The sequence below is a fragment of the Melanostigma gelatinosum genome, assembly GCF_949748355.1.
Source record: "Melanostigma gelatinosum genome assembly, chromosome: 5".
NCBI lineage: Eukaryota > Metazoa > Chordata > Actinopteri > Perciformes > Zoarcidae > Melanostigma > Melanostigma gelatinosum.
Genome location: NC_136638.1, coordinates 1,999,023 through 2,143,201, shown reverse-complemented (window position 1 = coordinate 2,143,201; position 144,179 = coordinate 1,999,023). Strand labels below are relative to the sequence as shown.

The 144,179-nt window shown below is 42.5% G+C and overlaps 3 protein-coding genes across 9 annotated transcripts; 1 reads left to right on the top strand and 2 right to left on the bottom strand.

Moving 5' to 3' along the window:
• Positions 1 to 22,237: 22,237 nt before the first annotated feature.
• magt1 (magnesium transporter 1) lies at positions 22,238 to 29,831 on the bottom strand. The gene is made up of 10 exons (XM_079269354.1): positions 29,708 to 29,831; positions 27,884 to 28,053; positions 27,692 to 27,809; positions 27,185 to 27,325; positions 26,921 to 27,061; positions 25,273 to 25,362; positions 25,114 to 25,177; positions 24,921 to 24,995; positions 23,323 to 23,413; positions 22,238 to 22,807 (listed from the first exon to the last, which is right to left on the bottom strand). The coding sequence occupies exons 1-10, from the start codon at positions 29,786 to 29,788 to the stop codon at positions 22,792 to 22,794; spliced, it is 987 nt and encodes a 328-aa protein (XP_079125480.1). The 5' UTR covers positions 29,789 to 29,831; the 3' UTR covers positions 22,238 to 22,791.
• Positions 29,832 to 42,605: 12,774 nt separating this feature from the next.
• tmem129 (transmembrane protein 129, E3 ubiquitin protein ligase) lies at positions 42,606 to 60,865 on the top strand. 6 transcript variants are annotated; one of them, XR_013771962.1, is made up of 8 exons: positions 42,606 to 42,872; positions 51,639 to 51,697; positions 52,291 to 52,548; positions 56,292 to 56,452; positions 56,535 to 56,694; positions 56,784 to 56,856; positions 58,161 to 60,206; positions 60,275 to 60,865. XR_013771962.1 is itself a non-coding variant. In XM_079268100.1 (7 exons), the coding sequence occupies exons 1-7, from the start codon at positions 42,668 to 42,670 to the stop codon at positions 58,343 to 58,345; spliced, it is 1,053 nt and encodes a 350-aa protein (XP_079124226.1). In that variant the 5' UTR covers positions 42,606 to 42,667; the 3' UTR covers positions 58,346 to 60,865. The 6 variants fall into 6 exon arrangements, 5 of the variants coding, with proteins under 5 accessions (XP_079124226.1, XP_079124227.1, XP_079124224.1 ...); XM_079268100.1 differs by having other exon boundaries at positions 52,339 to 52,548; positions 58,161 to 60,865; XM_079268101.1 differs by having other exon boundaries at positions 58,227 to 60,865.
• A 3,568-nt stretch (positions 60,866 to 64,433) lies between these two features.
• atoh8 (atonal bHLH transcription factor 8) lies at positions 64,434 to 107,398 on the bottom strand. 2 transcript variants are annotated; one of them, XM_079268831.1, is made up of 5 exons: positions 105,508 to 107,398; positions 104,472 to 104,627; positions 69,186 to 69,377; positions 67,480 to 67,551; positions 64,434 to 64,928 (listed from the first exon to the last, which is right to left on the bottom strand). In XM_079268831.1, the coding sequence occupies exons 1-4, from the start codon at positions 106,150 to 106,152 to the stop codon at positions 67,501 to 67,503; spliced, it is 1,044 nt and encodes a 347-aa protein (XP_079124957.1). In that variant the 5' UTR covers positions 106,153 to 107,398; the 3' UTR covers positions 64,434 to 64,928; positions 67,480 to 67,500. The 2 variants fall into 2 exon arrangements, with proteins under 2 accessions (XP_079124957.1, XP_079124958.1); XM_079268832.1 differs by lacking the exon at positions 67,480 to 67,551.
• Between the last annotated feature and the right edge of the window lie 36,781 nt (positions 107,399 to 144,179).

Genomic DNA, 144,179 nt, shown 5'->3' with positions numbered 1-144,179 from the left:
GGCTCTCTTCAGAGCTATGCTATACGTTAGCAGGTTAGCGCGGGAGGAGCCGGCTCTCTTCAGAGCTATGCTATACGTTAGCAGGTTAGAGAGGGAGGAGCGAGAGCTCTTCAGAGCTATGCTATACGTTAGCAGGTTAGCGCGGGAGGAGCCGGCTCTCTTCAGAGCTATGCTATACGTTAGCAGGTTAGCGCAGGAGGAGCGAGAGCTCTTCAGAGCTATGCTGTATACGTTAGCAGGTTAGAGAGGAAGGAGCGAGAGCTCTTCAGAGCTATGCTGTATACGTTAGCAGGTTAGAGAGGAAGGAGCCGGCTCTCTTCAGAGCTATGCTATACGTTAGCAGGTTAGAACGGGAGGAGCGAGACCTCTTCAGAGCTATGCTATACGTTAGCAGGTTAGAGAGGGAGGAGCGAGAGCTCTTCAGAGCTATGCTATACGTTAGCAGGTTAGCGCGGGAGGAGCGAGAGCTCTTCAGAGCTATGCTATATGTTAGCAGGTTAGCGCGGGAGGAGCCGGCTCTCTTCAGAGCTATGCTATACGTTAGCAGGTTAGCGCGGGAGGAGCCGGCTCTCTTCAGAGCTATGCTATACGTTAGCAGGTTAGCGTGGGAGGAGCCGGCTCTCTTCAGAGCTATGCTATACGTTAGCAGGTTAGAGAGGGAGGAGCGAGAGCTCTTCAGAGCTATGCTATACGTTAGCAGGTTAGCGCGGGAGGAGCGAGAGCTCTTCAGAGCTATGCTATACGTTAGCAGGTTAGCGCGGGAGGAGCCGGCTCTCTTCAGAGCTATGCTATACGTTAGCAGGTTAGAGAGGGAGGAGCGAGAGCTCTTCAGAGCTATGCTATACATTAGCAGGTTAGCGCGGGAGGAGCGAGAGCTCTTCAGAGCTATGCTATACGTTAGCAGGTTAGCGCGGGAGGAGCCGGCTATCTTCAGAGCTATGCTATACGTTAGCAGGTTAGCGCGGGAGGAGCCGGCTCTCTTCAGAGCTATGCTATACGTTAGCAGGTTAGCGCGGGAGGAGCCGGCTCTCTTCAGAGCTATGCTATACGTTAGCAGGTTAGCGCAGGAGGAGCGAGAGCTCTTCAGAGCTATGCTGTATACGTTAGCAGGTTAGAGAGGAAGGAGCGAGAGCTCTTCAGAGCTATGCTGTATACGTTAGCAGGTTAGAGAGGAAGGAGCCGGCTCTCTTCAGAGCTATGCTATATGTTAGCAGGTTAGAACGGGAGGAGCGAGACCTCTTCAGAGCTATGCTATACGTTAGCAGGTTAGAGCGGGAGGAGCGAGAGCTCTTCAGAGCTATGCTATACGTTAGCAGGTTAGAGCGGGAGGAGCGAGAGCTCTTCAGAGCTATGCTATATGTTAGCAGGTTAGAGCGGGAGGAGCGAGAGCTCTTCAGAGCTATGCTATACGTTAGCAGGTTAGAGCGGGAGGAGCGAGAGCTCTTCAGAGCTATGCTATACGTTAGCAGGTTAGAGAGGGAGGAGCGAGAGCTCTTCAGAGCTATGCTATACGTTAGCAGGTTAGAGCGGGAGGAGCGAGAGCTCTTCAGAGCTATGCTATATGTTAGCAGGTTAGCGCGGGAGGAGCGAGAGCTCTTCAGAGCTATGCTATACGTTAGCAGGTTAGCGCGGGAGGAGCCGGCTCTCTTCAGAGCTATGCTATACGTTAGCAGGTTAGCGCGGGAGGAGCCGGCTCTCTTCAGAGCTATGCTATACGTTAGCAGGTTAGAGAGGGAGGAGCGAGAGCTCTTCAGAGCTATGCTATACGTTAGCAGGTTAGCGCGGGAGGAGCGAGAGCTCTTCAGAGCTATGCTATATGTTAGCAGGTTAGCGCGGGAGGAGCCGGCTCTCTTCAGAGCTATGCTATACTTTAGCAGGTTAGCGCGGGAGGAGCCGGCTCTCTTTAGAGCTATGCTATACGTTAGCAGGTTAGAGAGGGAGGAGCGAGAGCTCTTCAGAGCTATGCTATACGTTAGCAGGTTAGCGCGGGAGGAGCCGGCTGTCTTCAGAGCTATGCTATACGTTAGCAGGTTAGAACGGGAGGAGCGAGAGCTCTTCAGAGCTATGCTATACGTTAGCAGGTTAGCGCGGGAGGAGCGAGAGCTCTTCAGAGCTCTTCAGAGCTATGCTATACGTTAGCAGGTTAGCGCGGGAGGAGCCGGCTCTCTTCAGAGCTATGCTATACGTTAGCAGGTTAGCGCGGGAGGAGCCGGCTCTCTTCAGAGCTATGCTATACGTTAGCAGGTTAGAGCGGGAGGAGCGAGAGCTCTTCAGAGCTATGCTATACGTTAGCAGGTTAGCGCGGGAGGAGCGAGAGCTCTTCAGAGCTATGCTATACGTTAGCAGGTTAGCGCGGGAGGAGCCGGCTCTCTTCAGAGCTATGCTATACGTTAGCAGGTTAGCGTGGGAGGAGCCGGCTCTCTTCAGAGCTATGCTATACGTTAGCAGGTTAGAGAGGGAGGAGCGAGAGCTCTTCAGAGCTATGCTATACGTTAGCAGGTTAGCGCGGGAGGAGCGAGAGCTCTTCAGAGCTATGCTATACGTTAGCAGGTTAGCGCGGGAGGAGCCGGCTCTCTTCAGAGCTATGCTATACGTTAGCAGGTTAGAGAGGGAGGAGCGAGAGCTCTTCAGAGCTATGCTATACATTAGCAGGTTAGCGCGGGAGGAGCGAGAGCTCTTCAGAGCTATGCTATACGTTAGCAGGTTAGCGCGGGAGGAGCCGGCTATCTTCAGAGCTATGCTATACGTTAGCAGGTTAGCGCGGGAGGAGCCGGCTCTCTTCAGAGCTATGCTATACGTTAGCAGGTTAGCGCGGGAGGAGCCGGCTCTCTTCAGAGCTATGCTATACGTTAGCAGGTTAGAGAGGGAGGAGCGAGAGCTCTTCAGAGCTATGCTATACGTTAGCAGGTTAGCGCGGGAGGAGCCGGCTCTCTTCAGAGCTATGCTATACGTTAGCAGGTTAGCGCAGGAGGAGCGAGAGCTCTTCAGAGCTATGCTGTATACGTTAGCAGGTTAGAGAGGAAGGAGCGAGAGCTCTTCAGAGCTATGCTGTATACGTTAGCAGGTTAGAGAGGAAGGAGCCGGCTCTCTTCAGAGCTATGCTATACGTTAGCAGGTTAGAACGGGAGGAGCGAGACCTCTTCAGAGCTATGCTATACGTTAGCAGGTTAGAGCGGGAGGAGCGAGAGCTCTTCAGAGCTATGCTATACGTTAGCAGGTTAGAGCGGGAGGAGCGAGAGCTCTTCAGAGCTATGCTATATGTTAGCAGGTTAGCGCGGGAGGAGCGAGAGCTCTTCAGAGCTATGCTATACGTTAGCAGGTTAGAACGGGAGGAGCGAGAGCTCTTCAGAGCTATGCTATACGTTAGCAGGTTAGAGCGGGAGGAGCGAGAGCTCTTCAGAGCTATGCTATATACGTTAGCAGGTTAGAGAGGAAGGAGCCGGCTCTCTTCAGAGCTATGCTATACGTTAGCAGGTTAGAACGGGAGGAGCGAGAACTCTTCAGAGCTATGCTATACGTTAGCAGGTTAGAGCGGGAGGAGCGAGAGCTCTTCAGAGCTATGCTATACGTTAGCAGGTTAGCGCGGGAGGAGCGAGAGCTCTTCAGAGCTATGCTATACGTTAGCAGGTTAGCGCGGGAGGAGCCGGCTCTCTTCAGAGCTATGCTATACGTTAGCAGGTTAGCGCGGGAGGAGCCGGCTCTCTTCAGAGCTATGCTATACGTTAGCAGGTTAGAGAGGGAGGAGCGAGAGCTCTTCAGAGCTATGCTATACGTTAGCAGGTTAGCGCGGGAGGAGCCGGCTCTCTTCAGAGCTATGCTATACGTTAGCAGGTTAGCGCAGGAGGAGCGAGAGCTCTTCAGAGCTATGCTGTATACGTTAGCAGGTTAGAGAGGAAGGAGCGAGAGCTCTTCAGAGCTATGCTGTATACGTTAGCAGGTTAGAGAGGAAGGAGCCGGCTCTCTTCAGAGCTATGCTATATGTTAGCAGGTTAGAACGGGAGGAGCGAGACCTCTTCAGAGCTATGCTATACGTTAGCAGGTTAGAGCGGGAGGAGCGAGAGCTCTTCAGAGCTATGCTATACGTTAGCAGGTTAGAGCGGGAGGAGCGAGAGCTCTTCAGAGCTATGCTATATGTTAGCAGGTTAGCGCGGGAGGAGCGAGAGCTCTTCAGAGCTATGCTATACGTTAGCAGGTTAGAACGGGAGGAGCGAGAGCTCTTCAGAGCTATGCTATACGTTAGCAGGTTAGAGCGGGAGGAGCGAGAGCTCTTCAGAGCTATGCTGTATACGTTAGCAGGTTAGAGAGGAAGGAGCCGGCTCTCTTCAGAGCTATGCTATACGTTAGCAGGTTAGAACGGGAGGAGCGAGAACTCTTCAGAGCTATGCTATACGTTAGCAGGTTAGAGCGGGAGGAGCGAGAGCTCTTCAGAGCTATGCTATACGTTAGCAGGTTAGCGCGGGAGGAGCGAGAGCTCTTCAGAGCTATGCTATACGTTAGCAGGTTAGCGCGGGAGGAGCCGGCTCTCTTCAGAGCTATGCTATACGTTAGCAGGTTAGCGCGGGAGGAGCCGGCTCTCTTCAGAGCTATGCTATACGTTAGCAGGTTAGAGCGGGAGGAGCGAGAGCTCTTCAGAGCTATGCTATACGTTAGCAGGTTAGAGCGGGAGCAGCGAGAGCTCTTCAGAGCTATGCTATATGTTAGCAGGTTAGAGCGGGAGGAGCGAGAGCTCTTCAGAGCTATGCTATACGTTAGCAGGTTAGAGCGGGAGGAGCGAGAGCTCTTCAGAGCTATGCTATACGTTAGCAGGTTAGAGAGGGAGGAGCGAGAGCTCTTCAGAGCTATGCTATACGTTAGCAGGTTAGAGCGGGAGGAGCGAGAGCTCTTCAGAGCTATGCTATATGTTAGCAGGTTAGCGCGGGAGGAGCGAGAGCTCTTCAGAGCTATGCTATACGTTAGCAGGTTAGCGCGGGAGGAGCCGGCTCTCTTCAGAGCTATGCTATACGTTAGCAGGTTAGCGCGGGAGGAGCCGGCTCTCTTCAGAGCTATGCTATACGTTAGCAGGTTAGAGAGGGAGGAGCGAGAGCTCTTCAGAGCTATGCTATACGTTAGCAGGTTAGCGCGGGAGGAGCGAGAGCTCTTCAGAGCTATGCTATATGTTAGCAGGTTAGCGCGGGAGGAGCCGGCTCTCTTCAGAGCTATGCTATACTTTAGCAGGTTAGCGCGGGAGGAGCCGGCTCTCTTTAGAGCTATGCTATACGTTAGCAGGTTAGAGAGGGAGGAGCGAGAGCTCTTCAGAGCTATGCTATACATTAGCAGGTTAGCGCGGGAGGAGCCGGCTGTCTTCAGAGCTATGCTATACGTTAGCAGGTTAGAACGGGAGGAGCGAGAGCTCTTCAGAGCTATGCTATACGTTAGCAGGTTAGAACGGGAGGAGCGAGAGCTCTTCAGAGCTATGCTATACGTTAGCAGGTTAGAGCGGGAGGAGCGAGAGCTCTTCAGAGCTATGCTGTATACGTTAGCAGGTTAGAGAGGAAGGAGCCGGCTCTCTTCAGAGCTATGCTATACGTTAGCAGGTTAGCGCGGGAGGAGCGAGAGCTCTTCAGAGCTATGCTATACGTTAGCAGGTTAGCGCGGGAGGAGCCGGCTCTCTTCAGAGCTATGCTATACGTTAGCAGGTTAGCGCGGGAGGAGCCGGCTCTCTTCAGAGCTATGCTATACGTTAGCAGGTTAGAGCGGGAGGAGCGAGAGCTCTTCAGAGCTATGCTATACGTTAGCAGGTTAGCGCGGGAGGAGCGAGAGCTCTTCAGAGCTATGCTATACGTTAGCAGGTTAGCGCGGGAGGAGCCGGCTCTCTTCAGAGCTATGCTATACGTTAGCAGGTTAGCGCGGGAGGAGCCGGCTCTCTTCAGAGCTATGCTATACGTTAGCAGGTTAGAGAGGGAGGAGCGAGAGCTCTTCAGAGCTATGCTATACGTTAGCAGGTTAGCGCGGGAGGAGCGAGAGCTCTTCAGAGCTATGCTATACGTTAGCAGGTTAGCGCCGGAGGAGCCGGCTCTCTTCAGAGCTATGCTATACGTTAGCAGGTTAGAGAGGGAGGAGCGAGAGCTCTTCAGAGCTATGCTATACATTAGCAGGTTAGCGCGGGAGGAGCGAGAGCTCTTCAGAGCTATGCTATACGTTAGCAGGTTAGCGCAGGAGGAGCCGGCTATCTTCAGAGCTATGCTATACGTTAGCAGGTTAGCGCGGGAGGAGCCGGCTCTCTTCAGAGCTATGCTATACGTTAGCAGGTTAGCGCGGGAGGAGCCGGCTCTCTTCAGAGCTATGCTATACGTTAGCAGGTTAGAGAGGGAGGAGCGAGAGCTCTTCAGAGCTATGCTATACGTTAGCAGGTTAGCGCGGGAGGAGCCGGCTCTCTTCAGAGCTATGCTATACGTTAGCAGGTTAGCGCAGGAGGAGCGAGAGCTCTTCAGAGCTATGCTGTATACGTTAGCAGGTTAGAGAGGAAGGAGCGAGAGCTCTTCAGAGCTATGCTGTATACGTTAGCAGGTTAGAGAGGAAGGAGCCGGCTCTCTTCAGAGCTATGCTATACGTTAGCAGGTTAGAACGGGAGGAGCGAGACCTCTTCAGAGCTATGCTATACGTTAGCAGGTTAGAGCGGGAGGAGCGAGAGCTCTTCAGAGCTATGCTATACGTTAGCAGGTTAGCGCGGGAGGAGCGAGAGCTCTTCAGAGCTATGCTATACGTTAGCAGGTTAGCGCGGGAGGAGCGAGAGCTCTTCAGAGCTATGCTATACGTTAGCAGGTTAGCGCGGGAGGAGCGAGAGCTCTTCAGAGCTATGCTATACGTTAGCAGGTTAGCGCGGGAGGAGCGAGAGCTCTTCAGAGCTATGCTATACGTTAGCAGGTTAGCGCGGGAGGAGCCGGCTCTCTTCAGAGCTATGCTATACGTTAGCAGGTTAGCGCGGGAGGAGCCGGCTCTCTTCAGAGCTATGCTATACGTTAGCAGGTTAGAGAGGGAGGAGCGAGAGCTCTTCAGAGCTATGCTATACGTTAGCAGGTTAGCGCGGGAGGAGCGAGAGCTCTTCAGAGCTATGCTATATGTTAGCAGGTTAGCGCGGGAGGAGCCGGCTCTCTTCAGAGCTATGCTATACGTTAGCAGGTTAGCGCGGGAGGAGCCGGCTCTCTTCAGAGCTATGCTATATGTTAGCAGGTTAGCGCGGGAGGAGCCGGCTCTCTTTAGAGCTATGCTATACGTTAGCAGGTTAGAGAGGGAGGAGCGAGAGCTCTTCAGAGCTATGCTATACGTTAGCAGGTTAGCGCGGGAGGAGCCGGCTGTCTTCAGAGCTATGCTATACGTTAGCAGGTTAGAACGGGAGGAGCGAGAGCTCTTCAGAGCTATGCTATACGTTAGCAGGTTAGAGCGGGAGGAGCGAGAGCTCTTCAGAGCTATGCTGTATACGTTAGCAGGTTAGAACGGGAGGAGCGAGAGCTCTTCAGAGCTATGCTATACGTTAGCAGGTTAGAGCGGGAGGAGCGAGAGCTCTTCAGAGCTATGCTGTATACGTTAGCAGGTTAGAGAGGAAGGAGCCGGCTCTCTTCAGAGCTATGCTATACGTTAGCAGGTTAGAACGGGAGGAGCGAGAACTCTTCAGAGCTATGCTATACGTTAGCAGGTTAGAGCGGGAGGAGCGAGAGCTCTTCAGAGCTATGCTATACGTTAGCAGGTTAGCGCGGGAGGAGCCGGCTCTCTTCAGAGCTATGCTATATGTTAGCAGGTTAGCGCGGGAGGAGCCGGCTCTCTTTAGAGCTATGCTATACGTTAGCAGGTTAGCGTGGGAGGAGCCGGCTGTCTTCAGAGCTATGCTATACGTTAGCAGGTTAGAACGGGAGGAGCGAGAGCTCTTCAGAGCTATGCTATACGTTAGCAGGTTAGAACGGGAGGAGCGAGAGCTCTTCAGAGCTATGCTATACGTTAGCAGGTTAGAGCGGGAGGAGCGAGAGCTCTTCAGAGCTATGCTGTATACGTTAGCAGGTTAGAGAGGAAGGAGCCGGCTCTCTTCAGAGCTATGCTATACGTTAGCAGGTTAGCGCGGGAGGAGCGAGAGCTCTTCAGAGCTATGCTATACGTTAGCAGGTTAGCGCGGGAGGAGCCGGCTCTCTTCAGAGCTATGCTATACGTTAGCAGGTTAGCGCGGGAGGAGCCGGCTCTCTTCAGAGCTATGCTATACGTTAGCAGGTTAGAGCGGGAGGAGCGAGAGCTCTTCAGAGCTATGCTATACGTTAGCAGGTTAGCGCGGGAGGAGCGAGAGCTCTTCAGAGCTATGCTATACGTTAGCAGGTTAGCGCGGGAGGAGCCGGCTCTCTTCAGAGCTATGCTATACGTTAGCAGGTTAGCGCGGGAGGAGCGAGAGCTCTTCAGAGCTATGCTATACGTTAGCAGGTTAGAGCGGGAGGAGCGAGAGCTCTTCAGAGCTATGCTGTATACGTTAGCAGGTTAGAGAGGAAGGAGCCGGCTCTCTTCAGAGCTATGCTATACGTTAGCAGGTTAGCGCGGGAGGAGCGAGAGCTCTTCAGAGCTATGCTATACGTTAGCAGGTTAGCGCGGGAGGAGCCGGCTCTCTTCAGAGCTATGCTATACGTTAGCAGGTTAGCGCGGGAGGAGCCGGCTCTCTTCAGAGCTATGCTATACGTTAGCAGGTTAGAGCGGGAGGAGCGAGAGCTCTTCAGAGCTATGCTATACGTTAGCAGGTTAGCGCGGGAGGAGCGAGAGCTCTTCAGAGCTATGCTATACGTTAGCAGGTTAGCGCGGGAGGAGCCGGCTCTCTTCAGAGCTATGCTATACGTTAGCAGGTTAGCGCGGGAGGAGCCGGCTCTCTTCAGAGCTATGCTATACGTTAGCAGGTTAGAGAGGGAGGAGCGAGAGCTCTTCAGAGCTATGCTATACGTTAGCAGGTTAGCGCGGGAGGAGCGAGAGCTCTTCAGAGCTATGCTATACGTTAGCAGGTTAGAGAGGGAGGAGCGAGAGCTCTTCAGAGCTATGCTATACATTAGCAGGTTAGCGCGGGAGGAGCGAGAGCTCTTCAGAGCTATGCTATACGTTAGCAGGTTAGCGCGGGAGGAGCCGGCTCTCTTCAGAGCTATGCTATACGTTAGCAGGTTAGCGCGGGAGGAGCCGGCTCTCTTCAGAGCTATGCTATACGTTAGCAGGTTAGAGAGGGAGTAGCGAGAGCTCTTCAGAGCTATGCTATACGTTAGCAGGTTAGCGCGGGAGGAGCCGGCTCTCTTCAGAGCTATGCTATACGTTAGCAGGTTAGAGAGGGAGTAGCGAGAGCTCTTCAGAGCTATGCTGTATACGTTAGCAGGTTAGAGAGGAAGGAGCGAGAGCTCTTCAGAGCTATGCTGTATACGTTAGCAGGTTAGAGAGGAAGGAGCCGGCTCTCTTCAGAGCTATGCTATACGTTAGCAGGTTAGAACGGGAGGAGCGAGACCTCTTCAGAGCTATGCTATACGTTAGCAGGTTAGAGCGGGAGGAGCGAGAGCTCTTCAGAGCTATGCTATACGTTAGCAGGTTAGAGCGGGAGGAGCGAGAGCTCTTCAGAGCTATGCTATACGTTAGCAGGTTAGCGCGGGAGGAGCGAGAGCTCTTCAGAGCTATGCTATACGTTAGCAGGTTAGCGCGGGAGGAGCGAGAGCTCTTCAGAGCTATGCTATACGTTAGCAGGTTAGCGCGGGAGGAGCCGGCTCTCTTCAGAGCTATGCTATACGTTAGCAGGTTAGCGCGGGAGGAGCCGGCTCTCTTCAGAGCTATGCTATACGTTAGCAGGTTAGAACGGGAGGAGCGAGAGCTCTTCAGAGCTATGCTATACGTTAGCAGGTTAGAGCGGGAGGAGCGAGAGCTCTTCAGAGCTATGCTGTATACGTTAGCAGGTTAGAACGGGAGGAGCGAGAGCTCTTCAGAGCTATGCTATACGTTAGCAGGTTAGAGCGGGAGGAGCGAGAGCTCTTCAGAGCTATGCTGTATACGTTAGCAGGTTAGAGAGGAAGGAGCCGGCTCTCTTCAGAGCTATGCTATACGTTAGCAGGTTAGAACGGGAGGAGCGAGAACTCTTCAGAGCTATGCTATACGTTAGCAGGTTAGAGCGGGAGGAGCGAGAGCTCTTCAGAGCTATGCTATACGTTAGCAGGTTAGAGCGGGAGGAGCGAGAGCTCTTCAGAGCTATGCTATACGTTAGCAGGTTAGCGCGGGAGGAGCGAGAGCTCTTCAGAGCTATGCTATACGTTAGCAGGTTAGCGCGGGAGGAGCCGGCTCTCTTCAGAGCTATGCTATACGTTAGCAGGTTAGCGCGGGAGGAGCCGGCTCTCTTCAGAGCTATGCTATACGTTAGCAGGTTAGAGCGGGAGGAGCAAGAGCTCTTCAGAGCTATGCTATACGTTAGCAGGTTAGCGCGGGAAGAGCGAGAGCTCTTCAGAGCTATGCTATACGTTAGCAGGTTAGCGCGGGAGGAGCCGGCTCTCTTCAGAGCTATGCTATACGTTAGCAGGTTAGCGCGGGAGGAGCCGGCTCTCTTCAGAGCTATGCTATACGTTAGCAGGTTAGAGAGGGAGGAGCGAGAGCTCTTCAGAGCTATGCTATACATTAGCAGGTTAGCGCGGGAGGAGCGAGAGCTCTTCAGAGCTATGCTATACGTTAGCAGGTTAGCGCGGGAGGAGCCGGCTCTCTTCAGAGCTATGCTATACGTTAGCAGGTTAGAGAGGGAGGAGCGAGAGCTCTTCAGAGCTATGCTATACGTTAGCAGGTTAGCGCGGGAGGAGCCGGCTCTCTTCAGAGCTATGCTATACGTTAGCAGGTTAGCGCGGGAGGAGCCGGCTCTCTTCAGAGCTATGCTATACGTTAGCAGGTTAGCGCGGGAGGAGCCGGCTCTCTTCAGAGCTATGCTATACGTTAGCAGGTTAGAGAGGGAGGAGCGAGAGCTCTTCAGAGCTATGCTATACGTTAGCAGGTTAGCGCGGGAGGAGCCGGCTCTCTTCAGAGCTATGCTATACGTTAGCAGGTTAGCGCAGGAGGAGCGAGAGCTCTTCAGAGCTATGCTGTATACGTTAGCAGGTTAGAGAGGAAGGAGCGAGAGCTCTTCAGAGCTATGCTGTATACGTTAGCAGGTTAGAGAGGAAGGAGCCGGCTCTCTTCAGAGCTATGCTATACGTTAGCAGGTTAGAACGGGAGGAGCGAGACCTCTTCAGAGCTATGCTATACGTTAGCAGGTTAGAGCGGGAGGAGCGAGAGCTCTTCAGAGCTATGCTATACGTTAGCAGGTTAGAGCGGGAGGAGCGAGAGCTCTTCAGAGCTATGCTATACGTTAGCAGGTTAGCACGGGAGGAGCGAGAGCTCTTCAGAGCTATGCTATACGTTAGCAGGTTAGCGCGGGAGGAGCCGGCTCTCTTCAGAGCTATGCTATACGTTAGCAGGTTAGCGCGGGAGGAGCCGGCTCTCTTCAGAGCTATGCTATACGTTAGCAGGTTAGCGCGGGAGGAGCGAGAGCTCTTCAGAGCTATGCTATACGTTAGCAGGTTAGCGCGGGAGGAGCCAGCTCTCTTCAGAGCTATGCTATACGTTAGCAGGTTAGAGAGGAAGGAGCGAGAGCTCTTCAGAGCTATGCTGTATACGTTAGCAGGTTAGAGAGGAAGGAGCCGGCTCTCTTCAGAGCTATGCTATACGTTAGCAGGTTAGAACGGGAGGAGCGAGACATCTTCAGAGCTATGCTATACGTTAGCAGGTTAGAGCGGGAGGAGCGAGAGCTCTTCAGAGCTATGCTATACGTTAGCAGGTTAGAGCGGGAGGAGCGAGAGCTCTTCAGAGCTATGCTATACGTTAGCAGGTTAGCGCGGGAGGAGCGAGAGCTCTTCAGAGCTATGCTATACGTTAGCAGGTTAGCGCGGGAGGAGCCGGCTCTCTTCAGAGCTATGCTATACGTTAGCAGGTTAGCGCGGGAGGAGCCGGCTCTCTTCAGAGCTATGCTATACGTTAGCAGGTTAGCGCGGGAGGAGCGAGAGCTCTTCAGAGCTATGCTATACGTTAGCAGGTTAGCGCGGGAGGAGCCGGCTCTCTTCAGAGCTATGCTATACGTTAGCAGGTTAGCGCGAGAGGAGCCGGCTCTCTTCAGAGCTATGCTATACGTTAGCAGGTTAGAGAGGGAGGAGCGAGAGCTCTTCAGAGCTATGCTATACGTTAGCAGGTTAGCGCGGGAGGAGCGAGAGCTCTTCAGAGCTATGCTATACGTTAGCAGGTTAGCGCGGGAGGGGCGAGAGCTCTTCAGAGCTATGCTATATGTTAGCAGGTTAGAGGGGGAGGAGCGAGAGCTCTTCAGAGCTATGCTATACGTTAGCAGGTTAGAGCGGGAGGAGCGAGAACTCTTCAGAGCTATGCTATACGTTAGCAAGTTGGAGAGGGAGGAGCGAGAGCTCTTCAGAGCTATGCTATACGTTAGCAGGTTAGAGCGGGAGGAGCGAGAGCTCTTCAGAGCTATGCTATACGTTAGCAGGTTAGCGCGGGAGGAGCGAGAGCTCTTCAGAGCTATGCTATACGTTAGCAGGTTAGAGAGGGAGGAGCCGGCTCTCTTCAGAGCTATGCTATACGTTAGCAGGTTAGAGAGGGAGGAGCGAGAGCTCTTCAGAGCTATGCTATACGTTAGCAGGTTAGCGCGGGAGGAGCCGGCTCTCTTCAGAGCTATGCTATACGTTAGCAGGTTAGCGCGGGAGGAGCGAGAGCTCTTCAGAGCTATGCTATACGTTAGCAGGTTAGCGCGGGAGGAGCCGGCTCTCTTCAGAGCTATGCTATACGTTAGCAGGTTAGCGCGTGAGGAGCCGGCTCTCTTCAGAGCTATGCTATACGTTAGCAGGTTAGCGCGGGAGGAGCCGGCTCTCTTCAGAGCTATGCTATACGTTAGCAGGTTAGCATGGGAGGAGCCGGCTCTCTTCAGAGCTATGCTATACGTTAGCAGGTTAGAGAGGGAGGAGCGAGAGCTCTTCAGAGCTATGCAGTATACGTTAGCAGGTTAGAACGGGAGGAGCGAGAGCTCTTCAGAGCTATGCTATACGTTAGCAGGTTAGAGCGGGAGGAGCGAGAGCTCTTCAGAGCTATGCTGTATACGTTAGCAGGTTAGAGAGGAAGGAGCCGGCTCTCTTCAGAGCTATGCTATACGTTAGCAGGTTAGAACGGGAGGAGCGAGAACTCTTCAGAGCTATGCTATACGTTAGCAGGTTAGAGCGGGAGGAGCGAGAGCTCTTCAGAGCTATGCTATACGTTAGCAGGTTAGAGCGGGAGGAGCGAGAGCTCTTCAGAGCTATGCTATACGTTAGCAGGTTAGCGCAGGAGGAGCGAGAGCTCTTCAGAGCTATGCTATACGTTAGCAGGTTAGCGCGGGAGGAGCCGGCTCTCTTCAGAGCTATGCTATACGTTAGCAGGTTAGAGAGGGAGGAGCGAGAGCTCTTCAGAGCTATGCTATACGTTAGCAGGTTAGCGCGGGAGGAGCGAGAGCTCTTCAGAGCTATGCTATATGTTAGCAGGTTAGCGCGGGAGGAGCCGGCTCTCTTCAGAGCTATGCTATACGTTAGCAGGTTAGCGCGGGAGGAGCCGGCTCTCTTCAGAGCTATGCTATATGTTAGCAGGTTAGCGCGGGAGGAGCCGGCTCTCTTTAGAGCTATGCTATACGTTAGCAGGTTAGAGAGGGAGGAGCGAGAGCTCTTCAGAGCTATGCTATACGTTAGCAGGTTAGCGCGGGAGGAGCCGGCTCTCTTCAGAGCTATGCTATACGTTAGCAGGTTAGAACGGGAGGAGCGAGAGCTCTTCAGAGCTATGCTATACGTTAGCAGGTTAGAGCGGGAGGAGCGAGAGCTCTTCAGAGCTATGCTGTATACGTTAGCAGGTTAGAGAGGAAGGAGCCGGCTCTCTTCAGAGCTATGCTATACGTTAGCAGGTTAGAACGGGAGGAGCGAGAACTCTTCAGAGCTATGCTATACGTTAGCAGGTTAGAGCGGGAGGAGCGAGAGCTCTTCAGAGCTATGCTATACGTTAGCAGGTTAGAGCGGGAGGAGCGAGAGCTCTTCAGAGCTATGCTATACGTTAGCAGGTTAGCGCGGGAGGAGCCGGCTCTCTTCAGAGCTATGCTATACGTTAGCAGGTTAGAACGGGAGGAGCGAGAGCTCTTCAGAGCTATGCTATACGTTAGCAGGTTAGAGCGGGAGGAGCGAGAGCTCTTCAGAGCTATGCTGTATACGTTAGCAGGTTAGAGAGGAAGGAGCCGGCTCTCTTCAGAGCTATGCTATACGTTAGCAGGTTAGAACGGGAGGAGCGAGAACTCTTCAGAGCTATGCTATACGTTAGCAGGTTAGAGCGGGAGGAGCGAGAGCTCTTCAGAGCTATGCTATACGTTAGCAGGTTAGAGCGGGAGGAGCGAGAGCTCTTCAGAGCTATGCTATACGTTAGCAGGTTAGCGCGGGAGGAGCGAGAGCTCTTCAGAGCTATGCTATACGTTAGCAGGTTAGAGCGGGAGGAGCGAGAGCTCTTCAGAGCTATGCTGTATACGTTAGCAGGTTAGAGAGGAAGGAGCCGGCTCTCTTCAGAGCTATGCTATACGTTAGCAGGTTAGAACGGGAGGAGCGAGAACTCTTCAGAGCTATGCTATACGTTAGCAGGTTAGAGCGGGAGGAGCGAGAGCTCTTCAGAGCTATGCTATACGTTAGCAGGTTAGAGCGGGAGGAGCGAGAGCTCTTCAGAGCTATGCTATACGTTAGCAGGTTAGCGCGGGAGGAGCGAGAGCTCTTCAGAGCTATGCTATACGTTAGCAGGTTAGCGCGGGAGGAGCCGGCTCTCTTCAGAGCTATGCTATACGTTAGCAGGTTAGCACGGGAGGAGCCGGCTCTCTTCAGAGCTATGCTATACGTTAGCAGGTTAGAGCGGGAGGAGCAAGAGCTCTTCAGAGCTATGCTATACGTTAGCAGGTTAGCGCGGGAGGAGCCGGCTCTCTTCAGAGCTATGCTATACGTTAGCAGGTTAGCGCGGGAGGAGCCGGCTCTCTTCAGAGCTATGCTATACGTTAGCAGGTTAGAGAGGGAGGAGCGAGAGCTCTTCAGAGCTATGCTATACGTTAGCAGGTTAGCGCGGGAGGAGCGAGAGCTCTTCAGAGCTATGCTATACGTTAGCAGGTTAGCGCGGGAGGAGCCGGCTCTCTTCAGAGCTATGCTATACGTTAGCAGGTTAGAGAGGGAGGAGCGAGAGCTCTTCAGAGCTATGCTATACGTTAGCAGGTTAGCGCGGGAGGAGCGAGAGCTCTTCAGAGCTATGCTATACGTTAGCAGGTTAGCGCGGGAGGAGCCGGCTCTCTTCAGAGCTATGCTATACGTTAGCAGGTTAGCGCGGGAGGAGCCGGCTCTCTTCAGAGCTATGCTATACGTTAGCAGGTTAGCGCGGGAGGAGCCGGCTCTCTTCAGAGCTATGCTATACGTTAGCAGGTTAGAGAGGGAGGAGCGAGAGCTCTTCAGAGCTATGCTATACGTTAGCAGGTTAGCGCGGGAGGAGCCGGCTCTCTTCAGAGCTATGCTATACGTTAGCAGGTTAGCGCAGGAGGAGCGAGAGCTCTTCAGAGCTATGCTGTATACGTTAGCAGGTTAGAGAGGAAGGAGCGAGAGCTCTTCAGAGCTATGCTGTATAAGTTAGCAGGTTAGAGAGGAAGGAGCCGGCTCTCTTCAGAGCTATGCTATACGTTAGCAGGTTAGAACGGGAGGAGCGAGACCTCTTCAGAGCTATGCTATACGTTAGCAGGTTAGAGCGGGAGGAGCGAGAGCTCTTCAGAGCTATGCTATACATTAGCAGGTTAGAGCGGGAGGAGCGAGAGCTCTTCAGAGCTATGCTGTATACGTTAGCAGGTTAGAGAGGAAGGAGCCGGCTCTCTTCAGAGCTATGCTATACGTTAGCAGGTTAGAACGGGAGGAGCGAGAACGCTTCAGAGCTATGCTATACGTTAGCAGGTTAGAGCGGGAGGAGCGAGAGCTCTTCAGAGCTATGCTATACGTTAGCAGGTTAGAGCGGGAGGAGCGAGAGCTCTTCAGAGCTATGCTATACGTTAGCAGGTTAGAGCGGGAGGAGCGAGAGCTCTTCAGAGCTATGCTATACGTTAGCAGGTTAGCGCGGGAGGAGCGAGAGCTCTTCAGAGCTATGCTATACGTTAGCAGGTTAGCGCGGGAGGAGCCGGCTCTCTTCAGAGCTATGCTATACGTTAGCAGGTTAGCGCGGGAGGAGCCGGCTCTCTTCAGAGCTATGCTATACGTTAGCAGGTTAGAGCGGGAGGAGCGAGAGCTCTTCAGAGCTATGCTATACGTTAGCAGGTTAGCGCGGGAGGAGCCGGCTCTCTTCAGAGCTATGCTATACGTTAGCAGGTTAGCGCGGGAGGAGCCGGCTGTCTTCAGAGCTATGCTATACGTTAGCAGGTTAGAGAGGGAGGAGCGAGAGCTCTTCAGAGCTATGCTATACGTTAGCAGGTTAGCGCGGGAGGAGCGAGAGCTCTTCAGAGCTATGCTATACGTTAGCAGGTTAGCGCGGGAGGAGCCGGCTCTCTTCAGAGCTATGCTATACGTTAGCAGGTTAGAGAGGGAGGAGCGAGAGCTCTTCAGAGCTATGCTATACGTTAGCAGGTTAGAGCGGGAGGAGCGAGAGCTCTTCAGAGCTATGCTATACGTTAGCAGGTTAGCGCGGGAGGAGCGAGAGATCTTCAGAGCTATGCTATACGTTAGCAGGTTAGCGCGGGAGGAGCCGGCTCTCTTCAGAGCTATGCTATACGTTAGCAGGTTAGCGCGGGAGGAGCCGGCTCTCTTCAGAGCTATGCTATACGTTAGCAGGTTAGCGCGGGAGGTGCGAGAGCTCTTCAGAGCTATGCTATACGTTAGCAGGTTAGCGCGGGAGGAGCCAGCTCTCTTCAGAGCTATGCTATACGTTAGCAGGTTAGAGAGGAAGGAGCGAGAGCTCTTCAGAGCTATGCTGTATACGTTAGCAGGTTAGAGAGGAAGGAGCCGGCTCTCTTCAGAGCTATGCTATACGTTAGCAGGTTAGAACGGGAGGAGCGAGACCTCTTCAGAGCTATGCTATACGTTAGCAGGTTAGAGCGGGAGGAGCGAGAGCTCTTCAGAGCTATGCTATACGTTAGCAGTTTAGAGCGGGAGGAGCGAGAGCTCTTCAGAGCTATGCTATACGTTAGCAGGTTAGCGCGGGAGGAGCGAGAGCTCTTCAGAGCTATGCTATACGTTAGCAGGTTAGCGCGGGAGGAGCCGGCTCTCTTCAGAGATATGCTATACGTTAGCAGGTTAGCGCGGGAGGAGCCGGCTCTCTTCAGAGCTATGCTATACGTTAGCAGGTTAGCGCGGGAGGAGCGAGAGCTCTTCAGAGCTATGCTATACGTTAGCAGGTTAGAGCGGGAGGAGCGAGAGCTCTTCAGAGCTATGCTATACGTTAGCAGGTTAGCGCGGGAGGAGCGAGAGATCTTCAGAGCTATGCTATACGTTAGCAGGTTAGCGCGGGAGGAGCCGGCTCTCTTCAGAGCTATGCTATACGTTAGCAGGTTAGCGCGGGAGGAGCCGGCTCTCTTCAGAGCTATGCTATACGTTAGCAGGTTAGCGCGGGAGGAGCGAGAGCTCTTCAGAGCTATGCTATACGTTAGCAGGTTAGCGCGGGAGGAGCCAGCTCTCTTCAGAGCTATGCTATACGTTAGCAGGTTAGAGAGGAAGGAGCGAGAGCTCTTCAGAGCTATGCTGTATACGTTAGCAGGTTAGCGCGGGAGGAGCGAGAGCTCTTCAGAGCTATGCTATACGTTAGCAGGTTAGCGCGGGAGGAGCCGGCTCTCTTCAGAGCTATGCTATACGTTAGCAGGTTAGAACGGGAGGAGCGAGACCTCTTCAGAGCTATGCTATACGTTAGCAGGTTAGAGCGGGAGGAGCGAGAGCTCTTCAGAGCTATGCTATACATTAGCAGGTTAGAGCGGGAGGAGCGAGAGCTCTTCAGAGCTATGCTGTATACGTTAGCAGGTTAGAGAGGAAGGAGCCGGCTCTCTTCAGAGCTATGCTATACGTTAGCAGGTTAGAACGGGAGGAGCGAGAACGCTTCAGAGCTATGCTATACGTTAGCAGGTTAGAGCGGGAGGAGCGAGAGCTCTTCAGAGCTATGCTATACGTTAGCAGGTTAGAGCGGGAGGAGCGAGAGCTCTTCAGAGCTATGCTATACGTTAGCAGGTTAGAGCGGGAGGAGCGAGAGCTCTTCAGAGCTATGCTATACGTTAGCAGGTTAGCGCGGGAGGAGCGAGAGCTCTTCAGAGCTATGCTATACGTTAGCAGGTTAGCGCGGGAGGAGCCGGCTCTCTTCAGAGCTATGCTATACGTTAGCAGGTTAGCGCGGGAGGAGCCGGCTCTCTTCAGAGCTATGCTATACGTTAGCAGGTTAGAGCGGGAGGAGCGAGAGCTCTTCAGAGCTATGCTATACGTTAGCAGGTTAGCGCGGGAGGAGCCGGCTCTCTTCAGAGCTATGCTATACGTTAGCAGGTTAGCGCGGGAGGAGCCGGCTGTCTTCAGAGCTATGCTATACGTTAGCAGGTTAGAGAGGGAGGAGCGAGAGCTCTTCAGAGCTATGCTATACGTTAGCAGGTTAGCGCGGGAGGAGCGAGAGCTCTTCAGAGCTATGCTATACGTTAGCAGGTTAGCGCGGGAGGAGCCGGCTCTCTTCAGAGCTATGCTATACGTTAGCAGGTTAGAGAGGGAGGAGCGAGAGCTCTTCAGAGCTATGCTATACGTTAGCAGGTTAGAGCGGGAGGAGCGAGAGCTCTTCAGAGCTATGCTATACGTTAGCAGGTTAGCGCGGGAGGAGCGAGAGATCTTCAGAGCTATGCTATACGTTAGCAGGTTAGCGCGGGAGGAGCCGGCTCTCTTCAGAGCTATGCTATACGTTAGCAGGTTAGCGCGGGAGGAGCCGGCTCTCTTCAGAGCTATGCTATACGTTAGCAGGTTAGCGCGGGAGGAGCGAGAGCTCTTCAGAGCTATGCTATACGTTAGCAGGTTAGCGCGGGAGGAGCCAGCTCTCTTCAGAGCTATGCTATACGTTAGCAGGTTAGAGAGGAAGGAGCGAGAGCTCTTCAGAGCTATGCTGTATACGTTAGCAGGTTAGAGAGGAAGGAGCCGGCTCTCTTCAGAGCTATGCTATACGTTAGCAGGTTAGAACGGGAGGAGCGAGACCTCTTCAGAGCTATGCTATACGTTAGCAGGTTAGAGCGGGAGGAGCGAGAGCTCTTCAGAGCTATGCTATACGTTAGCAGGTTAGAGCGGGAGGAGCGAGAGCTCTTCAGAGCTATGCTATACGTTAGCAGGTTAGCGCGGGAGGAGCGAGAGCTCTTCAGAGCTATGCTATACGTTAGCAGGTTAGAGCGGGAGGAGCGAGAGCTCTTCAGAGCTATGCTATACGTTAGCAGGTTAGCGCGGGAGGAGCCGGCTCTCTTCAGAGATATGCTATACGTTAGCAGGTTAGCGCGGGAGGAGCCGGCTCTCTTCAGAGCTATGCTATACGTTAGCAGGTTAGCGCGGGAGGAGCGAGAGCTCTTCAGAGCTATGCTATACGTTAGCAGGTTAGAGCGGGAGGAGCGAGAGCTCTTCAGAGCTATGCTATACGTTAGCAGGTTAGCGCGGGAGGAGCGAGAGATCTTCAGAGCTATGCTATACGTTAGCAGGTTAGCGCGGGAGGAGCCGGCTCTCTTCAGAGCTATGCTATACGTTAGCAGGTTAGCGCGGGAGGAGCCGGCTCTCTTCAGAGCTATGCTATACGTTAGCAGGTTAGCGCGGGAGGAGCGAGAGCTCTTCAGAGCTATGCTATACGTTAGCAGGTTAGCGCGGGAGGAGCCAGCTCTCTTCAGAGCTATGCTATACGTTAGCAGGTTAGAGAGGAAGGAGCGAGAGCTCTTCAGAGCTATGCTGTATACGTTAGCAGGTTAGCGCGGGAGGAGCGAGAGCTCTTCAGAGCTATGCTATACGTTAGCAGGTTAGCGCGGGAGGAGCCGGCTCTCTTCAGAGCTATGCTATACGTTAGCAGGTTAGCGCGAGAGGAGCCGGCTCTCTTCAGAGCTATGCTATACGTTAGCAGGTTAGAGAGGGAGGAGCGAGAGCTCTTCAGAGCTATGCTATACGTTAGCAGGTTAGCGCGGGAGGAGCGAGAGCTCTTCAGAGCTATGCTATACGTTAGCAGGTTAGCGCGGGAGGAGCGAGAGCTCTTCAGAGCTATGCTATACGTTAGCAGGTTAGCGCGGGAGGAGCCGGCTCTCTTCAGAGCTATGCTATACGTTAGCAGGTTAGCGCGGGAGGAGCCGGCTCTCTTCAGAGCTATGCTATACGTTAGCAGGTTAGAGAGGGAGGAGCGAGAGCTCTTCAGAGCTATGCTATACGTTAGCAGGTTAGCGCGGGAGGAGCCGGCTCTCTTCAGAGCTATGCTATACGTTAGCAGGTTAGCGCGGGAGGAGCGAGAGCTCTTCAGAGCTATGCTATACATTAGCAGGTTAGCGGGGGAGGAGCCGGCTCTCTTCAGAGCTATGCTATACGTTAGCAGGTTAGCGCGGGAGGAGCCGGCTCTCTTCAGAGCTATGCTATACGTTAGCAGGTTAGCGCGGGAGGAGCCGGCTCTCTTCAGAGCTATGCTATACGTTAGCAGGTTAGCACGGGAGGAGCCGGCTCTCTTCAGAGCTATGCTATACGTTAGCAGGTTAGAGAGGGAGGAGCGAGAGCTCTTCAGACACCGCTCTCTGTGAGACACACCGTCCCTTTCATTGAGCAGAGGCCATTTGATTTAAATAAAACTAATTCTTCATTCATCAGTTCTTTCATCACCTGCAAGACTTGTTTGCTGCTGCCTTTAATTGAACCTGATTCAAGGATATGAATACTACTGTGTTTTATTTCTTACGCTGCTTTTTAGTGTTTTAATGGCTTTTTAATGTTTCAATCAGTTCTTACATCTCTTTTCTTCTGCCTTATGTTTTGAGGTCCGCTGTGGAGACCTTCAGGTTTCTGGGATCCACAATCTCCCGGGACCTGAAGTGGGCTCCCAACATCAACACCATCAGGAGAAAGGTCCAGCAGAGGTTGAACTTCCTGCTCCAGCTCAGGAACTGCTGATCCTGTTCTACTCCACCATCATCCAGTCTGTTCTCTGCTCCTCCATCACTGTGTGGTTTGGATCGGCCACTAAACAGGACAGGAACAGACTGCAACGGACCATCAGGTCTGCGGAGAGGATCATCGGTTCCAGCCTGCCCTCCATCCTGTACTTGTTCACCTCCAGAGTCAGGAAACGGGCTGAAAGATCTCTGCAGACCATCACACCCTGGACACAAGCTGTTATGTTTATACCTACATCTGTTCTACTTTTTAGAGATATTTAGTTTATTGTAAATGAGTGTTTGTACATTGAGAGCGGAGTGGCAACCGGAGTCAAATTCCATGTATGCGTAAGCACACACGGCCAATACAGCCGATTCTGATTGATGCTTTTATGTGAAGCACTTTGAATTACCGTGTTGCTGAAATGTGCTCTACTAATAAACTTGCCTTGAGATTTATTCAAATAATATGACAGTGACTGAATATTATTCAGACAGCCCAGTGGCTCAGCAGTGTGAGGCACACAGAGGAGCTGCAGCATCTTAGTGGAAACCTTTTCTTTGGAAGATGACCTCAGTGTTGGTCAACGCAGAAGCAGAGCGCTCTACGGGGCAGAGCGGCAGCACTGGAGGACACTGATCTGTGAGCCTGGTGATCGGAGGTTTCTTACTTTCTTGGGAGTTCTCAGGGTTTCATTGATTCCAAGCTGCTTTGACTCGTACTGCTTCAAGTGGAAAATAGAACTCTATCCTATACATGCATTCTTTTGTTTACCTCACAGGTATCACGCTCCAGTGATGCAACGAGCCAATCACTGCTAAGAAAGGACCAGAAACACAACAGGAAGCAGTGATAGAATGTGCTACTGGGTAGTTGGAGAGTGGACAGTGTTGGGTTGACTGTCCATGAGCTTACAATCCAACATCAATGGAGAATAGTTTCCAGTAATAAATACATGTTTAATTGTGTCGATCAACAGTTGCTTCTGAACTCCACCTCCTTTACTTATCGGCCCTCTTTAGATTGGTTGAGGCTTAATAACTTCAATAAATGAGTGGATAGTGATTTGTGTACTGTTTATATATATTTTCCCAACATTTATTGCCAGAACATGTTCTTTCCAGAAAACTTGGTTAGGATATTACAAGACCCGTATAAGATGTTACCAGAATGAAGCCCTGGATGACTGAAGTACAGTTGGCTACAGCATGAACATCATATCCTGCTTGAGCTTCAGCCACTCACAAACAAACAGAGCAGAGCCCATCCCGGCCTCACACAGAGATACAGATGTGTGTCCAGCAGCAGCTGGACCAGAACAACATTCCAAAGTTCTCATGTAGAAAACACCTTTTGGCACAAGACAGTTTACAATGCACACTGGTGATGGCTCTGTTGTTGGCAATTGAATTGCTTTGAGTCTTTGTAGAGGAAGGCACAGTGTGTGTGTGTGTGTGTGTGAGTGTGTGTGTGCGCGCGCTGACACACACGTTTGGCTCAACAGATTAGAAGATGAAGCAGAGAGATGTGGCGTGTCCGTGGGCAGCACCCTGCTGGCTGACAGCACGTTTGGGAGCTTCCTGTTCATACTGGCTGTGAAGCTGGAGGATGCTGGTCAGCATTAACTCATCAGGAAGCTGCACCAGAGACAAGAGGATGTTAAGTCAGCGGACCAGCCATCACATCAGCCAATGGTAGCAGGTAGGGCTGGGCGGTATACCGGTTTCAATTTCCCATACGATATGAATTCTTCATCTACCGTCATACCGGTGCACAGCCGAAACAACGTCTGTCGCTCTTCAACAGGCAGCTAAATATATTGTTCACTGCTAGGAGTGCTACGGACGGAGCTAGTTGTCTTAGACACCTACTAAGAACTAAATCCTACGGTCTAATCCCGTTTCTTTCCATGGAGGGCTTTAGGACCCAGGGGAATGTAGGTGAAGGAAACAGGAAGTGATGGAATGGAAGACACGCCACACAAACAGCTGTTCACCACTCGCTGGCCGGCCGTTTCGGTGTTAATTAATTAATGCTTTAACACGAAAAAATACCGTGATATACCGTGAAACCGCCAGAGTCTTACAAAATACCGTGACATGCATTTTTGGTCATACCGCCCAGCCCTACTAGCAGGTCTCCCTGTGCCTACCTGTATGGGTATCCATGGTACTTTGCTCTGAAGACTGACAGCAGCCAGCTGAAGAACAGCATCACCAGACCAATACCTGCTACACACATGACTGACACACACACACACACACACACACACACAGTCAGTTTGGCTACATATATAGTACATTCCTGCGCTTGTGTTGATGAATGGACATGCATGCTTGTCTATTCAGCAAGGTCCTCAGCTAATGATTATATTTACTTTTCTGTTCAACGTCAGTGATAAACTGTCAGAAGTCACTACAGAGCCAAAGATATACTGGTCTACTTCCATCAAGTCAAACACTCTCATCATTAATGGCTAGGTTTACCAGAACCTCCTACAAGTACCACGAGCTACAGAGGTACTACCTCATGGAGACTGGCGCTGCTTTCATCCTGACAACATATTCATCTGACGGCTTCATTCTGACCAGAATGCAGCTTGGTTTCCTGTCTGTGTGTTTTAAGATGACTTCAGAAGGTCTAATGCCGTGTTCACACCGGTCGCGTTGATTTTTTGACGCGCGTCGACATTACATACAAAGTCTATGCACAGACGCGATGAGACCGGCGCGCCGCGATTTTGCGATGGCGCGGCGCGTTGGACGCGTTATTGCAGTGCGGTGGACGCGTTGGACGCCGCAAAATCGCCAACGCGCGAGTTGAAATTTTTCAACTTCAGCGACATAATCGCGTGACGCTGTGGCGCGATAGCCTATCAGCGTTGAGTTGCTGCCCCTGTCATTACTGGCTTCCTGCCGTTGTTGAATCAGGAAATAAATCCTGTAGCCGTCTGTGTTCATCCAGAGCTCTACGATACCTCATATCAACAGAGACCGGACCAAACTGTGTATACATGTGTGTGTGTAAACCATACGGTACAAACAATGAATAGACGCTGCCGTATTTACGTCTACGTGACGTTATTGAGTGCTGGTGGAGCTGCTACGATGTTAGCATAGCCTAGCACCGATCCATCAGAGCTACATTGAGAAGACCAGTAACCTACAAATCGGCATCATTACGTAGTTATTTCGGAGTCCCTTTTTGTCGGTTTATTGCCGTTAAATCACAGCCAAATCTGTTTATTTTGTGTTCCTACAGCTGTAGTAAACAGCGACCGGTGGCTTGCTAGACAGTGAATACAGCTCGATACAATCCACGGAGCTCCTCTGAACAATATTATGAACCAGACATGACGGCGTTTGGCATTCCGATGTTTGAGGGACTTCCACAACACGTACAAAGCAGCAATTGTCCTTATTCCTTTCACGGTTGACAGCGGAAAGAAATGGCGGCCATGTGAACGGCTTCCAGGACGATAAACCACGCCCCCTCTCCGGCGCTACGCGATTTTGCGGCGTCTGGTCTGAACACGACCGGCGGCGCGTTGGACGCGATTGTGCAGTGCGTTGGACGCTTTTTTGCAGTGCGTCAAAAAATCAACGCGACCGGTGTGAACACGGCATAACTCGTACTTTCTTTCACAACATTTGGAGCTTTTGGTTTATCTGCTGCTGAATAGAATGGTACAAACTGTTGCAGTCAACATGTGGACATTAGACTTTGATGTGTGTGTCTGTGTGCACATACTCTTCCTCTTTCCAATGTCGATGTCGGAGGTAGCGGCCTCACACAGCAGCACCATTCCCATGGTAACAGCAGCATCTGAGCGAGGGGTCAAGGTTGAGACAACTTTCACTCAGCCTCCTCTGGTACAAGCAACAGGTCAGAGCCGACACTCTGGGTCAGTGAGACTGTGAGAGAGTAAGAGCTGAAAGGATACTGAAGAGGAGGACGATGTGCGTCTCAGCCACGAACTGGGCCTGACTGCTGCCGTGGATGTAGCTCTGAAAACACACCCCAGTTAAACACATGCTGATACTTGGTTCACACATGCCCATGGGGATGCAGATAGAATGTGGACAGTGTGCTTCTGTCTCACCACTTGACCGGTGCTGGGGTTCTTGTGTGCATAAGGTGGTCCTCTGATGTGGTTCCACATCTGGCCTGAAGTCATGATCAGAACAAAGCACTGAAACAGACAAAGAACCAGAGCGACACAATCATCAGGGTATCTTCATTCACAGGAGCTGGGCTGAGAGGCTTTCCATCCACAGACGTGACAGTCTGTTGTTTTAACTTCAGGCCTTGTTGTACTCGCCACTATTACCCTTCTTAAACCAGGTACTAAAGGTCAGTACCTGAAGTGGGTTGATACTCACCTGTAGCAGCACCGGCACTTCTACATGTTACTCTTTGGTGTACCGGGACTTCTTTACAAGATGCTGGTACCCTCCTCTGCCTCTGCATATTGTGTTCGCTAAGTGATGAATAACGACTTCAATAGAATCACTGAATACAGCACAGAACCACAGACCGGGCCAGCGAACTCAGGCAGGTTCCCCAGAAGATCGTATAAGTACCTGGGTGTTCACTTGTACAATAAACTGGACTGGACTGACCACATACACACACTCTACAAAGAGGGTCAGAGCAGACTCTCTGCTGAGGAGACTCAGGTCTTTGGAGTGCAGGGAGCTCTCCTGAGGACCTTCTTCTTCTGTGGTGGCATCAGCCACCTTCTATGGAGCGGTCTGCTGGGGCAGCAGCATCTCGGCAGCTGATGGGAACAGACTGAACAAACTCATCAAGAAGGCAGCAGTGTGCTGTGTTTGTGTCTGGATACGGTGGGAGACAGGAGAATGATGGCTAAGCTATCATCCCTGATGGACAACAGCTCCACCCCATGCAGGATGCCCTGGCAGCTCTGTGCAGCTCCTTCAGCCACCGGCTGATTCACTCCGTGTGTGAAGGAGAGGTACTGCAGGTCCTTCCTTCACACACCGTATATACATAGACATGTACATGTATATACGGTGTGTGAAGGAGAGGTACTGCAGGTCCTTCCTTCCTGCTGCTGCTGCTGTGCTCCAGTAGACACGCAACACTGAAGAAATCACTGCAATAATTACACTGTGCAATAAAAATACCCTGTCTGTATATAGAATATTTTAGTTCTACTTAGTTACTGTGGATTTTGTACTTTTTACGTACTTACTTGTTGCTCTTGTATTTTGGATCTTGTTGCACTGTCCACTCTGCTGCTGTGATCCTGTGAATCTCCCCACTGTGGGACTAATAAAGGATCATCTCATCTCTTAAACTCTTCAGCTCACACTCACACAGCCTGCCAAGGACAGACCCAGATCAGGCTTCACTGTAGCCTTCAACCTGCAGGAGGAGGAGAGCTCTGCATCTGGCAGCAGCATCACCTCCTCCAGGAGCAGAGTTACTGCTGGTACCGCTGGGAGCCAACACCGACACCATGGTGCCAGAGACCCAGGCTGTGTTTCTGGCCCTGCTGGAGGGAAGGGAGGCACGAGGCACGACTTATTGTCCATGTTAGTCCTACCGACCAAGATGCTGAAAACCGCTGCTTTGTTTGTTGCCCACAGGAGGGTCTGAGCTCTCTGGCTGAGACACTTCAAGGTCGGAGCAGTCTACTTCCTACTCTTAAAAGCTTGGAGGACAGTAACCTCCATGTATGCGTTGTGTGGTGGTGTGTGTGTGTGTGTGCGGGCTGTTATTACCAGTGCAGAGAAGGCCCAGACATTCTTGTTAAAGAGAAACTCCAAATTGTGTCTTCTCAAATACGCCAGCCCTCCGATGACAGCCAGGAGGAAGCCCAGCAGCAGAGGCCCTGCGTAGTTGGGAGGACGAATGACACGGATCTGAAAAACAGACAAACATGACTGCAGTCTTCAGAGAGTGTGATGGTTCAGAGACGAGGTTATTGGATTATATAGTCACAGCAAACACAACGATAGATCACATAACAGCATGTCTGCAATTACCTGCACATCAGTCCTGTCTGCCACCCACCTGGCCAGCTGCTCCGCCGCGAAGCCTCTGACCTGCAGCTCATAGGTGTCCGTCTTACGAGGTTTCCCTTTGGCTGGGAAGTGGAGGAAGGTGGGAGCAGAATTCATACTGAGCTGCAACACAAACACAGAAAACACCGTCAAACAGGACATGAGGTGTGAGATGTTAGAGTGATGGAGCCCATGGCCAGTTGGGGGTTCGGTGCCTTGCTCTAGGGCACCCCTGCAGTGCCCAGGAGGAGAACTGCCACTTCCTGTCCACACTTTCCAAAGCCAAGTCCCCACACACTGAAGGCCTGCAGTCCAAGCAGACAGTAAAGCAGCTCACTCTGCTGACCAGCTCTCCTGATGTGGAGAGAAGCAGCCGGTCCGATGTCTGCTACGACACGCTGCTTTGCTTTCGGTGTCAATGAATGGACGGCAAACCGTTCGAAAACTAAAGGCAGAACTTCCGTCTTGGTGAACCAGAGAATGTCTCACCATCTGAAAGACGTCCGATCCTTCATCGAAGTCGACAGCCGCAAAGAAGACTTTGTTAGTGAAGGCAGAGGAATAACGCCAGGAGTTAGCCAGCACCTGGAACTCCTCATCAGCTTGTCTGAAATGAAAAGACGCATTTCAATTCACAGATAACAATTCAAATAACAGCAGAGCCGATTGCTTGCTACTTACTTGCAGACCCCACACTGTCTCTGTGGCTGCAGCGCCGTGAACATGATGACCACCGAGTAGTTCCTGGGAGGAGCCTTCACAAAGCGCCGGAACTTCTCTCCATTCATCCGGATCACTGACCGCTTGGAGGCCCACTCCATCATCTGAGTCACCTTCTCTGACATCAGAGTCTACAGACACACAGACAGCTACTGGTGATGGATGACAGCAGTAGAATAGAGAAGGCCAGCAGCCATGGTGACACTACTTTAGATCAGGCTGCACATCACATCCAGGACGGAACAATACTAACTGATGTCGCGAAAAATACATTCAGACTCCTAATAAATACAATTTAAATCCAGATAGTTGATTCACCCCTCGGGTAACATTTGGGAGCAAGCTGGTCTGCACATTCAAAATCACATAAACATAAGAGGAACGCAGCAATCCAAACTCCACTCATGTAAAGAGCTAAAACGTGTGAAAGGAGGCAATCCACAAGTGACCAGCAGTGTTCAACATTAAAGCACAAATGCATTCCTCAATCAATACGTGCACAGCTCCTTTGTGGTTCCATGTTGTTCTCCACATCATGTGAACAGACTCTTAACAATATGATGGAGAACACCTTCTGTACATCTTCACAGGTAGTTAGTGCGCGATGTTTCTTCCATCGCTGTCCCGGCCTCAGAGCCGGGCTGTGACAGTGCATATGAAGGACTCACCACACCGTTACCTTGCATGTTCACACATGCAGCCTCTGGAGTAAAAACCTATATTTGTTTGAAAACATATGCTTGATGGCATTAGATTAAAATACGTTATGAAGGACGTGTGCATGGGGAGTAATAAATAATCATGTCAGGCAACGCGTGTGTGAAATACTGTCAGGCCTGATCATCTGTTCAACAAGACTTCTTGTGAAGTCACAGTGATACGTGTGCACGCTGTTGTGTGTTATACTGTTGGCCGTTTACTCTGAGATGAAGAATGTTTGATCGGTCTGTATAATGTAAATGGACTTGTAGTTTTATAGCGCTTTCCTAGTCCTATGACCACTCAAAGTGCTTTAGCACTACATGTGCCACCATCAGGACTATATAACCAGTCACACACCCGGGCTGTTGGGGTTTGATGCCCTCTGATTGAAGGACGACCCGTTCTACCACTGATCCACAGTCACATGTCCACATCATGTGATGCTCCTCATGATTTAGACAATATGAATGGTTGCTGGTGAGAGTAATGAAGTTTAAGTCTTATTCCTGATGCAGACTGGCCTGGTTTTCTATTGGAGGCTTTTCTCTGACTCAGTTTCACTTCCTGAATATTCAAATGATGCGGTATGGTACCACTGGACAATTTCCATTGTTATAATCTATGCAGTAGAGGACTAACTTCTATCAATCAGACTTATATATAATAAAAACAGACTTGGATGAAGCCAGAATCAGCAGATGTTAGTGTACATGTGGCAGCGAGTACCACTGTAGGTAGTAGACAGGAAGTACTCGTCGGAGCAGTCTGCACTTCCTGCTTGCTGCCGTTAGTTAGCTAACGTCGAGTGAGTCTTTAAAAGTGTCTCCACTCTCTGGATGTCAGAGGTGTGGTGTAACAACACGTATTCAACCACTGCTCGCAATGAGGTGTCAGTGTCGAGACAACTGAATGAGTTGTAAACTAATTATTTACTCAACGGTAGTGCCACACACAACCGCACGTCAACGTTAGCTCATTGCTGTTAGCTTAGCTTTAGACTGACACGGACGATAGACAACTTTGGAAATATTTCACCCAAAGGCTGTCCACTTCCTGTGCGTTATGCTAGTGAAGGCACGTTACCTCCTTCTTCTTCTGCGCGCCAGCAGGGCCATTGTAGAAAACAGCGAGGAGAACCAGCGAGATGAAAAGTTTTCCAAACATTCTGCAACACTGTCCACACCGCTGCCGACCCCCACACACACACCTTCTGTCAACCTCCTATTGGTCACCTCTCAGCCAATCACAGTCGATTGTGATTCCGTTTTGCTTCTGGGTTTTTTTTCAACTTTATTGAGAAAACGTAATACACCGATTACATTGACTAAACCGCGTGTTCCAGTTCTTCATTATACAAGTTGCAGTGAATATATTTCAGAGGATAAGAATGACAACAAAATATAGGGTTAGGGTCATCTTTTTGACTCAGCGAAATTAATAAGTCAGTCAATTTGAAATGTAACAATGTAATAGTTTTGTCCAATTTCAAATGTTTGAAAATTAAAATTGGTATCTTATAAAAGAAGGGTAGTCTGTTCAATCATATTATTTAACCCTAACCCAGTGGTTCTCAAACTTTTTCTGTCGCGCCCCACTTTGGAGGAAGAAAAGTGTTCATGCCCCACCGCCACAACAAAATTGTAACAAAATGGTCCATGTTGAATTTTTATTGAAACAACATTTTGTGACTCCTCCGTCTGTGCTTTTTCAAATAATAGAATAAAGAAAATTGCAATCACTTTTAAGTAAACCAGATTGCTCCATCAGACAAAAACAAATAAAATGTGCAATCACTTTGTTAGAACAATGCAAATAAAGTTATATCTGTGCAAAAAAGAACTACAATTTGGCAAAAAATAGCTTAATTGGCAGGTTAATTTTACTGCAATTTACCTGTTTTGCACTAAACATCTTTTCAAGATAACAATAAAGTGCAACCTGTTTAGAACTAAACAAAACAAGTTTCATACTCTCCGCAGCTAGTTTTCAGACATAAAACACAGACTGGTCTCCTCATCTCCTACCGCGTTCACTGTGAACCCCAGAGCAAGAGAGGCGTCATCATATTCTCTTCTTGGCTGCTTGCTGTTCGTCTCGGATGCTTTGCTTGCGGTTGCTTTTCTGTTCCCGCCAAATGTCTCTTCATTTGGAACACATGTGAGTCGCCAAGGATCATGGCCGTCGCGCATGCGCAAGCGTAACCTGTTAACGGCGTAACGTAAACATTTACACGAAAGTACAGGCATTTCATCATGTATTTATTAATTACTTTGAAAAAAAAAACTTTGGTTGAAGCTTCGCGAGCGACTTTTGCTCGCGCGAGAGTGAATTTTGCTCGCGGAGTGACATAAAAGCGCTCGTTAAAGTAAAATACGCGCGCGCGTGGATCTCATTTGCGCTCTCGGATTTTGACAGTGATTTGCCTTCATAAAAGAACAACAATGTATGACGAAGTTGTTGTGGCAAAGGCTATTTGTCAAAGGTGGTTTTCTTATTTCTTCTTAAAAATAAAATTTACATCAAAAGGCCACTGATGAACCATTTCAGTGGCGTTGTACTCAGGCAATTAAGAAGTCCATTGTTTAGGCAAGATTTGTGTTAAAGTCTTTTCGTGGTGCATCACCTGACACCTTTATCATCAATCCTGGCTTGCACGTAGAACAAGTGGGTGGTATAGGGTCCCTGGTGTCAACAGATAAAATACAGAAATAACAATAAAATAACAAAAGAAATGAAATAGCTCTTACAAACGTTTTAAATCTCATTGGGAATGTAAGCCGGTATTACTGGGGAGCTGATAAGCAATAACCATTAGATATCCCCATATACCGGGCCTGCAAAGGTCCACGATTGATTATGGATGTATAGCGTAAAACAATGTTAAACCACTGAACACAGATTAGACATGGTTCCAAACAGAGCTTTAAGGCTGTGTAACAGATACGATTTTTTCATATACTGAATGATAATATAGAAAAAGAAAGTTGTAGGTTCATGACAATGTATACAAATGGCTCTTATAATCCTAATAATGGAGAGGCCTAAATGTGAATTTCATGTTTTTTCATTGTCCATATATTCAGCAGATATTATTGCAATCATTTCAGTCGGTAGAACAAGTACAGCCACATCAGTTGTCATTTGCTCTGCTGCAGCTGTCAGGGGATGACGGCATCAACACCAACGGTTAGAGAAGGTCCCATGGTAGAAATACACATAATGTTTTGAAGACTACATAACATGGAGATCAGTGGCGGGCCGTGCATTTCGTACCTGGGCCTTCACTGCTGTCCTGCAGCTGAAATACCACTTTAAAACCACATTGTGGCACCACAGCTATTATTCATTTTTAAGGCTGTAACTATGTACATCTTCGTATTAAAACGTTCGGTACGAGTCGTTTGAATAATGCTCAAGCATTTAGAGAATGCAAAAGCCTAAATTCAGGAAAATATAATGTTCTCAGCTGGTCTGGCTGTGGGATCCCCCGTCACTCCTTCATGACTAGCCGCGACCCAAAGAGAGTATCATAGGATTTTACTTTCACAACATGAATGCTGAACGTACTGCTCTGCAGTGGCTTTCCTCCTCTCAGCACCCTCTGTCATGGTGCATCTCACTCGGTCAGAATGCTCATATTTGATTGGCTGAGCTGCATCACGTGATGTGATTCACTACCCATCAGCCTCTGCTGGCTGTTAAGTGTCGTTTCACGATAGTCACATGCTCGCCCACTGACCAATCACAGCACACTCTGCACCTGGCGGGAAAGCTACAGATGAACACTGAGCGGCATGTAATACTGACATCATTATAGGCGGCTAGCGGCCGCTGACATGTCAAAGAATACGCCCAACATGTCAAACTAAAGATCTGATTGGTTGAACACTATGACAATCAACAATATCGTCCCCATTCACTTAAAGTGCACATGGATTCACTTGAGAGTCTGCAGGCATCTGGCTCTGTTCTACCTAGAGACACAGAGGTGAGATCTGATTGGATAAAAGCTCTACTTAAAACAAGCTGCACTGGAAGCAGAGCAACTGAGGAAGACAGGAGCTGTGCAATGAGAAAACAAGATAATGGGGAAAATATTTTTATAAATTACAATACATGTAGTGTATTTAAGAAACATGATTAAATTATAAAATAGATATAGCTTTGTGATTCTCTGTCAGACCTCTGATGGAGATAGGAACGGTCTGGCTGGGTCCCTGCTCATATGGGTGTTAACAGCAATAAATTAGCAAAAAAGACTAGAAAATGACATGTAAATGAAGATTTAAAAGTGAATTAAATTAAATTAATTTTTGTATCGACCAAAATCACAAATTACAAATTTGCCTCAGAGGGCTTTACAATCTGTTCACATCCGACATCCTCTGTCCCAGGACCCTCACATGAGAACAGGAAGAACTCCCCAAAAACCCTTTAACGGGAGAAAAGAGGGAGAGACCTGTGGGAGAGACACAGAGGAGGATCCTCTATCAGGATGGACAGAAGTTCAATATATGTCATGTCTACAGAATGAACAACATAACAGAGTTATAACACATTCAATTCATATGATAGAACCACGGCAGGAGGCCTGACCATGGTCCAGGTATAACCAGGATCCACGGAAACCTGTGAGGCGAGAAAGCACAGAGACTCTGGTGAAGAAGCAAAGCCAGCAATGTGCATGAATGGCATCGGTAATAGAATCAATAATCCCAATAATAAAAAATGGCAATAGTAGTGGGCGTCAGCAGGGCCATGACGGGAGGAAGGACCAGGGTCCAGATAATACCACGATCCATGGAAACCTGTGAGGAGAGAAAGCACAAACACTCCGGGGAAGAAGCAAAATTAGCAATGAGCATGAATAAGACATGAATTCATACAGAAGGAGAGAGAGAAGAGGAGTGCAGTGTATCCAAGGAAGTCCCCCGGCAGTTTTGGCCAATAGCAGCATATCTAGGGGCTGGTCCAAAGCAAACCTGAGTCAGCCCTAACTATAAACCTGAACCAGCCCTAACTATAAACCTGAATCAGCCCTAACTATAAACCTGAGCCAGCTCTAACTATAAACCTGAGTCAGCCCTAACTATAAACCTGAGCCAGCCCTAACTATAAACCTGAACCAGCGCTAACTATAAACCTGAGTCAGCCCTAACTATAAACCTGAGCCAGCCCTAACTATAAACCTGAATCAGCCCTAACTATAGACCTGAACCAGCTCTAACTATAAACCTGAACCAGCCCTAACTATAAACCTGAGTCAGCCCTAACTATAAACCTGAGTCAGCCCTAACTATAAACCTGAACCAGCTCTAACTATAAACCTGAGTCAGCCCTAACTATAAACCTGAACCAGCCCTAACTATAAACCTGAACCAGCCCTAACTATAAACCTGAACCAGCCCTAATTATAAACCTGAACCAGTCCTAACTATAAACCTGAACCAGCTCTAACTATAAACCTGAACCAGCTCTAACTATAAACCTGAACCAGCTCTAACTATAAACCTGAACCAGCTCTAACTATAAACCTGAACCAGCTCTAACTATAAACCTGAGTCAGCCCTAACTATAAACCTGAACCAGCGCTAACTATAAACCTGAGTCAGCCCTAACTATAAACCTGAGCCAGCCCTAACTATAAACCTGAATCAGCCCTAACTATAGACCTGAACCAGCTCTAACTATAAACCTGAACCAGCCCTAACTATAAACCTGAGTCAGCCCTAACTATAAACCTGAGTCAGCCCTAACTATAAACCTGAACCAGCTCTAACTATAAACCTGAGTCAGCCCTAACTATAAACCTGAACCAGCCCTAACTATAAACCTGAACCAGCCCTAACTATAAACCTGAACCAGCCCTAATTATAAACCTGAACCAGTCCTAACTATAAACCTGAACCAGCTCTAACTATAAACCTGAACCAGCTCTAACTATAAACCTGAACCAGCTCTAACTATAAACCTGAACCAGCTCTAACTATAAACCTGAGTCAGCCCTAACTATAAACCTGAACCAGCCCTAACTATAAACCTGAACCAGCCCTAACTATAAACCTGAACCAGTCATAATTATAAACCTGAACCAGCCCTAACTATAAACCTGAACCAGTCATAATTATAAACCTGAACCAGTCCTAACTATAAACCTGAACCAGCTCTAACTATAAACCTGAGCCAGCCCTAACTATAAACCTGAGCCAGCCCTAACTATAAACCTGAACCAGCCCTAACTATAAACCTGAACCAGCCCTAATTATAAACCTGAACCAGCCCTAACTATAAACCTGAACCAGCCCTAACTATAAACCTGAACCAGCCCTAACTATAAACCTGAACCAGCCCTAACTATAAACCTGAACCAGCTCTAACTATAAACCTGAGTCAGCCCTAACTATAAACCTGAACCAGCCCTAACTATAAACCTGAACCAGCCCTAATTATAAACCTGAACCAGTCCTAACTATAAACCTGAACCAGCTCTAACTATAAACCTGAACCAGCTCTAACTATAAACCTGAACCAGCTCTAACTATAAACCTGAACCAGCTCTAACTATAAACCTGAACCAGCTCTAACTATAAACCTGAGTCAGCCCTAACTATAAACCTGAACCAGCCCTAACTATAAACCTGAACCAGCCCTAACTATAAACCTGAACCAGCCCTAACTATAAACCTGAACCAGTCATAATTATAAACCTGAACCAGCCCTAACTATAAACCTGAACCAGCCCTAATTATAAACCTGAACCAGTCCTAACTATAAACCTGAACCAGCTCTAACTATAAACCTGAACCAGCTCTAACTATAAACCTGAACCAGCTCTAACTATAAACCTGAACCAGCTCTAACTATAAACCTGAACCAGCTCTAACTATAAACCTGAGTCAGCCCTAACTATAAACCTGAACCAGCCCTAACTATAAACCTGAACCAGCCCTAACTATAAACCTGAACCAGTCATAATTATAAACCTGAACCAGCCCTAACTATAAACCTGAACCAGTCATAATTATAAACCTGAACCAGTCCTAACTATAAACCTGAACCAGCTCTAACTATAAACCTGAGCCAGCCCTAACTATAAACCTGAGCCAGCCCTAACTATAAACCTGAACCAGCCCTAACTATAAACCTGAACCAGCCCTAATTATAAACCTGAACCAGCCCTAACTATAAACCTGAACCAGCCCTAACTATAAACCTGAACCAGCCCTAACTATAAACCTGAACCAGCCCTAACTATAAACCTGAACCAGCTCTAACTATAAACCTGAGTCAGCCCTAACTATAAACCTGAACCAGCCCTAACTATAAACCTGAACCAGCCCTAATTATAAACCTGAACCAGTCCTAACTATAAACCTGAACCAGCTCTAACTATAAACCTGAACCAGCTCTAACTATAAACCTGAACCAGCTCTAACTATAAACCTGAACCAGCTCTAACTATAAACCTGAACCAGCTCTAACTATAAACCTGAGTCAGCCCTAACTATAAACCTGAACCAGCCCTAACTATAAACCTGAACCAGCCCTAACTATAAACCTGAACCAGCCCTAACTATAAACCTGAACCAGTCATAATTATAAACCTGAACCAGCCCTAACTATAAACCTGAACCAGTCATAATTATAAACCTGAACCAGCCCTAACTATAAACCTGAACCAGCCCTAACTATAAACCTGAACCAGCCCTAATTATAAACCTGAACCAGCCCTAACTATAAACCTGAACCAGCCCTAACTATAAACCTGAACCAGCCCTAACTATAAACCTGAACCAGCCCTAACTATAAACCTGAACCAGCCCTAACTATAAACCTGAACCAGCTCTAACTATAAACCTGAACCAGCCCTAATTATAAACCTGAACCAGCCCTAACTATAAACCTGAACCAGCCCTAACTATAAACCTGAACCAGCCCTAACTATAAACCTGAACCAGCCCTAACTATACACCTGAACCAGCCCTAATTATAAACCTGAACCAGTCCTAACTATAAACCTGAACCAGCACTAACTATAAACCTGAACCAGCCCTAACTATAAACCTGAACCAGCCCTAACTATAAACCTGAACCAGCCCTAATTATAAACCTGAACCAGTCCTTACTATAAACCGAACATGATTTATTTTTCTCAGTTCTTGTTAGTACACGAGCTGCAGCATTCTGAATCAGCTGGAGAGATTTAAGAGACTTATTAGAGCTGATAAAAAGGAATTGCAGTAATCGCGTCTAGAAGTAACAAATGCATGAACTAATTTCTCTGCATCGCTTTGAGATAGGATGTGCCTGATTTTTGAAATGTTAAAAAGGTGAAAAAAGGCAGTCCTTGAAGTTTGTTATATCAGAGAGTTAAAAGACAAATCCTGATCAAAGGTAACTCCAAGATTCTTGACGGTGCTGCTGGATGCCAGCGCAATGCCATCTAGAGAAACCATATCATTAGATAACTGATGTCGGAGGTGTTCTGGGCCTAGTAGAATAACTTCAGTTTTGTCTGAGTTTAACATCAGGAAGTTGCAGGTCATCCAGGTTTTTATGTCCTTGAGACTGCTTGCAGTTTAGTGAGCTGGTTGGTTTCATTGATAGATATAATTGAGTATCATCTGCATAACAATGAAAGTTGATAGAGTGTTTTCTGATAACATTGCCAAAAGCAGTGGTTCTCAACTGGTCTGGTGACCCACCATCACCCCTTAATGACAAGCCGGGACCCACGACCCAAATTATATATATATATATATATATATATATATGCATATTTATATATATATATATTTATTTATATATATTTATTTATATATATATATATATATAATTTGGGTATATCTATATTCAAGAAGTCTAGTAACGTCTCTGTGTAGTAAACAACTGTCAAATCAAATGAAGAAAGTACACATCAATTATATTTTAACAAATATTCTCATTTTTCAAATTTAACTGGATGGATTATAAATCATGCATAGAAATACATAAATAAATGTTCTTCTCATTTCAAGTAAAATAACGGCTGGATTAAAGAATAAATTACGTAACACAATTCATTTTAAATAAATTATTTCCACTGAATTGCCCTGCAGCTTTAAACTCAGTTCATTCAGGGTGAAGTGAAAAAGCCACGATATTATATTTTTCTCATCTTCTAAAAAGAGAAAGTAGTGTTGGAAGAATTCACTTATATGAGTCTGTCCAGTCAGAGTCTAATTGGTCAGTGTTTTTCCTGCACCGCTGAACAAGTGCCATAAATGCTGGAATAATTCGGTGCATAAAAAATGCCCTTCAAAATAAAATCACAATTTTTTTTTTTTTGTCAGGCAAAGGCCCGCGACCCACTGAAAACGGGTCCGCGACCCACTTTTGGGTCGCGACCCACCAGTTGAGAATCACTGGCCTAAAGGAAGCATATATAAGGTGAACAAGATTGATCCAAGCACAGAACCTTGTGGAACTCCATGACTAACGTTGGTTTTCATCGTTTATATAAACTTCAGGGAACATTTGTCATGAATCCAGACACTCCGATACAGTAGATGGCGGCATGCACATTGTATGTTGGTTTACGGTCCGCCAACACCATTAATTAGCACAACGAAGAAGCAGAAAAGAAGAAGAAGAACTGATAGAGCGCAACTCTTTAGCAGTATAAAGTTAGTGAACTTCTATAATCCTTGTAAAAAGCTATCAATGGAAACGTTTCACGAGATATCAGGAAATATTGGAAAAAGAGAAATTTGGTGTGGAGATTTTAATGCTCACAATACATTATGGGGAAGTGAGGTCACTGATACCAACGGAGGGGTAGTTGAAGAATTTATAGAGGAGAGATCATGAATTTGTCTTAATGATGGAAGCAGTACCAGGGTAGATGTTACTCGAAACTCAGTATCCTGCTTAGATCTTACATTAGTCTCAGGAAATATGAGTAATTTGTGTGAATGGAATACAATGAATGAATCTAATATAGGGAGTGATCACTGTCCTATATGGTGCTCATTCAATTGTGATGTCTTTACTCAGAAGGGTAATATAATAGAAAGATGGTGTTTTCCTAAAGCTAACTGGGGAAAATTTAAAGAATGTTGTATGAAGTCATGTGAAGAAATATCTATTGAGAATAATGTGGACAGCTGTTCGAGAGCAGTGACCGCTATGATTATTGGTGCTGCATCAATATGCATTCCTAAGAGTAAGGTGAATGGGAAAAAGAAAATGGTTCCATGGTGGAATGAGGAATGCAAAAATGCCATTAAAGAAAGAAATCGTGCGTACAGAAAGTTAAGAAGTCTTTTGACCCAAGATAATCTGATCGATGATCAAAGAAAGAGAGCGGGAGTACGGAAAGTTATTAAGTCATCAAAGAGGAATGCATGGAGGCAATTCTGTTCAGCTATTGGAAGAGAAATAGAGTTACGTGATGTTTGGGCGATGATCAAAAAGATGAGTGGGAAAAGAAAATCAATTAAAATCCCAGTTTTGATAGACGGAGAATATCGGGCAATTACAAATGAGGAGAAAGCTGCGTTATTGGGGAAGAAGTTTGCAAATGTTCATAGCGGAAGTCATTTACACGAGAGGCACAGACAGAGAAAATAAGACATTTTAGCAGCACATACAGAAGTTAGAAAGAAAAAGGGAAATGAAGGAACACCCCTTGATATGGAGTTTTCAATACAGGAGCTGAAAACAGCGTTGGAGGGAAGTGGGTATACTGCTCCAGGTCAAGACCAACTATGCTACGCTATGTTTAGACAATTACCAGAAGAAGCCTTGGAAATCATTTGTAAATTGTTTAATATGATTTGGAGGGAAGGTGTAATGCCAAGCAGCTGGAAGAGTGCTTTGATTCTACCTTTTGGTAAACCTGGGAAAGACCTAGCGAATGCTGGCAATTATAGACCAATAGCACTGACATCTCATTTGTGCAAGTGGATGGAAAAGATCATCACGAGCAGATTCACTTATTTTATAGAGCAAAGGGGCTTGCTAAATAAATCGCAGAATGGCTTTCGTAAAGGTAGATTGTTGTGGAATATTTCTATGAATAGTGAGAAGAGTGTCAAAGTGTTATCAAATCATTGTCAAATGAAACAGAGTCTGGATGAACGATCAAAGTTGTAATAGTCAATTTATTTGCTTGCAAGCAAAGAGAACACAGTCTCACAGATACATCACGTCATCTGCAGGAGGTGCTCTGACGACACAGTTAAATGCATGGACATTTATACTCAGCTAGAATGCTGTTACCTTGGTTTGCAAACAAGAATAAACAAAAGAAGACAGAAGATAATAAAACATGTCAAGGCAGATGTTTTTCTTTGAAGCATAGTGTCCTGTCTTTACGATAACCTGAAGGTGCTTTTAAAGCCTGTTTACAAATCCCTTTGTTATCAGTTTGCCCCACAATAAACCATGGATACACCCAGCCAGATGCGTCCTTTGATGTCACTGTGACCTGGTCAAAGAGTTAAGTCACAGTATTGCAGAGACAGAATGAACCTGTGAACCATCACACATCATATATGCCTGCAGAGGGTCATGCCCTTCAGCTGATGCCCATCAAGGGAAATACCGCAATCATGACCCCTGTGTGTGTCCCCGTCTGTAAAGACAGAAACAATACACAGGAACAAACAGATAACAAGATAAACAAGGTGTTGTGCCTGCACTTCTAAAACTTACATTCTTTAATCCTAAAGCATAAGACTATGACATATTTTCCCATAACAAGATCGACACTTGACGCATTGATAAAAGTTAGCAACGATGCAGAGAAAGCAATAAGTATGAAGGAGATTATGGCTATAGTCTATTTTGATACAGAGAAAGCATATGACTCCATGTGGAGAGAGGGCCTATTGATTAAAATGCATAAAATAGGTATTAGTGGAAGGATGTATAACTGGATATTGGATTTTTTGTCTGGTCGATCATTCAAGGTAAAAGTTGGAGATGCCGTGTCTGAAGAATTTACTACAGTAAATGGGATCCCCCAAGGTAGTGTTATTAGCCCTATATTATTTAATATTATGATAAATGACGTCTTTATGGACATTGACAGAGATATTGGCTCCTTGCTATATGCCGATGATGGAGCAATTTGGAAAAGGGGAAGAAATATTAGACATGTGATCAGTAAAATTCAAAAGGCTGTAATCAATGTTGAAAAGTGGTCGTATGACTTTAAGATGTCTGTTGATAAGTCTTGCTACATGCTATTTACCAGAAAGAGAAATATAAGCAATACTCATCTGAAATGATGTGGACAAAGTATAGAGAGGGTGACAGAGTTTAAATATTTAGGCTTATGGTTTGATGAAAAATGTTTGTGGGGAACTCATATTAAGCATGTTGAAACTAAATGTAAAAAGGTGCTCAATGTTATGAGAGCAGTTTCTGGACATCAATGGGGAGCAGATAAACGGTCACTAATGGATATCTATAGGGCTATTATACGAGCAGGTATAGATTATGGATGTATGGTTTATGGAACAGCTGCCAAGAGTACATTACTAGCATGAGATAGAAATCAGTTCAGAGCTCTCAGACTTAGTGTAGGTGCAATTAAATCTACCCCAAACAACGCACTTCTGGTAGAAGCTGACGAACTGCCATTAAGCCTAAGACGAGCAGAACTAGCTCTGGCATATTGGGTGAAGTTAAAGGGATCTGCAGAGGAACTTCCCGTAACAAATGTGCTGTATGAATGCTGGGAATACACCCAAAGTAAAGGCAAAGGGTTTGGTTGGACAATCAGTGCAACAGCCAAAGAATACGGGTTCACTGGGTTCGAGTATGGGGGGAATGTTCCTCCGTGGATACTACCAGTGCACAATGTGGATTTAACACTCATAGAAGAGAGGAAGGAATGGATGGAAAGGAAATGCTGTGACATTGGACATCAGACTCAAGTATACATCAATAATAAGTATTATAACTATATGCAGATTTATACAGATGGATCTAAAGATAATGGGAATGGACACGTGGGATCAGGGTATTCATACCAGAATTTACTGTGACAATATGCAAACCAATGAATGACAGATTGTCTGTCTTTACAGCTGAAATGATTGCAATAATCTTGGGACTGCAATGGGTAGAAGAGGTCAGGCTGAGAGAGTGCTCATCTGTTCAGATTCTGCTGCAGCTTTAAACAGCCTGAAGACAAAACTAACAATTGGAGAGGATTTAGTGATGGAAATATCTCTGATCATGTTGAGACTTCAAAGACTGGGAATTAATGTTCCATTTAGCTGGTTCCTGCTCATGTAGGGGTGGAGGGCAATGAGAGAGCAGATATGATTGCAAAGAGAGCACGAACACTAAAAGAAGAGGAGATATTGAAAATTCCTTTTGGAAAGGGGGAAGCTAAAGCATTAATAAGAGAGGCAGGACGGGAGGTATGGCAGAAGAAGTGGGACAACGACAACAAAGGAAGACATTATTGTAACATTCAGAAATCCATAAATGTGAAGACATACAAAGGGAAGTACAGAAGAGAGGAGGTCATAATATCAAGGTTACGGTTCGGACACACAGGACTGAACTCAACGCTGTATTTAATGGCACAAATGGACTCAGATAAGTGCACTGAGATTACTGAAGACGTGGAGCATGTTGTCCTGAAATGTCAAAGATACAACAGACAGGAACATCTTGAAGCAAAAAATATGTCAGTTGGGACGGAAGTGGAGTTTGGAGGGAGTTCTGGCAGTGGACGGAGAATGGCGGGAGTGCTGCAGAGCACTGTTGCGATTTCTTAAAGAAACGGGATTAGACCGCAGGATTTAGTTGGAAACAGTGAAGAAAAGGTTACCATGAAACTGCACACTCCGGTACAGTAGGTGGCGCTATGCACCTATACAAGTTGGTTGCGACCCGCCAATCCAATTTAATTTAATGACGAAGAAGAAGTAGAGCAGCAGATGCAGCACGCAGCTTTACGTTGTGGAGGGACGGGTAGAAGAAGACATTGATGCGGAAGTAGAGGAGGTCCACCCCGGCAGCGGTGTACCGAGAGCAGGCATGGAGAGCCCGGACCTATCCTTCACTCTGGCTTATGTGGTGTTCTCTCTCTGCTTCGTGTTTACGCCCAACGAGTTCCGTTCGGCCGGTCTCACCATCCAGAATGTGTTTTCGTCGTGGCTGGGGAGTGAGGACGTGGGCTTCATCCAGTACCACGTGAGGAGGACCAGTATCACCGTCCTGGTCCACTCCGCGCTGCCTTTAGGTAAGACCGAACATTCGGATACGGAAAGAACGAACGTTGTATCAAAATGGGTCACGATGTCACCAGTTGAACAACTATGTTGATCAACTTCATTGGTTGGAAGGTCTAACACGTGATCAGAGCTCCTGTTAGAGACACACACTACGAGCCTTCATGTTGAGGTGGGACAGTGTGTGTGTTTCTATGCACTGTGTCAATATCGGTGGCACGTGTGGGACATCACGTGATGCATTCACAGAGCTACACTTCCTAAACTCATCACCTAGTAAGGACGTCAAAGGCCCGGAATAGGCTGCCACATCAGAATCAGCTGTATTGGCCATGTGTGCTTCAACACTTTAACTTCAACACTTTAACTTCAACACTTTAACGTCAACACTTTAACGTCAACACTTTAACATCAACACTTTAACATCAACACTTTAACATCAACACTTTAACTTCAACACTTTAACGTCAACACTTTAACGTCAACACTTTAACGTCAACACTTTAACGTCAACACTTTAACGTCAACACTTTAACGTCAACACTTTAACGTCAACACTTTAACGTCAACACTTTAACGTCAACACTTTAACTTCAACACTTTAACGTCAACACTTTAACGTCAACACTTTAACGTCAACACTTTAACTTCAACACTTTAACGTCAACACTTTAACGTCAACACTTTAACGTCAACACTTTAACGTCAACACTTTAACGTCAACACTTTAACGTCAACACTTTAACGTCAACACTTTAACGTCAACACTTTAACGTCAACACTTTAACGTCAACACTTTAACGTCAACACTTTAACGTCAACACTTTAACGTCAACACTTTAACGTCAACACTTTAACGTCAACACTTTAACGTCAACACTTTAACGTCAACACTTTAACGTCAACACTTTAACGTCAACACTTTAACGTCAACACTTTAACGTCAACACTTTAACTTCAACACTTTGCACGGAGTACGCAGTGTTAGCTGGTTTAGTCTTTGTTGTTGGTAACAGGACTGTATCAGTCCCGTGTTAGCTGGTTTAGTCTTTGTGTTGTTGGTAACATGACTGTATCAGTCCCGTGTTAGCTGGTTTAGTCTTTGTGTTGTTGGTAACAGGACTGTATCAGTCCCGTGTTAGCTGGTTTAGTCTTTGTTGTTGGTAACAGGACTGTTTCAGTCCAGTGTTAGCTGGTTTAGTCTTTGTGTTGTTGGTAACAGGACTGTATCAGTCCCGTGTTAGCTGGTTTAGTCTTTGTTGTTGGTAACAGGACTGTATCAGTCCCGTGTTAGCTGGTTTAGTCTTTGTGTTGTTGGTAACAGGACTGTATCAGTCCTGTGTTAGCTGTTTTAGTCTTTGTTGGTAACAGGACTGTATCAGTCCCGTGTTAGCTGGTTTAGTCTTTGTGTTGTTGGTAACAGGACTGTATCAGTCCCGTGTTAGCTGGTTTAGTCTTTGTTGTTGGTAACAGGACTGTATCAGTCCCGTGTTAGCTGGTTTAGTCTTTGTGTTGTTGGTAACGACTGTATCAGTCCCGTGTTAGCTGGTTTAGTCTTTGTGTTGTTGGTAACAGGACTGTATCAGTCCCGTGTTAGCTGGTTTAGTCTTTGTTGTTGGTAACAGGACTGTATCAGTCCCGTGTTAGCTGGTTTAGTCTTTGTTGTTGGTAACGACTGTATCAGTCCCGTGTTAGCTGGTTTAGTCTTTGTGTTGTTGGTAACAGGACTGTATCAGTCCCGTGTTAGCTGGTTTAGTCTTTGTGTTGTTGGTAACAGGACTGTATCAGTCCCGTGTTAGCTGGTTTAGTCTTTCTTGTTGGTAACAGGACTGTATCAGTCCCGTGTTAGCTGGTTTAGTCTTTGTTGTTGGTAACGACTGTATCAGTCCCGTGTTAGCTGGTTTAGTCTTTGTGTTGTTGGTAACAGGACTGTATCAGTCCCGTGTTAGCTGGTTTAGTCTTTGTTGTTGGTAACAGGACTGTATCAGTCCCGTGTTAGCTGGTTTAGTCTTTGTTGTTGGTAACAGGACTGTATCAGTCCCGTGTTAGCTGGTTTAGTCTTTGTGTTGTTGGTAACAGGACTGTATCAGTCCCGTGTTAGCTGGTTTAGTCTTTGTTGTTGGTAACAGGACTGTATCAGTCCCGTGTTAGCTGGTTTAGTCTTTGTGTTGTTGGTAACATGACTGTATCAGTCCCGTATTAGCTGGTTTAGTCTTTGTGTTGTTGGTAACAGGACTGTATCAGTCCCGTGTTAGCTGGTTTAGTCTTTGTGTTTTTGGTAACATGACTGTATCAGTCCCGTGTTAGCTGGTTTAGTCTTTGTTGTTGGTAACAGGACTGTATCAGTCCCGTGTTAGCTGGTTTAGTCTTTGTTGTTGGTAACAGGACTGTTTCAGTCCCGTGTTAGCTGGTTTAGTCTTTGTGTTGTTGGTAACAGGACTGTATCAGTCCCGTGTTAGCTGGTTTAGTCTTTGTTGTTGGTAACAGGACTGTATCAGCCCAGTGTTAGCTGGTTTAGTCTTTGTTGTTGGTAACAGGACTGTATCAGCCCCGTGTTAGCTGGTTTAGTCTTTGTTGTTGGTAACAGGACTGTATCAGCCCCGTGTAAGCTGGTTTAGTCTTTGTGTTGTTGGTAACAGGACTGTATCAGTCCCGTGTTAGCTGGTTTAGTCTTTGTTGTTGGTAACGACTGTATCAGCCCCGTGTTAGCTGGTTTAGTCTTTGTTGTTGGTAACAGGACTGTATCAGCCCCGTGTTAGCTGGTTTAGTCTTTGTTGTTGGTAACAGGACTGTATCAGTCCCGTGTTAGCTGGTTTAGTCTTTGTTGTTGGTAACAGGACTGTATCAGTCCCGTGTTAGCTGGTTTAGTCTTTGTTGTTGGTAACGACTGTATCAGTCCCGTGTTAGCTGGTTTAGTCTTTGTTGTTGGTAACGACTGTATCAGCCCCGTGTTAGCTGGGTTAGTCTTTGTTGTTGGTAACGACTGTATCAGTCCCGTGTTAGCTGGTTTAGTCTTTGTTGTTGGTAACGACTTTATCAGTCCCGTGTTAGCTGGTTTAGTCTTTGTGTTGTTGGTAACAGGACTGTATCAGTCCCGTGTTAGCTGGTTTAGTCTTTGTGTTGTTGGTAACAGGACTGTATCAGTCCCGTGTTAGCTGGTTTAGTCTTTGTTGTTGGTAACAGGACTGTATCAGTCCCGTGTTAGCTGGTTTAGTCTTTGTTGTTGGTAACAGGACTGTATCAGTCCCGTGTTAGCTGGTTTAGTCTTTGTTGTTGGTAACGACTGTATCAGTCCCGTGTTAGCTGGTTTAGTCTTTGTGTTGTTGGTAACAGGATTGTATCAGTCCCGTATTAGCTGGTTTAGTCTTTGTTGTTGGTAACAGGACTGTATCAGTCCCGTGTTAGCTGGTTTAGTCTTTGTTGTTGGTAACAGGACTGTATCAGTACCGTGTTAGCTGGTTTAGTCTTTGTGTTGTTGGTAACAGGACTGTATCAGTCCTGTGTTAGCTGGTTTAGTCTTTGTTGTTGGTAACAGGACTGTATCAGTCCCGTGTTAGCTGGTTTAGTCTTTGTGTTGTTGGTAACATGACTGTATCAGTCCCGTGTTAGCTGGTTTAGTCTTTGTGTTGTTGGTAACATGACTGTATCAGTCCCGTGTTAGCTGGTTTAGTCTTTGTGTTGTTGGTAACCGGACTGTATCAGTCCCGTGTTAGCTGGTTTAGTCTTTGTGTTGTTGGTAACATGACTGTATCAGTCCCGTGTTAGCTGGTTTAGTCTTTGTTGTTGGTAACAGGACTGTATCAGTCCCGTGTTAGCTGGTTTAGTCTTTGTTGTTGGTAACAGGACTGTTTCAGTCCCGTGTTAGCTGGTTTAGTCTTTGTTGTTGGTAACGACTGTATCAGTCCCGTGTTAGCTGGTTTAGTCTTTGTGTTGTTGGTAACAGGACTGTATCAGTGCCGTGTTAGCTGGTTTAGTCTTTGTGTTGTTGGTAACAGGACTGTATCAGTCCCGTGTTAGCTGGTTTAGTCTTTCTTGTTGGTAACAGGACTGTATCAGTCCCGTGTTAGCTGGTTTAGTCTTTGTTGTTGGTAACGACTGTATCAGTCCCGTGTTAGCTGGCTTAGTCTTTGTGTTGTTGGTAACAGGACTGTATCAGTCCCGTGTTAGCTGGTTTAGTCTTTGTTGTTGGTAACAGGACTGTATCAGTCCCGTGTTAGCTGGTTTAGTCTTTGTTGTTGGTAACAGGACTGTATCAGTCCCGTGTTAGCTGGTTTAGTCTTTGTTGTTGGTAACAGGACTGTATCAGTCCCGTGTTAGCTGGTTTAGTCTTTGTTGTTGGTAACAGGACTGTTTCAGTCCCGTGTTAGCTGGTTTAGTCTTTGTGTTGTTGGTAACAGGACTGTATCAGTCCCGTGTTAGCTGGTTTAGTCTTTGTTGTTGGTAACAGGACTGTATCAGCCCCGTGTTAGCTGGTTTAGTCTTTGTTGTTGGTAACAGGACTGTATCAGCCCCGTGTTAGCTGGTTTAGTCTTTGTTGTTGGTAACAGGACTGTATCAGCCCCGTGTAAGCTGGTTTAGTCTTTGTGTTGTTGGTAACAGGACTGTATCAGTCCCGTGTTAGCTGGTTTAGTCTTTGTTGTTGGTAACGACTGTATCAGCCCCGTGTTAGCTGGTTTAGTCTTTGTTGTTGGTAACAGGACTGTATCAGCCCCGTGTTAGCTGGTTTAGTCTTTGTTGTTGGTAACAGGACTGTATCAGTCCCGTGTTAGCTGGTTTAGTCTTTGTTGTTGGTAACAGGACTGTATCAGTCCCGTGTTAGCTGGTTTAGTCTTTGTTGTTGGTAACGACTGTATCAGTCCCGTGTTAGCTGGTTTAGTCTTTGTTGTTGGTAACGACTGTATCAGCCCCGTGTTAGCTGGTTTAGTCTTTGTTGTTGGTAACGACTGTATCAGTCCCGTGTTAGCTGGTTTAGTCTTTGTTGTTGGTAACGACTGTATCAGTCCCGTGTTAGCTGGTTTAGTCTTTGTGTTGTTGGTAACAGGACTGTACCAGTCCCGTGTTAGCTGGTTTAGTCTTTGTGTTGTTGGTAACAGGACTGTATCAGTCCCGTGTTAGCTGGTTTAGTCTTTGTTGTTGGTAACAGGACTGTATCAGTCCCGTGTTAGCTGGTTTAGTCTTTGTTGTTGGTAACAGGACTGTATCAGTCCCGTGTTAGCTGGTTTAGTCTTTGTTGTTGGTAACGACTGTATCAGTCCCGTGTTAGCTGGTTTAGTCTTTGTGTTGTTGGTAACAGGATTGTATCAGTCCCGTGTTAGCTGGTTTAGTCTTTGTTGTTGGTAACAGGACTGTATCAGTCCCGTGTTAGCTGGTTTAGTCTTTGTTGTTGGTAACAGGACTGTATCAGTCCCGTGTTAGCTGGTTTAGTCTTTGTGTTGTTGGTAACAGGACTGTATCAGTCCTGTGTTAGCTGGTTTAGTCTTTGTTGTTGGTAACAGGACTGTATCAGTCCCGTGTTAGCTGGTTTAGTCTTTGTGTTGTTGGTAACATGACTGTATCAGTCCCGTGTTAGCTGGTTTAGTCTTTGTGTTGTTGGTAACAGGACTGTATCAGCCCCGTGTTAGCTGGTTTAGTCTTTGTTGTTGGTAACAGGACTGTATCAGCCCCGTGTTAGCTGGTTTAGTCTTTGTTGTTGGTAACAGGACTGTATCAGCCCCGTGTAAGCTGGTTTAGTCTTTGTGTTGTTGGTAACAGGACTGTATCAGTCCCGTGTTAGCTGGTTTAGTCTTTGTTGTTGGTAACGACTGTATCAGCCCCGTGTTAGCTGGTTTAGTCTTTGTTGTTGGTAACAGGACTGTATCAGCCCCGTGTTAGCTGGTTTAGTCTTTGTTGTTGGTAACAGGACTGTATCAGTCCCGTGTTAGCTGGTTTAGTCTTTGTTGTTGGTAACAGGACTGTATCAGTCCCGTGTTAGCTGGTTTAGTCTTTGTTGTTGGTAACGACTGTATCAGTCCCGTGTTAGCTGGTTTAGTCTTTGTTGTTGGTAACGACTGTATCAGCCCCGTGTTAGCTGGTTTAGTCTTTGTTGTTGGTAACGACTGTATCAGTCCCGTGTTAGCTGGTTTAGTCTTTGTTGTTGGTAACGACTGTATCAGTCCCGTGTTAGCTGGTTTAGTCTTTGTGTTGTTGGTAACAGGACTGTACCAGTCCCGTGTTAGCTGGTTTAGTCTTTGTGTTGTTGGTAACAGGACTGTATCAGTCCCGTGTTAGCTGGTTTAGTCTTTGTTGTTGGTAACAGGACTGTATCAGTCCCGTGTTAGCTGGTTTAGTCTTTGTTGTTGGTAACAGGACTGTATCAGTCCCGTGTTAGCTGGTTTAGTCTTTGTTGTTGGTAACGACTGTATCAGTCCCGTGTTAGCTGGTTTAGTCTTTGTGTTGTTGGTAACAGGATTGTATCAGTCCCGTGTTAGCTGGTTTAGTCTTTGTTGTTGGTAACAGGACTGTATCAGTCCCGTGTTAGCTGGTTTAGTCTTTGTTGTTGGTAACAGGACTGTATCAGTCCCGTGTTAGCTGGTTTAGTCTTTGTGTTGTTGGTAACAGGACTGTATCAGTCCTGTGTTAGCTGGTTTAGTCTTTGTTGTTGGTAACAGGACTGTATCAGTCCCGTGTTAGCTGGTTTAGTCTTTGTGTTGTTGGTAACATGACTGTATCAGTCCCGTGTTAGCTGGTTTAGTCTTTGTGTTGTTGGTAACATGACTGTATCAGTCCCGTGTTAGCTGGTTTAGTCTTTGTGTTGTTGGTAACCGGACTGTATCAGTCCCGTGTTAGCTGGTTTAGTCTTTGTGTTGTTGGTAACATGACTGTATCAGTCCCGTGTTAGCTGGTTTAGTCTTTGTTGTTGGTAACAGGACTGTATCAGTCCCGTGTTAGCTGGTTTAGTCTTTGTTGTTGGTAACAGGACTGTTTCAGTCCCGTGTTAGCTGGTTTAGTCTTTGTTGTTGGTAACGACTGTATCAGTCCCGTGTTAGCTGGTTTAGTCTTTGTGTTGTTGGTAACAGGATTGTATCAGTCCCGTGTTAGCTGGTTTAGTCTTTGTTGTTGGTAACAGGACTGTATCAGTCCCGTGTTAGCTGGTTTAGTCTTTGTTGTTGGTAACAGGACTGTATCAGTCCCGTGTTAGCTGGTTTAGTCTTTGTTGTTGGTAACAGGACTGTATCAGTCCCGTGTTAGCTGGTTTAGTCTTTGTGTTGTTGGTAACAGGACTGTATCAGTCCTGTGTTAGCTGGTTTAGTCTTTGTTGTTGGTAACAGGACTGTATCAGTCCCGTGTTAGCTGGTTTAGTCTTTGTGTTGTTGGTAACATGACTGTATCAGTCCCGTGTTAGCTGGTTTAGTCTTTGTGTTGTTGGTAACCGGACTGTATCAGTCCCGTGTTAGCTGGTTTAGTCTTTGTGTTGTTGGTAACATGACTGTATCAGTCCCGTGTTAGCTGGTTTAGTCTTTGTTGTTGGTAACAGGACTGTATCAGTCCCGTGTTAGCTGGTTTAGTCTTTGTTGTTGGTAACAGGACTGTTTCAGTCCCGTGTTAGCTGGTTTAGTCTTTGTGTTGTTGGTAACAGGACTGTATCAGTCCCGTGTTAGCTGGTTTAGTCTTTGTTGTTGGTAACAGGACTGTATCAGTCCCGTGTTAGCTGGTTTAGTCTTTGTGTTGTTGGTAACAGGACTGTATCAGTCCCGTGTTAGCTGGTTTAGTCTTTGTTGTTGGTAACAGGACTGTATCAGTCCCGTGTCAGCTGGTTTAGTCTTTGTGTTGTTGGTAACAGGACTGTATCAGTCCCGTGTTAGCTGGTTTAGTCTTTGTTGTTGGTAACAGGACTGTATCAGTCCCGTGTTAGCTGGTTTAGTCTTTGTGTTGTTGGTAACAGGACTGTTTAATAAATTTAAAATGTTATGTGAGACTTAGATTAATTGAAAGAAAAGAGGTGTTTTTGCACTTTTCCAAGCACACTATTGGATAATAACTACGTCATCCAAACATAGCCACTTGCTCTATTTGCTTGAAAAAGTAACTTCGACAGAGTTACCGACAAACAAAAAGTGTGCAAGAATTCTGAGTGGCAACAATTTGTTTTCATTTGTTAAATTGTAGAAGTTAACATAAAAGGGGTTCTTTATGATAACTGCACGCTATGAATCAGGAGCATGAGTAAACTCTTAATAAAGCATTGTTCCTACATTGACACTCATTAGCATGCAATTCATAAACTGTTATAAATGTTTTAATCTTCATTAATAAGCTTGTCTATTACCAAGCTCCTGTTGGCCCACGGCCTAAAACGTGTTAAGTGCTGTTTCCCCATCGATGCGTTTCCCCCTTACTAAACCTGAATCAGCACTTATATGTGTATATGTACTAGGGCTACATTGTACTTTTAATTTTATGTTCATTTCTATTTTGAAATAATAGTGTGAAAAAAGCATTAGTGAGAGAAAGGCACAGTGATGCATTCTGAATTTGGGGCCCTACTGTGGGCATGGGGCCCCTAGCACTCACACCGCCCGAGCCGTATCCACACCATCATAATGACATTTCAAATCCAATGTGCTGAAGTACAGAGAACACCACGAAACAACCTGTGGCTGTCCTCATGGGCGGCATTCGATGTTTGTGCATGGTGCAGGTAGCTGAAGTGGATGGGATCTGTCTCTGATGATGTCGTTTGGTGCTCTTGTTCATATCGTGTGTTTTGCTCATATTTAAGTTGTTGTCCATCTCTCCAGGTTACTACATGGGGATGTGTATCGCTGCTCCAGAGAAAAACCTGGGATACATTCACCAGGTCAGCCTGTCTCCCTGCCTGCCTGTCTCCCTGTCTGTCTCCCTCCCTGCCTGTGTCTCTGTCTGTCTCCCTCTCTCCCTGCCTGTCTCCCTGTCTGTCTCCCTGTCTGTCTGCCTGTCTCCCTGCCTGTCTCCCTGCCTGTCTCCCTGCCTGTCTCCCTGTCTGTCTCTGTCTGTCTGTCTCCCTGCCTGTCTCCCTGCCTGTCTGTCTCCCTGCCTGTGTCTCTGTCTGTCTGCCTGTCTGTCTGTCTCCCTGTCTGTCTCCCTGTCTGTCTCCCTGTCTGCCTGTCTCTCTGCCTGTCTCCCTGCCTCCCTGTCTGTGTCTGTCTCCCTGTCTGTCTCCCTGCCTGTCTGTCTGTCTGTCTCCCTATCTGTCTGTCTGTCATCTGAAGGTGAAGGAGTGAGGCTCTCACTAGAGCCTCACTCCTTCAGATGAGTGAAGGAGTGAGGCTCTCACACCTTCACTCATCTGAAGGTGTGAGGCTCTAGTGAGAGCCTCACACCTTCAGAAGGTGTGAGGCTCTCACTAGAGCCTCACACCTGTGTCAGTAGTTGTTAAATATTGGTCTCAGCTGTGTTGTTGTGTCTCACCAGGTGAGTGACAGCTGGAGAGCGTTTCTCCTCCTCTCTCTCTGCATCCAGTTGACCAGCTGGACGCTTGTCATCTACTGGTCTCGGCGTCACTGGCACAACCACCCAATCAGCCGGGCCCTGCAGGCCCACATACAGCCTCCTCACCCTGGCTGGGGCTCTGTGGCATCCAGCGTCAACACGGAGTTCAGGCGCATTGACAAGTTTGCTACGGGGGCGCCTGGAGCCAGAGTAATAGTTACTGACAGCTGGGTGTTAAAGGTGACTACGTTACATACAAGGAATCTGACTCGTGCCTCCTGCTGCATAACAATAAACACAGTGCAATAGTATGTGACGTCATTTCAAGGATTTACAAGACGATATGGTAAACCAATAACAGTACATTAGTGACAAGTGTATATTGATAAAGAAAAGATGTGCAAGGGTGTGTAACTAACAAATTGTCCTGGGGGTGTCAGAGTCAGTGGGGGTCCCGGGCTCTGTTAATGAGCCCGGCTGCCGACGGGAAGAAACTGTTCATGTGGCGTGAGGTCTTGGTCCTGATGGACCTCAGCCTCCTGCCAGATGGAAGGGGCACAAACAGTTCATGTCCAGGGTGAGAGGAGTCAGCTACGATCCTTCTTGCGCGCTTCAGGGTTCTTAAAGAGAACAAGTCCTGGAGGGACGGCAGATTGCAGCCAATCACCTCTCAGCAGAGCGAATGATGCGCTGCAGTCTGCCCTTGTCCTTGGCAGTGGCTGCAGCGTACCAGACGGTGATGGAGGAGCAGAGGATGGACACAATAATGGCTGTGTAGAAATGCACCAACATTGTCTTTGGCAGGTTGAACTTCTTCAGCTGCCTCAAGAAGTACATCCTCTGCTGAGCCTTCTTGGTGATAGGGGGAGTCACACAGGGTGATAGGGGGAGTCACACAGGGTGATAGAGGGAGTCACACAGGGTGATGGGGGGAGTCACACAGGGTGATGGGGGGAGTCACACAGGGTGATAGAGGGAGTCACACAGGGTGATAGGGGGAGTCACACAGGGTGATAGGGGGAGTCACACAGGGTGATAGGGGAGTCACACAGGGTGATGGGGGGAGTCACACAGGGTGATGGGGGAGTCACACAGGGTGATAGAGGGAGTCACACAGGGTGATGGGGGAGTCACACAGGGTGATAGGGGCATCTGTGTTTTCAATGTTTTGGTGCAAACTAGATGTGTCCAAACTACGACCATGTGCTGGCTGACACCTTCATGTATATGGTCCAGGAGTTATTTTTAAATTACACCTATAGTTGGCCTGCTGGCTATATTAAGATGCAGTTCTTAATGTGAACACTAGGTGTCATGATCACTATATGTGTAGATTGCCAGATGCCATCCAGGTCAATCTCCTGTGGGAGAACTTGTGTTGAGTTCCAGCTGTTTGGCTGTGACAGGTGAGCAGAAAGGAATGATGTTCACCAAAGTGAGTTAGTCTGAAGGAGAAGCCCTTCCATGTGTTCCACCTCAGGAAGCGCTCTGCACCACAGCTGCCCAGCTGCACCCCCGCTGAATCAGCAGGACTCCCCTCAGAGTACTACAGGGGTTTGGAGAAGTGATCAAATCATCTTACTGCAGAGTCAGGTGCTCAGCACAGAGTGCTTCAAACGCTCTTGTTAGTTAGCATCTTAAATGAAGAAGCCCATTGCCCTGAGTTATATACTTTTTACTCCATGTGCATTGCAAGTCAATACAACCTCCATTAACATCAGCTGTTTGCTCCGTATGAACAGGACTGTGCAGTCAGGGATTACAACAGAACAAGTCTGGAACAGTTAGTGTAAGGTTGTTGTTGAACTGTTCCCCGCTAACGCTGCATGTTCAATCAATGAAAGTGACGTTGTGGGACTCCCATCATCCAGTGCTTTACGTGCAGTGGCCCAGGCCCGCATGAGAGCGTGTGACACACATCCGTGGTTGTGTGGGTTTTCACAATTGAATATTCATTATTAATTGAATATCAATTTTTGCATCACTGAAAAAATGCTAATGTTGCTCTGTGTCTGCAGCATGTTTAAAGGCATTGAATGTCCCATAGAGTCCTCCTGCTGATAAACCACACTGATCAGTTTAATACCCACCTGTGACACGTGTAGCAAGCACTGCCAGGCAGCATGCTACACTACATCATGCTACTTTACATCGTGCTGCATTACATCATGCTACATTACATCATGCTACTTTACATCATGCTACACTACATCATGCTACTTTACATCATGCTACACTACATCGTGCTACTTTACATCGTGCTACTTTACATCATGCTACTTTACATCATGCTACACTACATCATGCTACTTTACATCATGCTACACTACATCATGCTACTTTACATCATGCTACACTACATCGTGCTACACTACATCGTGCTACTTTACATCGTGCTACTTTACATCGTGCTACACTACATCGTGCTACACTACATCGTGCTACTTTACATCGTGCTACACTACATCGTGCTACTTTACATCGTGCTACTTTACATCGTGCTACTTTACATCGTGCTACACTACATCGTGCTGCATTACATCATGCTGCATTACATCGTGCTGCATTACATCGTGCTGCATTACATCATGCTACACTACATCGTGCTACTTTACATCGTGCTACTTTACATCGTGCTACATTACATTGTGCTACACTACATCGTGCTACACTACATCGTGCTACACTACATCGTACTACATTACATCGTGCTACTTTACATCGTGCTACACTACATCGTGCTACTTTACATCGTGCTACACTACATCGTGCTACTTTACATCGTGCTACTTTACATCGTGCTACTTTACATCCTGCTACTTTACATCGTGCTACTTTACATCGTGCTACTTTACATCGTGCTACTTTACATCGTGCTACTTTACATCGTGCTACTTTACATCGTGCTACTTTACATCGTGCTACACTACATCGTGCTACACTACATCGTGCTACACTACATCGTGCTACACTACATCGTGCTACACTACATCGTGCTACACTACATCGTGCTGCATTACATCGTGCTACATTACATTGTGCTACACTACATCGTGCTACTTTACATCGTGCTACTTTACATCGTGCTACACTACATCGTGCTACTTTACATCGTGCTACTTTACATCGTGCTACACTACATCGTGCTACTTTACATCGTGCTACACTACATCGTGCTACTTTACATCATGCTGCATTACATCGTGCTACATTACATCGTGCTACACTACATCGTGCTACTTTACATCGTGCTACATTACATCGTGCTACTTTACATCGTGCTACACTACATCGTGCTACTTTACATCGTGCTACATTACATCGTGCTACTTTACAGCGTGCTACACTACATCGTGCTATACTACATCGTGCTATACTACATCATGCTACTTTACATCGTGCTACATTACATCGTGCTACTTTACATCGTGCTACACTACATCGTGCTACACTACATCGTGCTACACTACATCGTGCTACTTTACATCGTGCTACACTACATCGTGCTACTTTACATCGTGCTGCATTACATCATGCTGCATTACATCGTGCTACACTACATCATGCTACATTACATCGTGCTACTTTACATCATGCTACACTACATCGTGCTACTTTACATCATGCTGCATTACATTGTGCTACACTACATCGTGCTACACTACATCGTGCTACACTACATCGTGCTACTTTACATCGTGCTACACTACATCGTGCTACATTACATCGTGCTACTTTACATCGTGCTACACTACATCGTGCTACGTTCTACATGATGGAATGTGAAGGTAATGCAAATCAACAGCTTCTAACTTAGCGTGCACACATAGTCCAGTAAAGCTAAACATGTTCCACTGTCTCTCCGTCATCGGGTTGGTTGGCGTCCCGTTTACGTTTCAAATCTGAAGTTTTCTAAATTGGCAAAAGAACCTAAAAAATAACATTGTCCATCCACATGCCTGACCATCTGTGTCCTTCTGTAGGTGACCACATATCACGTCTACATGGCCTTACAGACTGACTGTCACGTGACAGTGACAGAGTCCAGGCAGCACCAGCTGACTCCAGACTTAGCCTCCCCAGCACAGATCCTGACCCTGAGAGTGGACAGCATCAACCCTGCTGTCAGACCCTTTGATATCAGGTGTGTGTGTGTGTGTGTGTGGGGGGGGGGGGGGGGGGGGGAGTCTTCAGTCTATGACATGTCACTTCCCCACTGTTTGCAGGCTCCTCTCTACAGAGTATGCAGAGCTCAGGGAGAAGCTGCATGCCCCCATCAGAAACTCTCCCAATGTAGTGATCCACCAGACCATGAGTGAACTCTTCCTGGAAACATTCCGAGCTCAGGTGGACCTCAATCAACCGTATACACTCCCCAGTGGACAGGTACACTACTGCTGTGTGTTTGAATCCTGACCACAGGATCACTCAGAACATGCAGCAATGATTCAGAAGAGTGTTGTGTCCATCCTCAGGAGGTGGAGCCATGTATCGGCTGTATGCAGGTTCCAGCCAACAGCAAGCTGGTCAGACTCTGCCAGGCAGAAGGTAAGAGAGAGAGAGAGAGAGAGAGAGAGAGTGTCTATACCTTTTATCTTCTTCCCAGGTTCATATACAGTACTCATGTACTCCAACTGTACCATCCCAGAGGCGGTCAACAGTTCAGAATGTTAACCTCTGTTATTGTCATCTAAAGTGGTTATTTGCATAAAAACACAATATTCAAGTGATTATGAAACATGATGTATTGGCTTTGATAAAGAAAGTTTAATGAGGTATTGTAAGCTGTTAGAGCTCGGGTTAACAGGTCCATATTCACTCTAATATCTATTTCATAGAAAACATCTCTTTAAAACAACTTATTCGGGTTTCTCTCAAACTGCCTTTTACAACATAGCATTTGAGCACATCATGACCACGTTACAGCAGACCTTTGCCTGCTACTCATTTACTGAGTAGAGCTTCAGGAGATAATGTAGCTCATTGGAACCACTGGTGATGTTAGCTGTTAGCTCCGTTGCTTCCCACTGGCTGCTAACAGCTAACGCTAACTAGCTCTCCTGCTGCTGATTTAAGCACATGTATTGTTCACAGTAATCATCCAGGGACAGTAGGATACATGAGGGTGAGGGCGGACATCTACTCTTTTTACCTGAAATGATTCTCACCGGCTCGGTTGACAGAAGAGGATCTCGTCCCTCCGTCTCCTCTCAGCAGACGCTGGCCTCTCAATGTGCCAAACTGTTGTGGTGTGAGGATAGGGCAGAGGGCACAGTCTCAGCTTCACAGCTGAAGAGGAGGTATTGAGTTCCAGCGTTCCAAGGACCAATTCATGTTGGTAGTCGAGCGGCTCGTCCTTCATGAGAAGGTGGTTCCATCCCTGTCTCCTCTAGTCCATGTTGACGTGTCCTTGGGCAAGACACTTCATCCCAACATGTAGGCTGTGCCTGCCGGGTGTGAATGGGTGAATGATGACATGTGGTGTTGAAGAGCTTTGAGTGGTCAGAAGACGAGAACAGAGAGAAACAGTCCAGTCCATGTAGCAGTGTAACACAGGTGTGTCGTACTAGTTTGTGTAGCCTCAATGAGCGGACGCATGATATTATAACCTGATGTCAGATCAGTGCATAGACTCGCATACTCGCTGGTACCCGACCGGTATCGGAGGCGTGTCTGGTACGGGTGCTGGTCTGGGAACTGCTCTAGCGTGTTAGCTGATTGCCGATGTATCGTGAACATGAGTCCGGTCTAGTCCTTGCCTGTATGTCTCTCGCTCTGTTGTCCTCATTCATAGCTGTTCTGTCCTTCTGTGTGATTCTACCTGTGACCCTGTGACTGCTGTGTGTTCATAGCAGCCCATAACGAGTCCGAGTGCCAGCAGTGTTTCTGCAGACCTATGTGGTGTCTGTCCTGTCTAGGTCGATGGTTCGCCAGCCGCCAAGACCAGCAGAGACCTGAGACCTGGTTGTCCAGCAGAGTCCCTTGTCCCACCTGTAGAGCCAGATTCTGTATACTGGATATCTGTGCGGTCCACTGAGACGACGAAACGGATCCAACAGACTGTTCCCGCTCAACATAATGTGTGTGTGTGAGCAACACTCAGCAGCAAGCCTCAGAGAGAAGCAGTGGACTGAACTTATTCTGTGCTTTGATGAGGAGTGATCATGATACACAATGGCTGTGAAGCTCCACATGCTGTACATGGCATGATCAATGCGACGCGTAGAGAGGGATGCTTGTCTGGATCAGATCAGAGGGTTGATGTCCGTTATGCTGGTCTCTGTGTGTCAGTGAGACGTCGCTTTGCATAAAGACGTCCAAGTGAACAATGAATAAAGATTTATGACAAGAGCCTGTGTCACTGTGCATCCACTTCACAACAACTCACTCACTCACTCTACATCATGGCAACGCAACTCAAGTCATCACGTGGGTACTCACAGGAGCCAATCACAGCCAAGGATTCCACTTGCATCATGTGTTCACAGTGACGAATGTTCGCCTGCACAAGTAGAAGTGTTGACACAACTTAAAGGATTCACATTTGGGTGACAATGGAAAAGGTTGATGATGATCACAAAGCCTTACTGTATAAAAAATGTTTCATGCAGTTAAGATCAGATCCAGCTGCTGCGTTATGGGCTCGGCCTGCAGGCAGCAGCAGCCTACTGCTAATAACTAGCACACTGCTAATAACTAGCACTCTGCTAATAACTAGCACACTGCTAATAACTAGCACTCTGCTAATAACTAGCACACTGCTAATAACTAGCACACTGCTAATAACTAGCACACTGCTAATAACTAGCACACTGCTAATAACTAGCACACTGCTAATAACTAGCACTCTGCTAATAACTAGCACACTGCTAATAACTAGCACACTGCTAATAACGAGCACACTGCTAATAACGAGCACTCTGCTAATAACGAGCACACTGCTAATAACGAGCACTCTGCTAATAACGAGCACACTGCTAATAACGAGCACTCTGCTAATAACGAGCACTCTGCTAATAACTAGCACAATGCTAATAACTAGCACTCTGCTAATAACTAGCACACTGCTAATAACTAGCACTCTGCTAATAACTAGCACACTGCTAATAACTAGCACTCTGCTAATAACTAGCACTCTGCTAATAACTAGCACTCTGCTAATAACGAGCACTCTGCTAATAACGAGCACACTGCTAATAACGAGCACTCTGCTAATAACGAGCACACTGCTAATAACTAGCACACTGCTAATAACTAGCACATTGCTAATAATAGCACACTGCTAATAACTAGCACACTGCTAATAACTAGCACACTGCTAATAACTAGCACACTGCTAATAACTAGCACACTGCTAATAACGAGCACACTGCTAATAACGAGCACTCTGCTAGTAACGAGCACACTGCTAATAACGAGCACACTGCTAATAACTAGCACACTGCTAATAACGAGCACTCTGCTAATAACGAGCACTCTGCTAATAACGAGCACTCTGCTAATAACTAGCACACTGCTAATAACTAGCACACTGTTAATAACTAGCACTCTGCTAATAATAGCACACTGCTAATAACTAGCACTCTGCTAATAATACTACTCTGATGGGAACAAACTATTCTACCGTTCTTATGTTCACGACTTCAGCTGAGACAATAAGGCACACGGTTCAATACACAGAGTTAAACGCACCACCACAACTCACAACACCAGATTAGAAGTTGTTGAAATATTCTGTGGAGGCACCAGATGAACCGGTCACAAGGTAAACATAACAATCCACTTAAAACTAGAAACTATACTTCTGAATAAAGCCTCAATCCTTAACTGGATATTCATAGAAAATGTTTTCATTTACAATCCGGCTCTGCATCAAAATATACACATGGAGTCCATGTGTATATTTTGATGCAACATCTGGCATATAGCTCATGATTGTCTAAGACAAGCATGAGCTATATGCCAGATGTTGCATGATGCAAGCTTGAGTATATAGTAAGGTAAAAAAGAAAAAGCTCTTATCTTGCGTAGCTGAGAATATTGATCAATCAGATTTCATCTGAACCGATATCTACATATTCTACTGTTCAGTCTTGGCTCCTCCCCCTTGACACTGATTCTCTGCATTCTGGTGAATCGATTTAAACGACTGAAAACATGTGATTCAGGTGACAAAGAAATAAAAAGCAGTAATGCTCAGACACTCTATTGCTTTCAGATATGTATTCTGCTGTAGATCTCCTGTCCTCATGCTTTACTTTACTCATGCTTTTTTTAAAATCAAGATTGAAGACCTTTCTGTTTGCTGCTGCCTTTAATTGAACCACATTCAATTCATATATTAATCAATTTCCTGCATTTCTGCATTTTACTACTGCATTTTATTTCTTGCACTGTTTTTTTAATGTTTTAATGAATGTTCTTAATTGTTTTTAAATCTCCTTTCCTTTTGCCTTATGTTTTGATGCTTTCAATGGTTTTATGTGAAGCACTTTGAATTACCTTGTTGTTGAAATGTGCTATACAAATAAACTTGCCTTGGCTTACTTCCTCTTCAGTGGACTAGTTTCCTCTTCCTGACCTCGTGCCTCTCTAAGTGCTGGAGATCTATTCTCTCCTCTCACGTCCAGCCTGCTGAAGTAAAGCAACATACCGCTGTACAGAAACACCATCAACACCACCACTGACATGTAGCTTTCAATGGGAGAGATGATCACCGTCATTCATTCCCGGGACAGATGGCCGCAGTAGTTAATGGAGTCACGGATCGATCACCGCTCATCGATCACCGTTCAGATCACTTGTGAACCGCGGATCAATTGAGTATTTCTTTTTTACAGCGTAATCATCATAGTGTGTAATAAAGTTCTACTGCTGCTGTTCCTTTTCAAGTAACAAGTCCCCGAACATCAGTGCAGAGTGTCAGTGAACAGATATGAAGCAGTAGTGTGTTCAGTGAACGGAGCAGCTTAGAAGCATTTAACGGTGACGTCATGAGGAGCGGAGGAAGCCCCGGCGTCAGTGAAGTCGCAGGTTTGTGAGCATTCTGTCTTCCCTGTAACGTATAATGACGGATGAGGGTGGTGGACAAAGTGTTACGGTATGTCGGCGTTATTTAAAGAGAGACACACGACAACGGCAAAACATCGCATGTCCAGATATGAAGAGACACCATCCCGTCTGTCAGGTGCTGTAGACACGCCCCCTCTGTGAGTCACACAGACAGGTGCTGTAGACACGCCCCCTCTGTGAGAGTCACACAGACAGGTGCTGTAGACATGCCCCCTCTGTGAGAGTCACACAGACGGGTGCTGTAGACACGCCCCCTCTGTGCCAGTCACACAGACAGGCGCTGTAGACATGCCCCCTCTGTGAGTCACACAGACAGGTGCTGTAGACACGCCCCCTCTGTGAGAGTCACACAGACAGGTGCTGTAGACATGCCCCCTCTGTGAGAGTCACACAGACAGGCACTGTAGACACGCCTCCTCTGTGACAGTCACACAGACAGGTGCTGTAGACACGCCCCCTCTGCGACAGTCACACATACAGGTGCTGTAGACACGCCTCCTCTGTGACAGTCACACAGACACACACCTGTTGCAGGTGGTGACAGAAGCAGCAGAGTGAAGCTAGATAACAGTAATGTGGGCCCAACAGTAATATCACCACAGAAAGGTCGACCCTCTCCCCAGACAATGGAGATATTCTCATCTTTTTGAAAATAATATCACAGTAATGTAACATTGTGTATTTGAATGACATAACCTGACAGGAAGTAAACACAGACCCAAGTTGTTGCCGAGCAGTTCAGTTCAGTGTAAACAGTGAAGCTAGCTCACTGGCTGTTTCTTTCTTTCAGTATTGATCAAAGGACGAGGATATCAACATACCTCATGTTGCACTTAAACTTAACAGACCTGAGTATTCTTGAATGTTTTATTTGTATTTGTTATTTATGGACATCTTCAATATGTGTGTGTTCATGTAAGACTACAGCCCAACGTTCTTTGCTTTAAGTGTTCTGAAGTTCTTTAATTGATAAATGGAAGGCAAAGTTATCATTGACTCCTCCCCTTTTCTTTGTGATCCGTTGCACCTCTGGTAGTTATGGTGCGTATCGGCTCCAGTTCTGATGGAAACATGACACGCAGGTTTGCACCACTTTAGCGGCGCAATGCTGTGATGCAGATTGAAGTGGATAGATATGATGAATGAAATCAACAGGGATTTGGACAATTATCAGAATGTATTAACATACAAAACAGAATTAATATGATATCATCAAAGCCACCAGCAACTGTGGCTAAGTGGAGAGCAGGGTCATCCTTCAATCAGAGGATCGGCGGTTCGATCGCACCTCGATGTGTCCTTGAGCAAGACTCTGAAGTCTGGTGGGCGTGGATGATGACAAGTAGTGTGACAGCTTTGAGTGGTCGGAAAGACTAGAAAGAGAAGTCCAGTCCATGGACGGCAGAAGTGAGAGAAAGGCGAGCCGCCCTTCAGGGGGAAGAAGACTGGCCTGTTGATAGTGAGGTTCAATACCCTGACATCAAGTCCTGTAAGAGGAACTCTGAGGCTCAGGGATGTGCTGTCAACACACTAGAATTCTGCCTTTTCTGCGTCATCTTATTCTCGCACCATTTGTCTGTAGAGTAGCGAGGTATGATCTAAAGTTATTATTGAATTCATTGTTCTGAATCATTGGTTGTCTCAGATGAAGACTGTAACTCTGCTCAACTTCTTCCTGCTGAGTCACAGATTGCCATCATGGCGTTGAGGTTGCGTGTTGGCAACACGTACTTTGTTGAAGAGGTTATTGCCTCTATGAGCGTTGGTCACCAGTAACAGTCCTCTGCTGCTGCCCGTCCTCGCTCCTCATGACCTGAGATGTGCTGCTCAGGTCAAGTCTGATCAAATAACACTGATGATCACAAGATCAGCTGTTTGAAAAACATGGGCAATAATCTACGGAGGAAGACCGTGTAGGAAAAAAGTTTTATTGGCAATGAAAAAAAAAAAAGGGCATTAGAAATAGTGTTGTTCTGTTTTCAGTTTTTTTACGATGATAGTTTTTTCCCACTGATCTATAATCTACATATATATATACATATATATATGTATATATATATATGTGTATATATATATACGTATATATATATATATATACATATATATACATATATATATATATATATATGTATATATATATATATACATATATATACATATATATATATATATATATATATATATACGTATATATATATGTATATACATATATATACATATATATACATATATATATATATATATACATATATATATATATACGTATATATATATATACATATATATACATATATATATATATATATACGTATATATATATATGTATATACATATATATACGTATATATATATATATATATATATACATATATATACGTATATATATATATATATATATATATACATATATATATGTATATATATATATATATTATTTTTTTTCATTGCCAATAAAACTTTTTTCCTACACAAGCATGTCAATGCCAATGTTTCCTTTTTTCAATGCCAAAGTTGACTCACAGCTTGATAATGATCAGACGGAGGTTCTAATGAACGATGCTTCAAGTGGTGTTATTATAAATCCAGTGGATCCGGTGTCTTGTCCCACTCGTCCCCCTGCTTAATGCAGTGCACTGTAGTGGCCCGTTAACTGTTCATTGCGGCCTTTAAAGGAGCAGTGTGTACGATTTAGTGGCACCTAGTGGTGAAGTTTCGCAAATTGCAACCATCTCACTTCCTTTCCCTCCTTTTCTCAGCGTGCTGAAGAACCAGAGTGGCCTCCAGGTAACAAAAAGAAACGTCTCTAGAGCCAGTGTTGGTTTGTCCCTTCTGGGCTACTGTAGCAACACGGCGTCTGTGGAGTGGATCAACCCTTCTTAGTTTCAGATGATTATATACCAATAAAAACATGGTGGTGAATATTATATTCAATTTCTGCCAATAAATCCCTATAAATCATACACACTGTTCCTTTGACATGAATACATACAGAGAGCAATATAGTCGTTCTATTGTATTAACATGGTGTTTGTGAAAAATCACAATGGTTAGTTTTCAATTGTTTTTATTTGTACTGAATAAACATATTTGGCATATTTTGAAATATAACAGGAGTATAAACCACAGAACGTCGAGTATTAAAGCTGCTTAGTTCATGTAGTGCTTGAACTGCAGTGACTGTTGATGTTTGATCCTCATCAGACTGATGCTGTTAGAGCGTTATACAGCTGATGACTTGTGTTCTCAGGACCTACATTCTGACACATGCTGACGAGGCAGTACTGTGATGTCATCAGCTGTCTGCATAGCTGAGTGCAGGTTGCTGCGCGGGCCGATCCTTGAATCCCTTTGTCTGCTTGTCAGTTGTTGTCCTTTATGTACAAAACTCCACAATTCCACCTCAGAGTCAAGTACCGATGCTGGTTCCTAATGAGTGGTGGGAAAAGGTTCCACTCCTTCATGTATCCACTTCCTCAGCTCGTCAGTCTTCTGCTTCCTCGTTGCTCTGGGTCACATGTTGGACCGGTCCTCTGCTCTCAGCTTCACTCCTGAAACACAGAGAGGAAGGAGTCCATCAGAGCAGCTGAGCTGAAGGTGGGAGATGGCCGGCGCTCCATCAGCTCCAGCTTCGTCTCTCTGTGAAGCTTTGAGGGAATTCAGACGGTGACACGTCATACTGTGGAGGAGCTCATCAGCTCATTATTATTGCTAGTATAACGTCATACAACATCCACAATATGAATATCACGTACAGAATGTTTACGTACAGTGAAAGTGAAATGACAGAAGTGTATCATACAGTGCACACGTGGCTGCGTACGTCATTGATGCTACATGATGGACTAGAGTGGTTCATATCATTGAAATCTACAGCGAACATAAATACACAGTCCAATACACTCCACATGATACACTTCGAAGAAAGCCTGAAGTACGGTATGTACAATACAACACAATACACAGAAATCAAATATCCACGAAGAATCAAAAAGTATGCAAGAAAATAAGAAAACTGCTTTTCTATCCATCTGTTTATGCTGACTAGACAACTATACAGGAAGTATTGCCATCTCTTCACTTTTTACACTTTCTTTCATGTTTATATACATTTTGTTTACGCTTCAACCATGACTCAATACCCCATGAGGACAAAGCGACAACAGGACTTTACAGAAATCAATGATTATGACTGATGTATCACAGGGACACAAGTGTTCAGACTCTTTGTTGTGATTCCACCTGTGGTGTTCTACATGTTTAGGAGAGACACACATCTGTCTGTCGACCGTCTCATAGCTGACGATGGTTATCAGTACAACACAAGCCAGGAGGTCTGTCGAGCTCAACGACTCGAAGGATTGTGTCGAGGCACAGATCTGGTGAAGGTTACAAGAAAACACGGAAGCATTCAAGGTTCCAAAGAGCGCAGTGACCCTCATGGTTCTTCAACGCGAGAGGTTTGGAACAAGCAGGACTCCTTGGAGAGCGGTGGCCTGAGCAATTGAGGAAGAATACTTGTGGTAAGAAAGGTAACCACAAACTAGATGGTGGCTCCACATATCCTGTGTGGAGATGAGAGAAACTTCCAGAAGGACAACAACACGGAGGCCTCTCCTCAGTGAAAGGCCTCTCACTGTGAGGAACAAGATGCTCTGGTCTGATCAAACTAGATTCAACAGTTTGGCCTCAATTCCAAGCGTCATGTCTGAAGGAAACCAGGCACCCTCCATCACCTGCACAACACCATCCACATGGTGAGGCGTGGAGGTGGAGCTGGTCCTCAGCAGCAGGGACTCAGGGACTGACCGGGGTTCAGGGGAAGCTGAACTGAGATATTCATGAAATCCTGACCTTCCAACAGCACGACGGCCTCAAGCACAGAGCCGGGACAATGCAAGACTCTGAATGTCCTGGAGTGGCCGGCCAGGATTCAATCATGTTCCATTGGGTTGAACCGGCTCCGCAGAGAGATGGACATGGCTGTCCACCGTATCCTGTCTGCGCTCAGCCAGTGTGGAATATTGTAGACTGATGAGGGAAGAATGGATTTAACGAGATGTTATCATAAGGCTGCACCACATAACAACATGAAGTGTCTGAATGCACTGAATGTAGCTCTAGCTGCAGTCTGCACTCATCCCGAGGTGTTATTACTCCAGTTCATGGACGTGTATCCAGAAGAAGATGTATGACGGAAACTAAGTATTGCGATGCAAATGCTGCTGGTAGTTCAGGTCTTGGGTACAGAGAGTACTTGGGATGTTTGGATGGAGCGCATCGAAAATCATGGTTCTGAATCTGAACACGGCTTCAAAATTATTTTTCAACGACAGGAAGCAAGACACCAACGGACAACACCTGAAGTAATACACAGCATGGTGAGAAGCTCCAGCAAGAGAAACGGCGAAGCGTTGAGTGCAGACAGGAGTCAACTCCAACTCATCATTCATGGGGGAGGAGGAGTGTCACTAGAGCTGTAGCCATGCTGGTCATAAGGTCAACATGGTCCTAATATCTTGTTCAGCTCTCAACAGATCACAGCAGCTGGCCGGCCCCAGCAGACACATCTCATCTTTAATGTGTACAGCGCAAACTATTATCATTGAGTGTGAAGTCCCTCTTTAATTAAGTACAATATATCCTTCTTTCTTCCCGTCAACTACAACGTGAGTAGTGGAAACTCTTGGTGTTGAAATGAGTTCCAGTTGGGATGTCTGGAGCTCAGCTTCATGGTGGAGCAAAAGCACAAATCACAAGTCAAAAAACTCGTTTTCCTGCCAACTGTGCACACAGACTCAGTGGCTCTGAGGAAAATTGAAAAAGTGTCCCCCCCCCTTGAACACACACACACACACACACACCCCCCCCCCCCCCCTGTCGTTCCACCAGCTGCTGATGTCTGACAGGCTGATGATGACTGTGTTTTTTCCCCTCCTTGTTTCAAAGTATGTTGGAGCAGATGGCCTGGAGAGGCAGAGTGGGGGAATGTGTTGGAGAGACTGCTGGGGAATGTGCCAAGTGTGTGTGTGTGTGTGTGTGTGTGTGTGTGTGTGTGTGTGTGTGTGTGTGTCCACGTTTGTGTGGTTTCAGTTCGCGTGCCTTCTCGCTGCCCTCTGCCCTTCATGGCGCCAGCTCCACTTCCCTTCCACTCGAAACATCTGGTGTCTGGAACTTTGAGAACACACACACACACACACACACACAATGCAGGCATGCACACAGAGAGAAACAGCCAGCAGGAAAAAGCCGTCAGCTAGTTAACATCTAAAAGAGCAACATGGCTGAACAGTGTGAAGCTGGATGTGAAACACTTTGACCGTCTCATAAATGAAAACATTCAATCCGAGCTTGCTCACTTCAAACTATATTCATTTAATAAGGTGTTGAATGTGTGTAAAATTACATTTGATCCCTTTTTGTAGCAAAACGTAATGCCAATGTGTTCTCCAAATGTTTTGTATCAAAAGGACTTTTGGGAAGTCAAAGAAACAACAGATTTAATTTGAGCTCAACAGGACAGAGACAGTTCTTTCTAAAGAGAATGCTTTTGCTGTGGAGCAGGCTGCCAGAGTGTCAGTGTTCTACATATATATACCACAGGGAGCACGGAGGGAACAAACTGGTGCAGCAGCCTACGTATTAATGGTACTGAAGAGCAGAGAAGTCCTCTGTCGCTTCATGTGCTGCAGCGAGCAGCTACGTCAGCGGTGCACTGTTCCCTGGTGAAGCTTTGTTTGGTGGCTCGTTCAACAACAAGTAGTGTTGATGCTTGTAAGTTCCATGAGGAGGAGACTTCAGTGAGACAGCTAATGTGGGTTGTTGCTCAGAGTCTGTGGCTCTTGTGTTATGTGGCTGCTGTCTGGCTCAGTGTGACACAAACGCTGACATTACTGACTCACTTCTACTGCACAAAGGAAGTGTTTGGCAGGTGATACCATAACAACCTAACCTTTAAAGCCCTTAAAACCGGGAGAGGACCCAAAAACTGTCTTTCATTTAAAGTTACTACAAGGAACGTTTAATCGGTTCAAACACACAATGCAGTACTGATGATTCTACATGACCTACATCAGTAAACAAGAGCTGCAGCAGCTGCTCAGTGGGTAGAGCGGCTCTCCTTTAACACGGCTCAGGAGTTCAATCCCCGGCCCGACACTCTGCATGTCGAATGTCGTTTGTGATATTTGTGATGCGCTGTTGATCTCAAGCGTTCCTGTCATCATTTTTCTCTTTTCCGTCTTCTCACTTGTATCATTCATCTGGACCTCATATGAAACGCCATTTCATCATTGACCACAGGTTTGATGTGACTTCAAAGGGGACATGTCATGTTCAATTCCAGGTTCATACCTTTGGGTTTCTACGAGTTGGGTTTTTATTTATTATACTATATTGATCCCTTTAAGGGGGAATGTTTACATTCTTCAATATTCAAAAACATTTTTTTCTCATACTGTCTGTCTGAGTATACCTGTATTCATCATCTGTGAACTGTGTCTGTGACAGTTGAACGGCTTCCAGGGCGATAAGCCACGCCCCCTCTCCGGCACGTTGGTCCCGGCAAGTGAATGCGGCGCGAATTACGCGATTAACACGTGTGAAGGCGGCACAAGCATGAATCTCTTGTTGCATTTGTCAAGACAACAGGTAAACATGAAGAATGTGTTAAGTTTGTACCAGGAGTGGGTCAGAAAACAGGGAGGCCTCTAACTGAAACATAAGGGCCTGGTTCATGAGTTTCTTTGTGTAGTCGGGGCCCCAGCCACTACTTCAGATTGTACGTGAGAGAAGGAGTGCAGTCTCACCTTCCTCTTCTTGCTCCTGCCCTCGGCCTGCAGGGTCCTGGTGCACTGCTCCACACACTGAGAGAAGTTCAGACTGCCGTGGTCGGGACTGTCGTCCAGCTCAGCCAACTGAGCCAGAGACAGGATGTAGTTGCAGGCAATACGTAATATTGCCAGCTTGGATAGCTTCTGCCCATAAGAGTAACAAGGCACCTGGAGAGAGGAGGAAGTACAGCGAGTTGGGAATAGAATTTTAGTACGTCTCTGCAAACCACAGATATATTGGATGTGGATGTTTTTGAAGCAAGTGACGTAGTCCAACAAGCGACGCACTGAGCAGGTAACGTAGTATATCAAGTCCCTTTTATTAAAATGTACCTGGTATAACAACATTATTGAAAGTCACGTGGTATAATAACATTGAAAGTGACTTAGTATAATAACATTATTGAAAGTGACGTGGTATCATAACATTGAAAGTGACGAAGTATAATAACATTATTGAAAGTGACGAGGTATCATAACATTGAAAGTTACGTGGTATAATAACATTATTGAAAGTCACGTGGTATAGTAACATTGAAAGTGACGTAGTATAATAACATTATTGAAAGTGACGTGGTATCATAACATTGAAAGTTACGTGGTATAATAACATTATTGAAAGTCACGTGGTATAATAACATTGAAAGTTACGTGGTATCGTAATATTGAAAGTTACGTGGTATAATAACATTGAAAGTTACGTGGTATAATAACATTATTGAAAGTTACGTGGTATAATAACATTGAAAGTTACGTGGTATAATAACATTATTGAAAGTTACGTGGTATAATAACATTGAAAGTTACGTGGTATAATACCATTGAAAGTTACGTGGTATAATAACATTATTGAAAGTTACATGGTATAATAACATTATTGAAAGTCACGTGGTATAATAACATTGAAAGTTACGTGGTATAATAACATTATTGAAAGTTATGTGGTATCATAACATTGAAAGTTACGTGGTATAATATTATTGAAAGTGACGTAGTATAATAACATTGAAAGTTACGTGGTATAATAACATTGAAAGTCACGTGGTATAATAACATTGAAAGTTACGTGGTATAATATTATTGAAAGTGACGTAGTATAATAACATTGAAAGTTACGTGGTATAATAACATTGAAAGTCACGTGGTATAATAACATTGAAAGTGACGTAGTATCATAACATTGAAAGTTACGTGGTATAATGACATTGAAAGTAACGTGGTATAATAACATTATTGAAAGTCACGTGGTATAATAACATTGAAAGTTACGTGGTATAACATTGAAAGTCACGTGGTATAATAACATTGAAAGTCACGTGGTATAATAATATTGAAAGTAACGTGGTGTAATAATATGATTGAAAGTTACGTGGTATAATAACATTGAAAGTTACGTGGTATAATAACATTATTGAAAGTTACGTGGTATAATAACATTATTGAAAGTTACGTGGTATAATAACATTGAAAGTGACGTGGTATAATAACATTGAAAGTTATGTGGTATAATAACATTGAAAGTTACATGGTATAATAACATTGAAAGTTACGTAGTATGATAACATTGAAAGTTACGTGGTATAATAACATTGAAAGTCACGTGGTATAATAACATTGAAAGTGACGTGGTGTAATAACATTATTGAAAGTTACGTGGTATAACAACATTATTGAAAGTCACGTGGTATAATAACATTGAAAGTGACGTGGTGTAATAACATTCTTGAAAGTTACGTGGTATAATAACATTGAAAGTTACGTGGTATAATAACATTATTGAAAGTTACGTGGTATAATAACATTGAAAGTTACGTGGTATAATAACATTGAAAGTTACGTGGTATAACAACATTATTGAAAGTTATGTGGTATAATAACATTATTGAAAGTCACGTGGTATAATAACATTGAAAGTGACGTAGTATAATAACATTATTGAAAGTGACGTAGTATCATAACATTGAAAGTTACGTGGTATAATAACATTATTGAAAGTTACGTGGTATAATAACATTAAAAGTTACGTGGTATAATAACATTGTTGAAAGTTACGTGGTATAATAACATTGAAAGTTACGTGGTATAATAACATTCTTGAAAGTTACGTGGTATAATAACATTGAAAGTTACGTGGTATAATAACATTGAAAGTTACGTGGTATAATAACATTATTGAAAGTTACGTGGTATAATAATATTGAAAGTTACGTGGTATAATAACATTGAAAGTTACGTGGTATAATAACATTGAACGTTACGTGGTATAATAACATTATTGAAAGTTACGTGGTATAATAACATTGAAAGTGACGTGGTATAATAACATTATTGAAAGTCACGTGGTATAATAACATTGAAAGTGACGTGGTATCATAACATTGAAAGTTACGTGGTATAATAACATTGAAAGTTACGTGGTATAATAACATTGAAAGTTACGTGGTATAATAACATTATTGAAAGTTATGTGGTATAATAACATTATTGAAAGTTACGTGGTATAATAACATTGAAAGTTACGTAGTATAATAACATTATTGAAAGTTACGTGGTATAATAACATTGAAAGTTACGTGGTATAATAACATTATTGAAAGTCACGTGGTATAATAACATTGAAAGTGACGTAGTATATTAACATTGAAAGTGACGTAGTATAATAACATTATTGAAAGTGACATGGTATCATAACATTGAAAGTTACGTGGTATAATAACATTATTGAAAGTTACGTGGTATAATAACATTAATGAAAGTCACGTGGTATAATAACATTGAAAGTGACGTAGTATAATAACATTATTGAAAGTGACGTTGTATCATAACATTGAAAGTTACGTGGTATAATAACATTATTGAAAGTTACGTGGTATAATACCATTGAAAGTTACATGGTATAATAACATTATTGAAAGTTACGTGGTATAATAACATTATTGAAAGTCACGTGGTATAATAACATTGAAAGTGACGAAGTATAATAACATTGAGTTACGTGGTATAATAACATTGAAAGTTACGTGGTATAATAACATTGAAAGTTACGTGGTATAATAACATTGAAAGTTACGTGCTATAATAACATTGAAAGTTACGTGGTATAATAACATTGAAAGTTAAGTGGTATAATAACATTGAAAGTTACGTGGTATCATAACATTGAAAGTTACGTGGTATAATAACATTGAAAATTACGTGGTATAATGACATTGAAAGTTACGTGGTATAATAACATTATTGAAAGTTATGTGGTATAACAACATTATTGAAAGTCACGTGGTATAATAACATTGAAAGTTACGTGGTATTTTAACATTGAAAGTTACGTGGTATAATAACATTGAAAGTCACGTGGTATAATAATATTGAAAGTGACATAGTGTAATAACATGATTGAAAGTTACGTGGTATAATAACATTGAAAGTGACATGGTGTAATAACATTATTGAAAGTGACGTGGTGTAATAACATTATTGAAAGTTACGTGGTATAATAACATTCTTGAAAGTTGCATGGTATAATAACATTGAATGTTACGTGGTATAAAAACATTGAAAGTTACGTGGTATAATAACATTGAAAGTTACGTGGTATAAGAACATTGAAAGTGACATAGTGTAATAACATCATTAAAAGTTACGTGGTACAATAACATTGAAAGTTACGTGGTATAATAACATTGAAAGTCACGTGGTGTAATAACATTCTTGAAAGTTAAGTGGTAAAATAACATTCTTGAAAGTTACGTGGTATAATAACATTGAAAGTGACGTGGTATCATAACATTGAAAGTTGCATGGTATAATAACATTGAATGTTACGTGGTATAAAAACATTGAAAGTTACGTGGTATAATAACATTGAAAGTTACGTGGTATAAGAACATTGAAAGTGACATAGTGTAATAACATCATTAAAAGTTACGTGGTACAATAACATTGAAAGTTACGTGGTATAATAACATTGAAAGTCACGTGGTGTAATAACATTCTTGAAAGTTACGTGGTAAAATAACATTCTTGAAAGTTACGTGGTATAATAACATTGAAAGTGACGTGGTATCATAACATTGAAAGTTACGTGGTATAATAACATTGAAAGTTACGTGGTATAATAACATTATTGAAAGTTACGTGGTATAATAACATTGAAAGTGACGAAGTATAATAACATTGAGTTACGTGGTATAATAACATTGAAAGTTACGTGGTATAATAACATTGAAAGTTACGTGGTATAATAACATTGAAAGTTACGTGGTATAATAACATTTTTGAAAGTTACGTGGTATAATAACATTGAAAGTTACGTGGTATAATAACATTGAAAGTTACGTGGTATAACAACATTATTGAAAGTTATGTGGTATAATAACATTATTGAAAGTCACGTGGTATAATAACATTGAAAGTGACGTAGTATAATAACATTATTGAAAGTGACGTAGTATCATAACATTGAAAGTTACGTGGTATAATAACATTATTGAAAGTTACGTGGTATAATAACATTGAAAGTTACGTGGTATAATAACATTGTTGAAAGTTACATGGTATAATAACATTGAAAGTTACGTGGTATAATAACATTCTTGAAAGTTACGTGGTATAATAACATTGGAAGTTACGTGGTATAATAACATTGAAAGTTACGTGGTATAATAACATTATTGAAAGTTACGTGGTATAATAACATTGAACGTTACGTGGTATAATAACATTATTGAAAGTTACGTGGTATAATAACATTGAAAGTGACGTGGTATAATAACATTATTGAAAGTCACGTGGTATAATAACATTGAAAGTGACGTGGTATCATAACATTGAAAGTTACGTGGTATAATAACATTGAAAGTTACGTGGTATGATAACATTATTGAAAGTTATGTGGTATAATAACATTATTGAAAGTTACGTGGTATAATAACATTGAAAGTTACGTGGTATAATAACATTATTGAAAGTTACGTGGTATAATAACATTGAAAGTTACGTGGTATAATAACATTATTGAAAGTCACGTGGTATAATAACATTGAAAGTGACGTAGTATATTAACATTGAAAGTGACGTAGTATAATAACATTATTGAAAGTGACATGGTATCATAACATTGAAAGTTACGTGGTATAATAACATTATTGAAAGTTACGTGGTATAATAACATTAATGAAAGTCACGTGGTATAATAACATTGAAAGTGACGTAGTATAATAACATTACTGAAAGTGACGTTGTATCATAACATTGAAAGTTACGTGGTATAATAACATTATTGAAAGTTACGTGGTATAATACCATTGAAAGTTACGTGGTATAATAACATTATTGAAAGTTACGTGGTATAATAACATTATTGAAAGTCACGTGGTATAATAACATTGAAAGTGACGAAGTATAATAACATTGAGTTACTTGGTATAATAACATTGAAAGTTACGTGGTATAATAACATTGAAAGTTACGTGGTATAATAACATTGAAAGTTACGTGGTATAATAACATTGAAAGTTACGTGGTATAATAACATTGAAAGTTACGTGGTATAATAACATTGTTGAAAGTTACATGGTATAATAACATTGAAAGTTACGTGGTATAATAACATTCTTGAAAGTTACGTGGTATAATAACATTGAAAGTTACGTGGTATAATAACATTGAAAGTTACGTGGTATAATAACATTATTGAAAGTTACGTGGTATAATAATATTGAAAGTTACGTGGTATAATAACATTATTGAAAGTTATGTGGTATAATAACATTGAACGTTACGTGGTATAATAACATTATTGAAAGTTACGTGGTATAATAACATTGAAAGTGACGTGGTATAATAACATTATTGAAAGTCACGTGGTATAATAACATTGAAAGTGACATAGTATATTAACATTGAAAGTGACGTAGTATAATAACATTATTGAAAGTGACATGGTATCATAACATTGAAAGTTACGTGGTATAATAACATTATTGAAAGTTACGTGGTATAATAACATTAATGAAAGTCACGTGGTATAATAACATTGAAAGTGACGTAGTATAATAACATTATTGAAAGTGACGTTGTATCATAACATTGAAAGTTACGTGGTATAATAACATTATTGAAAGTTACGTGGTATAATACCATTGAAAGTTACGTGGTATAATAACATTATTGAAAGTTACGTGGTATAATAACATTATTGAAAGTCACGTGGTATAATAACATTGAAAGTGACGAAGTATAATAACATTGAGTTACGTGGTATAATAATATTGAAAGTTACGTGGTATAATAACATTGAAAGTTACGTGGTATAATAACATTGAAAGTTACGAGGTATAATAACATTGAAAGTTACGTGGTATAATAACATTGAAAGTTAAGTGGTATAATAACATTGAAAGTGACGTGGTATCATAACATTGAAAGTTACGTGGTATAATAACATTGAAAGTTACGTGGTATAATGACATTGAAAGTTACGTGGTATAATAACATTATTGAAAGTTACGTGGTATAACAACATTATTGAAAGTCACGTGGTATAATAACATTGAAAGTTACGTGGTATTATAACATTGAAAGTTACGTGGTATAATAACATTGAAAGTCACGTGGTATAATAATATTGAAAGTGACATAGTGTAATAACATGATTGAAAGTTATGTGGTATAATAACATTGAAAGTGACGTGGTGTAATAACATTATTGAAAGTTACGTGGTATAATAACATTCTTGAAAGTTGCATGGTATAATAACATTGAAAGTGACGTGGTGTAATAACATTATTGAAAGTTACGTGGTATAATAACATTCTTGAAAGTTGCATGGTATAATAACATTGAATGTTACGTGGTATAAAAACATTGAAAGTTACGTGGTATAATAACATTGAAAGTTACGTGGTATAATAACATTATTGAAAGTTACGTGGTATAATAACATTGAAAGTTACGTGGTATAATAACATTATTGAAAGTAACGTGGTATAATAACATTGAAAGTGACGTAGTATATTAACATTGAAAGTGACGTAGTATAATAACATTATTGAAAGTGACATGGTATCATAACATTGAAAGTTACGTGGTATAATAACATTATTGAAAGTTACGTGGTATAATAACATTAATGAAAGTCACGTGGTATAATAACATTGAAAGTGACGTAGTATAATAACATTATTGAAAGTGACGTTGTATCATAACATTGAAAGTTACGTGGTATAATAACATTATTGAAAGTTACGTGGTATAATACCATTGAAAGTTACGTGGTATAATAACATTATTGAAAGTTACGTGGTATAATAACATTATTGAAAGTCACGTGGTATAATAACATTGAAAGTGACGAAGTATAATAACATTGAGTTACGTGGTATAATAACATTGAAAGTTACGTGGTATAATAACATTGAAAGTTACGTGGTATAATAACATTGAAAGTTACGTGGTATAATAACATTGAAAGTTACGTGGTATAATAACATTGAAAGTTAAGTGGTATAATAACATTGAAAGTGACGTGGTATCATAACATTGAAAGTTACGTGGTATAATAACATTGAAAGTTACGTGGTATAATGACATTGAAAGTTACGTGGTATAATAACATTATTGAAAGTTACGTGGTATAACAACATTATTGAAAGTCACGTGGTATAATAACATTGAAAGTTACGTGGTATTATAACATTGAAAGTTACGTGGTATAATAACATTGAAAGTCACGTGGTATAATAATATTGAAAGTGACATAGTGTAATAACATGATTGAAAGTTACGTGGTATAATAACATTGAAAGTGACGTGGTGTAATAACATTATTGAAAGTTACGTGGTATAATAACATTCTTGAAAGTTGCATGGTATAATAACATTGAAAGTGACGTGGTGTAATAACATTATTGAAAGTTACGTGGTATAATAACATTCTTGAAAGTTGCATGGTATAATAACATTGAATGTTACGTGGTATAAAAACATTGAAAGTTACGTGGTATAATAACATTGAAAGTTACGTGGTATAAGAACATTGAAAGTGACATAGTGTAATAACATCATTAAAAGTTACGTGGTACAATAACATTGAAAGTTATGTGGTATAATAACATTGAAAGTCACGTGGTGTAATAACATTCTTGAAAGTTACGTGGTAAAATAACATTCTTGAAAGTTACGTGGTATAATAACATTGAAAGTGACGTGGTATCATAACATTGAAAGTTACGTGGTATAATAACATTGAAAGTTACGTGGTATAATAACATTGAAAGTTACGTGGTATAATAACATTAATGAAAGTCACGTGGTATAATAACATTGAAAGTGACGTAGTATAATAACATTATTGAAAGTTAAGTGGTATAATAACATTGAAAGTGACGTGGTATCATAACATTGAACGTTACGTGGTATAATAACATTGAAAGTCACGTGGTATAATAACATTATTGAAAGTCACGTGGTATAATAACATTGAAAGTTACGTGGTATAATATTATTGAAAGTGACGTAGTATAATAACATTGAAAGTTACGTGGTATAATAACATTGAAAGTCACGTGGTATAATAACATTGAAAGTGACGTAGTATCATAACATTGAAAGTTACGTGGTATAATGACATTGAAAGTGACGTAGTATAATAACATTATTGAAAGTGACGTATCATAACATTGAAAGTTACGTGGTATAATAACATTATTGAAAGTTACGTGGTATAATACCATTGAAAGTTACGTGGTATAATAACATTATTGAAAGTTACGTGGTATAATAACATTATTGAAAGTCACGTGGTATAATAATATTGAAAGTGACGTCGTATAATAACATTATTGAAAGTCACGTGGTATAATGACATTGAAAGTGACGTAGTATCATAACATTGAAAGTTACGCGGTATAATAACATTATTGAAAGTTACGTGGTATAATAACATTATTGAAAGTTACGTGGTATAATAACATTGAAAGTTACGTGGCATAATAACATTGAAAGTTACGTGGTATAATGACATTAAAAGTTACGTGGTATAATAACATTATTGAAAGTTACGTGGTATAACAACATTATTGAAAGTCACGTGGTATAATAACATTGAAAGTTACGTGGTATTATAACATTGAAAGTTACGTGGTATAATAACATTGAAAGTCACGTGGTATAATAACATTGAAAGTCACGTGGTATAATAATATTGAAAGTGACATAGTGTAATAACATGATTGAAAGTTACGTGGTATAATAACATTGAAAGTGACGTGGTATAAGAACATTGAAAGTGACATAGTGTAATAACATCATTAAAAGTTACGTGGTACAATAACATTGAAAGTTACGTGGTATTATAACATTGAAAGTTACGTGGTATAATAACATTGAAAGTCACGTGGTATAATAACATTGAAAGTCACGTGGTATAATAATATTGAAAGTGACATAGTGTAATAACATGATTGAAAGTTACGTGGTATAATAACATTGAAAGTGACGTGGTGTAATAACATTATTGAAAGTTACGTGGTATAATAACATTCTTGAAAGTTGCATGGTATAATAACATTGAATGTTACGTGGTATAAAAACATTGAAAGTGACATAGTGTAATAACATGATTGAAAGTTACGTGATATAAGAACATTGAAAGTGACGTGGTGTAATAACATTATTGAAAGTTACGTGGTATAATAACATTCTTGAAAGTTGCATGGTATAATAACATTGAATGTTACGTGGTATAAAAACATTGAAAGTTACGTGGTATAATAACATTGAAAGTTACGTGGTATAAGAACATTGAAAGTGACATAGTGTAATAACATCATTAAAAGTTACGTGGTACAATAACATTGAAAGTTACGTGGTATAATAACATTGAAAGTCACGTGGTGTAATAACATTCTTGAAAGTTAAGTGGTAAAATAACATTCTTGAAAGTTACGTGGTATAATAACATTGAAAGTGACGTGGTATCATAACATTGAAAGTTGCATGGTATAATAACATTGAATGTTACGTGGTATAAAAACATTGAAAGTTACGTGGTATAATAACATTGAAAGTTACGTGGTATAAGAACATTGAAAGTGACATAGTGTAATAACATCATTAAAAGTTACGTGGTACAATAACATTGAAAGTTACGTGGTATAATAACATTGAAAGTCACGTGGTGTAATAACATTCTTGAAAGTTACGTGGTAAAATAACATTCTTGAAAGTTACGTGGTATAATAACATTGAAAGTTACGTGGTATAATAACATTGAAAGTTACGTGGTATAATAACATTATTGAAAGTTACGTGGTATAATAACATTGAAAGTGACGAAGTATAATAACATTGAGTTACGTGGTATAATAACATTGAAAGTTACGTGGTATAATAACATTGAAAGTTACGTGGTATAATAACATTGAAAGTTACGTGGTATAATAACATTGAAAGTTAAGTGGTATAATAACATTGAAAGTGACGTGGTATCATAACATTTAACGTTACGTGGTATAATAACATTATTGAAAGTTACGTGGTATAATAACATTGAAAGTGACGTGGTATAATAACATTATTGAAAGTCACGTGGTATAATAACATTGAAAGTGACGTGGTATCATAACATTGAAAGTTACGTGGTATAATAACATTGAAAGTTACGTGGTATAATAACATTATTGAAAGTTACATGGTATAATAACATTATTGAAAGTTACGTGGTATAATAACATTGAAAGTTACGTGGTATAATAACATTATTGAAAGTTACGTGGTATAATAACATTGAAAGTTACGTGGTATAATAACATTATTGAAAGTCACGTGGTATAATAACATTGAAACTGACGTAGTATATTAACATTGAAAGTTACGTGGTATAATAACATTATTGAAAGGTACGTGGTATAATAACATTAATGAAAGTCACGTGGTATAATAACATTGAAAGTGACGTAGTATAATAACATTATTGAAAGTGACGTTGTATCATAACATTGAAAGTTACGTGGTATAATAACATTATTGAAAGTTACGTGGTATAATACCATTGAAAGTTACGTGGTATAATAACATTATTGAAAGTTACGTGGTATAATAACATTATTGAAAGTCACGTGGTATAATAATATTGAAAGTGACGTCGTATAATAACATTATTGAAAGTCACGTGGTATAATGACATTGAAAGTGACGTAGTATCATAACATTGAAAGTTACGCGGTATAACATTATTGAAAGTTACGTGGTATAATAACATTATTGAAAGTTACGTGGTATAATAACATTGAAAGTTACGTGGTATAATAACATTGAAAGTTACGTGGTATAATGACATTGAAAGTTACGTGGTATAATAACATTATTGAAAGTTACGTGGTATAACAACATTATTGAAAGTCACGTGGTATAATAACATTGAAAGTTACGTGGTATTATAACATTGAAAGTCACGTGGTATAATAACATTGAAAGTCACGTGGTATAATAATATTGAAAGTGACATAGTGTAATAACATGATTGAAAGTTACGTGGTATAATAACATTGAAAGTGACGTGGTGTAATAACATTGAAAGTTACGTGGTATAATAACATTCTTGAAAGTTGCATGGTATAATAACATTGAATGTTACGTGGTATAAAAACATTGAAAGTTACGTGGTATAATAACATTATTGAAAGTTACGTGGTATAATAACATTAATGAAAGTCACGTGGTATAATAACATTGAAAGTGACGTAGTATAATAACATTATTGAAAGTTACGTGGTATAATAACATTAATGAAAGTCACGTGGTATAATAACATTGAAAGTGACGTAGTATAATAACATTATTGAAAGTGACGTTGTATCATAACATTGAAAGTTACGTGGTATAATACCATTGAAAGTTACGTGGTATAATAACATTATTGAAAGTTACGTGGTATAATAACATTATTGAAAGTCACGTGGTATAATAACATTATTGAAAGTCACGTGGTATAATAATATTGAAAGTGACGTCGTATAATAACATTATTGAAAGTCACGTGGTATAATGACATTGAAAGTGACGTAGTATCATAACATTGAAAGTTACGCGGTATAATAACATTATTGAAAGTTACGTGGTATAATAACATTATTGAAAGTTACGTGGTATAATAACATTGAAAGTTACGTGGTATAATAACATTGAAAGTTACGTGGTATAATGACATTAAAAGTTACGTGGTATAATAACATTGAAAGTCACGTGGTATAATAATATTGAAAGTGACATAGTGTAATAACATGATTGAAAGTTACGTGGTATAATAACATTGAAAGTGACGTGGTATAAGAACATTGAAAGTGACATAGTGTAATAACATCATTAAAAGTTACGTGGTACAATAACATTGAAAGTTACGTGGTATTATAACATTGAAAGTTACGTGGTATAATAACATTGAAAGTCACGTGGTATAATAACATTGAAAGTCACGTGGTATAATAATATTGAAAGTGACATAGTGTAATAACATGATTGAAAGTTACGTGGTATAATAACATTGAAAGTGACGTGGTGTAATACCATTATTGAAAGTTACGTGGTATAATAACATTCTTGAAAGTTGCATGGTATAATAACATTGAATGTTACGTGGTATAAAAACATTGAAAGTGACATAGTGTAATAACATGATTGAAAGTTACGTGGTATAAGAACATTGAAAGTGACGTGGTGTAATAACATTATTGAAAGTTACGTGGTATAATAACATTCTTGAAAGTTGCATGGTATAATAACATTGAATGTTACGTGGTATAAAAACATTGAAAGTTACGTGGTATAATAACATTGAAAGTTACGTGGTATAAGAACATTGAAAGTGACATAGTGTAATAACATCATTAAAAGTTACGTGGTACAATAACATTGAAAGTTACGTGGTATAATAACATTGAAAGTCAAGTGGTGTAATAACATTCTTGAAAGTCAAGTGGTGTAATAACATTCTTGAAAGTTACGTGGTAAAATAACATTCTTGAAAGTTACGTGGTATAATAACATTGAAAGTTACGTGGTATAATAACATTGAAAGTTACGTGGTATAATAACATTATTGAAAGTTACGTGGTATAATAACATTGAAAGTGATGAAGTATAATAACATTGAGTTACGTGGTATAATAACATTGAAAGTTACGTGGTATAATAACATTGAAAGTTACGTGGTATAATAACATTGAAAGTTACGTGGTATAATAACATTGAAAGTTACGTGGTATAATAACATTGAAAGTTAAGTGGTATAATAACATTGAAAGTGACGTGGTATCATAACATTGAACGTTACGTGGTATAATAACATTATTGAAAGTTACGTGGTATAATAACATTGAAAGTGACGTGGTATAATAACATTATTGAAAGTCACGTGGTATAATAACATTGAAAGTGACGTGGTATCATAACATTGAAAGTTACGTGGTATAATAACATTGAAAGTTACGTGGTATAATAACATTATTGAAAGTTACATGGTATAATAACATTGAAAGTTACGTGGTATAATAACATTATTGAAAGTTACGTGGTATAATAACATTGAAAGTTACGTGGTATAATAACATTATTGAAAGTCACGTGGTATAATAACATTGAAAGTGACGTAGTATATTAACATTGAAAGTTACGTGGTATAATAACATTGAAAGTTACGTGGTATAATAACATTGAAAGTTACGCGGTATAATAACATTATTGAAAGTTACGTGGTATAATAACATTATTGAAAGTTACGTGGTATAATAACATTGAAAGTTACGTGGTATAATAACATTGAAAGTTACGTGGTATAATGACATTGAAAGTTACGTGGTATAATAACATTATTGAAAGTTACGTGGTATAACAACATTATTGAAAGTCACGTGGTATAATAACATTGAAAGTTACGTGGTATTATAACATTGAAAGTCACGTGGTATAATAACATTGAAAGTCACGTGGTATAATAATATTGAAAGTGACATAGTGTAATAACATGATTGAAAGTTACGTGGTATAATAACATTGAAAGTGACGTGGTGTAATAACATTGAAAGTTACGTGGTATAATAACATTCTTGAAAGTTGCATGGTATAATAACATTGAATGTTACGTGGTATAAAAACATTGAAAGTTACGTGGTATAATAGCATTATTGAAAGTTACGTGGTATAATAACATTAATGAAAGTCACGTGGTATAATAACATTGAAAGTGACGTAGTATAATAACATTATTGAAAGTTACGTGGTATAATAACATTAATGAAAGTCACGTGGTATAATAACATTGAAAGTGACGTAGTATAATAACATTATTGAAAGTGACGTTGTATCATAACATTGAAAGTTACGTGGTATAATAACATTATTGAAAGTTACGTGGTATAATACCATTGAAAGTTACGTGGTATAATAACATTATTGAAAGTTACGTGGTATAATAACATTATTGAAAGTCACGTGGTATAATAATATTGAAAGTGACGTCGTATAATAACATTATTGAAAGTCACGTGGTATAATGACATTGAAAGTGACGTAGTATCATAACATTGAAAGTTACGCGGTATAATAACATTATTGAAAGTTACGTGGTATAATAACATTATTGAAAGTTACGTGGTATAATAACATTGAAAGTTACGTGGTATAATAACATTGAAAGTTACGTGGTATAATGACATTAAAAGTTACGTGGTATAATAACATTGAAAGTCACGTGGTATAATAATATTGAAAGTGACATAGTGTAATAACATGATTGAAAGTTACGTGGTATAATAACATTGAAAGTGACGTGGTATAAGAACATTGAAAGTGACATAGTGTAATAACATCATTAAAAGTTACGTGGTACAATAACATTGAAAGTTACGTGGTATTATAACATTGAAAGTTACGTGGTATAATAACATTGAAAGTCAAGTGGTATAATAACATTATTGAAAGTTACGTGGTATAATAACATTCTTGAAAGTTGCATGGTATAACAACATTGAATGTTACGTGGTATAAAAACATTGAAAGTGACATAGTGTAATAACATGATTGAAAGTTACGTGGTATAAGAACATTGAAAGTGACGTGGTGTAATAACATTATTGAAAGTTACGTGGTATAATAACATTCTTGAAAGTTGCATGGTATAATAACATTGAATGTTACGTGGTATAAAAACATTGAAAGTTACGTGGTATAATAACATTGAAAGTTACGTGGTATAAGAACATTGAAAGTGACATAGTGTAATAACATCATTAAAAGTTACGTGGTACAATAACATTGAAAGTTACGTGGTATAATAACATTGAAAGTCACGTGGTGTAATAACATTCTTGAAAGTTAAGTGGTAAAATAACATTCTTGAAAGTTACGTGGTATAATAACATTGAAAGTGACGTGGTATCATAACATTGAAAGTTGCATGGTATAATAACATTGAATGTTACGTGGTATAAAAACATTGAAAGTTACGTGGTATAATAACATTGAAAGTTACGTGGTATAAGAACATTGAAAGTGACATAGTGTAATAACATCATTAAAAGTTACGTGGTACAATAACATTGAAAGTTACGTGGTATAATAACATTGAAAGTCAAGTGGTGTAATAACATTCTTGAAAGTTACGTGGTAAAATAACATTCTTGAAAGTTACGTGGTATAATAACATTGAAAGTTACGTGGTATAATAACATTGAAAGTTACGTGGTATAATAACATTGAAAGTTACGTGGTATAATAACATTGAAAGTGACGAAGTATAATAACATTGAGTTACGTGGTATAATAACATTGAAAGTTACGTGGTATAATAACATTGAAAGTTACGTGGTATAATAACATTGAAAGTTACGTGGTATAATAACATTGAAAGTTACGTGGTATAATAACATTGAAAGTGACGTGGTATCATAACATTGAACGTTACGTGGTATAATAACATTATTGAAAGTTACGTGGTATAATAACATTGAAAGTGACGTGGTATAATAACATTATTGAAAGTCACGTGGTATAATAACATTGAAAGTGACGTGGTATCATAACATTGAAAGTTACGTGGTATAATAACATTGAAAGTTACGTGGTATAATAACATTATTGAAAGTTACGTTGTATAATAACATTGAAAGTTACGTGGTATAATAACATTATTGAAAGTCACGTGGTATAATAACATTGAAAGTGACGTAGTATATTAACATTGAAAGTTACGTGGTATAATAACATTATTGAAAGTTACGTGGTATAATAACATTAATGAAAGTCACGTGGTATAATAACATTGAAAGTGACGTAGTATAATAACATTATTGAAAGTGACGTTGTATCATAACATTGAAAGTTACGTGGTATAATAACATTATTGAAAGTTACGTGGTATAATACCATTGAAAGTTACGTGGTATAATAACATTATTGAAAGTTACGTGGTATAATAACATTATTGAAAGTCACGTGGTATAATAATATTGAAAGTGACGTCGTATAATAACATTATTGAAAGTCACGTGGTATAATGACATTGAAAGTGACGTAGTATCATAACATTGAAAGTTACGCGGTATAATAACATTATTGAAAGTTACGTGGTATAATAACATTATTGAAAGTTACGTGGTATAATAACATTGAAAGTTACGTGGTATAATAACATTGAAAGTTACGTGGTATAATGACATTGAAAGTTACGTGGTATAATAACATTATTGAAAGTTACGTGGTATAACAACATTATTGAAAGTCACGTGGTATAATAACATTGAAAGTTACGTGGTATTATAACATTGAAAGTTACGTGGTATAATAACATTGAAAGTCACGTGGTATAATAACATTGAAAGTCACGTGGTATAATAATATTGAAAGTGACATAGTGTAATAACATGATTGAAAGTTACGTGGTATAATAACATTGAAAGTGACGTGGTGTAATAACATTGAAAGTTACGTGGTATAATAACATTCTTGAAAGTTGCATGGTATAATAACATTGAATGTTACGTGGTATAAAAACATTGAAAGTTACGTGGTATAATAACATTGAAAGTTACGTGGTATAAGAACATTGAAAGTGACATAGTGTAATAACATCATTAAAAGTTACGTGGTACAATAACATTGAAAGTTACGTGGTATAATAACATTGAAAGTCACGTGGTGTAATAACATTCTTGAAAGTTACGTGGTAAAATAACATTCTTGAAAGTTACGTGGTATAATAACATTGAAAGTGACGTGGTATCATAACATTGAAAGTTACGTGGTATAATAACATTGAAAGTTACGTGGTATAATAACATTATTGAAAGTTACGTGGTATAATAACATTGAAAGTGACGAAGTATAATAACATTGAGTTACGTGGTATAATAACATTGAAAGTTACGTGGTATAATAACATTGAAAGTTACGTGGTATAATAACATTGAAAGTTACGGGGTATAATAACATTGAAAGTTACGTGGTATAATAACATTGAAAGTTACGTGGTATAATAACATTGAAAGTTAAGTGGTATAATAACATTGAAAGTGACGTGGTATCATAACATTGAAAGTTACGTGGTATAATAACATTGAAAGTTACGTGGTATAATAACATTATTGAAAGTTACATGGTATAATAACATTATTGAAAGTTACGTGGTATAATAACATTGAAAGTTACGTGGTATAATAACATTATTGAAAGTTACGTGGTATAATAACATTGAAAGTTACGTGGTATAATAACATTATTGAAAGTCACGTGGTATAATAACATTGAAAGTGACATAGTATATTAACATTGAAAGTTACGTGGTATAATAACATTATTGAAAGTTACGTGGTATAATAACATTAATGAAAGTCACGTGGTATAATACCATTGAAAGTTACGTGGTATAATAACATTATTGAAAGTGACGTTGTATCATAACATTGAAAGTTACGTGGTATAATAACATTATTGAAAGTTACGTGGTATAATAACATTGAAAGTGACGAAGTATAATAACATTGAGTTATGTGGTATCATAACATTGAAAGTTACGTGGTATAATAACATTGAAAGTTACGTGGTATAATAACATTATTGAAAGTTACGTGGTATAATAACATTGAAAGTGACGAAGTATAATAATATTGAGTTACGTGGTATAATAACATTGAAAGTTACGTGGTATAATAACATTGAAAGTTACGTGGTATAATAACATTCTTGAAAGTTACGTGGTAAAATAACATTCTTGAAAGTTACGTGGTATAATAACATTGAAAGTTACGTGGTATAATAACATTGAAAGTTACGTGGTATAATAACATTATTGAAAGTTACGTGGTATAATAACATTGAAAGTGACGAAGTATAATAACATTGAGTTACGTGGTATAATAACATTGAAAGTTACGTGGTATAATAACATTGAAAGTTACGTGGTATAATAACATTGAAAGTTACGTGGTATAATAACATTGAAAGTTACGTGGTATAATAACATTGAAAGTTAAGTGGTATAATAACATTGAAAGTGACGTGGTATCATAACATTGAACGTTACGTGGTATAATAACATTATTGAAAGTTACGTGGTATAATAACATTGAAAGTGACGTGGTATAATAACATTATTGAAAGTCACGTGGTATAATAACATTGAAAGTGACGTGGTATCATAACATTGAAAGTTACGTGGTATAATAACATTGAAAGTTACGTGGTATAATAACATTATTGAAAGTTACATGGTATAATAACATTATTGAAAGTTACGTGGTATAATAACATTGAAAGTTACGTGGTATAATAACATTATTGAAAGTTACGTGGTATAATAACATTGAAAGTTACGTGGTATAATAACATTATTGAAAGTCACGTGGTATAATAACATTGAAAGTGACGTAGTATATTAACATTGAAAGTTACGTGGTATAATAACATTATTGAAAGTTACGTGGTATAATAACATTAATGAAAGTCACGTGGTATAATAACATTGAAAGTGACGTAGTATAATAACATTATTGAAAGTGACGTTGTATCATAACATTGAAAGTTACGTGGTATAATAACATTATTGAAAGTTACGTGGTATAATACCATTGAAAGTTACGTGGTATAATAACATTATTGAAAGTTACGTGGTATAATAACATTATTGAAAGTCACGTGGTATAATAATATTGAAAGTGACGTCGTATAATAACATTATTGAAAGTCACGTGGTATAATGACATTGAAAGTGACGTAGTATCATAACATTGAAAGTTACGCGGTATAATAACATTATTGAAAGTTACGTGGTATAATAACATTATTGAAAGTTACGTGGTATAATAACTTTGAAAGTTACGTGGTATAATAACATTGAAAGTTACGTGGTATAATGACATTGAAAGTTACGTGGTATAATAACATTATTGAAAGTTACGTGGTATAACAACATTATTGAAAGTCACGTGGTATAATAACATTGAAAGTTACGTGGTATTATAACATTGAAAGTTACGTGGTATAATAACATTGAAAGTCACGTGGTATAATAACATTGAAAGTCACGTGGTATAATAATATTGAAAGTGACATAGTGTAATAACATCATTAAAAGTTACGTGGTACAATAACATTGAAAGTTATGTGGTATAATAACATTGAAAGTCACGTGGTGTAATAACATTCTTGAAAGTTACGTGGTAAAATAACATTCTTGAAAGTTACGTGGTAAAATAACATTCTTGAAAGTTACGTGGTATAATAACATTGAAAGTGACGTGGTATCATAACATTGAAAGTTACGTGGTATAATAACATTGAAAGTTACGTGGTATAATAACATTATTGAAAGTTACGTGGTATAATAACATTGAAAGTGACGAAGTATAATAACATTGAGTTACGTGGTATAATAACATTGAAAGTTACGTGGTATAATAACATTGAAAGTTACGTGGTATAATAACATTGAAAGTTACGGGGTATAATAACATTGAAAGTTACGTGGTATAATAACATTGAAAGTTACGTGGTATAATAACATTGAAAGTTAAGTGGTATAATAACATTGAAAGTGACGTGGTATCATAACATTGAAAGTTACGTGGTATAATAACATTATTGAAAGTTACGTGGTATAATAACATTATTGAAAGTTACATGGTATAATAACATTATTGAAAGTTACGTGGTATAATAACATTGAAAGTTACGTGGTATAATAACATTATTGAAAGTTACGTGGTATAATAACATTGAAAGTTACGTGGTATAATAACATTAATGAAAGTCACGTGGTATAATACCATTGAAAGTGACGTAGTATATTAACATTGAAAGTTACGTGGTATAATAACATTATTGAAAGTTACGTGGTATAATAACATTATTGAAAGTTACGTGGTATAATACCATTGAAAGTTACGTGGTATAATAACATTATTGAAAGTGACGTTGTATCATAACATTGAAAGTTACGTGGTATAATAACATTATTGAAAGTTACGTGGTATAATAACATTGAAAGTGACGAAGTATAATAACATTGAGTTATGTGGTATCATAACATTGAAAGTTACGTGGTATAATAACATTGAAAGTTACGTGGTATAATAACATTATTGAAAGTTACGTGGTATAATAACATTGAAAGTGACGAAGTATAATAATATTGAGTTACGTGGTATAATAACATTGAAAGTTACGTGGTATAATAACATTGAAAGTTACGTGGTATAATAACATTGAAAGTTATGTGGTATAATAACATTGAAAGTTACGTGGTATAATAACATTGAAAGTTAAGTGGTATAATAACATTGAAAGTGACGTGGTATCATAACATTGAACGTTACGTGGTATAATAACATTATTGAAAGTTACGTGGTATAATAACATTATTGAAAGTCACGTGGTATAATAACATTGAAAGTGACGTGGTATCATAACATTGAAAGTTACGTGGTATAATAACATTGAAAGTTACGTGGTATAATAACATTATTGAAAGTTACGTGGTATAATAACATTATTGAAAGTTACGTGGTATAATAACATTGAAAGTTACGTGGTATAATAACATTATTGAAAGTTACGTGGTATAATAACATTATTGAAAGTCACGTGGTATAATAACATGGAAAGTGACGTAGTATATTAACATTGAAAGTGACGTAGTATAATAACATTATTGAAAGTGACATGGTATAAGAACATTGAAAGTGACATAGTGTAATAACATCATTAAAAGTTACGTGGTACAATAACATTGAAAGTTACGTGGTATAATAACATTGAAAGTTACGTGGTATAATAACATTATTGAAAGTTACGTGGTATAATAACATTGAAAGTTATGTGGTATAATAACATTGAAAGTTACGTGGTATAATAACATTGAAAGTTATGTGGTATAATAACATTGAAAGTTACGTGGTATAATAACATTGAAAGTTAAGTGGTATAATAACATTGAAAGTGACGTGGTATCATAACATTGAACGTTACGTGGTATAATAACATTATTGAAAGTTACGTGGTATAATAACATTATTGAAAGTCACGTGGTATAATAACATTGAAAGTGACGTGGTATCATAACATTGAAAGTTACGTGGTATAATAACATTGAAAGTTACGTGGTATAATAACATTATTGAAAGTTACGTGGTATAATAACATTATTGAAAGTTACGTGGTATAATCACATTGAAAGTTACGTGGTATAATAACATTATTGAAAGTTACGTGGTATAATAACATTATTGAAAGTCACGTGGTATAATAACATGGAAAGTGACGTAGTATATTAACATTGAAAGTGACGTAGTATAATAACATTATTGAAAGTGACATGGTATAAGAACATTGAAAGTGACATAGTGTAATAACATCATTAAAAGTTACGTGGTACAATAACATTGAAAGTTACGTGGTATAATAACATTGAAAGTTACGTGGTATAATAACATTATTGAAAGTTACGTGGTATAATAACATTGAAAGTTACGTGGTATAATAACATTAATGAAAGTCACGTGGTATAATACCATTGAAAGTGACGTAGTATATTAACATTGAAAGTTACGTGGTATAATAACATTATTGAAAGTTACGTGGTATAATAACATTATTGAAAGTTACGTGGTATAATACCATTGAAAGTTACGTGGTATAACAACATTATTGAAAGTGACGTTGTATCATAACATTGAAAGTTACGTGGTATAATAACATTATTGAAAGTTACGTGGTATAATAACATTGAAAGTGACGAAGTATAATAACATTGAGTTATGTGGTATCATAACATTGAAAGTTACGTGGTATAATAACATTGAAAGTTACGTGGTATAATAACATTATTGAAAGTTACGTGGTATAATAACATTGAAAGTGACGAAGTATAATAATATTGAGTTACGTGGTATAATAACATTGAAAGTTACGTGGTATAATAACATTGAAAGTTACGTGGTATAATAACATTGAAAGTTATGTGGTATAATAACATTGAAAGTTACGTGGTATAATAACATTGAAAGTTAAGTGGTATAATAACATTGAAAGTGACGTGGTATCATAACATTGAACGTTACGTGGTATAATAACATTATTGAAAGTTACGTGGTATAATAACATTATTGAAAGTCACGTGGTATAATAACATTGAAAGTGACGTGGTATCATAACATTGAAAGTTACGTGGTATAATAACATTGAAAGTTACGTGGTATAATAACATTATTGAAAGTTACGTGGTATAATAACATTATTGAAAGTTACGTGGTATAATAACATTGAAAGTTACGTGGTATAATAACATTATTGAAAGTTACGTGGTATAATAACATTATTGAAAGTCACGTGGTATAATAACATGGAAAGTGACATGGTATAAGAACATTGAAAGTGACATAGTGTAATAACATCATTAAAAGTTACGTGGTACAATAACATTGAAAGTTACGTGGTATAATAACATTGAAAGTCACGTGGTGTAATAACATTCTTGAAAGTTACGTGGTAAAATAACATTCTTGAAAGTTACGTGGTATAATAACATTGAAAGTTACGTGGTATAATAACATTGAAAGTTATGTGGTATAATAACATTATTGAAAGTTAGGTGGTATAATAACATTGAAAGTGACGAAGTATAATAACATTGAAAGTTACGTGGTATAATAACATTGAAAGTTACGTGGTATAATAACATTGAAAGTTACGTGGTATAATAACATTGAAAGTTACGTGGTATAATAACATTGAAAGTTAAGTGGTATAATAACATTGAAAGTGACGTGGTATCATAACATTGAACGTTACGTGGTATAATAACATTATTGAAAGTTACGTGGTATAATAACATTGAAAGTGACGTGGTATAATAACATTATTGAAAGTCACGTGGTATAATAACATTGAAAGTGACGTGGTATCATAACATTGAAAGTTACGTGGTATAATAACATTGAAAGTTACGTGGTATAATAACATTATTGAAAGTTACATGGTATAATAACATTATTGAAAGTTACGTGGTATAATAACATTGAAAGTTACGTGGTATAATAACATTATTGAAAGTTACGTGGTATAATAACATTGAAAGTTACGTGGTATAATAACATTATTGAAAGTCACGTGGTATAATAACATTGAAAGTGACGTAGTATATTAACATTGAAAGTTACGTGGTATAATAACATTATTGAAAGTTACGTGGTATAATAACATTAATGAAAGTCACGTGGTATAATACCATTGAAAGTTACGTGGTATAATAACATTATTGAAAGTGACGTTGTATCATAACATTGAAAGTTACGTGGTATAATAACATTATTGAAAGTCACGTGGTATAATACCATTGAAAGTTACGTAGTATAATAACATTATTGAAAGTGACGTTGTATCATAACATTGAAAGTTACGTGGTATAATAACATTATTGAAAGTTACGTGGTATAATACCATTGAAAGTTACGTGGTATAATAACATTATTGAAAGTTACGTGGTATAATAACATTATTGAAAGTCACGTGGTATAATAATATTGAAAGTGACGTCGTATAATAACATTATTGAAAGTCACGTGGTATAATGACATTGAAAGTGACGTAGTATCATAACATTGAAAGTTACGCGGTATAATAACATTATTGAAAGTTACGTGGTATAATAACATTATTGAAAGTTACGTGGTATAATAACATTGAAAGTTACGTGGTATAATAACATTGAAAGTTACGTGGTATAATGACATTGAAAGTTACGTGGTATAATAACATTATTGAAAGTTACGTGGTATAACAACATTATTGAAAGTCACGTGGTATAATAACATTGAAAGTTACATGGTATTATAACATTGAAAGTTACGTGGTATAATAACATTGAAAGTCACGTGGTATAATAACATTGAAAGTCACGTGGTATAATAATATTGAAAGTGACATAGTGTAATAACATGATTGAAAGTTACGTGGTATAATAACATTGAAAGTGACGTGGTGTAATAACATTGAAAGTTACGTGGTATAATAACATTCTTGAAAGTTGCATGGTATAATAACATTGAATGTTACGTGGTATAAAAACATTGAAAGTTACGTGGTATAATAACATTGAAAGTTACGTGGTATAAGAACATTGAAAGTGACATAGTGTAATAACATCATTAAAAGTTACGTGGTACAATAACATTGAAAGTTACGTGGTATAATAACATTGAAAGTCACGTGGTGTAATAACATTCTTGAAAGTGACGTGGTAAAATAACATTCTTGAAAGTTACGTGGTATAATAACATTGAAAGTGACGTGGTATCATAACATTGAAAGTTACGTGGTATAATAACATTGAAAGTTACGTGGTATAATAACATTGAAAGTGATGAAGTATAATAACATTGAGTTACGTGGTATAATAACATTGAAAGTTACGTGGTATAATAACATTGAAAGTTACATGGTATAATAACATTGAAAGTTACGGGGTATAATAACATTGAAAGTTACGTGGTATAATAACATTGAAAGTTACGTGGTATAATAACATTGAAAGTTAAGTGGTATAATAACATTGAAAGTGACGTGGTATCATAACATTATTGAAAGTTACGTGGTATAATAACATTGAAAGTTACGTGGTATAATAACATTATTGAAAGTTACGTGGTATAATAACATTGAAAGTGACGAAGTATAATAACATTGAGTTACGTGGTATCATAACATTGAAAGTTACGTGGTATAATAACATTGAAAGTTACGTGGTATAATACCATTATTGAAAGTTACGTGGTATAATAACATTGAAAGTGACGAAGTATAATAACATTGAGTTACGTGGTATAATAACATTGAAAGTTACGTGGTATAATAACATTGAAAGTTATGTGGTATAATAACATTGAAAGTTACGTGGTATAATAACATTGAAAGTTAAGTGGTATAATAACATTGAAAGTGACGTGGTATCATAACATTGAACGTTACGTGGTATAATAACATTATTGAAAGTTACATGGTATAATAACATTGAAAGTGACGTGGTATAATAACATTATTGAAAGTCACGTGGTATAATAACATTGAAAGTGACGTGGTATCATAACATTGAAAGTTACGTGGTATAATAACATTGAAAGTTACGTGGTATAATAACATTATTGAAAGTTACGTGGTATAATAACATTATAGAAAGTTACGTGGTATAATAACATTGAAAGTTACGTGGTATAATAACATTATTGAAAGTTACGTGGTATAATAACATTATTGAAAGTCACGTGGTATAATAACATGGAAAGTGACGTAGTATATTAACATTGAAAGTGACGTAGTATAACAACATTATTGAAAGTGACATGGTATCATAACATTGAAAGTTACGTGGTATAATAACATTATTGAAAGTTACGTGGTATAATAACATTAATGAAAGTCACGTGGTATAATAACATTGAAAGTGACGTAGTATAATAACATTATTGAAAGTGACGTATCATAACATTGAAAGTTACGTGGTATAATAACATTATTGAAAGTTACGTGGTATAATACCATTGAAAGTTACGTGGTATAATAACATTATTGAAAGTTACGTGGTATAATAACATTATTGAAAGTCACGTGGTATAATAATATTGAAAGTGACGTCGTATAATAACATTATTGAAAGTCACGTGGTATAATGACATTGAAAGTGACGTAGTATGATAACATTGAAAGTTACGTGGTATGATAACATTGAAAGTTACATGGTATAATAACATTGAAAGTTACGTAGTATGATAACATTGAAAGTTACGTGGTATAATAACATTGAAAGTCACGTGGTATAATAACATTGAAAGTGACGTGGTGTAATAACATTATTGAAAGTTACGTGGTATAATAACATTGAAAGTTACGCGGTATAATAACATTGAAAGTGTCACGGTATAATAACATTATTCAAAGTTACGTGGTATAATAACACTATTGAAAGTTACGTGGTATCATAACATTGAAAGTGACGTGGTGTAATAACATCATTGAAAGTTACATGGTGTAATAACATTGAAAGTGACGTGGTGTAATAACATTATTGAAAGTTACATGGTATAATAACATTGAAAGTGACGTAGTATAATAACATTGAAAGTGACGTAGTATAATAACATTATTCAAAGTTACATGGTATAATAACATTATAGCTGTGGTCTGCCCAGTCTTCTTAGGTAGACCAGTGAGGAGGATGATGTCTATGATGCATTATATAACTAATAGTGAGTTACAATCTGCTTATAGCAATGTTATAAGCACTGCCAAATATTCAAAATACTTTATAACAATAATTATAACAACACATTATAAAGCACTTCATATAATACAATACTTAATAAGTGCTGTTCACTCACTCGAGGATCATATTGTATTATAATTCTCATAGGTAGTGTGGTGTGAACTGCAGCTGAGACAGTGTGGAGGCCATCGGATCACACATACCTCCACGCCTTTCACTCGCCTACCTACATACATTTGTTTGTTTGTTTTTGTGAGAACTTCTGAGCAGAGCTATCACCTTTTCCCTCTCATTTCAGATAAACCGGAAGCAGGAACTTCCAACATGGCCACTTGGCCAGGTCTGTGTGGAGACTGCAAACTCGCATACTCACAGTTAAGGGACGATTTTCACCGCCTGGAGTCTGAAGTCCGGAAAAGGGAACAGCTGATCGACGGATTCGTATCCGTAGCAGCGGCCCAGGCAAAGCATACCTCTATGCCAGCGGTTCCCAAACTTTTTAGGCCGCGCACCCCCTTCTACATCCCGACCGGGTTCGCGCACCCCCCCCCCCCTTAATAATAAAAAAAAGCAACAGAGCCTTTTAAGCCTTTATAGCCGCATAAGAATCGGACCAATGAGAGAACAGTTGGACCAATGAGAGAACAGTTTGCTCGCGCGTGGCATTTGTTTACAATATTGAGTCCGCTGTTAAATGTTGCAGTGTGAACACAAACCGAACAAAGGGGCAACTGCAACATTGTATCATATTAATCTCTGAATCAGAACAAAGCAAACGAACTGAAGGTGTGAAAACGCCCTGAAACACTGCAACAAAGTTTCAATAACTTTCAGTTACACAAGGCGTCACTTTTAAAGAGCAATACGGATGCGAGCACACACGCACAGGCTCAGAGGCAGATTATCACATTTGATTTACAATTAATGAGCGACTAATGTAGCCAGGATGTCTTCGGACAAAGCATCGATGCGGCGACACAGTGTTGTTGGACACCGGGATCATGCACAACTTGTTTGCTTCTTTCTCCCCAATCATACATTCCACCATCTCTCTGGCAGCTGGCAAGCTCACGTCTTCGGCGATTGTGTGCGGTAGCCCCTTTCTCGCTATTCTGTAACCAGATATGAAGCCCGTAGTGCGTCATTTATAGACCCAACACATGAATGAGACTCCAGTTGTTTTTGGCTGTTTTGTAACTCCTCCAATTTCGATATAAACAATGTAAGGGGCTTTTGACTTGCACTGGCATGCTTGGTGTTCAGGTGGCGACGTAAATAAGAGCTTCAGACTGTTAGCCAGAACCTCACTGCACACCACGCACTGTGGCTTTGGGGAATCTGCGTTGCCAATCCAAGTGAAGCCCAGACACAGAGACTTTTCATCATATTTCCTCTTTTTTTCCCAGTCTGATGCTCACTCTCGTTTCCTATTTTTTCACCTTGACTCCGCGATGGGCCGATGTGCTCCCGATTTGTCTGTGCTATCCCTTCCTCCTTTTCGGTCTCCTCCGTCTCATCTTCCTCTGACTCTGGCTCGATTTCTTCTCCCGGTCTCTCCCCAACGCACCTCTCCGTTCCCCTCGCCTCCGATTCCTCTCTCTCTCTGTCCCTCTCCTCTTTTACGACCGATAGCTTCAGATGTCCCACCTGACAGCTTCCCAGATTTCAGCCAGTTTAGCATATTTGCATGAATGTTGCTGAATGCATGAAGTTCGCTGTTAGCTGACGTTAGCTGCACAAGCTAGGCTCGCTAGTGTGTACGACTGGCGGCAGGTGGCAAGACTGCCGGAAGGAGCTCAAGTGCATTTATTAAATTGTACGTTTTTAATTTTAAATGTTACAAAGGGAATTTTTATAATTCATGTTTTTATTTTTGAAAAATCCCACTTTTTAAATTAAAATTACATTTTTTTTAAATATTTAATATTATTACACCATCAGACCGCCATTACACTTTTCCTCTCGCGCACCCCCTAGAGGCAGCTCGCGCACCACCACACTTTGGGAATCCCTGCTCTATGCAATCTCAACTGGTCTCGGATACAGCGGACACTATTCCCTGCCTACCCGGCCCTGCGGACGGGGAGTGTAGCCGGTCCTGCGACCGCGAGCTGAGAGGACCTGCTATAGACCCATAGCTCCACTCCGAAACCGCCATCCTGGACGGAGGTGGTACGCCGCGGCCTCCTGAGAAAACCAGCTGGGGAGTTTCCGTTAACCACCTCCAACCATTTTGCAGTCCTGACGGAGAATACTCCCTCCCGGGCTTCCTCTACCCTTCACCCCTACTCGTTGGCACAGACGGAGGTAACATTAACTCAACGGTTAGATGCGAAGGCTTAGCGAGATAGAAGTACGGCTCCGCACCATGGAAGCTAAGACGCTGGTGACTGCGGGCGTAGCCGATGCGGCCCAAACAGACGTGGCTCCCGCTAACCGTCTCCCTGCAGCCCCCGAGCAGCCGGGAAAACCTGGGGCGAAGCACTCGACTCGCCAGCAGCCACCTCGCGTTACAAACGGGTCTTCTGCACCCAGCAGAGTTCTGGTCATAGGTAGCTCTATTCTGAGAAACGTGAAGTTAGCTACACCAGAGGCTACAGTTACATGTATACCCGGGGCCAGAGCAGGCGACATGAGTCCTACCTGAAAGTACTGGCTAAAGATAACCGTAAATACAGTAAGATTGTTATTCACGTCGGCGGGAATGACAGCCGGCTACGGCTCTCTGAGATCACTAAAGTAAATGTGGAATCTGTGTGTACATACGCAAAAGCCATATCGGACTCCGTAGTTTTCTCTGGCCCCCTCCCGAATCCGACCAATGATGAAATGTTTAGCCGCATGTCATCGTTTCATCGCTGGCTGTCTTGGTGGTGCCCAGCAAACAATGTGGGCTTCGTAGATAACTGGGACTCACATTCCTCGAGGCACCGGCCGAGGAGGTGGAGTAGCAGCCATCTTTGACTCTAGCCTATTATTAACCCCTAAACCTAAACTAGACTACAACTCATTTGAAAGCTTGGTTCTTAGTCTTTCACACCCAACCTGGAAAACAATACAGCCAGTTATATTTGTTATAGTGTACCGGGCCCCAGGTCCGTATTCTGAATTTTTATCGGAATTTTTTCAGTTTTTATCAAGTCTAGTCCTTAAAACAGACAAAGTAATTATTGTAGGTGACTTTAATATTCATGTGGATGTCGAGAACAATAGCGTCAGTACTGCATTTATTTCATTATTAGATTCGATTGGTTTCTGTCAGAATGTACAGAAACCCAGTCACTGTTTTAACCACACTCTCGACCTGGTTCTGACTTATGGCATTAACATGGAAGATTTAATAGTCTATCCACAGAACCCTCTTCTATCGGACCATTATCTAATAACCTTTGAATTCCTACTAACAGAGTGTACACCGTTAAGCAAGAGTTACTACACTAGATGTCTATCTGATGGTGCCGTAGCTCAATTTAAAGAAGTGATTCCGTCTGTATTTAACTCGATACCATGCTTCGATGTGACGGAGGACTCCTGTGCTAACTTTAGTCCGACCCAGATTGATCATCTTGTCGACAGTGCTACAAGCTCACTAAGAAGGAAACTAGACTCTGTTGCTCCTTTAAAAAAGAAGTTGGTAAAACAAAGGAGGTTCGCTCCATGGTATAACCCTGAAACCCGCAAATTAAAGCAAACATCACGAAAACTTGAAAGAACATGGCGTTCCACTAACTTGGAAGAATCTCGGTTACTCTGGCGAGACAGTCTTAAGACATATAAGAAGGCCCTCCGTAATGCCAGAGCAGCTTATTACTCATCGTTAATAGAGAAAAATAAGAACAACCCCAGGTTCCTCTTCAGCACTGTAGCCAGGCTGACAGAGAGTCACAGCTCTGTTGTGCCGAGTATCCCTATAGACCTCAGTAGCAATGACTTCATGAACTTCTTTAATGATAAAATTATAATTATTAGAGAGAACATTAATAATCTCCTGCCCTCGACCGAACTTTCCACAAATAGAGTAACCTTAGAAACAGCTGTAAACCCTGATATATGTTTAGATGGCTTTACTCCCATTGACCTTGACAAACTGACTTCAACAATTTTTACGTCCAAACCTTCCACCTGTCTCTTAGACCCTATACCGACTAGGCTGCTTAAAGAAGTGCTACCATTAATTAGCACAACTTTATTAGATATCATCAACCTGTCTTTAGTAACAGGTCATGTCCCACAGTCCTTTAAAGTAGCTGTGATTAAACCTCTTCTTAAGAAGCCCACTCTGGATCCAGAGGTGTTGGCCAACTATAGACCGATCTCTAACCTTCCCTTCCTCTCTAAGATCCTTGAGAAAGCAGTTTCAAATCAGTTGTGTGACTTTCTGTGTAACAATCGTTTATTTGAGGATTTTCAGTCAGGATTTAGAAAGCATCATAGCACAGAGACAGCTCTGGTAAAAAATAACTAATGACCTTCTAATCGCATCAGACAAAGGACTCGTCTCTGTTCTTGTCCTGTTAGACCTTAGTGCTGCGTTTGACACTATAGACCACTACATCCTGTTGCAGAGACTGGAACATTATATTGGCATCAAAGGAACCGCACTGAACTGGTTTGGATCCTATTTATCGGATCAATCTCAGTTTGTTTATGTAAACGATGAAGCCTCGATGAAGACCAACGTCAGTTATGGAGTTCCACAAGGTTCTGTGCTTGGACCAATCTTGTTCACCTTATATGTGCTTCCTTTAGGCAATATTATCAGAAAACACTCTATAACCTTTCATTGTTATGCAGATGATACTCAATTATATATATCGATCAAACCAGACGAAACCAACCAGCTTGCTAAACTGCAAGCGTGTGTTAAGGACATAAAAACCTGGATGACCTGCAACTTCCTGATGTTAAACTCAGACAAAACTGAAGTTATTCTACTCGGCCCAGAACACCTCCGAAATCAGTTATCTAGTGATATAGTTTCTCTAGATGGCATTGCGCTGGCATCCAGCAGCACCGTCAAGAATCTTGGAGTTACCTTTGATCAGGATTTGTCTTTCAACTCTCAGATAAAACTTATTTCTAGGACTGCCTTTTTTCACCTACGTAATATTTCAAAAATCAGGCACATCCTGTCTCAAAGCGATGCAGAGAAATTAGTTCATGCATTTGTTACCTCTAGACTAGATTACTGCAATTCCTTATTTTCAGGCTGCTCTAATAAGTCTCTTAAATCTCTCCAGTTGATCCAGAATGCTGCAGCTCGTGTACTAACAAGAACGAAGAGGAGAGATCATATTACTCCTGTATGAGCTTCTCTGCACTGGCTCCCTGTAAAATCTAGAATAGAATTTAAAATCCTTTTACTGACCTACAAAGCCCGAATTGGTCAGGCTCCATCATATCTTAAAGAGCTTATAGTACCATACTGCCCTACTGGAGAGCTGCGATCCAGTGATTCAGGGTTACTTGTGGTTCCTAGAATCTTAAAAAGTAGGATGGGAGCCAGAGCCTTCAGTTATCAAGCTCCTCTTCTGTGGAACCAGCTTCCCGTTTCAGTCCGGGGGCAGACACACTCACCACATTTAAGAGTAGGCTTAAGACTTTCCTCTTTGATAGTGCTTAAGTTAGGGCTGGCTCTGGCTTGCCTTGGACCCGGAGTATTTGTGCTTTCTCGCCTCACAGGATGACCGCAGTTTTATCTGGACACTGGTTCTTCAACCAGCCATGGCCCTGCTGACACCTACTACGATCTTCATTCTTAACATTATTAATCCTATTACCGATACCATTAATGCACTGTACTGATTTTGTCTCTTCCCCGGAGTCCTTGTGCTTCCTCTCCTCACAGGTTTCCATGGAGCATGGTTTCATCTGGACCCTGGTCCTTCCTCCTACCATGGCCCTGCTGACTCCAACTGCTGATATCACTTTTATTATTACTCACATTACTATTTCATACTACCGATACCATTAATGCACATTATTGACCTGCTTCTTCACCAGAGTCTCTGTGCTTTCTCGCCTCACAGGTTCCTGTGTATCCGGGTTAAACCTGGACCAGGTCTTGCCTCCTGTCGTGGTTGTGTCATACATTGAATGTGCTGTAATTACATTGAATGTGTTGTAATTCACTATCCTGTTCTACACATGACATCATTGCACTTCTGTCCATCCTGGGAGAGGGATCCCTCCTCTATTGCTCTCCCACAGGTTTCTTCCTCTTTCCTCCCCGTTAAAGGGGTTTTTGGGGAGTTTTTCCTGTTCTGATATGAGGGTCCCGGGACAAGAGGATGTCAAACGTGTACATATTGTAAAGCCCTCTGAGGCAAATTTGTAATTTGTGATTTTGGGCTATACAAAAATAAATTGAATTGAATTGAAAAATAGTTGTAATACATTCAAATCTTTTAATAATGATCACTTTTATAATACATTATAATGTGATAACAAGTTACTCGAAGTGGTCATTCTTTATGTATATTGCAATGACGATATAATCTGGGGTATTGGAGTGAATTATAATTTTATTATCATAATTATTATATTCAGACCTGTATATTAGGATGAGCAGACTCCATTTCCTGAGGAAGCTGAGATCCTTGGACGTGTGCCAGTGTACTTGGCTGTCGTCTGCTGGGGAGCAGCACTGAAGCCAGTGACACCAATAAACTGAATGAAGTGATGAAGAAGGCTGGCTTCTTTCTAGGGCTGGGCGGTATGACCAAAAATGCATAATGCAGTATTTTGTAAGACTCTGGCGGTTTCACGGTATATCACGGTATTTTTGTTTTCGTGTTAAAGCATTAATTAATTAACACCGAAACAGCCGGCCAGCGAGCGGTGAACAGCTGTTTGTGTGGCGTGTCTTCCATTCCGTCACTTCCTGTTTCCGTCACCTACATTCCCCTGGGTCCTAAAGCCCTCCATGGAAAGAAACGGGATTAGACCGTAGGATTTAGTTGTTGGTAGGTGTTTAGGTTTATTTCTTTAGTTATTTATATCTATATATATTATTTATATCTATATATATTATTTTATTATTTTATTTTATTATCAGAACAGTGAAGAAAAGTTTATCCTGAAAATGCACTATGCAAGTTGGTTGCGATCCGCAAATGGAAGAAGAAGAAGAAGCCGCTCCATGTACAGCTTCTTATCACTGTCCAACGTACATTTATAACAAATACCACACATATTACGTTAATCAGCGTTGCACATGTGTCTGACCTAAATACCTTTTGTTGTTCAGTCTTTGTTCATCCTGCTTCGCTCTTTTCTGTTCTTTAATGTAACGTTACTGGAGCACAGAGCTGTTAGCTCCCAGCGGTTAGCAGACTGTTAGCGAGCTTTACCCAGCATGCAGTTCGGCGGAGAAATTTTATAAATGTACAATTATTAGTGCTACAAATAGTTTATCTGTCACAAACTGTTGAGTCGTGGTGTTTTGCCTGTTAAAGAGCGTTAGTTGTGGGTTGTTAATTGTTATAATAATTGTTGTAATAAAGTTATGACCATGACTAGGACTCCCTCTCAATACAGCTAAGACAACTAGCTCCGACCGTAGCACTGCTAGCTGCGAACAATATATTTTGCTCCCTGTTGATTTTATTTACTGAAATGCTTGAATAACCTGCTGCTGTAACACAATGCTTTGGGATTGATAAAGTACATTTTATTAAAAAGCGTAGCAACATGATTATGGTGTGATTTTTGCAGGGATCTATACCAGACAAGTGTTCTTTAGTCTGTAGAAGCTGATGTGTAGGCCACTGACCTGCCCAAAGTTAGTTATGACTTACCTACACAAATTGTTTTATTTATATTCGTGGTTATGAAATAAGAACACAAACTTGTTGTCGCTCACTTTTTTACCACTTGCTCGATTGGGCAAGTGAGTTAGATTTACAAGCACAACGTGGCATTTTACTTGCTCAGGATTGTGTTATATTTTATTGCCGGTTTGAGAAGCGGAGAGGAATAAATCTCTGTTTTTATTCAAAATGAATAAACGTATGGCTCTTTCAAGTTTCTGTCAGTTTTGGGTGGCAGTGGAGTTTTATGACATGGTGGCAAAAGATTGATGAGGCTTTGTGTTCTTATAATCAAGACTACAGCAGTAAAGTGATGGCATCAGCTTTACTTTTGAAATGTGATCAGACAGAATCTCTTGTTGGCGCTGGCCCACACAGCTGCTCTGATGCTGCTCTGCTATAAGAACATTACACAGCGCTGTAAAGGAGCAACTAAGTCAAGCTGCATTCACTTCACTTACAGACCGACAGACTGAGTGAAGGTTTTATTTCCTGCAGTATAATGTCAGCATCTGCATATTGAGGCCACCTGAAACATATTTACTGAAAGCCAAAACAATGTATGTGATGCTGCGCGATGTCTGTGTGTACAGTATGCGTGTGTTTGAGCTTGTTGTTGTGTTGTCACTAGAGAATGTGAGTCTCACCTGTTTCCTCAGGGCCTCAAAGGCAGCACTGATGGTGTGGACCCGGGTTCTCTCTCGGGCGTTGGCTAGAAGCCTCCTGGTCTGCTGGATGGCTTTGACCTCTGGGAGACGGCCAGGTCCATCAGCACTCCCCCCAGCCGGCCTCCTGGGAGACTCCTGAGAGCAGAAGGACAGGATTTGTTTTTCCGTTTCACTGAACGTGTCCTCTGGAACAGAGCTTGTAACCCACAAATCCCTCATGGGGTTTGTACACAGTGGTTCCCTTGCATTTCCTCTCCCTTCACAATAAAATCATCCCACCAGTTCATCAGTGAATAGTTGTTCATGTGAACATCAGCAGCAGGAAATAGAATCATGAATATACCCTGCTGGGTTGGCATTTTGTTAGAAATGTGTTACCTCACTGGTTTGGCAGTTTTTGTTTTACTTTAATCAAATAAGATTTGGCGATGTTTTAAGTTCGGGTTCGGGTTAGGATCCAGGAAAGAAGCTGCCTGAAGCAGCATCAGGACTGTTGAAACACAATGCGGTGCTGCATGTTTCACAGGTCACCAGAATGAGACAACGCTCACTGACTCTGGGCCTGGAGACAGCAGCACACCTTCTCATGTGCTTTCCTTCTCTGCAGTACTGAGGAGGGGCAGATTCTACTGCAGTGACGGGAACTCACTCATTCATTTGGTATGAATGAATGTCCCGTTAAAAAGTACTGATTAATAACTGTAGATACCTAATTATCACAACACATGAGACAAATCATCTCACAAAGAGGTCGAATGCACTTAACGCCAGCAGTAACGACTGATTCATATGTTGGTTTTTCAATAAGGGCATGTTTTAAATCTCTTGTTTTGTAAGATATTAACTTTACGATATACATACAAGTCAATGGGATTTAATACATTTTGCTCAACTCAATTAAAAATATTGCAATTCATTTTCAGTCAGTTGACGAATGATGAATTAATTTCAGCTCTAATTCCATTACATCAACATTTCTGCACGTTATTTCCTTCATGCCACTCCACTCATTCACCTCAGGCGACTGGTCCCGGGGCTCCATATACTCGTGGCTCTGGGAGGTCTGGGAGGCTCTCGGGATGGGCAGAGCTGCAGGCTGGAGCTCCAGGGAGAAGGCCTGGTGGTTGGGTGAACGGCTGTGGCTGCTGCTGGACGATGTGGACAGAGGGAAAGTGGAGCAGAGGCCCAGTTTGAGTCTGTTGGACAGAGGCTGGGAGATGGCGGTGGGCCAGTGGGAGATCTCAGAGTTGGAGAATGGAGAGGCGGGTAACTGGGACAGTCTGGACGTGATGGTGGGCACGTTGGTGCCGATTCTCATGTCTATGGCGCCGCTCTGAGCTGGAGCCACGTTACCTTGTGGTAGTCCGGACAGCATCCCCGTAGTACTGGCCATCCCCTCCTGTGACATCATCAGCTGTCTCTGTAGAGGATCCAACCTGCTGACATCACACGCCTCTGTGTGGGAGTCATCTACCGAGTTAACATCCGACATGTTCTCCGGGTAGGCGTTCATCCTCTCAGGCTCAGGGCCGCTGTAAAGCCTTTTCGGCTCCCGAGACTTCCTCTTGAACTTCTTGTTGGTGTCTGGCACAGAGACCAGCACCGGGTCTTTGTTCATGGATCTACTCCAGGTGTTACTCAGTGGATGAGGGTTCTTCATTTTCCCACAATCAGTGTAACTAACAAGCTATTGAAGTGAAATGTTAACAACTAATCTAATTTCAACTATGCAAAATGCACCGCGTGTCTCCAATGCTAAATTATTCAATTCCACAAAGTGTCACTGTCATCGTTCACACCCTTCCCCCGCCTGCATCGGCTGCATTACTGTAACACAGTGGAAGGGGTCGTCTGTGTTTCAGACACGGCTTTTGGTCCAAGTCTATGTGAAAGTTTCCAACTCATAGTGTACTCATACATAACCAGGATGAGTTCAAAAACAACCTTCCTGCCTGACAAACCTTCAGCTGCCAACAGCGTAACACAAGCTGTTCAAGTGCACTGACAGGAGCTGCACAGCCGTGTGTGCTTCAACTTCACCAGCAGACTTTCTGTGGCTCCACTCTGTCTGCATAGCAGCATCCTGAATAATCCACATTAGTACACAAAGCTGTGTAACATCTGCTATTGCGCACAAGTGGCCCCTCTGGTTCCAGACTTGCAGGGAGCTCCTCAGCTGTAAAGGTTCCTCTCTGTGCCTCAGAGCTGGGCTTACAGTGGAGCTGTCTGAGCGTGGCTCCAGTCAGTCTGCATAGCAGCACTGTGAATAACACACACACTGACACACACACTGACACACGCACGGAGCACAGATCGGCTGGACAGAGCTGCTGGACAGAATAATGGGAACAGCACATGGACAGGATGGCAAATCTTCATGAGCAGTTTAAAATGCTAAATGCATTCACACTGACCAGTTCTGTAACAATGACCAGATCAAAAACAGACAGTCGCAGTATATACACAAGTTTCCAAAGCACCCAGAGGAACGTAAGCTTATTGGACCTTATTCGGAGTTACATAATTGATAACTTGTCAACATATGAAAGACACAGGAAGAGTTCATGCACCCTCAAAGCAATAGTTTCTAAACTCCACCAAAGCAGACAGCTTCTCCCAGATGAACTCGTCCCTACATGCTGCCCCGGGACCGACACATCTCCGGGTCCCGTCCAGAAGAAACGCTCCGGTCTCGCGCTGCCACTCCAACATGTACAACGGACACAGTAAGTTCCTGCTGATCCCGATAGTAGTCTTTGTTTGAAAGTCCAACGAGCTGTATCTTCTGAGCTGACACCGGTAGATCCTCCGTGTCTCACGGGATCCTGCTTCTCTGCGCGTGCAGCGCTCAGCCTGTCGCTGAAGGACCAGAGAGCTAAATGGTTACAAAGCGAAGCGGGCTCGCGCTCGTCTGCTGGCGTCTGACTGGCTGGAGCTGTCTCAAGGCTCAAACACAAACACATGCACACAGAGAGGGAGAGAGGGGGAGAGGGAGAGGGAGAGAGAAAGGGAGAGAGAAAGTATTTGTACATTTGGTTTTAGTTGGAGCCTTAGCTTGGAGAGTGTATTTGTAGCCTACAAGTTTTAACAAATATGATTCACTGCTAATCAAATAAAAAGAGATGACCCTGAACTCAAAGTTACAGAAACGGATCAGCAGCACCACCTGGTGGCGTACAACAGGAACTTACATGCTTGTTTGAATTTGACAAATTAAAAAAGTAAGACAATTAAAACTATTGGATCAAGAGCATATCATGAAGCTACATGTTCCAAATACTCTTCATAAAAAAACAAGCAAACATGACGCCCACACCCGGGTTCTCTTCTTGATTGGTTCTTAGCAGTCATGACGTGTCCTTCCCCGATTGGTCACGCCCCTATCACGTGACCCTTTCCCGGAAAATCACAAACGACAGCCTTGATTACCGATCGACTACCAGGTTAATTCAACATGGACAACTGATTACAGGTGTTGCTGACCTTGTTGTCTTCACTAGCAGCTGTTGTCCAGTTAAAGTCTGCATCGTTACGGAGCGATCAATGAGCAGCGGGACCAGCGGCGTTATCAGACCTACGGAGCGGCGTCTGAAGTCACGTTAGCGGTTTTGAGGACGGACACAAAATTGAGGACTTCCCTTTCCTTATTCATGCTTATTCTGTTCTGCACAACTATCGTGAAGTCCACACACAAACTATAAGGAACAAAACATGAATTGCTCTCCAGTACCACAGACTTCAGCCACCAGCAGAGCTACGAGTGAGAACAGACTGTTTTGTTTTGTACCCTGAAAAAGAGAAGTCAACAACTTGCCTGCAGAAGGAAGGAAACACATTCTTCAGAGAAAGAGAAACAAGTTCTCTCATCATTAATGGAGACATACTGACGGTCATAAGGACCAGAGTTGCGCGGCCGAGTTAACTGAAGAACTCAAAGGACTGATGTCGGGTTGAAAACGTCTCAGAACAATGGAAGGCCATACGCCGTACTGCTGCGTCTTTCGTCAGCGAAGCAGGGCCAAAAAACTGTTGGGCTCTGACCATATGGCTTAAACATGTGCTGTGAACAAAGAGAATCAGGCCTTCACTTTTCAAGCAAAGGTTTCATCCTGATTTGTAGTTTGATGAGAGCAAACCTCCAGAAGGAATTTCACACTAGGGTGTAAATTTCCCCCCCCCAAAAAACCATGGTCACCTGAATGCACCGCTGCAATCTCATTGGCCGAGAGCCAAGAGACCCCAGGACCCCTGTGGTTCAACCACTGTCCAACAAAAGTGCCTGCAGATCACACCTCAACGCTTTTTCCTTTCGAGCTCCGTCGAACAGGGAGCACACAACGCTCTCTTCGCCCGGACCTTCGTCCTGGACACATGAAGACACATCGGCCTCTCCTCCCCCCTCCAGCACCACGCAGGCCACGAGGAAGCAACGGCCTTCTCCCCTCCTCAAACCCTGACAGGTCACGAGCCATTTCGCTGGACGAAACAGACAGTGCTCCACTTTGAGTAAGGCTCCTTCACCCAGCCGAGACGAATCCCTCCCACGACCTGTCTCCGCTTCTTTTTCTTTTTGTGCACACTCCGGCAGGAAGACGTGTAATCCTCTCCTGACCGATGATTACCGGGAGACGTAACGTAACGATGGCCTGCCTTGGTCGGCGCTAGCTGCTATTGGCCTGTCTCGAACGATTCCGTCGTGACGCCCTTTCCGGTCATTACGCTGTCATTTTCTTCGGCGATCGCCAACCAAACGTAAATAATATTAATTCATACATATCAAATAATCTATGTGTCAAATTTAATGAATATATATGGACGTTTATATGTCTAAATACTATAGGAAAGTGACTTTGATGAGAGAACGCAGAAAGAACGCTCGGGCGACGCTAAAACAGCTCAAACGGAAATTAAGGAGCTTCTATTGCATCATTTGGAGTTGTTGAAGCGTGATATCTTATTGTGAAGGACAGAACTACGGTCCCGGATGTGTTGACAGCATTGATGGTCATTTTTGCGACCCTGGAACAAGCGAATATCCCCGAAAAACCAGCAGCAGCCAGTGTTTACAACGAGGATAGAAGTCCCCACGGATTAGGCCAATAGCAGTGCACGGCTAATTCACCGGTGTTAGCATCGTTTGAACGACTCTGGTAAAGGCAAAGCTAACTGTAATAATTACAACAATATTTCGTTTGAAAGGTACGAAGTTTAACACCATTAAATCAACTGAAAACATTACACGATCATTTTTATCAACATTTTAAGTGAATTGTATTGAAACATTAGCTAAAAACTGTCCGGTTTTGGGTACAACTCCGTTACGGACCACGTTGTCTCAGCCGAAGTTAAACGGTACTCCCTGCAGCGAGTACAGATTGGACCCGCGTGAGCTCACACGAGACACGCCACAACGGACCGAACACAGCGCTGCACAGCCGCGCCGACCAGCAAGCTCCCCCTGTCCCCCTTCCTGACGAGGAAAAGGACCACTTTGCCACGAACACACTTCAACATTGCAACGAAGCATCGACAAGTACGATTCTTGGTATCTGGGCATAGCTTAGCTTAAATTAATTTAAGTTTAATTCAGGCCATTCATTTATATGTTGATATTCCCGTGTTTTTGTGTGTTTAAGTTACTGTCGCGTGATATTGAGATATTGCGCAATCATTACGGAGCAGAGAAGCTCCGTTGCATTGTGTATTAACTGTTTGACTGTTGCTTTTGGGATTATTTGATTTCATTTTTGTTCTTGCTCTATTTCCTTGAATCTATTCTGTGAGTGAAGTGTGGAAACGCGACTATCGGGCATAAGTGTCGTCAGTTCGCGAAGCGACAACGGCAACTTGTGTGAGATACGATCGGCGATCCTCATTCTCACTACAACGCGACATCGCACACAGAAACTCTGATTCCTCTCTCTCCCCTTTTATTCCTCTTCTCACGTAACACACACAGCTCCTATCTCTGCCCCTGGGGAAACCCCGTTCAAACGATCGCCTCACAACACATGTGTGCATCGGCACATGTGATTACATACAGCAGGCTCGCCGCCATTTTGTCCGAGTCACTCGACTCCACCATATGGTGGTAGTTTAGCTGTAGTATCTTAAGGCCCCTCCCCTTTTGGCCCGCGTCACTCGACGCCGCCATCTTTGTAGTCTTTAGCGGTAGCTGTAAGACTCCCCTTCCTTTTCACCCACAGACCCACACACACACATACACACACACACACACACCCTCATCCATTTTATTCATTCTTTATTTTAGGCATATAAAATTGTATGATAACGTTTGTTGGTTGCAATATTAATTGATTTGATCATTTATTATTTTGATTTAATAAACTCTGTTATACTTTAAGGAGCAGTCGTCTGTGATTACTTGTGCATATGTATTTGATAAGACTGTATGTAGTAGCCTGTGCTCGAACTTAAAAACCTTCACTGTCACTGAATGTATAGTCATACGCAGACTATTGACATTATGAGTGACTACTAATTATGAGACTTAGTTTTATCGTTTGGTTATTGGTCCCTGTTCGCAGGGTGGTGCCCCGTTGTTATTAATAATCATTAATAATTGTTACGTACATCAATAATTCTATTGATGTCAAGAATTCAGTTTCTTAAATGCTGATAACCCAAACACGCTCCTTTACGTTCCCAACACTCTATCAGTAAATATATTGTGACATTTAATATATCCCATCAGTAAATATATTGTGAGATATTATATCCACCACTAGGGGTGCTATTACACATACTAAGAATGTTTTTAAACTTAGATCTCTCACATTGAACTGACCATAAAGAAGTCATGTATGAGCTGGATGTACTGGATAGTAAGAGTTTGACTTGGTGTCTGGGCTCAGTTCGGTCATTGTGTGCTGATGACCTTGATTGTTTTGCTGAAGGTACTGGATTGTTATAACGTGTATCTTCGGACGGCCGAGTCCCGTTATATTGTGTATTTCATACTGTTTGAACCGTGTTGTAATAGATCAGTCACCGTGAGTGGAGTGTGAAATTGTGGTTTTATCAGAATTAAATGATAAAATGATTTAAATGATAAATCAGAATTAAACTTTGTCAGCCAAACTTCTGTGAGATAGAATCAGGATGGCGGTAAGGATCTGCTTTGCTTTGTTTGCTTTCTCTCTTCGTCTAGTACTTCTGCTCTGGTTTATGCTCTTAGATGCTTAAGGAGATGCACTTATGACTGTTGGCGACGAGTCGTTCTCTTGAATACCGATGTTGAATACACTTATTGTAAGTCGCGTTGGATAAAAGCGACTGCTAAATGACTATATGTAATGTAATGTAATGTTGATCATGTGTATTGTGATTATAGCTGATATGTGGTCTGCGCTCAAATTCAAACCTTCACTGTTCACTCTAAATGTGGAATAGTACTTTGACTATCAACATTGTGAGTGAATATTAATTATGAGACTTAGTTTATAGTTTGGTTATTGATTGTTGGTCCCTGTTCTCAGGGTGGTGCCCCATTATTATCAATAATTGCTAATAATCTTACTGACATTAATAATTCTATTGATGTCAATTTAGTTTTTCATATTTGCTGATAACTCAAACACACTCATTTCCATTCCCAACAGTACATTGTGTCAATATACGCTTGTTACATGCATATTGTCCTTTCAAAATAAACTTTCACCTTCACAGGAAAAAAAACCAGTAGGTTTGGAAAAAGAGTGTGGTCGGCATTAACTTTGACTGGTGAATCCCATCACTACCGAGTGAATTCAGCAAGCCAGTGACACGACCAATCAGCTTCTTCTGAGCAGCTACAGGCAGCTACGTGTATGTGTAGCCCTGGTGTAAAAGTTAGGTACTAAAAGAAGTTAGTTCCTAATAAAGTTGGATGAAATAACTCAGTAAGGCACTTCAACTGAAAGTAATTCAGTTTAGTGAAGAAAATGTGGTTTACTGAGAGGTTAAGATGATTTAGTCCTAAATAAGGTAGGATGTAAAAACGTGAATAAGTAGTTGAAATAAACAACTCTAAACAATATTGACGGCAAACAATGGGTTAAACTAAGTGAAAGTAAAAACAACAACACTGATTGTGCCTATAGCTTCAGATATGTCATTTGATTGGTTACTCTCGGTATCATTCAACCCCACCTGCGGTAATTGGTCGTAGGTAAAGGAGAGGGCGGGGTGAAGAGAAGAGAACCCCCCCCCCCCAAAAAAAACAACGGAGCCGAAGCCGGAGAGAGCGAACAATGAATGCGAGGGCAGATATCTCGGTGAATGTTTAGGTTAGAGAAGGAAACTGGAGCTGTGCACAGTACTGCACATGTATCGCTTAGTCTCAGTTGATTCAATGCAAGTGTGTCTGTGTAACGCTCACGTTGCTTTAAAGTTTACAGACACACTGAACATTGCTGACCGGCGTTACGGTTTAACCAGGGCAAAGAGAACACGTAGCTGTCCTCGTGAATGCCGCATTGTTTAGATTTGCAATACAGTGTCAAACCCAACTTTTCAACTCCTCAAATGTCTTTAATGTAAAGATGGAGCAGTTTGAACCTGAGCTGAACATGTCCTCTAGTCCAGTGGTTCTCAACTGGTCTGGATGCGGGACCCACCATCACCCCTTAATGACAAGCCGGGACCCACCACCCATATCTATATTCAAGAGGTCTAGTAGTAGTAACGTCTGTGTAGTAAACAACTGAAATCAAATAAAGAAAGCACACATCAATTATATTTAAACAAATATTCTCATTTTTCAAATTTAACTGGATGGATTAGAAATACATGAATACATGTTCTTCTCATTTCAAGTAAAATAACGGCTGGATTAAAAAATAAATTACGTAATGAAATTGAATTTAGAAAAAATATTTTTACTGAATTACGCTGCAGCTTTAAACTCAGTCCATTCAGGGTGAAGTGAAAAATCCACAATGTTATAGTTTTCTCATCTTCCAAAAAGAGAAATTAGTGTTTGAAGAATTCACCTCTATGAGTCTGTGCAGTCAGAGTCGAATGACTCTGGTCTCTCTGGACATTTCTCTCTTTTGGAGCTCGTCATATGATTTGACTTTCACAGCTCAACAGTCCTGCTCTCTCTCTGTATCCTCGTCTCTCTGCGTGTGTCACGGTGTTTGTACATCTCACTGAGTCAGGAAACTTGTCAGAATGCTCATATTTGATTGGCTGAGCTTCATCACGTGATGTGATTCACAACGCATTGGGGTGTTTTTCCTGCACCACTGAACAAGTGCTGTAAATGCTGGAATAATTCCGCTGCATAAAAAAAATGCCCTTCAAAATAAAATCACGTTTTTTTTTTTTCTTGTTTTTTTTGTCAGGCAAAGGCCCGCGACCCACTGAAAACGGGTCCGCGACCCACTTTTGGGTCCCACCAGTTGAGAATCACTGCTCTAGTCATAGTGTAGGAGCTCTCTAGTGCAGAGAACTAGTTCCTGTCAGTCCCCGTCACACACATGTTTCACTTAAACCAGTAAAACGGCTTCATGCTTTCTTGTGCCAGAACCTCGCTGCACAGAACACACTGAGCTTTTTGTTATTTTGTCCTCAATGTAAGAAAATCCATATCTCATGTAGTCGGTGTCGTATTGCATTTCGCTCAATGAGCATGAAAGCAAACTGTGGGTGTTCTTCTAGGCTGTGAACTTGGCGGGTGTCTGTTAGCATTACAAGGCATTAACCCCAAATACTGTTAAGGAGTGAGAATGACTCCGCTGCATAACAAATCCCCTTCAAAGTAAAAGCACAGGATTATTTATTTATTTTTCCTGACCCGTTTTCAGTGGGCCTTTGCCTGAAAAAATAAAATAATCATTGAGAATCACTGCTCAAGACCATTGCAAAGATGCTGTGCCATTACAAGCTGCTGGAGGGCAACATCGTGGAAAGAGGGAGAAGCCAAGAATAACAGCGAAAGCAACCCCAGGGCTCAACACTGCACAGGACTGGCAGCTGACAGTGGACTCAGGCAGGCAACTCAAGTTCCCCCAGCACTTCACCAAGACCACCCTTATACCTGACACCGTTCTGCTTTCAGAGTCAATGAAGAACATTGGCATGCTGGAGTTTACGGTGCCATGGCAAGATCACGTGAAAGGAGGAGGAGGGCCAAACTACGCTTTAGTCAAGTTTATTCAATAGGCCGAATTCACATTTGTTTCTTTGCAACATATCAAAGCTCTGCTAACACAGAGGTGTGATGCTCCAGCTCTTAGACCGCAGCTAACACAAGCAAGGGATTAACTAAATAAATAAATACTTCTTATTTAACAAAGATTTAAATTTGTTTCAATATCTTAAGTTCTTTGAATAATTATATTTGAATGTTTGTCAACACTATTTGTTTGTTATTGTCATCAAGATATAAAATATTCTCATATCCAAGCACTTGAAAAACATCTGTGTTTTAACATACATAGGGGCTACTATGCAAGGTGCAAAGGGACTTTACATGAGGAAGGTACTCTGGTAGGTAGTGCAATGCTTGTATAAAGATCAAATAACATTCAAATATTAATGTAAGTACATAAACAATTGGCTAAATCACATGACAAATATAAATCAAATCAAATGGGGCCTGCTTGAAATGGCCAGATAGTTTGATTTTCATGTCTATCTTGGATGTCCTCAAAAGGTATTGTGAACGCTTCCCTTCACACGTGTGCCTGATCTATAACTCTGCGACTGTGGGCCTATGCGTTGGGTCCATGCCCCTCTCGGGCGTGCCAGGTATATATAGTAATGCAGCGCATTGTGTCAGCATGTAATTACTTTCAGCTTTGGAGCCGCAGTTTCCAAATCCTTTCTTCATCTTAATCTTTGATATATTTAGCTTCATATAATATGGCTGGAGAAACAATTATAAAGGAGTTGGTTGATGAAGAGGAGCTTCTGTGCCTATAATTAACAAGGTTAGTGTCGTAACGCATGCGAGCTACTGTGGTGCCTGCACATTATCACCTTCTTAAACCATCTCTGCAGCTCTGCGCAAGCTTTTCCGTTGTGTAAATGAAGTATTAGTGTATCTTGCAATCAGTTAGACGTTAGGATACTAAACAAGGACTCAATGTGGCACACCTTTGTCTCTTCAAATGGCCTCTTATTGCAAAGACCATCAGCGCCCATGTTAAAAGGTGGACATCATCGCATTGGTTAGTAAGATGATGTAAGAAACTCTCAAAGGAATCCACTTCAATCAGGAGAGACCAATAAAGAGTCAGATGAAGAAAAGATAACTGTTTGTTATTAACAGATGATAAGTGATGATAAAGTCTTCACAGTCTTTGGTGCTTGGACTCTACAGGGAGATTTGTAATGGAGGCGCGTCTGCCCTGAGAAGCAGCAAGATAAACCCCCAGTGGAGTCCAGACACTGGTGGTGGTGCTGATGAGGCTGATAGAATGATGAAGCAGATGAATCTGCAAAGACTGGACGGTGATGGGGAGGTGTAGGGTTGCATAACAGCAGCATGAACGTCCATGATGCTGTTGCAGTAGTCCAGTCGAGAGGTGATTGAGCTTTCATATGTTTTAATAATGTCTGGGAAGTTTCATTCAGGTGTTCGATCAGTACATAGCACAGCAACTGCCCTCCTTAAGGGAATCAATGCTCTTCTGCTAGCAGCTGACAGGGGCAAGAGTGCTATTTTAATCATGTTATACCTAAGTTCAGCCTTTGACACAGTAGACATGCCACTTGCCATTTTTGCCATTTCAATCGACCGTCTTAAAACCTGCGTCGGCATCAAGGATGCTGCACTTAGTTGGTTTTATGCTTACCTAGAACCTATCAGTCACTATGGTCATCATCATCATCATCATCCTCTACAACTCATGTTACCTGTGGTGTATCCAAAGGCAAGGCAAGGCAAGGCAAGTTTATTTGTATAGCACATTTCAACAACAAGGTAATTCAAAGTGCTTCACATAAAACCATTAAAAGCATCAAAACACAAGGCAAAAGAAAAGGAGATTTCAAAAACAATTAAAAAAACAGTGTAAGAAATAAAATGCAGTAGTAAAATGCAGAAATGCAGGAAATTGATTAATATATTAATTGAATGTGGTTCAATTAAAGGCAGCAGCAAACAGAAAAGTCTTCAATCTTGATTTAAATGAGCTGAGGGTCTCAGCAGACCTGCAGCTTTCTGGGACTTTGTTCCAGATATGTGGAGCAGAAAAACTGAACGCTGCTTCTCCATGTTTAGTTCTGACTCTGGGAACAGAAAGTAGACCGGTCCCAGACGACCTGAGGGGTCGGGATGGTTCATAAGGTAGCAGCAGATCAGAGATGTATTTTGGCCCTAAACTATTCAGTGCTTTGTAAACCAACAGCAGGATTTTAAAGTCAATTCTTTGTTGGACAGGAAGCCAGTGCAAAGACCTCAGAACTGGAGTGATGTGGTCCACCCTCCTGGTCTTAGTGAGGACTCGAGCTGCAGCGTTCTGAATCAGCTGCAGCTTTCTGACGGACTTTTTACAGAGACCTGTAAACACACCGTTACAGTAGTCCAGTCTGCTGAAGATAAATGCATGGACAAGTTTTTCCAAATCCTGTTTAGAGATTAATCCTTGATATATTCTTCAGGTGATAGTAGGCTGATTTTGTAATTGTCTTGATATGGCTGTTCAGGTTGAGGTCTGAATCCATAACTACACCTAGATTTCTGGCTTGGTTTTGTGGGTTTTAACATCAGTGACTGAAGCTGAGCGGTGATTTTCAATTGTTCGTCCTTGTTACCAAAAACAATTACTTCTGTTTTATCTTTGTTTAATTGAAGAAAATTCTGGCACATCCAGTTGTTGATTTGTTCAATGCAGTTACCCAGCCCTTGTATGGGATTATAGTCCCCTGGTGACATAGTTATGTAGATTTGTGTGTCGTCTGCATAATTATGATAACACACTTTGTTGTTTTCCATAATCTGAGCTAGTGGAAGCATGTAGATGTTGAACAGAAGAGGCCCCAGTATTGAACCTTGGGGAACACCACATGTCATTTTAGTCAGCTCTGATGTGTAATCAGCCACAGACACAAAGTATTCTCGGTCCTTCAAGTAGGATTCAAACCAGTTAAGTGCTGTGCCAGAGAGTCCCACCCAGATGTTTAGTCTTTCTAGGAGTATGGCATGGTCAACCGTGTCGAATGCAGCACTGAGATCCAGTAATACTAAGACTGAACTTCTGCCATTGTCTATGTTTAAGTGGATGTCGTTGAAAACCTTAACAAGAGCAGTTTCAGTACTGTGGTGCTGTCGAAATCCTGACTGGAAAACATCAAAGCAGTTATTTACAGTCAAGAAGTTGGTCAGCTGTTGGAAAACTGCTTTTTCAATTATTTTACTTAGAAATGGGAGGTTTGATATTGGCCTATAATTTTTCATCGTTGCAGAGTCTAAACTATCCTTCTTTAGGAGCGATTTAATAACTGCAGTTTTTAGGGCTTGTGGGAAGACACCTGAGAGAAGGGATGTGTTTACAATTTGTAAGAGATCAGTGGTCATGCAGTTTGAAATATTTTTGAAAAAGTGTGTTGGTAGAATATCCAAGCAGCAGGAGGATGACTTCAGATGTTGTATAATGTCTTCTAGGCTTCTACGGTCGATTGAATGGAATTGTGTCATGATATTTGAATGGATGTTATTCAGAGACAACACATATCCTGTGGTTGGTGTGGAGGCACTGACTGCTTGTCTAATTTTCTGAATGTTGTCATTAAAAAAGGAGGCAGATTGATTGCATGCCCAGGTGGATTGGAGCTCAGCAGCTACCGACACTGGAGGGTTTGTTAGCCTGTCGACGGTAGCAAATAAGGCGCGTGTATTGTTCTTGTTTTTGGTTATGATGTCAGAGAAGAATGACTGCCTTGCATTTCTAAGTTCCAAATTATATTTGCGAAGTCTCTCTTTATAGATGTCACAGTGAACCTGGAGATTAGTTTTTCGACCCTGCGCTCAAAGGTTCAAATGTAGGTCCTATTTTATTCCCCATACACAAGCAAAGATCTAACATCACAATATCTCAATATGATCCAAACGATACACAGATAGATGTTCCTGAGAGACCTGATGACCCTGATGCCCGTGGTCCCTTTTCTCCCAACATAAAGTCCACAGCCAGACATTTAGAGCATCATCTGACTCTGGGAGCAGCTGACCGGGATGATGACAGACGGATACGGTGTTTGGTTTGGAAACTTTTAACAAGATACGGCGAGCAGAACGGGTGTTCTAAGCAGCCGATGTTGTTTGCAACAGATGACACACCAAGCGGGGGACAGACCAAGAGGATTTAGTAGATAAGCATGAGCCGATGAGTATTGTGACGGCTGTGTGAAGGTGGCCAGTTAACAGAGTAATAAAGAGTGCAGTCCTGTGGTTTCAAAGTGGCATTTGTAGCTAATCGGATCGCAGAGTGATAGAGAACATCCGGTGTCTGGAGTGTGGCTTTGCATACAACCTATTTATATATAACATTTCCATTGCTTAACATGGGAAGGACAGTCATTTGAACAAAACTCAATTTAGCAGAGGCAATGATGCTGGAGCGCATTCCATACAAGAAGCCAGGTTTGGATGTGACCGTGGACTATAACCTGCTTATGTACTGAGAAGGACGAAGTGCTGTCGAGCCAGAGAGTCAAGTATTGTGTTGAGTGATCTGGTCTAGAATAACCCTACAGAACATTTAGGGTGGAAACGCCTGCTGGACCCTACGGAGGTTACCTTGAAGTGATGTATGCACTACATCTGGGGAGGGACCATAAGCATAGAGGACTGTGTCGTCAGCATAAACGTGGACAGACGAGTCTCTGACAGAAGAAGCAGTGTGTGTCCTAAGATGTAACCCTGGGGTACAGGGAGGGGCTGTTCTGATTCAACACATTGCACCCTATCTGTGAGATAGTTAGAGAACCACGCCAGTGATTATTCTACAACCACTTTCAATTGTGTGGAGGGACAGATTAAAAAGAGCTGCAGGGGGAGTTGTGACAATGGGGGTTGCAATCTTGAAGAATAAGGGTCCAGCTCATCAGACCCAACTGTTCTTTTAGGGTCCAGCCGAAGTAGCTTGTTAGACCTCACCCTCTGAGATAGGCTATGTTAGAGTGCTGGGGGCCGGTGGGGGTGGGGGGGGGGGGGGGGGGGGGGAGATATTGTGAGAAGCTACACGTGATATGGAGGGTGGGCTTAAGTGAAAGGTACTATTACCCAGGCAGGCAAGTGGATTAGCAGACTGAAAAATAAAACCAGACTTTAAAAGATGCTGTATAAAAATGTTTGCCATCCGCACCTTATCAGAGACGATGTGGTCAAGGGACAAAAGCAGCACTTTCAAGATCTCTCACTGTTTTCCAGAATCCTTTTGGGTCAGAGCCAGAGGGAGAATTGTTCTTCATCTTAATCTGTAAAAAGAGTGATCATTTGTGTTTGAATGTCGTGACTTATAAAGAAGCAGAAAATGGAAATGCTCAAGTAAGTGTAGGAATGTAACATGGTACTTTATGATACAATGTTTGGATTTGTATTTTTTCCCCTTTGTGTTATTGCTAGTTTTAAATACTGTGAGTACTTCTTCCACTACTACTACGTGAATAAATGGAGTTTCCACTTTGCACCAATGACTGTATTACGACTGACCACAGAGTGGCAGCAGAAGGCCACTAATGTCTTGTGAGCAGAGGTGCATCCATAAAACTCCTCTGTGATACATTTTTACAGCATTGCAGTCTAACCTCAATCTCTGCCTTTCTCTCTCTCACACACACACACTCGACTTCTTCCTCTTCATCACTCTCTCTTCCTCTATCTATTTGTCCTTCTCTACTTGTTATTTCCCTGTACTTCCCTTTCTTATTCAGTTCCTCCCTTCATCTTTACAGTACCCCCAATCTCTCTGCAGCAGTTTGTGATTGTATACAGCATAGATCCAGCTGGCCACACTTTCTTACGTTGAACTTCGTAGCGGCCTGCAACAACCCTTAACATGGAGTAGTGGGTGGGTCTGAGATGGTGTGTGTTTGTTTGAGGGTTGTGATGGTACATTTCCACTGTGACTTATCTCTCCTGTTTTATTAGCTGACCACTCCGTGTTTTGGCCCTTTAGTATTAACAAAGTTAATACATGTCCGACATCGTCAGCGAGGCTCCTCTCAGGTTGAGTAATATTGGATGTGTGTCTTCATCAGGGGCATGATACTGTCAACTTAGATAGGGGGCTGAATGGGGATGCAATCAGTGGACCAATCAGTGACGAACCATTCAATGGTTGGTCAGTGAATGATCACTGTTGTCTGGATATCCTAGTGATGAACTCCTCCTATCCCACCATGTGCTCAAGGCCTTTATAAATCGTACACAACCAACGCTCTGGGTGCTGTCCTCCTTCAGACCTCATTGCGGCCCGTGTGACAATTGAACCGTCTCTACACAGAGAACAAAGACTCTAAGGACAAACTTCTTTTCTCAATGTTTCTTGATTTCAGTATCATAGGACTCGGTACTATTGAATCGTTTTTTCCATCACAGGGGACATTAATCCACTATATCTTTTACAGCAGATCGTTGTTTGATGCTATGTTAGTGCTCTGAATGTCATTTAGAGCACTTTTTACTGAAAGGGAAACGTATCACTCCTGTTTAATTAATGGAGTCTGGTGAGGAGAGTTCCCTGTCAGTTCAGTTCCCATCAGAAAGGCTGTCCGACGCAACGATACGTTTAGTGTACACGAACACTGATTTCTTTTTTGGAACTCCCGTCTTTTTTCTCTAAACCGTAGGTTTAATGTAGTAAGACACCGACTATGGATAAGTATCTCATACAACCCCACTTTAAAACACTCAAACTATCCCTTTAAAGGTGTGGTAGAAATATGCCAGTGGGTGTTCTGGAACAGATGCTTGAGCTTAAGTTGAGACATTTGATATGGATCACCTCATCAGACTTCTCCTTTCATACCATATCTGTCTTTTCTAATTGGCCACTGGATCAGCACCATGGCGCAGACAAGAGTAGTGACCTGGACTATAATGTTATAGTTGTTAGGGAACTGTTTCTCCTTCTCTGTAATGCACCACAGGAGAGTGAGTAAACTAAGATGTAGCCTAATTGATTATCATTACAAGGCTTGAAAACCTAGAACCCCAATCTTTTAAGACAAATGATGGTCCATGTAAAGAGGAGGGTGAAGTGGGTTTAGGCGGAGTTGCCTGCATTACATCCCAGCCTATAATGTCCTTATCAATAAACACACTTACCTCCAGCCAAGAGAAGACCGGTATTGTTTTATGAAGATAACTGGATGTGTAGAACACATCATTCATTTAAGGAGTGTGTCTTCTATTTATGTGTTATCCATATTGCGGGAGCTCTAATCATCGAGTCACTATGCCTGTTAGCTAAAACTCAAAGCACTCCTTCTAATGGTGTGTCAGATACGTATGTGTCAACAGGAAAATAAATTATCTTAAATGAAGAATATCTCTGTAATGTGCCGTGTGTGTGTTATTCAGTTCAAAATGTGTCCATGTTTAACTTTGAACAATATAACCAGTTAAGCTGTTGCAGATGTGAATGCGCAGGTGTTTGATGCTAATCACCACTCATCTGTATTTAGTGTAGCTGCCTGCTTCTCAAGGGTCATCAGTACACACACACTCTAGCCTGTATCCGTGCTACTGTATACAGAAGACAAAGCTGGATTCTTTATGCTGACACATAATTCAGTTTCTGTAGAGTAGAGCACATTACGTTGCAGCCATCAAATCATTTTCTATTGTAACAGGAGAACCGTCCGGCTGGATAGTTGAAGGGCCAATATTAAAGACTTTTACATTTTTTCACAGCATAAAATGTCAACAATATACAGTGTGTGCACAGGGCAGAGTTATTGATGAATATCAAGGACACTCAGGGTTGAGAGTCCTGGCTTCCAAAACTCACATTTTACAGAAAGTTAGTTTGATGCAATTTTTTTATGAAGTACTTTTGAGAGTTGCCATATCATTTTACTCCAAGGATGTTCAAGACTTTTTCTGGACACTGTTGTGGAATATTTCTATGAATAGTCGGGAGAAGAGTGTCAAAGTGTTACCTTGGTTTGCAAACAAGAATAAACAAAAGAAGACAGAAGATAATAAAAGATGTCAAGGCAGATGTTTTCCTTTGAAGCACAGTGTCCTGTCTTTACGATAACCTGAAGGCGCTTTTAAAGCCTGTTTACAAATCCCTTTGTTATCAGTTTGCCCCACAATAAACCATGGATCCTCCCAGCCAGATGCATCCTTTGATGTCACTGTGACCTGGTCAAAGAGTTAAGTCACAGTATGCAGAGACGGAATAACCCTGTGAACCATCACACATCATAAATACCTAAAGGGGGTCCCGCCCGTCCTCTAATGCTTATCAAAGGAAATACTGTATTCAAGACCCCTCTGTGTGTCCCAGTCTCCAATTTGGAGACAGACACAATACACAGGAACAAACAGATAACAAGATAAACAAGGTTTTTGGAGACAGACACAATACAGAGGAACAAACAGATAACAAGATAAACAAGGTTTTGTGCCTGCACTTCCAAAGGCTTACATTCTTTAACCCTAAAGCCTAAGACTGTGACATATTTTCCCATAACATTCCACTCTTTGATTATATAGTAATCACACAATATAGTAAAAATATGTTATAAGGACATTTTAATAACAACAGAAGTATTACCCAAAATATAATTTGAAAATACATCATTTGAAATAAAATGAAAACAAAAAAACTGTTCTTGTGAGATAAAAGATCCCATAAACGTAGCAGGCAATATAATTCAATAAACACAAAAGAATAAAAAGATAGAAATCAAAAACTGTCTTTAGACCTGCGCATCAAAATCATCAAAGGAGTCAGTGTCACTGTCAAAGTCGTCCGCATAGTCAGTAATAGGAAACAGGTCAAGTTGTTGGTCGTTAATAGACGTGGATTAATGCACCTGGGTTGTTGTCGAGCCAATCATGTTTCAAGGTTTTTACTGCGGTGCGTCTGGTACGGTTATGCGTCGTTGAGTTGTCATTGTCTGAGTCAAAAGTCGTGTTGTTGCGCTGGTCGTGGCTGCTCTTCATCTGTTTGTGGTGCCATAAAAGGAGCGGTAATAAAAAACATAACCCAATGACCACAAATAAACAATAAGTGAAACGAGTCCCCCCCACTCTCCTCAGTGGGCTCCAGGGGCGTTGTCGTTCCATTGTGAAAGAGTGCAACAGCCACCAGTTTGTATGGAATTCACCCGAGCAACTGGTTTGTGTGAGCAGTCTTGCTTATGTTGTCACCGTGAGGTTTCCACAAAACTGTCAGAGTCACTGTTATCCTGCCACTCTTTTGGTCCGCTCAGACAGATTGAATTATACAGAAATAAAATGAAAACAAAACGAGCAATAATGTGAATATAGTTATAATGAAACGTTTTTCGTCCTTCTTTAGAGGACCTGACCGTTGTCCTTTTCTTGTGTTTGTTGGCATAAACACATGTCGAGAGGGGCTCTTCCAGCCGTCTTTCTTGCGTGGCATCCACGTCGAGTTGTAGACAGTTAACACAGAACACGCACGTGTCTGTCGGTTAACTGCCCGTTGTGATCCCGTCCGTGAATCACTGCATCTCATCTGTCGATGGCACCGTCGTTCGTCTCTCGTCCCTCGGTGGTGCCCGTTGGCTGACACTTGATGTAGGTGCTCGCTCACCTGAAGCTTCTCCTGGGTCTGGAACCTTTTTGCAGTGTGACGCGTGGACCCAGGTTGCCCTCTCAGCTACTTTGACGGCCGTCTGAGTGACTAGGAGGACTTGGAATGGACCCTGCCAGCGTCGTGAGTTCCAGTGCTTCCTTCTGAAGTCTTTTACAACCACGAAATCACCAGGTTTCAGCTTATGGAGAGGTCCTTCAGCTGGCCTCGGAAGAGCTGCAGACACCTGTTGTATTACCATGTCGCTGTTGTGCAGCGGAGTGTCCATCAAGTCAGGACGAGGAGTGCACCGAGCTTGGAGCTCAGCTAAACAGTTGTGCTCCTCTCCGTCACCAGGAATGGGAAGTAATGATGCAGGGTTAAGATTAGTACAGCGTTTGACCGTTACGTTTGGCATGTCTAAGAGACATGTGTGATAACGCAAATATCGCGCTGCAGAGAGGTAAGATGATTTCTGTTCGAGGAGAATCAAAGACACCGAATGAGGAACGAGCAGAGTTAATGGAGCGTATCCTACTATGTCACGTGATGCAGCGAGTGCCTTTTCAGCTGCGGCCACTGCACGCAAACATTGTGACAAACCAGCTGCGACTGGATCGAGTTTTGCGGAGAAATACACAACTGGTCTTAATTTGTCACCGTGTGATTGTAGCAACACTGAGGTCATGCAGCCCTGTCTTTCATCTACTGTCTGAGTGAACGGTTTGTTCGGATCTGGCAGTCCTAGAGTTGGAGGAGTTTGCAGAGCACATTTCATTTGTGTGAAGGCCTTCTTCAGTCCAAATTATTTTTCCATGTGCTGTGAGATTTTTACCGTGAATCAAACTTGATAATGGTTTCTCCATCTGTGAGTAGTTAGGTATAAACGACCGACAGTATGAACAGTTTTTTAGTGTCAGGTTTCGGTATCGACACGATTGAAGCTATTCTTTTTGGAGAGAGGGTTTTCCCTTCCCCTGAAATGTCATGACCTAAGAAATGTACATTTTGCGTTACAAACTGTAATTTAGATAGGCTGGCCTTGTGGCCCTCTTGTGCTAAATGTTGTAGCAGTTTTATTGTGTCTTTCTGACACTGTGCCTGAGTTGGAGCTGCGATAAGGCAGTCGTCTACATACTGCAGGAGTGCAGAGCCTGGTGAGAGAGTTAGACTTTCTAAGCTTTCTCTGAGTGCATCATTGTAGATGGTTGGAGACTCGGTGTAGCCTTGACACAGCCGTGTGAAGGTGTACGGTTTACCGTTAAAATTAAAGGCAAACCAATATTGACTTTCCTTGTCGACTGGGACACTGAAAAAAGCATTTGACAGGTCAACAACAGAAAACCATTTAGCTGCAGGAGGAATCTGAGCTAGAATAGTGTAAGGATTAGGCACATTCGGTGAACGTGCATGAACTGCAGCATTTACTGCTTTCAGGTCTTGCACGAAACGCCATTCAGTAGGCTGTTAGATCCTGGGATACTTCTGGCCCGATACGGGGCTACTTACTGACTCAGCTCTCTATTAAAAGATTGTCGAGCTGGTGTTCTGGCGAGGGAACTCGCCTGGCTCCGCTAACTGCCGTTACTCCCGACGTCTACCCTGCTTCCTCCGGTCTGAGCGCGCTCGGCCGAGAGACCAGTCCTGGCCCCGGGCGCTCCCACCAGTCGCGTCGGTTATGGCAGCTTCCCTCTTATGGATCCGTGCTCTTGGTAAATGCCAGGTTAGGTTTTAACGGCTAGGATTACTTCTTTCTAAAACCGTAAGGGGTTGTTAAGTGGATTCGGTCTCTAGGATAACCTTTCAGAACTCAGTTGTTAGACATACAATGACTTTAACCTTTTACTGCCACGAGGAACTTTTTACTACTTGAGCAAATGAATGCACTTGAGAAATTTACTTTAAATGCAGATTAGATATTTATTGCAGGTTATATTTAGTTAGTTAGCAAGGGTTAAGCTACAGCTCACATAAAATGTCACTACACTTGATTCGTTACTTTAATTTTCTTCTTCGATTATACTCATTGGTTTTAGATGCCGAGATGGCTCGGTTGGAGCTGGATTTTCAATGGTGCGATGAAAAGGTTCTTTTGGAGTTGTTAGGAGCGAAGGTCTGGCCAGACCCTCGGTCCTCCCGCTCTTCAGCGGAGTCCGTTCAACAGTCCTCAAAACTCAGTACAAAGTCTTTCTAGGGCTGCTGCGTCTTCTCCGTAGTCCAGTTGTTAAGAATCGAGCAGTGGGGAGAGGAAACCTCCGTCTTTAAATCTTATTGTCCACGAACAGCGGTCTTCTTTCCGTGAACAGAGACGAAGTCCTCAATACATCAGTTGCGATCGTCCGTATCTCCTCATCGGTGCACTTGGACGGCACCCGTGTTGAAATCCCAGTGTATTGCCTGCAAACGTCTCCTTTTATTCATCCTTCGGGCTTTGTCGGCCCCCCCTTGTTCAATACATGATCTCATCCCCCCACCCTCTGGAGAGGGCATTGGGTTCGAACATGTCCGGACATGTCCAGGCTTCATCCTGTATCATGCCTCTATGACTCATCTCTTGCAACAGTCTTTTCCTAACCCCACCCAATAACATCTGTTTCCTATTTTCTGCCAAGTCATCCTGACAAACACTTTTATCGCAGCTCCGGTTACACAAGACATTTGTTAAACACTTATTACAATTGTTAAATCACTCTATGCATTATACATTCGTTACATACTGATTAAACATTTCGTTATATAATTCATACACTTTATCTTTTGATTACACTTTATACTGAGTATATGTTTTGTGCTCTACATCCTGTCTCTCCCTTGAATGTGCCAACATGTTACCGAGGCAGCTTTGAGGGCTCAACTCTTCTTGACAAGGCTTACCTGCATCTCTGATCTTTTTAACAGGAAATATCGGTGTCTTGACTGGAGAGTCTGGACATGGAATAATCACACCTGCTTTCAGGAGTGACTCAAACACAGGTGTAATACCGTCAATGGCCTCTTGGCGCAGAGGGTACTGGTGCTTGTGGGGCCAAAAATCAGAGCGCGGAGTGATAACGACAGGCTGACAGTTGTGAATCAGGCCAACGTCGTACTTGTTCACCGCCCAGAGTGTCTGTGGAACAGAAGTAAGGGCGGGAGGAATAGATGCAGGTTTAGTTAAAAACATTTGAATTTCTTTGTTAAGGAGCAGTTTTTGTTTTTTAAGCTTATGTGTTGCTAAGAAGACACCCCAGAAGATGGGTCACTCAGGTATAGTTCCATCATTGTTCAAAGTCAAAGAATAACTTTATGATGTTAGTTGTAATGAATAAATATATTTTTAAATCAAGTACATTTCTCTGGCATTTATAGTTTTCTACTGAACCGAAACGTACCGAACCGTGGCTCCACTGTATCGTACCCAACCCAACCGTGAGTTTTGTGAACCATTACACCCCTAGTGTTTGTGCTGTGCATATATATGGTTGTTTGTGTGTGGAGAAGCGAGAAACTACCCAGATAATGGCGGATGTAATCTAGTACGTGACCTTGCCACGTGGGACTACAAACAATATGGTGGAAGATAGCTAGCACTATCAAAATGGTCTGATAGTCTCGTACGTGGCCACGGGAGACTACAAAATGGCGCGAGACCACGATGGAGGACGCATTTACACCCTTGGCCAAAAGTTTTTGAGATGACACATATATTCATTTTCACAAAGTCTGCTGCCTCCGTTTTTATGATGGCAATTTGCATATACTCCAGAATGTTATGAAGAGTGATGAAATTAATTGTCAGTAAGATTGCACCTAAATCAACCAAGAGGCGGGTGGACAAACAAAAACCCACAAATTCAGAAAAACTCCAAGCATTGATTATGCAAGAATGGAATGCCATCAGTCAGGATGTGGCCCAGAAGTTAATTGACAGCATGCCAGCGCAAATTGCAAAGGTCTTGAAAAAGAAGGGTCAACACTGCAAATATTGACTCTTTGTATAAATTTAATGTAATTCTCAATTAAAGCCTTTGACACTTGTGAACTGCTTGTAATTATACTTCAGTATACTTTTTGATGGACAGCATGGCCAATCTGTTGAGCTGGGCTGTCCAATGGTGTTGGGAGTGAAAGTTTTTGTCCTCTCCAAGGTGGAAAAGTTCCTTTGACTCAGATGTCGTCATCAGCGTAGTTATAATTTTTAGAGTGACGGTCTCAGCAAAACGGAAGGAACGTTAACAGAGATAAAGCTGTCTTACCAGTATGAGGCTCAGTGTTGTGGTACAGATGGTCAGCTCAGACTTCAGTTTTTCCTTGTTTCCTACAGGCCATAGTGTCACTGCACAGTCAAGCTCAGATGTAGGGAATTAAATTGTGGAGCGAGCTGTCAACCAGTTTTGCAGCAATCAGGTGGTCACTCTGTTACTTGGTTACTCGTCGGCCTGGCTCGGCCGCTCCATCGTGCACGTGGCGGCTATTTCATCAGTTTGTTGCAGCACATTCTAGACGTTCTTCTTGAAACGGGTGAGCACATTGACGATCCCGGATGCATCGATGCTCCGTTGTTGGATAAGACATCCACCTATGGCATTAGCAAGGAAAATAATTCCAGCAGCTGCAGAAAGACTGGCCCAGAGTTTCTTTGAAAGGCCATATGCATCACTTATAGCGACCACATCCCATCCTGGTTGTGTGCATATGTCCTCCATACACTGGAGCAGCGCAGCACGGTTCTCCCAAACTACATTAACAGTTCCTTTTAAAGTTCCATGCACAGCGGGTGGCCTTGGAATGTGTCTGTGTTGCCGCTGCAGTAGCCACCGCAGGTTTTGGAAAAGAAGGTTGCAAAAGCATTTCAATCTGCAAAAAACACCTTTAACGCTCATCCTTGCTGAACGAAGTTGCTGCAGGTTCAGCTGGTGGGCATAGCAGTGGACAACATGGGCATGTCTCTTCCACCCCACGGACGTTCCCACTCATTACGGTGGCACCATCATACGTCTGAGCGATCACCTTGTTTCCAGCCTCAGTAGTTCCAGCACACCCTTGGTGCTGTTAGAAAGGCCGCGTACAGATTTATCTTTGACTTCAACAAACTCCATAAACCTCTCCATGACTGTGTTGTCAGACAAAAATGTAATGCAGCACACCCACCATTTTTGATTTACAAGAGACAACAGTTGTCTTGTCTGCCTGTATGGTGACAAATGATGTCTCGGCCACTTCCTTGTCTCTCTCCTGCTTGAGGTCACTTTTAAGACGGACTCAGCGTCATAGTACCTCTGAAGCCTCAACACCAGTAACACCAGTCTCAGCAAATGTTTAGCCTATTAAGAAGCAGTTGACGGCCAAAAGAACACTTCAGGTGTTTGTCCTGAATAAGAATGATAATAAACTTGTAGAAAGCGTCAATACTGACTTACGAGAAAGTGACCTTTGTACTAGAACGAATTGTGAAAGTGTCCAGATATGTAGACGCCTGTGTGAAACGCAACTCATGTGTTATCCTTTGTGACGTATGTTACCCTATGCCAGCCCACTGCATGTGTTTACTCAGTATAAATACCAGAGGCTCGGAGACAGATCTTCGAGCGGCCTTGGTGCATATTCTGTATGTGAATCAACTCTGTCTCCTTCTTTGCAAAGAATAAATGTCCTGTGATCAATGAGTTTTACATTGGCTCGAATGAATGTTTCTGACAAATGTAAACCCATTTGTACAGCATTCCCCAGATGACTCCAGCTGCTCTCATGTTTCGTTATCCTCTCAGAAAGTTGTTCTGAATCTTTATAACCCATCTGCGACCAAGTACCGTCTCCACCAAAAAGCAGTCATGGAAAACAGAAGAGTGCCTACTTTTGTATGATAACCAATTTGTCTTTGAAAAACACTCACCCACGATTTAATTCTACCAGCAGTTTGAATAATGATAATATCCAGTGGCTGGTGGGCACAGATGAAACTTTAATTCTAATTTCTCCTCCAAATTAAGGGTTTCAAACCTGTGCTCGAGTATATAATCCATTTCATTAATTTTCTCAAGTTCGCTGAGAAAGTCTCCCCCCTGCTTGCTAATATTTGCCGGACAGATAGCCAATCAAAATTGAAATATGAAATGACGCTGTAGTGGGGCTACGGGCTGTCAGCCCCACTAGTCATCCAATTAATTTGATCTACATTAGATACAGTAAGACTCTGAGCATGTGTATTCATACTTTCCTATGCACAATACATATTGCATTGTGAGATAAGGGTTAGTCCCACAGGCCCGTGGCCGCTGTCGTACGCCTACTGCAAACGCCATCAATCGGGAGAATGCAGTTTGAAGCAGCAAGACACTTGCTTCTTAACATGACCACATTCAATTCTAACACAAATGATATGCAATTTAGGAAGATGCTATATTCATAATAATAATAATAATAATAATAATAATGTATCCGATGTACAACTATAAAATGAGGGAGTGGCAAGGGGACATGGAGGAGGAATGGCGGTATCCCATATGTTAATTGTACGGGCCAAATCAAGGTCCTTTTCCCATGCCGTTTTTATTTTGGTCATAGAAGGGCAATCCAGACCAGATATAAGACCATGAAAAACAAACAGGGCTCCTTTGAAAGATGGACAAGACGAGATTAATGAGTCAATAAGGTTGCTGGGTGGCTTTCCTGAAAATTTGGCAATTGTCCATTAAACATAGTTTCTAACCTGGGAGTATTTGATTTGGAATGCCATAAAAGTTGGATAGTTGATTGAAGGCAGCAAATGAGTCACCTATGAAAAGATTTTCAAAGCACTTAAATCCTTGTCTACGAACACTGTGTCCTGTCCAGTTTAAGATCCATTTAAGAAAGAGATTGGCTTGTAGGAGGTATGATCTATGGGGTCCTTATCTATTTTAACCGTTGAAAGACGAGGGGAGCCCCTTCCTGTGAAGAATCAGAGAAAATTTGGAGAGTCGGACAGATATGTAATGGGTAGGACCCAATCAAAGCACACAGTGAACAAATGTATGTGAACACAAGGCATAGGTAAATAGAAACCAAGGAAGCCGATCTCATGGTGGGGGACAGAAGGCTGGTGGATTTACCAGAAATAAGAAGAGACAAGTAGATCAGAGACAGACAGTGTCTTCAACAGGAAATCAGTCTGGAAATAAGTGCTGGAGAGTCTTTCATAACTGGCGAAGAACAATCTGGCAATGAGAGCATGAGAGGCTAAAATACTGGCTTGATTGGAGACGGTTAGCAGCTGTGTGAGCAGGTGAAATAGTTAACTAATGAGGTGGGAGGGGCTGGCAGGCAGACTGGAGAGAAGGTGGGGTGAATGGAAAAGTACTGAATGGGAACTGGGTGACTGAGCATGCAGAACTGAGACAAGGTAACTTTTTATAAAACTCGCAAGGAAATCTGTCAGGGCCTGGGACTTCCATAGCCTGTGTCAGTGTGTCCCATTGGGATTGTTTCTCACCAACACGACCCGTAACACCATCATGGCTCAGCAGTTGTGGGTCTATTGGATGTGCTAATCTACGGTGTGCCCCTGGGTGGAGCGAGTGCACTCTGCATGGTTCAGCCAGGCCTGAAGCGCAGACTTTAAGCAGGCAGAGCTAGACAGAGGTTTCTACAGATCAGAAAGAAGAATGTGACAAATCCATTCAAATGTGTTGCACTGGAAATGGGGAGAAAGGGATCAACAGGCCCATCATTTACACAAGAGCCTGTTGAATATCTCTGTGCAAGCTACTGCATGAAAAACGAAGGCCTGTGTGTGTGAACACAGAAAGTAAGACTGCATCTAGGTCCATGTCCACACACTGGCCATCGGGCACATGAAACACAAGACAATGATTTCCTTCATGTGGACTGCCAGTGTCCTGTCTTTTCAGTGATGCTCCACTCTGTTGGCAAACACCAGAAAAATATCATTAGCATAGAGTAGCAACTTTTTGGCATCTACATATTGTTTTATAATATATGTCATGTCATCAAGAGTGAGATCTGAAGTTGTAGTTAGTTCCAATCCATAACTTGTTTTGCAGGTTCATATTATGCTGCAGACAGAAACGTCAAACGTCAAACGTATGTCTTCACGGATGTCTGTAATACTTCTCTGAGACAAGCTGTTGTTCCATCATGCTTCAAGGCCACCATCATCATACCTGTGCCAAAGAAACCCACTCCGTCCTGCTATAATGACTACCGTCCGGTGGCACTGACCCCCATAATCATGAAGTGCTTTGAACGGCTAGTCATGTCACACATCAAATCCATTCTTCCCCCCCACCATGGACCCTTTCCAGTTTGCATACCGTGTCAAGCGGTCCACGGAGGATGCAATCTGCTCTGCTCTCCACCCAGCCCTCACCCATCTGGACTCAAAAGACTCATATGTGAGAATACTGTTCATAGACTTTAGTTCAGCATTCAACACCATAATCCCACAAAAACTCATCTTCAAACTTGACCAGCTGGGGCTCAACACCTCGCTGTGTAACTGGCTGCTGGACTTCCTCAGCGAGAGGCCACAAGCGGTACGTGTCGGCAACAACACCTCGAGCAGCATCACACTGAGCACAGGGGCCCCTCAAGGCTGTGTGCTCAGTCCACTGCTCTTCACCTTGCTGACACACGACTGCACTACAACCTACAGCACCAATCATATGGTCAAGTTTGCAGACGACACAACTCTGGTAGGTCTCATCACCAACGACGATGAGACCCACTATAGGAAGGAGGTCAGCCTTCTGACCACGTGGTGCAGAGACAACAACCTCCTTCTGAATAACAGCAAGACCAAGGAGATTATTGTTGACTTCCGGAGAGGCCACACTCAACACCCACCATTGACCATCAATGGTGCTGATATAGAGAGAGTGAGCAGCACCATGTCCTGGGGGGGGGACATCAGTGAGGACCTCTCGTGGACAGCCAACACAACATCACTGGCAACGAAAGCCCAGAGGCGCCTCTACTTTCTCCGCAAACTGAAGAAGGCAAGAACACCACCACCCATCATGTGCACCTTTTACCGAGGCACCATTGAGAGCATCCTGACAAACTGCATCACTGTGTGGGGCGGAAGCTGCACTGACCACAACAGGAAAGCCCTGCAGCGCATAGTGAACACAGCTGGAAGGATCATTGGTGCCTCACTCCCCTCCCTGCAGGACATATATGACACTCGCCTCATCCGCAAAGTGACCATGATTGTGCGCGACTCCAGCCACCCCTCACACAGTCTCTTCAGCCTCCTGCCCTCTGGGAGAAGATACCGGCGCCTCCGTGCTCGCACCACCAGACTCTCAAACAGCTTCGTTAGGAAGCTGAACTCTCTGGAATCTCTCCCTCCTCTCTTTTAAGACTCCCCATGTCCAACTGCTGCTAAATACAGATTGATAGCTTTTTTTGTTTTTTTTCTCTTATTATATATATTTATTGTCAAAATGTTTTTTAATCTATTGCACTGTATTCACTTTATATGTTTATGTTGGACTAGAGAGAAACGTATTTTCAACTCCCCTGTATGTTCAGTACATTGTGGAATTGACAATAAAGCAAACTTTGAACTTTGAACTTTGAAACCCCAATTATGGACCACAGTTTTATGATTATGAACAGACAAGGATTAAGAAGAATAACCAATCTTATACATATATAACTACATATAATACAGTATAGCAGGATCTACTTGCTCAAAGTTCAGTTTTACTTGCCCCTATACATATTGTTTTATTTATTCGGGGTTGTCAAATAACAACAAAGACCAAAGTTAATTGTCATGTTGAATCTTTATTTCGGCAAAATTATCTTCAATTTCAGCGACACATCCTCATCCGACTAAACTCCTCTTGCAGGATCATTGAGACGCTGGCAGTCTTTACCCGATCGCTACTGAAAATGTGCAGCTCTCAACTGAAGTGAGAAGGAAGCAAGATGGCTCACTCCTTAGCTACATCCATCCTCAGCTCAGGAAATGAACGGAGTTGTTTCATTAAATGTTTAATTCTTTTTTTATCACTTGATTGGATATTTCTAATTGTTGTTGATCTCCTCCAAGTCACCTGTGTCTGTCCTTTCTGAATGTTCCTTCACTCAAAATGTAATAGAACCCAATAATGTTAGAATTTGACCAATGGCCATGTGCATCAACATCCTTGTCCTCGCCTAATCTGGTGGGTGCAATTGAGAAAAATTCAAAAAGGCAAAGTCAACTTTCAAATTTTAAACCCTTTTTGATTGCAGACATTTCATAGGATCGGGCGAGTCAAACGAGAGTCCTCAGTCAAGAAGAGTTATTGGAGTCAGAAGAAGAACATTTCATGGAGACTGAATCAACTGTTGCCTTAATCCCTAGTTTGTGTAACATTTTATTGTCTTCTGATGGTGTCTGATCTGAGATCTGGACTCTCTGGATTCTCTAAGCTGCTGCACTCAGAACATCACTCAAAGAACTATTTCATGAACACAGAGTTGTCTGAAAATATAAATGTAGTTTAGTTGATTTTTTCTCTCTCTGATATCAGAATTTAAATCAGAATTTTGAATTTCAATCTCTCTCCTGTCTCTCCTTCTACCTTTGTCTACATTTCTGTGCTCCATCCCTTTTCTTTTCTCTTTTATTTCTGTTCCCATCCCTCTATCTTTCATTGCGTTCTCCTTCATCCATCACATTTTCATCATTCTCTTCTTCCATTTCAACATCTCTTCTTTCTTTCTCTCTCTTCTCCCAGAAGCAGATCTCAGAAAGCAAAATTGAAATTATTAGTCTTTGTCCCTTTGTCGCTCGGTCCTCTCTGTTTTCCTCACTAGGATTCTGTCTCCTTCTTTCTCTACCTGTCTTGGATGTCAGAGGAAACTAATTTCAGATTGAGGTCTGAGCCTTCAGCTCTTTCCAATCTGTCAAAACAGAATAATTATTCCTCGATGAAAGGGCAGAGGGAAGTTTTCCATGTACATATATAACTTATGTGTAACAGAAGGCTTAGAGAGGATATAGTTTCACCAGATGCCTTTGGAACCCCCTAGAAATCATGTTTTAGCACGCTGAGGACTGACATGCATGGTCAACAAAAGTTACATCAGCGGAATAAACGAGATGATTTCAACAAAAGTATTAAAATGTAATGTGTTGAAACCAAAACAATTTTAGAAAGGGAGTAGAAAGGCAAGTGTCCTTGCATCAGTGGTGGGCCGTCAGGGCCTTCTAGGCCAGCAAGGCCTTCTCTGCTGGCTGAGACAGAATCGCAAAGTTATAGCTATTTTATAATTTTTCTTAAATACACTAATATATACATATCATAATTTATATTTACTGGGGAGGCTTGACTGTCTTCACTGGCGTCCATGAATGGAGAAGGACTTCTGACTGGAACTAAAACACACGGATGTACTGAACAACCGTGAGATTAAACTCTTTATTAACAAAGAAAGGAGGATGGACTTTGTCTTTAAATAGTGAACAGCAGCTCTGGTAAGTGAAGCTTGTTTGTATATTATTATTTGTACAACTTGTTTTTATGAAGATGGATTTTTGTTTGGTTTTATATGTGATGGGAACCATTGTTACGTCCAGTGTTGCTCTGGGGACATATTTTGCCAACTTGGCAACTCTCTCGCTAAAAAGAGACTTTTTTTGTCAAAAGCTACGAGAGACAAATCTAGAGACTTTTTCTGGTGTTGGAGACGTGTTCTGGTGTTGGAGACTTGTTCTGGTGTTGGAGACTTGTTCTGGTGTTGTTGGAGACTGTTCTGGTGTTGGAGACGTGTTCTGGTGTTGGAGACTGTTCTGGTGTTGGAGGCTGTTCTGGTGTTGGAGACTGTTCTGGTGTTGGAGACTGTTCTGGTGTTGGAGACTTGTTCTGGTGTTGGAGACTGTTCTGGTGTTGGAGACTTGTTCTGGTGTTGGAGACTTGTTCTGGTGTTGGATAATTGTTCTGGTGTTGGAGACTTGTTCTGGTGTTGGAGACTGTTCTGGTGTTGGAGACTTGTTCTGGTGTTGGAGACTGTTCTGGTGTTGGAGACTTGTTCTGGTGTTGGAGACTTGTTCTGGTGTTGGATAATTGTTCTGGTGTTGGAGACTGTTCTGGTGTTGGAGACTTGTTCTGGTGTTGGAGACTGTTCTGGTGTTGGAGACTTGTTCTGGTGTTGGAGACTGTTCTGGTGTTGGAGACTGTTCTGGTGTTGGAGACTTGTTCTGGTGTTGGATACTTGTTCTGGTGTTGGAGACTTGTTCTGGTGTTGGATACTTGTTCTGGTGTTGGAGACTTGTTCTGGTGTTGGATACTTGTTCTGGTGTTGGAGACTGTTCTGGTGTTGGAGACTTGTTCTGGTGTTGGAGACTTGTTCTGGTGTTGTGACTCTGACGTGAAAGCTCGTACGTTCTGCACTGTGGTGAACGAGCAGCAGGTGCTGCCGTGAGCCCCAAAGCTCTCACAGGCTACTCTCACAGCCGCCTCGCGCTGCAGTCAGAGCAGAGAGGAGACGCAGTCTATCTACAGGTGTTGGCTTCATTTTTACACGAAACAAATAATAACCATAGCTGTGTTTCAGCTGCAGGACAGCAGAGAAGGCCCAGGTATGAAATGCACGGCCCACCACTGCCTTGCAAGGACATAGCTTCATTTATAAAATGAATAGGATGATGAACTACCAAAGACTTTAGTGATGCCCTGACTTTGCCACCAGTGGGTTGGTATATTTGTTTCAGATATTATCATAGGTGATTCCCCTTACATTCCATCTGTCCACTTTCATATCGACATTACCTGGTCAATATTTAAATTTGTCCAACACGTTTTTACTTTTTCTGATCCAATAGAGAGCTAAAGTGAAACCTGGACTTTTGAACTGCAGAACCTCATTTAGGACAACAATGACATTGTCCTCTGTAATCGTTTGTTTAGTATTTCTTGTCTTCTAACGAGCAACATTCTCTTCAGGTCTTAGACAATCATGGGTTATATGTCACACACCCCATATCAGTGGAAAATCAATAACAGCAAGACAGACAGGACTGAAGGCTGCAGATCACAGCTAGAACCAACTCAAGTAGAGGAGGCCAGTGTTGCATATCGTGGATATGGGAGAAATAGTAGGAGCTGTACGGTCATAATAAACCAAAGGAACACGTTTCCTTTTCTTTCAGAAATACCATTGAAATAAACCATGATCAGAGAAGCTGGTGGAAAAGAGGCTAGCCCTGAAGTAGCATGAGGCTAGCCCTGAAGTAGCATGAGGCTAGCCCTGAAGTAGCATGAGGCTAGCCCTGAAGTAGCATCAGGGCTAGCCCTGAAGTAGCGTGAGGACTTTCTCTCTTTTCCTGAAAAAACGAATGACATCAGCCTCTGCTGTAATTATTATTAATTAGCAAATATGAGCAGGCTGACTGGCTAAACTAAGTCGTGACCACACTAATCATTCCTCAACGCCATCATGTCTGTGCATGTTAGCATGCTGATGTTAGCATTTAGCACAAAACATCGCAACAATGTTTTTTCCATTCACACATATCCCACAGATTTATTTTAGTCGCAGCCATGAGCCTTTAACATAACGCATATTTTTTATTGTTTTCGTTAAAAGTACTTCACATTCAAACAACCTTCAATTGTGCTTGTGCTGGTGGTGCAACACATCAGTTTTATTGTCATCACAATAAGAGTATTCTGTTGCATTAATCCAATGCTGGCTATAAATCATGTTGAGAGTCCAAATAAGTATCTCTTTCCAAAGACGGATATCTGATGCTTTTTAAGATGTCTCTTGGTGAGCGATGGTCTGGCTTAAGTGTCCTGTGCTGCGGCCATGAGCCCAAATAATGGCCAACAAACTTGGCTCACAAATGTGTTGCTTTACTATAATGCAGTATAGAGCACAAACCAGCTGATGGGAGTTGAAAAAAAGAAATTGTGAAGATGTCACGCAACTCTAACACTGAAAAGTAGCTGTAATGCAATGAGCTTAATTTGCAGCAGGCAAGGACACCATTGCTAACATTAATGAAAGCTCACTTCACAGAGCAGAGACAGAGAAACAGGGAACAGACAGAGCAGAGACACTACAGAGACACTAATACAGATGAATCAGACAGAGATTAAACCAGCAACAAGAAAACCACTTCAACACACCTTCACCCCCACCTTATACTCCCACTGAAGTCCATTTGGACTGTGGAACTTAAATGCAGACATTTTCACATTACTTTAACTGCAGCGACCGACCAGCCTTGTAAATGTGTTCCAAATGATATTATGTCCCATTAAGGCTGTATGCTGCACTAAATAAAATATGTTTCCTTTCACCCTCTGTTGGTAGTGTCTTCTTTGAGCTTCTGGATAAAGCCTGGCAGTTCTGTACTGTATTTTAGCTGTTCCTAGAATTGCAGGCTTGTCTATGCTCTGCTGCAACAGCACAGCATCTACTCTCTGCTTCCACGTCAACGTCTTGTCGTGTCTAGTTTTGTCAAGGTCTTCAGCCAGACTATAAGTAAAATGAGTCAAGAAAAGCATGACCCATTTTGGAAAAGTGGTGTACGTCTATTGTTCTATGAATTATCCCTGACTGTAAGAATTGTACTGATTCCTGTGATGTGTGTCAAACAGACTGTAGCAAGCTCATTGCCACCGTGGGTTCCCAAGAGCAGAGGCCACTGTGATAATGCACCGTGTTTCATAGGCCAAGGTAACTTTTATTTAACACAAACTCACTTAATGGAAACAATATTATTTCTTGTCATCCGACAGGCCAGCACAAAAAGACTGATTAGACAACTGAGCCCCAGCTGTGTCAATCAACTCCCCTGGCACTGCTCTCATGAGCCTCCCCCCACATCTCTGTCCTGCAGCTGCATGCCAACCATGCTCACCATCACAGACTCTCCCACGCCCAGGAGAATCTTCTACTAGTCCTCTGCAGCCTCACACCATCTTTAGCCAACCCAGCTGGAATCCTACCACGTTCGAGGAAAAGAGGAAAGCAGAGGTACCTACCAGAATGCAGTGGCGGGCGTGTGTTTCATAGCTGGGCCTTCAGTGCTGTCCTACCACAGTTGAGCCACCTCCTAAGAACTTCATTATGACGCAACAGCTACGGGTTATTAGGGGTGTAACAATACACGTATTCGTATTGAGGCTCACAGCTCGGTACGTATTACGCATCAAACAATACGCTTGAATATTACTTTTGCATTTGGAAAATGCAGAAGCTTAAATTGTGGGAAATATAATGTTCTCTCGGTGGAGCCACTGTGCTCAACCTGGCAACCCACCTGACGTAACAGACAACGTGCTGTCTGACACGCCCACCACGGAAGAACAACATTCTACTCTGGTGAGGCACATGTGTTCTGGGAGGCGCGCTACGCTAAACTAGCTAAACAGGAAAACCAACAGCAGCACACAAGCTACTCTCCCCGCAGCGGAGAAACATGGCAAAAGCAATCGCCACACAATCCCCATTTCTCCAGACCATTCACCAGCTTAGGACCCCGCCTCGGCCGAGGGCAACCTTCGTCGATTATTTGGAGTGTTGAGGAATGGTTGATGGAGATTTAGCCCATAGCGGTTTGGGGGAGGCTTAGCTGAGGATCCACTGCGCTCCCGGGCCTTGCAGATCCCCAAAATAAGTCCCCCTGGGGAGCAGGTTGCCTGTCCGTGCGCAGTTGGTAGGCGCGGGAAGACGGGTTATCGACAATGGAGTTCTGCTGGTCGGCAAAATCAAGTAAGGATTTATGGGCTTAAAGACGGCGTTGGATATGGCGGAACCGATGTTGGATGGGTGTCTGCAGGAGGGCGGATCTTCTGAACTTCTGAATTGAGAAATGAGAAACGAGAAGCCATGGCGTTGCGGTGGCCCAGGCGTGAGCTGCATCGAGAACACGCCCTTGACGGACGGGTGTCGCAGCGTCATTTTGATGATTGGGTAAGCGACTGCTAGGTTATCAGGAGTTTAAGAGATGGACTTGCTGGGCCGTCCGTGGCCCAGCAAGTAATGGCTGCGGCTACTATCGGTCAGATTTCGTAGCATGAGGGGAAACGACTTGGCATCTGCTTGCGAGATCCGAGGCTGGTCTACGGCAAGACGTCTTCTGTCGTGGGAACCCCCCAAAGACGGCAGAGGAAGCAGCATCGTTGTGTTGACCAATTGTGTGGGTCCATTGCTGGAAGTGGACTGGGTGGGGGCACTGGCATCCCGGTGCCAGGTGTCCCAGTTACGGAAACTTGCTGTGTTTTCTGAAAGTAGGCGGCGGGGAGCACTGGCATCTCGGTGCCAGGTGCCTCGGCTAAGGAGACGTGCTGTGGCTGCTGGAAGTAGCCGGCCGGGGGGGCGCTGGCTCCTGCGTTCCATTGTTGCTTTACGTTCCGTTGTTGCGTTGCTGCGTTGCTGTGTTCCGTTGCTTGCTGCGATGCGTTGCTGCGATGCGCTGCTGCGATGCGTTGCTGCGATGCGTTGCTGCGATGCGTTCCTGCGATGCGTTGCTGCGTGGAGTTCCGTTGTTGCTTCGTGGCTGCGCTGCGTTGCTTGCTGCGTCGTTGCTTGCTGCATCGTTGCTTGCTGCGTCGTTGCAATACGTCGTTGCGATACGTGGCTGCGCTGTACCGTGGCTGCGCTGTGCCGCGACCCGTTGCCACGACCCGTTGCGCTTGCTGCAATCCGTGGCTGCGATCTGTCACTGCGAGCCATTGCTGCTTGCTGCGATCCGTTACTGTGTTGCATCGTTCCGTGGCATGGCTGCGTTGCTGCGTTGCTGCGTTGCTGCGTTCCGTGGCTGCGTCGGTGCGTGGCTGCGTGGCTGTGTTCCGTTGTTGCGATGCGTTGTTGCGATGCGTTGTTGCGATGCGTTGTTGCTTGCTGCGATTCGTTGCTGCGATGCGTTGTTGCTTGCTGCATCGTGGCGTTGCTTGCTGCGATACATTGTTGCGATACATTGTTGCGATACATTGTTGCGATACATTGTTGCGATACATTGTTGCGATACATTGTTGCGATACATTGTTGCGATACATTGTTGCGTGGCTGTGATATGTTGTTGCGTGACTGCGTGACTGCGTGGCTGCGTTACATTGCATGGCTGCATCGTTGTGTTACGTTGTTGCTTGCTGTGATCCGTTGCTGCTATTCGTTGTTGCTTGCTGCGATCCGGTGCTGCGTTCTGTGGCTGCATTGTTGCGTTGTTGCGTTCTGTTTCTGTCCTCTTTTTTCCATCAGGAGTTTCTTTCCTCTTTATTCCTCTTTATTCCCTCAGGAGTTTCTGTCCTCTTCATTCCCCTTTATTCCCTCAGGAGTTTCTGTCCTCTTCATTCCCCTTTATTCCCTCAGGAGTTTCTGTCCTCTTCATTCCCCTTTATTCCCTCAGGAGTTTCTGGCCTCTTCATTCCTCTTGTTAGATCCTGGGGTACTTCTGGCCCGATACGGGGCTACTTACTGACTCAGCTCTCTATTAAAAGATTGTCGAGCTGGTGTTCTTGCGAGGGAACTCGCCTGGCTCTTCTAACTGTCGTTACTCCCGACGTCTACCCTGCTTCCTCCGGTCTGAGTGCGCTCGGCCGAGAGACCAGCCTGGCCCCGGGCGCTCCTAACAGTCGCGTCGGTTATGGCAGCTTCCTTCTTCTGGATCTGTGCTCTTGGTAAATGCCAGGTTAGGTTTGAACGGCTAGGATTACTTCTAAAACCGTAAGGGATTGTTAAGTGGATTCGGTCTCTAGGATAACCTTACAGAACTCAGTTGTTAGACATACAATGGATTTAACTTTTTACTGCCACGAGGAACTTTTACTACTTGAGCAAATAAATGCACTTGAGAATTTTACTTTAAATGCAGATTAGATATTTATTGCAGGTTATATTTAGTTAATTAGCAAGGGTTAAGCTACAGCTCACATAAAATGTTACTACACTTGATTCGTGACTTAAATTTTCTCCTTAGATTATACTCATTGGTTTTAGATGCCGAGACGGCTCGGTTGGAGCTGGATTTCCAAAGGTGCGATGAAAAGGTTCTTTTGGAGTTGTTAGGAGCGAAGGTCTGGCCAGACCCTCGGATTCCTCCTGCTCTCGCAGCGGAGTTCGGCCAACAGTCCTCAAGGCTCAGTACAAAGTCTTTCTAGGGCTGCCGTGTTCCTCTGTTGTTCAGTTGTTAAAGTCGAGCAGTGGGGAGAGGAAAATCTCCGTCTTTCAATCTTTGTCCACGAACAGCGGTCTTCTTTCCGTGAACCGAGACGAAGTCCTCGAATACTTCAGTTGCAATCGTCCGTATCTTCATCTCAGAGCATCTGGACGGCCCGTGCAGAAATCCCGTTTTGGGGCTTGCAAGCGTCTCCTTTTATCCTTGATTTGGGCTATCTGTTCCCCTCCCTCCTATTCTGAACACATGATCCTTTCCCCACCCTCTTGCCCGTGTGAGTCATCTCTTGCAGCAGATTTCCAAGTCCCATGACTGTTTTCCTGACTTACGCCCAAAACATCTGTTCCTGACTCACTCGGTCTGCTGACACACCATGACAAACACTTTTTCCACATCTCAGCTCCGGTACACAGAACATTATTATAATCAGTTTTTACATTTGTTAAATCACTCTATGCATTAAACATTCGTTATATAATGATCATAAACCTTATCTTTCGATTATACTTTAACTATTGATTTCTGAGTATATGCGTCGTGCTTTTATATCCTAACTTTCCCCTGAACGTGTATGCATGTATCCAAGGCGGCTTTCTCTGTGAGCTCAACTCTTCTCGACACTCTTTATTCCCTCAGGAGTTTCTGTCCTCTTCATTCCTCTTCATTCCTCTTCATTCCCCTTTATTCCCTCAGGAGTTTCTGTCCTCTTCATTCCCCTTTATTCCTTCAGGAGTTTCTGTCCTCTTCATTCCCCTTTATTCTCTCAGGAGTTTCTGTCCTCTTCATTCCCCTTTATTCCATCAGGAGTTTCTGTCCTCTTCATTCCTCTTTATTCCCTCAGGAGTTTCTGTCCTCTATTCCTCTTCATTCTGTCAGGAGTTTCTGTCCTCTTTATTCCTCTTCATTCTGTCAGGAGTTTCTGTCCTCTTCATTCCCCTTTATTCCCTCAGGAGTTTCTGTCCTCTTTATTCCCCTTTATTCCCACAGGAGTTTCTGTCCTCTTCATTCCCCTTTATTCCCTCAGGAGTTTCTGTCCTCTTCATTCCCCTTCATTCTGTCAGGAGTTTCTGTCCTCTTCATTCCCCTTCATTCCCTCAGGAGTTTCTGTCCTCTTTATTCCTCTTTATTCCATCAGGAGTTTCTTTCCTCTTTATTCCCCTTTATTCCCTCAGGAGTTTCTTTCCTCTTTGTTCCTCTTTATTCCCTCAGGAGTTTCTTTCCTCTTTGTTCCATCAGGAGTTTCATTCCTCTTTATTCCCCTTTATTCCCTCAGGAGTTTCTTTCCTCTTTATTCCCCTTTATTCCCACAGGAGTTTCTTTCCTCTTTGTTCCTCTTTATTCCATCAGGAGTTTCTTTCCTCTTTATTCCCCTTTATTCCCTCAGGAGTTGGTGGAGACTAAAACAGAGTTAGTTTGTGACTAATGGACATACATTCACCTGGTGGATAAAAAGCATGATTCTAAATGATTGCTAATCCTGCTGATGTTGCTCCATAACTGCCGGATGTGAAGCAAGCGTTTGCCAGTTGAACCCAAATGGTGATGATATGTCAAAGTCGTGTTAACTGCTTGTTTTCCGCTGCCCCCAGCTGCTGTTATTGCAAGTCTATCGATCATCTGACTGCATATGTTTCTCCCGTCTGTCTTCTTTTCTGATCAAACTGGAATCATCCTTTAAATGATCAGATTTTTTGAAACTGCACACCTTTCTATAGCTCCACTTCGCTGGGAGCACAGCTCTCCTCCACACACCTAGAGGAACAACAACATCCACACACACTCACTCAAAAAGCAATTAAAACACTTGCTGAATGAGGTCCCTGTTGAAATGAACATGAACAACTCTTAACATATTTT

Excerpts from the sequence above, each read along its gene's own strand:
- magt1 (XM_079269354.1), bottom strand. The coding sequence starts at position 29,788 with ATGTTTGGAAAACTTTTCATCTCGCTGGTTCTCCTCGCTGTTTTCTAC. Across the intron at positions 25,363-26,920 it reads TCTGGGCCTTCTCTGCACTG|TGCTTTGTTCTGATCATGAC; the intron begins GTAATAACAGCC and ends TGTCTGTTTCAG. Across the intron at positions 23,414-24,920 it reads CGACATTGGAAAGAGGAAGA|TCATGTGTGTAGCAGGTATT; the intron begins GTATGTGCACAC and ends TGTGTGTGTCAG.
- atoh8 (XM_079268831.1), bottom strand. The coding sequence starts at position 106,152 with ATGAAGAACCCTCATCCACTGAGTAACACCTGGAGTAGATCCATGAAC. Across the intron at positions 104,628-105,507 it reads CCCGGGACCAGTCGCCTGAG|GAGTCTCCCAGGAGGCCGGC; the intron begins GTGAATGAGTGG and ends TTCTGCTCTCAG. Across the intron at positions 67,552-69,185 it reads GCAGGAGCAAGAAGAGGAAG|TTCCAGACACCAGATGTTTC; the intron begins GTGAGACTGCAC and ends GTGTTCTCAAAG.
- tmem129 (XM_079268097.1), top strand. The coding sequence starts at position 42,668 with ATGGAGAGCCCGGACCTATCCTTCACTCTGGCTTATGTGGTGTTCTCT. Across the intron at positions 56,453-56,534 it reads GTCAGACCCTTTGATATCAG|GCTCCTCTCTACAGAGTATG; the intron begins GTGTGTGTGTGT and ends CACTGTTTGCAG. Across the intron at positions 56,695-56,783 it reads ATACACTCCCCAGTGGACAG|GAGGTGGAGCCATGTATCGG; the intron begins GTACACTACTGC and ends GTCCATCCTCAG.